The 121,896-nt window shown below is 43.3% G+C and overlaps 3 protein-coding genes across 3 annotated transcripts; 2 read left to right on the top strand and 1 right to left on the bottom strand.

Annotated features, from left to right (window-relative positions):
- The first annotated feature begins 1,075 nt into the window (after positions 1–1,075).
- SGPP2 (sphingosine-1-phosphate phosphatase 2) lies at positions 1,076–37,088 on the top strand. Its single transcript, XM_069864816.1, has 5 exons — positions 1,076–1,306; positions 16,569–16,727; positions 25,672–25,851; positions 29,201–29,290; positions 35,730–37,088. The coding sequence occupies exons 1-5, from the start codon at positions 1,106–1,108 to the stop codon at positions 36,273–36,275; spliced, it is 1,176 nt and encodes a 391-aa protein (XP_069720917.1). The 5' UTR covers positions 1,076–1,105; the 3' UTR covers positions 36,276–37,088.
- A 6,361-nt stretch (positions 37,089–43,449) lies between these two features.
- Positions 43,450–84,639, bottom strand: FARSB (phenylalanyl-tRNA synthetase subunit beta). Its single transcript, XM_069864576.1, has 17 exons — positions 84,556–84,639; positions 83,099–83,154; positions 81,468–81,622; positions 80,522–80,594; positions 79,924–80,039; positions 79,331–79,481; positions 78,048–78,156; positions 74,996–75,066; positions 73,622–73,683; positions 73,484–73,535; positions 71,984–72,045; positions 71,341–71,548; positions 70,835–70,915; positions 67,807–67,899; positions 65,826–65,943; positions 59,139–59,291; positions 43,450–44,129 (listed from the first exon to the last, which is right to left on the bottom strand). The coding sequence occupies exons 1-17, from the start codon at positions 84,611–84,613 to the stop codon at positions 43,978–43,980; spliced, it is 1,770 nt and encodes a 589-aa protein (XP_069720677.1). The 5' UTR covers positions 84,614–84,639; the 3' UTR covers positions 43,450–43,977.
- A 2,418-nt stretch (positions 84,640–87,057) lies between these two features.
- On the top strand, positions 87,058–110,227 carry MOGAT1 (monoacylglycerol O-acyltransferase 1). Its single transcript, XM_069864471.1, has 6 exons — positions 87,058–87,213; positions 97,095–97,273; positions 97,702–97,903; positions 100,384–100,558; positions 104,102–104,301; positions 107,201–110,227. The coding sequence occupies exons 1-6, from the start codon at positions 87,120–87,122 to the stop codon at positions 107,353–107,355; spliced, it is 1,005 nt and encodes a 334-aa protein (XP_069720572.1). The 5' UTR covers positions 87,058–87,119; the 3' UTR covers positions 107,356–110,227.
- Positions 110,228–121,896: the final 11,669 nt, after the last annotated feature.

The raw sequence follows: 121,896 nt of genomic DNA, 5'->3' as shown, positions 1-121,896 counted from the left end.
AGTGAAACACACGAATTACCAAGAAAATGGTGAAGAAGATGAAAGTGAGATTTGGGCTCTAAGTATATTGTGAAAATTACTGAGGATGATTTAAACATGTGCAGAAGAAAACTAATTGAAAACAAAATACAATTGAAAATTAAATACAACATGCCGTGATACTCGTGACTTGTTGGGACTTCTTTCCTCACTGCATGGCCAAAGGGATCCTGCATCTAGCCGTAAGCGTCTTCAGATGGTGAAGAAGAGGGATTCTGCAGCAAAACTGTGAGCTGAGTTCCACACCCCTGGCACAGTCCACACCCCAGGGGCTCTGTGGGGGTTTATAGCTCTACCTTGTAAAATCTTCATCACCCCTCCAGGTATTAAAGACATTAGTCCTCTTCCACCAGTACCAGAGACATCTCCTACCGCCTCTGTGCCTGCTCTGCACCGGTCTGTCCATGTTCGTGCCACCTCAGCGGGGTTTTTTTTGTGTGGAAAATTGTTATTCTGATAGTCGTGTGTACGATTGGTCATCGAAACAGAGAGCGGCTCGGTTGGAGGGGACGCACGGCCCGGCCGGCAGGGGGCGCTCCCGGGAGATCACCGCACCTGTTCGGGGCGGGGAGGGGGCAGGTACACATGTGCGGAGTGGGGAGGGGGAAAGTACACCTGTGCAGGGAGGGTACAGGCACACCTGTGCGGCATAGGGAGGGTGCAGGTACACGTGTGCGGGATGGGGAGGAGGCAGGTACACCTGTGCGGATGGGGAAGGTGCAGGCACACCTGTGCGGGGCGGGGAGGGGGCAGGTACACCTGTGCGGGGCGGGGCAATGCGGGACTAGGGAGCGGTCTCCCGCTCCCTAGTCCCGCATTGAGGTTGTGTGTGTGTGTGTGTTTCGTGCGGGTCGGCCCTGTGCAGGAAGGTGAAATGCGGGGCAGCACAACGGGCTCATCTGTGCTGGGCAATGCGGGACAGGGGGCCAGGTTCACCTGTGCGGGGCGGAGCAGCGCGGGACCGGGGGGCGGGCGCACCTGTCGGGGCGGTGCCGGGCGCACCTGTCGGGGCCGGCGGGGCGCTGCGCGGGGCAGGGCAGCCGGGAGCGCGGAGGCAGCCGGCAGCATGGCCCGCCTGCTGCGCACCCTGCGCAGCTCGCAGCCCGTGGCGCGCTTCCAGCGCTGCTGCGGGCTCTTCCCTGCCGGCGAGGAGGGCGGCGGCGGAGACCCCGCCGAGGAGGGCAGGGACCGCGGCGCCTGCAACGGCGCGGGGGCGCAGCGTCGCCCGGGAGCGCCCGCCCACGGCGGGGAGCGCAGCGCAGCGCAGGTGAGAGCGGCCGTGACTCAGCGCAGCAACCGCATCCCGGGCGGGGAGAGGGATGGAGGGGCTCCCGCGTCCCGGGAGGGAGGAGGGATGGAGGGGAGCCCGCACACCAGGCAGGATGAGGAATGGAGGGGAGCCCGCATCGCGGGAGGGAGGAGGGATGGGGAGGGGAGCCCGCATCGCGGGAGGGAGGAGGGATGGGGAGGGGAGCCCGCATCGCGGGAGGGAGGAGGGATGGGGAGGGGAGCCCGCATCGCGGGAGGGAGGAGGGATGGGGAGGGGAGCCCGCATCGCGGGAGGGAGGAGGGATGGAGGGGCTCCCGCATCCCGGGCGGGGAGAGAGATGGAGGGTCTCCCATACTCTGGGCAGGAGGAGGGATGGAGAGCAGTCAGCATCCGGGGTGGGAGAAGGGATGGATGGCAGCCTGCATCCCGGACAGGGTAGCAGGAAAGAGGGACGCAGGAGCACCCACATCCCGGGGGTTGAGAGCGGGATGACGGATGGAGGGGTTGGGCCGCAGCCCAGGATCATCTCTGCCCTGCCAGGGAGGCGTTCTGGGGCTCCCTGCTCTCCCGCATCGCTGCTGCCCCGCAAGGAGAGAGTGGGTGCAAGTGGGGGTTTGCCTGCAGCCGTGCCCGCAGGAGCTCTGCGCCAGCGCTGCTCCCCCAGGATGCACCTTTTCGCCTGGGCAGTGGCTGGGAGCACCATCCCGTTTGCCGTGGGTATCTCTCCAGCCGAGGGTGCAGTCGTTCTTGAGCTTCGCTCACCTCCTGCTTCTCGCTGCTCTCATGTGGGACGAGCCTGGGGGCTCTCCCGGTGGCTGCTCCACTGCCATCACCTGGGCTGGCACTGCTGTTTCCTGGGGTCCGATGGAGATGGGCTGTGCTCCCTGCAATTCCCTCTGGCCAAGCAGATTAGCATTTTATAGCAGAGTGTGTAATTCAGATGTGAATCCAAAGGGAACGGGGAAGGGCATGGTGCAACAGATGTATGCAGGTTGGGTGACCTGCTTTTTCTCTTGCTGTAATGACTTGAATTCATTAGCAGATCCCTTCGTGGTGCCTTCTGGAAAGGAGGTGTGATAATGGTCTTCCAAATTGTGCCTGCAGTATAAACATGGGCTAGCTGTGAATACCACTCCTTCCCTCTCATACTCTTTTATCCTTCCCTGGCCTACATTCAGTACTTGGATTTCCGCTTCAAGCATCTAAAATTCTTCCTCAGCTGATGCTTGACTGTTTCTCATTTAGAAGATAAGGAAAACTGGGGTTGTCTTTCAGTCTGTTCACTTCCGAACGGATGACAGTACATTATTTTAAGAAAATTAAGCAGATAATTCACAAAAATATTTATTTTCACTGCTTGCTTTTGAAGAGTGTAACGTAACAATGTTGATGTTAAAATCCCTTCCAAGTTAATGCTCCATGCACAGAGCTGTTCACTTCCCCTGGAGCAATTATTTTGGGTTGCACAAAATAAGACATGACTATACCTAGATGAAAGGTGAGAACATCCCAGGTAAAACTCCATGAGACCTGGAGATAAATGTAGAAGGGTTTTGTTTCTACGCAATTAGCATACTCACCTCTGAAACATGTGACAGTTGGGTTCAAACTGCACCCATGGACTGCAGCCAATGGGATGAGGTTCAACAAGGCCAAGTACCGGGTCCTGCACTTGGCCTAAAACATCCCCACACAATGCTCCAGGCTCAGGTAAGAGTGGTTGGAAAGCTACCTGGCAGAGAAGGATGTGGGGGTGTTGGTCAACAGCAGCTGAATATGAGCCAGTGGAGGCTCAGGTGGCTAAGAAGGCCAACAGCATCCTGGCTCATACCAGAAATGGTGTGGCCAGCAGGAGTAGCAAAGGGATTGTCCCCCTGTACTCAGTGCTGGTGAGGCCACACCTTGAATCCTGTGTTCAGTTTTGGGCTCCTCACTACAAGAAGGACGTTGAGGCACTGGAGCGTGTCCAGAGAAGGACAATCAAGCTGGTGAAGGGGCTGGAGAACAAGTTTTATGAGAGGTGGCTGAGGGAACTGGGGTTGTTCAGCCTAGAGAAAAGGAAAGTGAGGGGAGACCTTATCACTGCCTACAAGGTTTGAAAGGAGTTTGTAGCAAGGTGGGTGCTGGTCTCTTCTCCCGAGTAACAACAGGTGGGATGAGAGGAAATGGCCTCAAGTTGCACCAGGGGAGGTTCAGATTAGATATCAGGAAATTGTTTTTTACTGAAATAGTGGTGAAACATTGGAAGAGGCTTCCCAGGGCAGTGATGAAGTTGCCATCCCTGGAGGTATTTAAAAGACAGGTAGATGAGGTGCTCAATGATGTCATTTAGTAGTGGACTGGTATGGTTGGACTTGACCTCAAAGGCCTTTTCCAACCAAATGATTCTATGATTCTGTGAAACTCAAAGAAAATGCAGATGAGAGTAATGACTTGAACGATGTTTAATGAAGTGCCAGAATTGTAAACAGAGACTCTCTCTCCACATGAACATCCATTTATACCAAGAGGGTATTCTACAACTTTCTGGTAGGTGCAGGAACTGAATTTGGATCTTCCTTAGGCTGAAACTCACTGTGTTGTTGCTAAATGAATTAAGAGTGCCCTGATGTATCTGTAAAGAAGTGGATTTAGGAGCTTAGTGCATTTAGGAGTCCAATACACGCAGCAAAATCCTTGGCCATAGACTCTCTGTGGACAGTGGTATTTTCTTGCTCTTAGCTGCAAGTGTTCGCAGAAAGGTGCTTAAGCGCTGCCTCTGCATCTCACTTCTGGTGACCTTGGATGGCTCTGTAATCAACTTGAGCATCCCTTCCACATTCTCTGGAGGTGTTTAAAAGACAGGTGGATGAGGTGCTCAGGGACATGGTTTAGTGATTGATGGAAATGATTGGACTCGATGATCCAGTGGGTCCTTTCCAACCTAGTGATTCTATGATTCCTGAAGCTTAGGATTTTCAGAGTCTGCGTTATTGGGACAGGATGTTTCTATGAGGTAGTAACTTTCATGTTACTTTGTCTTTACTGCGAAAATACAGAAGTCTCAAAGGTTTTCAGGTTCTTTGAGGTGAGTTCTTGGACAATCAGTATCTTACACCTGTGAAAACAGAGTATGTAATTGCATGCTTGGGTGAAGAAGGTTTGAACAGTCAGACAGATGCTAGGGCTGCACCTGCTCCATTTCCCCCAGACATTCCTCCTTTCTTCTATGCTGTTTCTCAGGCCCTTGCATCTGGCATGGGCCAGATAGTGTGCTGGGGTGACTCAGCTGGAGCGATTCGGGGAAAAGGGAGCTGAGAGCGAGCAGCTGGTGGTGGTTTGGGAGGGGATGGACACACCTGGTGGAGATGGATGCCCTGCTGCACAGAGAGAGGAGTGATCCCTCAGGAGGGTAAGGAGACAGGACAGGTCTTCATCTTGGAGAAGGAGGTATTTAATCACCTGCAAGCGTTTACTGCCAGCAGTGCTGCTCTTGGTTGATTGCTGTCCTCTTTAATGTACAACTTGGAGGTTTTGTGTGGTTTTTCTTTTTTTTTTTTAAACAAAAACTTGGTGATGCCTCATTACAATGGTCGGCACCACAATGAGTGGCTGGATTTCCGCATATTTGTAATTCAGGCCTGCCTGCCTCACAGGAGCTGCTCTGAGGTGATGGGACAAGGAGTGAAATACTTACATGTGACAGTGAGGGCAGCATGGGTTTCTGGAAGATTGAATCAGTTGTGTAGCTGGTGTTCTTTATGTTCCCTTGGTTACCAGATCAGTTAGAAACACTTTTTAATACCTCAGATGGAAACTCGGGTATCTGAGGGGGATACAGAATGGTGTTTGTCCAATACGCCAGCTGGATTCATGCCCTGGCTTGGATTTGACATTGACCCCAGGGGCTTTTAGAAAGGGAGCTGTCGGGTTTTATTACTATGGAAAGACCAGATAGTATCTTCTTGTAATTATCCTATCTCTGGCTAATACTTCTTTGTTTTCTGTACTCCTTTCTAATATTAGTTTGTTTCACAAGGAGTCTATTCTGAAATTGCTTGGAAGATATTTTTTCTTGATTCTCTGTATGAAGTCCTCAGGTTGCACATGTAAAAAAATGACTTATTTTCTGAGGACTTGTCCAATGTTTAGTGAGTGGCTAAACAAAGGTTATGCATATGTAAAAATTAGGGCTCTGTTTATCTGTAACCTCCTGAAGGATTTACGCTCCTGAAACTTATAGCCTGAATTAAAAGGAACGAAGTGGAAAAAAAAAAAAAAAAGTCTCTTACTCAAGGTTCTCTATAGAGACTTTTTTTTTCTCTTCTCTTCCTTTTCCTGGATGCTTTACCATCTCTTAAGATTTATCTTCTTGACTTTGAAAGATTACAGTTTGTATTTACTCTGTAGTTATAGCTTAACTGTCAGAACTGCTCGGAACTGGTGCAATGTTTACAAGCCATCTGATCACGTTTAGTGATTGTACAGTTCTTGCTCGTGCCTTAAGTGAGGAGGCTGATGACCAGGATAACAGCAAGGTGATGGGAACAAAAAGGGAAATGGTAGGTAAAAACTGCACATCCATCTCTGATATGTTGCAATCCCCCAAAAAGTAGTTAATTACGGGCCAGGTGTAGATGACAGCACTGCTTTTACTGTGATGGGATGTCTGGTAATTTCAAGTGGACTTGCTCTAGAGCTTGAGTCAAGATTTCTCCTCTGCGGTGCTCCCTTGCAAAAGATTTTTGCATCAGCCTCAGAGTCTTGCTTTTCCTATTTATATCATATTACTGGCTTACTCGGTTTCACAATTTCCCTTTCTACACAGCAGTAAATTGAGAGTAGATGAGGTAGGCTCAGCAGGTGAGACAAACCCTTGTGAGAAAAGCCCACAAGCACCATTAGAAAAGCTGGCAGCAAGTCCAGTGCCTCACTTTGTCCTCCTAGAGAATATAGCTGAACTTTTGGAGGTTCTTTCGTTTGGAGCTGCAGCTGGAGAAACATGAGATCCAGTTTCTTATTTCAATGGGCTGAGCATGAGGCTCACGTTCCTCAGTGTCACTCCTGCTGCTCTGGTACTTTGTGTTCAGCTCTCCCCTACCCAGTGTGGTGGCCGAGGGAGCTTGCTTCTCCTGCAAGTGTCCACCTTTTGTATTAAGTTTCTCATGGAAAGCAGCGCATAAAGAACTTATTAGTCAGTATGAATTAGATGGTTTCATTCATGGTTTTGGCCAGCCCCATGAGTGATGGTCCTTTGGAAGATGTCAGTACAGTTGCATCCAAGATTCAGTAGCATGTGATGACCTGTGTAGACCTGTTAGAGCTGGGTTTGCTGCTCCTCAGCAAGAATCTCCCCTCTAGAGATCAGGCAGCAAACAAAGCTAGACACATGCTATTTGTTACCAGTGTTTAGTCATCTTCTAGATCTTGCTGTAGAACCACCTGATACTAATAAAGGTTTGTGTTTGTGAAACGTGTCCTGTTCGGCTGTGTAGTGCCTGCTGCTGAGTTGCTGCTGATGGGGTGGATGGGGGTGAGGGGGGGGACGTTCAAGGGGCTGTGCTAGGAGCCTAACTTGTTGTGCCAAGGATTAAATGCTTTGTGACTCAGCGCTTCCCGGCTCTCAGCCTGAGTCATCTTTTTGGAGGCCACTAGACCTTGTAATGATAAGCTGTTGAGATCTGAGAATTAATTCTAGCACTTGGAGGTGAGCCACTTACTGCTTTATAATTCTGATGAATGTCTTAGGCCATTAGTTCAGATATCAACCAGAAGAATAAAAGCTCATCTGCAGTTGTTTTTCTCCTTTGGGTTCTCTGGAGAAGAGGGGTAGGTTTGATGGGCAAAGAGCCAGAGAAAATCTCTTCTCCCTGGAAGATTCCTTTGGATAGCCAGTTCTTTTACTTGACCTCATTTATACATTCTCCATAGAGTATTTTTGGGTCACCTGGGCAATGGAAGGTGACTATTTACTGCCATGGGAAGTAAATCAGAGATCGGGAATGCACAGGTAGTGTTGTCTAAATCATGAAATTTCTATTTAAAATGGCTATTCAAGATCCTACTCCTCAGGGCTTCATATCAACTAAGTGCAGTTAGTGCCTGTCACTTATTTTTCAAGGTAAACTGCTGTTAATCTAGATTTAGAGATACACAAATGCTTTAATATAGGGTCACGCTGCCAATTTATTACTATTTTTTATTACTATATTTGAGAATATTTATTACCAGATGTATAAAAAAAACCTCATAACAACTTAATTCTTCCTTTTGAAGACAACTGGCTCTTTCAAGCTACTGCTAATAGAGTTCTCTTAGCCTGCCGGCTCTGGTATGCATTAAACTGTGTGGTCATTCTGTAACAGCAGACCAGGTCATTGTTATACCCTTGGCAGCTAGCTTGACTTAATTATAACTGCTTACTTATGTTAGCTTATTTAATTAGGTGTATTGCCTTCGGTGTTCTATATTGATATTTCTGTGGGCAAAGGGAGAACATTGAGATACTGTATTTTCCAGGAGAAGTGTGTCAGACACCTCAGCCACGCAATAAAGACCAAATGTTTGCATGGAAAGGGGCTCAGAGGCATTAGCAGCAAGGAGCCTGTTCCCAGACAAAGATAAGGCCCCTGGACCAGAATGTATGCCACCAAGAAGAGGACAGAAAGCAAGAGACTGTAAGAGGAGTCTAGGGAGGAAAAAGGAGTACACACAGCAGGGGGGCTGTGATGCCAGTGTCACCCCTGCCTGTTAGGTGCCAAGGTGAAGAGTGAATTGGCTTAAACTGAACCCTTCAGCCCTGCAGGCACCTGCCGAATTGTGCCAGTGGCACTGTGCTGAGCAGTGCTGGTGTGTGGAGGCTGCTGGGGTGCCAAGGGGTCTCCAGCCACAGTCACTCGTTCAGTGGCTTAAGAGATCCAGGCTGTCTACTTGAAGTGTGCTTGTTGGCAGCATTTGGTCAGCCTGTTGGCCTCCTTGCGGGTTTCCCCATCGGAAACAGAGCTGACATCGGCATGACCTCCACTAATTGCAACTAATAATGAGGCAGCAAGTGAACTGAGAACACCTTATCTACAACTCTTGTCCCCAGGGACTGGCTGCTGAGGTGTCCTCCAGCATACCTCTCTACAGTCGCAGCTGCAACTTGAACACCGTGTCCCTTCCTGTTTACAGCAGTCCCTGCCTTCGAGGGGCACATCTCCCTGGGACTGCTATATTTGCACTGAGCGTTAACCTGCAGCCTTATTCAACACTACCTTAGAAAATTTTTCTTTGACTTGAACCATGGACCTATCTCTAGTGAGACCCCACGTGGAGTCCTGCATCTGTTTCTGGAATCCCCAGCAAAAGAAGGATATGGAACTGTTGGAATGAGTCTAGAGAAGGGCTAGAAAGATGATCAGAGGGCTGCAGCACCTCTTCTGTGAGGACAGTCTAAGACAGCTGGAGTTGTTTGGCTTAGACAAGAGAATGCTCCGGGAAGGTCTTATAATGGCCTTCTGGTACTGAAAGGGGCTCCATGAAAGCCAGAGAGGGACTTTTTACAAGGGCATGGAGCGATAAGATGAGGGGGTGTGGCTTTAACTTGGAAAGGGGAAGATTTAGATTAGACATTAGGAAGGAATTCTTCACGATGAGGGTGGCGAGGCACTGGCACATGTTGCTCAAGGAAGTTGTGGCTGCCCCATCCCTGGAGGTGTTCAAGGCCAGGTTGGATGGGCCTTGGGCAGCCTGGTCAGGTGGGAGGTGTTCCTGCCCATGGCAGGGGTGTTGGAACTGGATGGGCTTTAAGGTCCCTTCCAACCCAAACCGCTCTACGATTCCATTCTATGATTCTGTCTGCTGGGGAGACATTTCTCCCTGTCCTGGTGCCTGATTATAACAGATTAGAGAATAATAATTTTTTGAAAACGTATGATATTACTCTGCCCGTTTATCTTTCAGAAGCCTTGCTGTGCCCTTCAAAATTGACCTCTACCGTGGAACCAATCATTGCGCAAAAACAAGCTGCCTGGATTTGTGATGCTGCTGGGTAGAAACAGGTGACAAACTATGGTGTCAAATTTCCAGGCTATAATTATATTTCTAAAACCAAGTCTTAAGATGAGAAGAAGATTTTTGCTCTGGAAAGAAATTTAACAGTGAATTTCTGGTTCTCCATGGTCATTTGGCCATTCCCAAATGCTTTTGTTGGGTTCAAATAGGCTTCTGTTGAGGACCTCCCATCAGCTGGGACCTCCTCAGACATGGTATGCTGGGGGGAAAAGTGAGTTGAGTGGCTTCCCACTCCTGCTTCAGACCTCTGGAGAGCAGCATGGGTATCTAGCAGCCATGCAGGTTCTGCTAACGCTCTGACTTGTGTTTTGGCAGGAGGTCAAAAATAGGTGGTGGTGCTTGCAGGGAGCTGGCATGTGGACAAGGTGGCTGTCTAACGCTGTGCAATTTGAAAACTGTTGTGTGACACATCCTTCCTCTATCCAAAACCACTTTTAGTAACACTCAGCCTTTAGAGATATGAAATACAGCTGAGTTTCGGAGGAATTTGTTTGATGTCCATTTTGAAGTCCCCAGTTCTTCCGAACTGTCTGTAATTTACATTCTCTGGTTCTTAACTCACATACACACCCCACCCCCCATCCACAGACATTGCAGCTACCTAATCCTTAAAATGCTTTCAGGTGTCGGCTCTGTGGTGCACCTCACAAAATTACAATCTAATTATCTCAAATTAAAATGCAATTAAACAAACCTGTTCTTCCACACTGTAAAATGGGGAGGATGGAAGCCTTTTACTTCTGCCTTTCCCTCTCTTGCCCCTCTCTTGCCCTGTTGTTTCTTTATTGCACAAAGTAGCCAGTTCTTCAGGAACACAAGAGGGTGCTGAAGCACATGGGAAGCTCACCCAACTTTTTGGTCAGGGGCACCTGAAACAGCCGCGTCCAACTTGCCCAACCGCTGGCTCACAAAGCAGGGCTGAGAGGCTGAGGGATGTGAGTCATAGTAATCAAGAAGTAGAAGCTTCTGCTGGTGTTATTAGTCTTTCTTGGCAGGAAACTAGGGTTGATGCTCATCAGTGATTAAAAACAAAAACGTAAGAACTGGATGTCTGAGGACTTACTCAGGCCACTGGAATGGCCATGAGAGGGACAACTTTCCATAACGAGCACAGAAGGAAATAAAGACAAAGGCATTATCTTCTGTGTTGGGATTGTGTGTATAGGTCAGAAGACTGTGGTGGAAAGTAGACCTATTTGGATTTCTCTGATTGATACTGGAAGAAAAGGGCTGAAACATCATTCTGACACCATGAAACTACTATGCGGAGAAGATCAGGTCATCTTGCCATTTTATTGCTAACTAGCACAAGCTCCGAAGCATATGAGCTGGTTGGAATCACAGATGTTAATCCTCCAGACACCTGCTAAGAAAGGGAATATATGAAGTTGAATGGTCTGAGAATGTGAGTGCCACAAAGAACACCTCTTGATGCAAAGTGATGAGTATAAAGGCTCTTCAGAATAGGTTTTATAGCCGTGTGGAAGTAACTAGCTAAAAGTGTAGGTGTGAGAGCCACATTGCCTGTGAGTTGAATTTAGGAGAAGCTGCAGGTAGGTTGGAGGATGAGAACAGAAATCAAATAGTCTTGTCAAGTTGAAGGTATGGTTGAAAATTTACTTCTGTTCAATAGGTGCAGATACCTATTGAACAAACAAGTGTAATAAATACTTAATTGCAGAACAGAAAATGATAAGCTTGATACTGCTTTCATGGAGGAAATGTGATAAGAAGAGATGACAGGCCGAGCATGATTCAATGGTGGTTTGCTGTTTGAGAACAGCCTGCAAAATGAACGAAACTGAGCAGGACTATTGCTTCAGCATTACTGCATTGTGCCTGGTCTTTGGGGCACTGTAAATCAAGACAGGCATGTTAAGTGCTGTGTCTGGAAAATGCTAAATACCTTCTGTAGGAAATACCAGGTGATTAAGCAGTAGAAGAGAGGACTGTTATGTTCTTTTTGAATGCACGTAATAAGCTGCTTCTGCGTCAGTCTTCAGAGGAAGGAAACAATTTGTTCCTTGTCTGCAGTAGATAAAAAAATAGTCATAGGTTTAAATATCAGTGAGAAAGTTTTGGGCTAGGTGGCAGGGATAGGCAAAGAGCTTGGAGATCACTTGGAGCAAGCAGTGGAGCCTCCACCTTCAGCATCAGTAAGGACAAGTTAGATGAATGTCTCTCAGACTGATGGGAGTGTAAAACCATCCGTGGACAAGCTGGACTAGGCTTCAGTTAGGTTGTCTTTCTGGAAACCCTCAACTGTCCTTCCAGCTGACTGCAGGCAGAGTCCTTCACAAGCAATCTCAGCCTCATTACTAGCTATTCCCCTGGGTCTCTGAAAGAGTTTGGTTTTTTTTTTTTCTTTTTAATTAGAAAGGCTTTCTTTCAGGAGGAAGCCATAATCAATTTTTTCCTTCATTGATTCCTCCTATTAATTGCCTAAACAAGTGGTCTGTAAACTCTAGTCATATTTTATTCCACTTTATATTTAAATGACTTGGAAGATTGTGTTACATCTACCTGTATTCTTTCAACAGAAACAGGGTGGGCTAATGATGTGACTTCAAGAACAGTATGCAGAAATATAACCTGCAATTCAGTTTACCTCCTAAGTGCTGCTCAGGGAAGGGAAAATAATCTGAAAATTAAAAAAAAAGAAATATTCAGGGGTAAATGGAGATGTCTTAGCTGTGTCCTGGGACTGTCCTAGCTGTGGCGTGTTGGGTGTTGATCATGTACGTGTGTGTATCTGTCTCAGCTGACCACCCTTTGCAGCGTGAAGGGGAAATTTTGGGTGAAGACGTGCCTATATAAAATGTGACAAATGGTGAGAAAAATCACTTAGGTGAACACCTGCTGCAGTACCTTGCTGAGAGCTTTACATAATGGCCTTTTATTGTGCTTTAAATGAACTAAGAAACTACCAAATTGCTACCGGAAGTCTGCCTGACTTTTGGATTCAGGGAATCGTGTGTGTCAGAAAAGACGTTAAAGATCATTCAGTCCCACCTCCCGCTGTGGGCAGGGATGCCTTCCACTGGATCAGGTTATGCTTCACACAGTTCTGCCCCATGGGACTGAATTGTCCAGTTCACGTCGTCTCTGTGTACACCAGCACCTAGATCAGAATTTTGGCTTTGTTTTTCTTGTGCTTGTTCTTTGGTAGCTCCTCTAAATTTTGTCTCTTTTTTTTTTTCAGCATTAAAGGTCTAAAAGTGAGAAGTATTGGAATGCATTAACTAGGGGCTTTGGGAAGAAAATTCCTGATGTTCATCAAAGACTGTTGGAAGGGAAGCAAGGGACTTCAAGAACTTTAATTAAACATGCATGTCTTCTGAAAAATCCAAAGAAATTGATAGCTGAGGAAAAGTAGGTTGGTTAATGGTGTCTTTAGGTCAGACTCTAAGCCTTAGAAGTCTCATGCTACAAAGCTTGTCTCTAGAGGCAGGACAAGGAAAGTTGATGCCTATTTAGCTCTCTGCAAGAGATAAATCCTACAAGAATAGGAAGAAGTATCTTCTTTATGCAGTTTATTTTTTTTTTACCTTGGTGGGTTACACCTCTGCCTAAAGATACATTTCAAATCCATTACATTAGTGGCTCAGATCTCTTCCTTTACTTCAACTGCAAAGGCTAAATATTTTCCGTGTATGCACTTTCTAAAGTGCTGGATTCCTGCTGTGCTGTGTCACTGCATGTCAGTGTCTCCCAAGAGTCACCATGGTGGTGGTTTCATCTGCTCTGCTGACCTAGTCATTACTGCTCCGCAGGGGAGCTTTGTGGATGCTCCCATGCTCTGAGGGAGGCTGTGGGTGCTCTAGCAGCACAGAGGCTGTGCTTGGACCTCCAAGCACACATGGAGCAGCACCTGATGTGGGTGACCCACCCATGTCTGGTGTGCAGAGAGTGTGAAATTAGGAATACCTACAATAGCCATTTTCTGTGCCAATACTTCAGGTGAGTGGTCAATTTATGGAAACTCATACATTCCTGTGAGTCTCTTGCAATTTGTTCAGCTAAGTTTTTTCAACATAGGTATTTTATAGTTGATGAGAATGGTCCTCTGTGTGAAATCACCTCTACTCTGTGTCTGCAAGCGTCATGGTTTATCACATCCTGCTTCTGAAACGTTCTTAAAATTCTGACTTTCTCTACAGCCTTAATTACTGCCCATTAAATCCTCTCTGATGCAAACCCAACAGTAATGGGGTGGATGGAGGACCTGACTCACTGAAAGGTTGTGGAAGGCATCAGGTCACTTCAGTACATTAAATATAAACAAGTCTAAAGACTGGAGTTCCTTAAAATTAGAGAGGGAATATACTTCTGAGAGTTTTAGAAGGTCCTACACATTAATGCAAATAATTGTAATGGCTTTATGCAGTGGAGTTACAATGAGAATAAAAAGGGAAGGCACTTCACAAAGTACAGTCTCCTATTTCTGCAGAAACAGTGGATATAAGTAGTAAATGTGAGCTAACTGCTAGGCTCCAGCATGAGCATTGCTGGGCTACAAAGGTGTACGGGGTGGGATTTCTGTACTTACAGTGCTTTAGGACCACAATGAGTGAAAACATTGCTTTGTTTTTTTTCTGCTACCCTACCCTAGCTAAAACCAAGAGGAGTGATTCCATGGTACCTTACACACTTAGCAGGTGGCTGTTACCACTGTGTGTCACAGATGGGATTGGTTTGTCCCCTGTCTCACATGCCGGGCTGCCATAACTGCTGATGGGTGTTTAAAAAAAAAAAAAAAGTGTTAAATAATCAACCGAACAAAATACCCCAAACCATTGGGAAGTGACTTCTGACAGAAAACCAAAGATTTTAAAAATCCTATCAAAGGATTTGGCCCTGCTTCCACCTCGAAATATTCTTTTAACTCTGGATTTCTTTTAGAACCTGATTTTTTCTTTCCCCCACAAAACAGATTACTGGAATTAGAGAGTTTTATCCCATGAGGTTCTGAGTATAATAGTTACCTTGGGGCTATGGCTGACCATTTTTGATGTAAAACACACAAGCAGATAATTCCTAATGCATTGGAGATTGATGCTTAATTGAGAAATTAGTGCTGCCAGAAGAGTGCTTTCTTTGGGGCCATGTAAGTGTGACCAAATACTGTTTGGGGATCTCATACAGAAGCATCAGAGTTTCTAATTGCACTAGGGGTGTTTTGTAAGTGGTGTATGAGACTCAAGACACTCATCCTGATTGCTCTGTCATTTGGCCAGCCATAGCACACTGCAAAATTATCTTAGAGGGATGCCAGTAATTGCTCTGTGACCTCTATTACAAATACATGGGGGGCACTCCTGTGACCCCAGTGCTTTAAGTGTGTTGACTCATCTTTTTCGCTTATTGATGAAAAAACAAATTTAGTTGTTTTTTTCTCTGTGATAGGTGAATGGATGTAAATTCTTCCCACCTGGCTTTTGTTTCCTTCATGCAGTTTGCCTCATCTTCATTTTGAAAGCAGATTGAGAGGCTAGAACTTCTTAATGGCTTTTACAATGAGTTGCAGTTGTGTGTCTAGACTCCTTAGATGATTCTTACGTTTTCTTACTCGCACGGGGGATGAGAATTTCTTTCTGGTATATTAGTTACATAGAGTTTTAGGAGCTTCTGTCAAAGTAATTTACCTCCATGATCCCTTCTCAGCTCTCATCTTTAAGAAAATCTTTCATCTCATAGAATCATTGAGACTGGAAAAGACCTCTAAAATCATCCAGTCCAACCATCAACAGAATACCAACGTATCTACTAAATCATGTCTTGAAGTGCTGCATCTATGCACTTTTTGAATAGTCCCAGGGAAGAAAACTCCACCACTTCCCTGGGCAGCCTCTTCCAATGCTACACCACTCTTTCAGTAACTAAGTTTTTCCTTATCTCCAATCTAACTGCTGCAACTTGAGGCCTTTTCCTCTCATCCTATCACTTCTTACTTGGGTGGAGAGACCAGCACCTGCCCGGCAGCAACCTCCTTTTAGGCAGTTGTAGAGAGTGATCAGATTCCCCCTCACCTTCTTCTCCAGGCTAAACAATCCCACTTCTCTCAGCCATTCCTTGTAAGACTGGTTCACCAGCTATGTTGCCCTCCTCTGGACCTCCTTTATTTGATTTTATTTTTTCTCTTTTGGGAGATGCAGAGAAGCAGGATTGGCTCTCTTGTACCTGCCCCCAAACCATAAATCCTCTTCATGTGTTTCTCCTTTTGTCTGAAGTGTACAGGTATTTATCTGCTGTGCGATTCACATGCTACTAACAAGCTGGGAGGCTTCTTAGTGGTGTGCTCATCCCAAATGTCAGCAACAGTGAACCTTGCCACAAGGGACTGAAGTGATGGCCTTCATCATATACACTGATGTGTGGTTTCCCAGCTCAGAAAGAGGGAGAAAATGCATGTGCTAGGTGGGCTACATCTAATGAAATCATCTAGCTGACAAATCCAGAGAAAAGTACAATTTTTAGCTTAATAAAATTAATAAAGTCCTAAACAGTGTCACCTGCTACTGTTAGCAATGTGTCTGCTGATAATGTTTAAACAGGCAACCTGGTTGTTGTTACTTAACGATATTGGAGCAAAACTTTGGTGGTGACAGGGGCAGTTCCTCTCTCTGCCCACTTATTGTCCCCTGGATCTGCTCACGTGGCTGTGAGAGCCAAGATGACTCATGCGTAAGGGCAGTAGCTCACAGGGTGATCTGATGAGCATCCTGCCATCCAGGAGCATGAGGCTGGAAGAGCCCAGGGAAGGGCAGGGGCTATCAGGGTAAACTTTGCCTGCTATGATAAGGCAAGTTTTAAATGAAATGATTTGGTAATTGCAGTTCATTATTTTCATCTCAAAATATATATCCAGTGAAAGTGATGGTGGCTTTCTTTATCCACAGATGTAGAAGCTTCAAAATTAATGCATCGGTACCCTTTATGAAATATACTTGATTTCCGAGGAGGAGTAACAGATCTGATCTCTTGAAAATCTTTGTCACTGTGACTGCTACCCTTAATTCAGTTGAAGAGTTTTCTGATCTGTGGGAAGTGTGGCTGAGCTATCACTTTAATCTTCATTTTAGTATAAAAATTAAACTTCATTTCTTGATACTTGTTCCAATAAATTATTTGGTTTAAGGGCTGGGAACCAGAACAGTTGAAATATCATTAATATTTTAAATAATTTACTAATTCATACAACTTTCTAAAATCTTCTGATTTCCAGGGCTGCACACAGAAGTACATTGTGAAGAATTACTTCTACTACTACTTGTTCAAGTTTTCAGCTGCTTTGGGTGAAGAGGTTTTTTATATCACTTTCCTTCCATTTACGTACTGGAACATAGATCACTCTGTGTCTAGGAGGATGGTAATTGTTTGGTCGGTAAGTGTTTCTGCTACTTATTTAAACGTGTAATTGTTAATTCTGTAACTGTAGCAAGTGAATATTTAAGTAGACTAACTCTTCAAACAGACAATATCTGTTCTAATAAACAAAGCCAACATTATTTATGTGTGTAACACTGGAAGCACAAGCATTGCAAAGCTGAAAAAGTAGGTGAGAGGCGTTAGCTGACGTAGGATGTTTATCTCTGTTACATCTTGGACTGACTTATTTTTTCAGCCCAATGACTGATTGAGCTGCTTTTGGTAGGGTTTGCACAGAGCGGCTGGGAAAACACTTCCTTCCCGATGTGTCATGTTATTTTAAGAATTATTTTTCATCACTTTAGGAAATCTCTCTCTTAACCCCAATTTCTTCCACATAATCTCCTCATATACTTCTGGCTTGATTGAAACTAATATAAGTATAATAGGAAGGGGATGCGCAGGCTGCAGAGGAATAAACAGGACGTTTCTGCAATTATTTGAGGGGGGAAAATATCAGATTCTCTGTTGAAGGCTAGGGCTTAAAAGCATTGATTTTTGTTACAACAAGAACGTTCTCAAATTAACAGGCTTCAGCATTGCTTCAGCCTTCATTCCACTCTGTATTTCCATTCTGGCACTGAATACCGGTAGATTACCAGGCACTTTAATCTGGGAATGGTTGCTGTTTTGTCACTGCCATTGTTTATCTTGGTATTGATCAGATCTTTGCTGCCCAAATAAGATCATTTTAGAACAAAGAAAGGAGTCAGGAAGCATCTCTGGCAGACCCATGACCACAGAGGTTTAGCTGTCAATCTACATTGATTTAAGAAATTGAAGCCCAGGAAAAACTTGGGTGTCATATCCAACTTCCTTTCTTTACAGTGAAGCTTCTTGCCCTAGTCAATTCTTGTTAATAATATTTTGTCTTCTGCCCAAACAATATAATGAGAAATAATAAAATTAATTTGAATTGTGTCATAAGCTTCAAATACACCCAGTCTTGGACAGGAGGCATCACTTGTTCTGTGCCAGTAACCCTAGTCAATACATTTTACAAGAACATGAAAAGTAACTTGGAGATGAAATTCAGAAGTAGGTGGACACTGTATAATTAGAGTTGGGTTTTGGCCAGGAGTACACCTACTGCTTCTGGAAACATGCCACAGAAGATGATAATCAATAGTCACTGCCTTCTGGGCTTGCATGTTGCTCAAAAAATGACTTTTAGAGATCCTCATTTGCCTTTCTGCAGACTTGCCTTGCCTTTACCTTGCAAGGAGTCTATCTGGGTATTGGTCGGATTTAGACTGGTTTAATTAGAACATTCAAGCATGTGATATCATGGATTATTGATATTATTCTTCCAGTAACTGAGGAGCTGCATTTTATATGGAAAAGGGGAAAAGGAGAAGCTGTTTTAAATATAGACTTGTGACAATCTGTAGTTTTAAAAACATTTATTATATGTAATTGTGCAATGGCTAAAAGTGTCTTTGCAGGCTGTGGGTTAATATTATGGCAAGCTCAACTGAATGGCTTATTTCCTGGCAAGCAGGCTGTGAGAAGGAATCGGCTTTGATGGTGCCTAAGTGTGTTGGCCTGTCTTGGATACCTTGGTCATGTATGCAACAGCAGAATTAGCTTAGCTGCATGGGAAATGCCACGGTGTCCACTGTGACAAAGCTGTGCTTTTAACTTACTCTTTCTGCATGGCTGATAACGTGGGGCTGAAAACAGGCGTGTTAGGTAAAAGCAAAAATCCAAGTAGCCCAAGAGGATCTGACAACGGCTGCTACTAGAAGGCTGGGAAGAGCACGAAGGGTCAAGTGCAGCATGCAGGCACAGTCTGCAGAAGGTTCTTACCCAGCTGGGGAAAGGAATTTGGTATAAAAGGGGGAGCTCTAAAGAGAAGGTAACAGTAGTCCCCTTTTAACACTGCTTGGGATGAGGAGAGATTGCTAGTGAAGCTTTTCAGCAGGGAGAGAGGCGATGGGCCCACAGTGAACTGTTCATGAGCCTGATGCAAAAGCACATGGGTAGGTTGAGAACATGCTCTGATAAAACACAGTCAGCAAGGATGGTGGTCACGCAGGGGGTTAGACCAGCCTGTGGGTGTGGCGGGCTTAACCCTGGCTGGTGGAGAAACAGAAGTAGTACTGAGTTTTACTTTGTTTTGTGCTAGTGGGGACTTAGACCTGTGGGTTTCTGCTGCAGGTTGGAAATGACAAAGTTGGGGTCCCAGGATGAATCAGAGCAGTTTCTTCCCTTAAAAATTAAAGCAGTATTGGTGCTGTTTACAGGACATTCCTGCCATCTTATCTGGAATAATTTATGCACAGCCAGTCACCCACATTTAAATTAAATAATTGGAACTGGAGTGGAGCCAGGGATGATGAAGGAACAGGCTATTTTCTGAGCAGAGACTGAAAGCTTAGGTAAGTTCCTTACACAATGAAGTTGGAGAGAGGATGGGGCTGGATGTAAACACCTGGAGAAGGTAGGAGCTGCTTCAAATAAAAGTACAGTCACGAGAAGAAACGTGTATAAGACAGTCATAAATAAGATAACTTGAAGCAAAGGTTGTGAAATATCTCTAGAAGGGTGAAGGGCAGTAAGTAAAACTATGAACCATGAAATGAGTTTATTTCGGCAGCAGCAGAGGGATTGACTTGATGCCCTGGGAATTGTTCTCCAGTCATCGGTCCCCAAAATGGGTCGCTTATGCTTTTACATTTAGCTGGATAGCTCTGGGAAACACTGGCTGGGGCCACAACCAGGTGCTTTGGAAGGTTAAAGCAACACAACTTGCTTGCATGATGCCCTCCCCCTGAGAATTCACAGTGTATATGTAGGCTTTACCTTTCCTTTTACAGATAGATGAGAGAAACAACTACTGGAAACCTCTGAGCAATACATTGGGTCAATGCTGAAGGTGCCCTGGTGTCTTCGCTTCCTTTCTCCAGCTCTTTGACACAAACACTCCTGAATCTGTGCAGATGAGGCTTTGATCCTGTGATTCTTGCTACTTCCAGCAGGAACTGCAGAGATGAAAAATAACTTCACACGAACAAGCTCCCAAATGTATTTTAAATTTACTGCATGAGTCTGCTTGAGAAATGAAAGTTCTATTTGTTTTTTTAACCTCTACACCCCTTCAGGGCTGTAAGCTTTATTTTGTTGTGGAATTTAAGGCAGAGGCCTGGAAAAAAACCACAGTCACAGTTTGTGCTTGCTATTCGGCACGCTTGGAAATTTTTTTTCTGGTTATTTTTTTCAGGGTGCATGGATGTATAATGTACCCACACCTCTTTTGAGCCTATAAAATTTTATTTGTACAATATAAATAAGATCTGTCTAATGTGGACTTTGTCAGGGCAGGTGTCGGTGTGCAGGCGTGATAAGCTGCTGACTCAGGTGAAGGTGGTGTCTCCAAGGAAAGGCAGAGGCTGGGTGACTGTGCTGGATGCAGGCATCTTCAGGTTTGAGAAGATCCTGGGCCTGAATTCATGGCAATTTAGTTCCCCATTTTGCTTTTCAGAGGAAGGCTTTTCAAAAGGCTGTTGCAATTTGCATACTAGGGAATGGTGAGCTCTGAAGTCTGTCAGGGTAGCCAAGACTTTAGTAACCAGCAGAAATTTACCTGCAAGCACGATGTCATGGACCTTACAGTGTGGAGACAGAATCCCTGGAAGCTAATTTGGAAACGCATGTTGCAGCAAACTCTGGGTTTAGTGATTCTTGTGTGTGTGTGTGTTTATTTTTTAGCTTTAGCAATGTTTACCCAAACCATTTTGGTGCTTTTGCAAAATTTCACCAAAAACAGCTCGAAAAAGCTGATTAACACAGTCACTGGAAAGTCAACTCTTTAAAGCCTGATCTATTACTCTGCATAAACCACATGAGACTGTATTCAGGCAAGTATGTAGCTACAAAACAACAGAATGCAAAAATAAATAGTCCATAAAAGAAAATGCTGTATGCAAGAGGATAGTATGTTGATTGAGAAGTACTTTTGCACATGCTGGTATTGTACTCTGACCTTGTAAAAAATAGTGTTAATTAGGCTTTCGTAACTGAGAACAGCTGGGAACAATTTAAGATGAAATGTCAGTATGGAATTTTTTTTTATTTCATTTAAGCAAGGTGTAGCAGTTCCAGAGATTTAGGTGTTAAATGATGAAGCAAATCAATATGACAATAGTTTTTGCTGTTACCAGAGGGCCCAAATTTCTCTTACTTAGACCCATCACAAGATGGTGAAGACTTGTTTTAAAAACAGAGTGAATCATGGAATGGATTTATAGAATCATTGAGGTTAGAAAAGTCTTCTAAGATCAAGTCCAACCATCAGACCAACACCCATGTCTACTAAGCCATGTCCCCACATGCTTTTTGAACACTACCAGGGATGGCGACTCCATCACTGCCCTGGACAGCCTGTTGTCCTAGGACAGCCTGCATGTCCTAGGAAATTGGTTGGTTATACTTCCGGAGGCAATAGGCTCTCTTGATCATCTTGTTCTGGTTTTGTTTCTCTGAATCTGACCTGAGAGAGCCAACATTATCCTAAATATATTTTTAAGAATCTGTCTGTACTATCTCTTCCCTTCTCCTTTCCCTTGCTGCCTCTTGCCATGAAACACGCTGCACTGCCACTGGCTGCTGAGCTGGTGCTGCTTGTGGTGGGCTGGAAAATTGCCTCGTGAGTGTGCTGCTTGCACCCTGCTGGGCACAGCTCAAACTTTTGAGCATCCCATCAACTCAATGCAACCTTGAGCCCAACCAAATCCTTGGCAAACATTGTGTAGTTCCTGCACCTCTAGCACAAGATTGATGTGTTTTTTGTAAAGAGTAGATCCTTAAGCTGTCCTAGCCAGCTGCCCTCTCCTGTAAGGTGTGTGTGCCTCAAAAAAGTGCCCAGCGGTTGTGATTGGCATCTCTGTGTGCAGGAAGCAGCTGGCTGACTCGGGAGGCAATAGGGAGCAGGATGTGATCAGAGGGTGGTTTTGGGCTTCCCAGGCTGGGGGTGCTTGGGGCTCCTCTGCTCTGCAGGGCTTCCTCCACCTTGGCTGCTGCTGGGGTGAAAAGCCAACAGTGCTGCTCAGTGACTTTCATGTTGTATTTTTTTCTTTTTCCTGAAGCTAGACCTTAGTTCTTGGCATTGACCTGGGAGCAGGAGGAGTATCTCCATGAGATCATGCTCTTCCTTGCCCCACCCCTCTTCCACTGTGAACCAAGTGATGCTCCAGGGGCACAGCTGCAGCTCTTCTCTGTTGCAGTGTTTATCTATTCACTTAAGCCTTAGTCGGGGAGATGCTGAGAACAGCAGCTGTGCAGACTGGAGTCTTGGTTTAATTTCTGTATGGTGAATCAAAGTCACGCCTACCTTGACAACCAGGAATATAGTCTTTGCTTCTGCTTGACTAAGCTCCTGCAAGTGCCAGTTTATTAATAGTGCATCCTGGGTTTTTTTTCCCCCTTTTCCCAGTATTCTCAGTGTGCTTTGTCACTTCTATCAACACACAGTGGTTATGACAAAACCATCATTTTCAAATTGTAAATTTCCTTTCTAGGAAGAGGACAAATGCTATCACAGGCTAAGGTTTCTGGAGCCAGGCTATAGAATTTCTATTTTGGAGCCAAAACAGCAGATTCAAAGTCAGTCTGCCACACCGTGAGTCTCAGGAAAGAAGTCACCAATGCTATTTGACCCTATGTCTTCTCTAGAATTTCATCTTGTCCTTTTAGTCGATCAATAGCACAGATAGGAAAGCTACAAAACCAGCAGTTGGAAACAAATATGCTCTGATTTGCCTTTGTTAGCTGAAATATTACAGAGTACAAAAAGAATTGATCCTCCTGCCCTCCCCATGCCTATTGGATGATCAGGTGTGCCTGTGCCCATGTGGAGGCTGTGGCAGAGGATGGTGGATGTGCCACACACAGCATGGTGCAGCGCTGGGCAGGTTCCAAAAACCTGCCACATTCAGGGTCTGGGCAGCTGTCATGGAAACATTCCAAAGGGGAAATGGTGCCTTGAGCTACCCATCCCATGTTTGCATACAGAGCTGGCTCAGCTGTGCTCATCGTTGTGTCTTCATCCCTGTTTGTACTATGGTGGTAAATCTATGTGCAGATCTCTTGCTTCCTGCAACAGCCGTGCTGCCCACAGCAGCTGCAAGAGCAGTGAGGAGGAACCATTGAAAATGCTGGGCGGCACCTGCAGGTGAGCAAAATGGCTTCTTTGATTACTGAAGCCCTACCAGAGTTAGGAGAATGTCAAGGAATCAGGTCACTTGATGGGACTTGGATGCCCACAGGGAGAGAAGCCACCCCATACCCTGGAAAGAACTCCTGCATTGGCATCTGGAACTCTGTGGATGCCAGTGCCTTGAGTTTGCTTCGTCATTGTTCACTAAAACAAGATCTGTTAAACTGCAAAAATCACAGAATCACAGAATGGCTTGGGTTGTAAGGGGACCTTACACCCTATCTAGTTCCAACCCCCTGCCATGGGACAGCCCCCACTGGATCAGGTTGCTCCAAGTCCCATCCAACCTGGCTTTGAACACCTCCAGGGAAGGGGCAACCACAGCTTCTCTTGGCAACCTCTGCCAGTGCCTTACAACCCTCATGGAACTAAATTTCTTCCTAATATCTCATCTAAATCTCCCTTCTTTCAGCTTGTCCTATTCCTGCACTCCCTGATAAAGAGCCCCATGCTAGAGAGGGTGTAGGGAGACAGGTGAACCAGAGCAACACCTTTGCTTGGGTGGCTTTTAGCAATAATGCACTTGTAGTCTTTCATCCTCTCAGGGATGCCTGCCAGTGGGGGATGTTTTACCACACCCACAACAGCTGCTTCTGTCAAATAATCCAAGGCGTTGTGTGTAAAACCACATGCGCAGCACCCAGATAAGCTGAAGGCAAAGGTTGGTGCTTCAGAGGGCAGTGATTAATCTGAATGTATTTTGGACGCCTCTTCATGCTTTATGCAGGTTGTGTCTCCTCTCACTACTGCATGTGTCTCTACAACACGTGTTTGTAAAAAATAGAAGGGTCAGACTTTAATCTGGAATGCCAGGAAGGAGGGCGCTGTGAGGATGCCTGGTATTTTTGCTTACCTGTACCACCTCCAGCATTCAGCCTGTTTTTCAGCATCAGAGCATAGCCCTCTTTTCAAGGATGACTCATTTCCCTTTCTGTAATACTCTTATGTACAAGTGCTAATAATAATCCCACAAGTGGAAGTCGTTATTATAGAGGCCTGCTGATAAACCGGCACCTCCTACATGGCCTCTCAGATGGTATCATGCATGGTAGCCTCAATGATTTATGTTCTGTTTGAGAGAGTAATTTTGCTTTCAATCCTGGAATTTAATAAACTTCCAGAGCTGTGCCTGCATCCATTTGGATGTCTTTGTTTACTGTGAACGGTCCAGGAAGGGTGTTTGCTGGATGCCTGATGCCCCATATATTGTGCGTGCCATGGGTGGTGCTGATAACAAGGCGGTGATGTCATTCATAGGGTAAGGGATAAAGGATGCAAAGACACCAGCAGCCACTTTTACAGGCTTTGGTGCTGCCTGTAAGCCTAGCACTCCTCGCACCACGTGCTTTGCTGTAGAGAGGGGGATGAAGAAACATGATGGTTTGGCTTTTTCCTGGTCCTGATTTGTGAAACCAGAAGTCTTTAATCTTTTATTGTGAAACAATAATTTAAATGGCTGTTGGGTGTGGCAATGTGGCTAGTGACAACTGTGGCAGCAGATGATTGTGTTGCTGTTCTTTCATATGGCTAATGTCAGCATGGGAAGGATATTATTTTAAATCTGGTCCTTCACTAGGAAGTGTGAGAAGCAGAGAAGCCACCTGCCTCGCGCAGAGACTGAGCTTTCATGGCAGACATAAGTTACCCTGATTTTTGTATTTAAAAAAAGAGTTGCTTTGTTTTGTAGAGCTTGCTTTGCCTGTGTCTGGCTGCACTATCCAAAGGAAGGATAGGGGCAGTAGGAGGCAAATACATCCCCCAGAGACATCCTGGGTGACTTCTGTTCACATCCACTTCACTGCAGATACTGATAACACACTGCCTTTGGGAAGGGTGTGCTAAGGAGGAGAGAATGTCACCATGTAGGGTGCTCTGGGGGCTGCTGGATGGGCTGCACCCCTCAGGGACACTGGCCAGCTTTGCTTCTTGCCTTTGCATTCCCATTGCTACTGCTTGCTGTGCTCTGAGAACGCAACATTTTCCTTAAAATCACTGCATTACAGTGCTCAGTAGCTAATTAATGCAGACCTCTGGTGTCATAAGCAGAACACACAGTTTTTTGCTGTTGGGGAGTTGGGCAGGAGAACTGGTACTTTATGCTGCTCGTCCAGTTTTCTCTCTGCTGCCTTACCGAGGATGCCAAGGTTATTATTTAACAGCTACACTTGAGGGTGCATCCCAGCAGGGTTCCTGCAGCACCTTATGCTGTGGGTGGAGACGGAGGTGCTGGGAGTGGGAGAACTGGTGCTGCCCCTGGAGAGCTGCTGCATGGAACAGCGTGGGATGCAGCTGAACAAGGTGGTGAGATGCAGGTGGTGGCAGATAAAAAGTCTCTTATGTTGGTTTGCTTTGCAGGAGAGGGGTTTTAAGGGATAGGGAGGAAACTTAAACTTCTGTAGATTTTTGTGGGAGCTAGCTGTCCATCTTACACCATCCTGTATTGCTGCACCTCATCATTGAAACCTGTTGGTCCCACTTCTGATCAGGTTACAGCATGGTTCAGTAAAACCACAGCTTCCTTTGTGACTGGAATAATGGAAAATCCTTTAATAATTCAGAGGATATATCTTGCGCCTCAGGGTGGTGGGTTTTGCAGGAAAAACTGCAGAAATAGAGGTGGTTCTTTGGAGGGTCAAGTGGGGATTCCCTGTACTGACAGCCATGTGGCCTTTCCTGTCCCCAGATAGTGATGTACATAGGCCAGGTCTCCAAGGACATCCTGAAGTGGCCACGGCCCCTCTCGCCACCTGTCGTCAAGCTGGAAATGAGGACAGATGCAGAATACGGGATGCCTTCCACCCATGCCATGGCAGCCACTTCCATCTCCTTCTCCTTTTTCATTGCAACCCTGAACCAGTACAAGGTAGGAGGTACAAAAATATCAATAATAATAATAATAAAAAGCATAAGGGCTGGAGCACATCCCATACAAGGGCAGGCTGAGAGATTTAGGGCTGTCCAGTTTGGAGAAGACAAGGTTTCAGGGAGAATTTAGAGCAGTACTGAATGGGGCTACATGAAAGCTGGACAGGGGCTTTTCATCAGGGATTGCAGGGATAGCATGAGGGGGAATGGTTTTAAGGTGAAAGAAGGGAGATTTAGACTAGATATTAAGAAGAAATATTTTCCTGTGAGGCTGGTGAGGCACTGGCACAGGTTGCCCAGGGAAGTCATGGCTGCCCCATCCCTGGAGGTGTTCAAGGCCAGGTTGAATGAGGCTTTGGGTAGCCTTGGGAGGTTTCCGTGCCCACTGCAGGGAGTTGGAACTGGATGGGCTTTAAGGTTCCTTCCAACCCAAACCATTCTCTGATGCTGTGTCTGCTTCCAGCAAGCTACGGAAAGCTTGCGATTCCAAAGATGTTGCCACTTCCAGAGAAGCTCTGCACTTATTTTCAGACATGTATTTTCCCCAGTTGTTACCTATGGCTAGCGGGTAAGAGACACAAGAAGAAATTTAGCAGCAATCTCCTTTCTTTAGTACAAACCCTGCTCAGAGCCATGGGTGGGCTCTGCTGCTGTGCCATCGTGTGGCATTCACTGTGTTTTTCCATGTGGGGTGACAATGAAGGGAGCCATGATGCTGCTGCAGAAGATGCCTGGCATCAGTGCTTTGTGGTCACTCTGTGCCCATCAAGCCACTGCTGCACATCAGGAAATGCTGGATTCCATGGAGACCAGTGGAGCTCCGTGTTGCTCTGTTTTTGTGTGATTCAGGCAAAGCCTTCCCTGGCTCTAACCTGTGCTCAACTAATAACACACAACCTGATTTCAGAGCCTATTTGTCAGAGCAGTAACACCGCACTGGAGATGTAGGCTGCTTGGGGAGATCTCATAATTATTTTCCTCAGAACTTCAGCCTTTTATCTTTCAAAAATGTTTATTTCCCAGAAACTCATTTCTCCATAATGATTATTTTCATTTCATTTTATGAGTCCAAATGTGTTTCCTGTACTCTAGCAATAATAACTTCCTAGCTGTGTTGTACTGAATTGTGTTTCTCAGCCTTCTAAAGAGTATCTCAAAGATGAACCCCTGTAACCGAGGGGGCTTGCAGTGAAGCCAAGGGGTCTTGTTGTTGCCTTGTCCTCCCCACAAAAGCACCTGTGTGTAGAGACAAAAGGCAGCCACCTGCTTGATGAATGGTGCCATGTCCTGGGGCTGTAACTCATAGAAATGGAGATCTCTGAATTACACTGAGATCTCCACATTAATTTAACTCCCAGCCTTGAAGCCGTGGGTTTTGCTCCTGCCCATGGCAGGGATGAGTGAGGAGGTCAGCGGTGCCAAAGCTGTGCTTCCAGCCTCTGGGTCTGTGGTAGTTCTATTGTACCTGGATGGAGGAACTTGGCAGTGTGATGGGGATCATAGAATGGTTTGAGTTAGAAGAACCTTAAAGGTCATCTAGTTCCAAACCGCCTGCCATGGGCAAGGGCACTTTCCACTGGATCACGTTGTTCAAAGCCTCATCCTACCTGGTCTTGAACACCTCCAGGGATGGGACATCGATGACTTCTGTGGGCAACCTGTTTGAGCCATTGAATGGGATATTTGTTAACCCTGGAAGGTCAGATCCATTGCCTGTGTCGGATCCTCCAAGAAGACTTGGTCAGCAGCACTTTCTTCTCCTCCTTGATCAATACCAGTGAGACATGCAGCTCTTCTTCGGCTGTCTCATACTTCTTGGAAACTGCTGTGAGACAATACAGGTGCTGTAAAATAATTAAATGATTTAATTGTCTCTATTAAGAAGGAAAAATCTACCAGTACGCTATGCTGCTATCTCCCAAAGCTGCCCCAGTCACCAATTACCGACCTGGACTAGATTCCAGGCTACCTGCTGAGTGGGGAATAAAGTGGGCATAAATCCTCCAAAGGCTTAGAGAAGTGAGGAAAAATTAGCATTTTATGAACTAGGAGTGACATCTGCAGTTGGGTCTGAGCTCTCTATTTTGAGGGCTGCTGTATGCTGGGGAAAAGAGTCAGAAGCGAGTTGTTATGCCTAAAACTTCCAAAGAAGAATTTTTGTGCTGACCTCTGGCCACCCTGGTAAGTCATCAGCCTCTTGGCAGTAGATGGAGAATTCATCGGGTGAACTAACTTCATTTAGTTATATTTTGGACTGGTTTATTTTTTTTTCAGAAGTATGCCCTTTATGGACTGAAAGGAGCCCATCAGCTCACTCAGTTTCAGGATTGGAATGAGTGGATTAAGGGCTAATATATGAAGCTTAATCTTTACCAAATGTGGCAGTTATTTTTTTTTCCTTTTTAGATGTTGATTTATTTCAACACTTCTTTCCATGTTTGTAGGCAACTCAGAGAGGGAATTAAGAAAAACAAGCTTCATAAGAAGACGATTAAATGTTGCAGGGAAGAGCATTTCTGACTGGTCTAATAGCTGGACTGCGGTTTCACCCCAGAGATTGATTTATTTATTGTGCTTCTGGGCAGGCTCTGTGGCTGTCACTTTCCCCTGGGGTGATCTGAAGCTGCACCACTTGTACAATGTGTTGTGCCTTTTTTCCATAAGGTTTTTAGCACTATCATGGATTTTTCAGGTGGATATTGTGGGGACAAAGCTCTGCAAAAGTTTTCCTGGCTTCCCCACACTAAGACTAGACCTTTCATAGAATCATTAAAGTTGGAAAAGACCTCTAAGATCATCCAGTTGAACCGTCAGCCCAACCCCACTGTGCCTAGTAAACCATGCCCTGAAGCACCACATCTGCACACTTTCTGACCACCTCCAGGGATAGTGACTCCACCACATGCCTGGGTGGTCTCTTGTAATGCTTCACCGCTCTTTCAATAAAGAAATTTTTCCTAATATCCACTCTAAACCTCCCCTGGAGCCACTTGAGGCCATTTCCTCTCCTCCTATCGCTTGTTACTTGGGACAAGAGACCAGCACCCACCTCACTACAACCTTCTTTCAGGGAGTTGTAGGGAGTGATGAAGTCTCAGCCTCCTCTTTGCAGAAGTGGGCACCACAGATAGAGAACAGACCTTCCAGCAAGATTGCAAGTTGACCAGTCTGAGGTGTTGTCTCGGATCACATTAATCTCTTCGGGAAATTAGAGCTCAGGAGCCATTTCCCAACACAAATCCTCATGTCAGTCTGGCTGCTTGGATGTTTTATTGCAGATACATACCAATGTTGAAGTGGATAACGGTGTCATGTGTGTACTTTTCTTTTTTTTTCCCTTTTCACAGTATCCATTTGAACTCGGCCTGATAGCAGCATTTGTGTTTTCGGCACTGGTGTGTCTCAGCAGGCTCTACACGGGGATGCACACAGTCCTGGTAAGGATGCTTTGTGCTGGTTATGCCTCCAGCTCCGCTTACCTACAGTGATTCCCAACTCAGACTGTTCAAGTGATGTACATTCTGCCTTGGCCGTGCCACTGCAGGAGCATAGGAGTTGCACCACTGAATTTCAGTCTGCGTGAGGAAACCCTTAGGCTATAGCTATTTGAATCTGCAGGGAATTATTTATACCATAAGGGAGCTATGGTGCGCGTGGGTTGAGGAGCTGGGTGAGGTCGGTGTGGCAGCTGAATTGTAGTTCTCTGTTTTGAAATTTTAATTGCTGAGAATGCACTTGGGCAACTGATGCTGCTCCTTGGCTAAGCCTTTTGTGCAATAGTATCATTGCTGTCTGCAAGGAGTACCCAGGGCTGGTTTAGCCTGGGAGTGTCAGGGAGGGAATAGCAGGTTGGTGAGTCACGTCTACAGCCAGGGGAGAGCGCAGGGGCGGTAAAATGTGACCAGCAATCTGCCCTTGGGGTCACTCAGAGACAGCATCTCTTGGTACCACACAGGGATATGGCACTTAAAAAACATCCTGGCAAGCACCTGGTTTTCAGCTGGTAGGAAATTCATTCTCAGAGGATTTAGATGCACAAATACTTCATCTGAAAATAATCAGAAAATATCTGTGGCTTTATAGGACAGGCTTGCTGGGCACGGTTGTTTAGAGATGCCAACCCTGCTTTAAGAACAAATTTCAGTGTGACTTTGCTTAGGCTGGTTCCTTCCTGATGAGGGGAAATGTTATTGATCTGTTATAGAAAGCAGTCAGAGGGGTAGTCCAGCTGCCTAACTATGGATAAAAACTCACTTTCCCTGCAGGTATTTGTTACGCATTGTTTGTTGGTTGCATATGCATAAGTAACGGCAGTTTTTTTCCTAAGTATTATGTTTGGTGTAATAAGGAGGCTTAATAGATGTAGGAAAGGGAGCCCTTATTAGATTAAGGCTATCTAAAAAATACAGGTTCATGTTCCCTTCTAGGCCTAATGGATTGAAACAATATCTTAAATGGAAGCTAGAGACACCTTTTCTTGGCTAGTGACCTTCAATCAATCAGTAAAAATTCTTTGCATACTTTCCCTGTTGGTCCATCGTAATGAAAGACTCCTAAATTTAGATGGATTTTAGGGTAAAGAAGAAAAAGCCCTTTGTGCCTTTGACATGATTAAAAAAGGGCTTTAAAATAAAAAAATAGCTCCTTAGTTGAATTGTGAGCAATACTGCCTTTCAGAAAGCCAAATGTACTTTGTCAGGGTATTCGTCTGATGTGTGCTCTGGTGGGGACGGAGCTGGGGAAATGTCTGTTGATCACAGCTGCTCAAATCCAACCCTGCTCTGTGCTGTGCTGTCTAACCCACCTGCAATGACAGGTTCTTTCAGGGAAGAAGGGTTGTTCAGAACCATTTGCCACTCTTTGAGAGATGGCTCCAGCCTGAGTTGCCCAAGATGCTGTGGGACCAAGACACACCAGTGTCTTAGCGAAGCCACCAGCCAAACTAGCCTCTCTCTAGCAGATTTTTACAGAAGTATTGATAGAAAATGTATACTGATGGAATATAATTATGTGTTAAGAAATTGTAATATTTTAGTAAAACAAATGAATATGTAAAATATCCCCACTGAATTAGTGTAACTGCGAATTTTTCCCATTTGGTAAAACAGAAAAGGAGTAGCAAGGTGGTTGCATCATGCTTTGCTGCAGCCATAGCTGAAGCTCCAGTACAGGGGCTTGTCTTCTGAAGCCTCAGCTCTACAAATCAGTCAGTATTTCAGCATTGCCGGTGTTGCTTTTGGATCAGGAGCGGCCTTGAAAAGCAGAGACGTGTCAGATGTTACCAATAAAGACCTTCTGGAGAGGAGTAAACCAGTACGAAAGCTATCTGTATAGTTATATTAGATCTTAGGAAGAAACGTGTTTCTGTGAGGGTGGGGAGGTGCTGGCACAGGTTGACCAGGGAAGCTGTGGCTGCCCAGTCCCTGGAGGTGTTCAAGGCCAGGTTAGATGGGGCTTGGAGCAACCTGATTCAGCGGGAGATGTCTCTGCCCGTGGCAGGGGGTGGAACTGAATGGACTTTGTGGTCCCTTCCAACCCAAACCATTCTATGATTCTGTAAACAAAGTAAATTTATTTATTTTCCCTGATATATGCTGATTCAGTGTTGTATTTATTGCTGATTGCAGCACCTTTGGGACAGGGCATGCTGTAGACCCCACTGTGCTCCTTTGCTGTGCTGTATCTCAGTTTTTATAACACCACCATTAGTCCTGAAATTATCTTACGTATTTTAAAGCTGACAACCAACCAATGCACAGGCATCACTTTACACACCGTGGCAGTACAGTCCTCACTGGAAGAAACAGTGTAACCTGTAGAGGAAATCAAATAAGTGGTTTCTGTTTAGGAGAGCAGGTAGAGCTTCATGCTGTAAATAAAAGCGTGAAGGGAATTCAGGCAGTAAGTGACTGTATAAAAGACACAATAGGAAAAGTTTTATTTTCACTTTGATTGGCAGTGTTTGTTTGAATGCCACTGTGTTCAGGGTGTTGATTTGTTATTCTGGGGGCATTCTGTGAGTGTTTGTGTCTCATGATGTGACTTCAATAGGAGGAGCATAGAAGGGTCCTGCTGTCAGAAAGCTTTTGCAATCCTAAAGCAAATCATGCTCTCAGACCTTATAAAAAAAAAACCCAACCCATCCCAGTGTGAGAACGGCAGCAGTGGTGCCAGTGTCCCAGTATCCACAGGCCACACCACTGACATGCTCCCCTGGTGATGGGCAGAAAGCGTTTTAAAGAATCTCAGTCCTACCTCACAAGCAACTGAATGTTTAGCCCAGTTGTTTTTCTTTATGTACCTGTAGCACAAGGAAACAACTTCAGTGACTTGGTGCTGGAAACCCAGTACTGGCCTACTCTTTAGGTAGGAAAGCAAAATGACAACTTTCTAGTTAAGGTCGATAGGAGTGAGGTGTCCCTTGTGTGGAACCCGGGCAGATGCTTGGCGCTGCGCGGGCAGCAGGCAAATGCTGAGTGGCCGTGGGGCTGAGCTATGTGACAGCAGAGAGCTTTTTGGGAAGGATGAAGCCTGTGGAGGACTTGTTAGTGCTGAGGGAGCTGGAGTATCCCAGCAGGGAAATGGAAGGCTTTAAGTTTTGCTGGTAGTGCTGTACCTTAAGCAAAATTTGTGTTTACCCTCATTTAAAAGTTCCTTTCTAACTGCGGGTTTGGTGGGAACCTAATCTGTTTACACAGGCGGCTGGCAAGAATGTGCTTCCTGGGAGTGCTAACAGGAGCTCCACCACCAGGAAAGGCTAAGGTCCCTCTCCTGGGTGCACAGCAGGGAGAGTCCAGAGAAGCAGTTTTTCTCACAGAAATCAGAGCCTTTTCCTTAATTTAACAGATGAGAGGGGAAAAACAATAATCCTGCAATGCTAAATGTCTTTGTAAAGTGTTGGTCTTGAACTTACCTTCTCTGGGCATTCATAAAATCAAATGTCTCCCTGTGAGTACCAGAATTAAAGAGACTACTGATGATTCGAGGGCTGGAGCACCTTCTGCATGAGGACAGGCTGAGAATGTTGGGGTTGTTTAGCCTGGAGAACAGGAGGCTCGGGAGAGACCTTACCGCAACCTTCCAGTACTGAAAGGGGCTACAGGAAAGCTGGCAAGGGGCTCTTTATCTGGGATTACAGGGACAGGATGAGGGGGGTGGTTTTAAGCTGAAAGAGGGGAGATTTTTATGAGCTATTGGGAATAAATACTTTCCTGTAAGGGCAGTGAGGCACTGACACAGTTTGCCCTGAGAAGTCATCGATGTCCCTTCCCTGGAGGTGTTCAAGGCCAGGTTGGTTGCGGTTTTGAGCAGCCTGATGCAGGGGGAGGTTTCCCTGCCCATGATGGGGGGATTGGATGTAGATGACCTTTAAGGTCCCTTCAACCCAGACCATTCCATGACTCTATGATTCCATGAAATGTATATTTACTTATGAATTGTACACATTTACTACTGTACTGTAATGTACATTATAAAACATACCCAAATATAAATTAAAAAGGGATAGGGATTAAATAAGTGCTATTTAAAAAAAAAATTGTTTTGCTTGTTACTGGTGCAAAAAGTATTTTCTTCCCATAGCCTGATGGGCTGTCTTGCACACCCCCTATGGAGAACACCAATATAAGTCAGGAGCAGAGCTTGTTATCAGAGTCCTGCTTGAAAACTACACAAGACCTGTTACTGTACTGGGGCTGAAGCGGAGTTTAATAAAAATCATACAATCATAGAAGTTGGAAAAGACCTCTAAGGTCATCCAGTCCAACCCTCAGCCCAACAACACTGTGCCTGCTAATCCTTGTCCCGAAGTGCCATGTCTACATGTTTTTTGAACACCTTCAGGGATGGAGAATCTACCACTCCCCTGGCAGCCTCTTCCAATGCTTCACCACTCTCAGGAAAGACTTTTTTCCTAATATCCAGTCTAAACCTTCCTTGGCACAACTTGAGGCCATTTCCTCTTGTTCTATTGCTTGTTACCTGGCAGAAGAGACCAACACCTGCCTCACTACAACCTCCTTTCAGGGAGTTGTAGAGAGCAATGATGTCTTCCTTCAGCCTCTTCTTCTTCAGACAGAACTACCCCAGTTCCCTCAGCTGTTCCTCACAAGATTTGTTCTCCAGCCCCTTCAACAGCTTCGTTGCTCTCCCCTGGACACGCTCCAGCCCCTCAATGTTGCTCTTGTAGTGAATGACCCAAAACTGAACCCAGGATTAAAGATTAGGCCTCATCTCAAACCAGAAAACTTTAACGAGGTCTGTAAACAGAGGCTGCCCATGCCCTGGCTGGGAACTGCTGGGTGAAACGGAGCAAAGCCTTTGTTAGGGAAATGTTAATGTTTGGTTAAATACCTTTAATGGTAATAGAAAAGCACATGGAAAGCTTTTGAGTTTCACTCATTAATCACATGTGAAGGGGATATTGAGATGTCAGGATGTCTTCTAATATGAGGTGGACAAATAGTGGAGTGGGAAATGGAGGTACACAGTGCTGCTGGGATTCTGAGCAACCCCTTTGCTCTGTTGTTTTAATACAGTTACTCAGTGCTGGGCCAAAACATACCTTTCTGTGTAAAGTTATCATCAAAAAATTGGTGTAATAAGATGGATTATTGTGAAATTTTGACACTTAACGGTATTTTATGTATTAGACATCTGTGAACAACTTTGTGTATTTCCATGGCTATCCTCATGTCACAGATGAGGGAATAAATCTAAGCGGAAATTTGTATTAGGAATATACAAAATGGTTCTGGGAGTTGCTTAAAACCAAGTGTGCTGTGAATCCAGTGCCTGGAAGTTGTAAACAGCTGAAGTTCAGCCATAGTGGAGTAATTTACCAGGAAGTCATTAAATATTTCTGTTGTGACAGAGTCCCCTTGTTCCTGCCTAACTGTAAGTGAAATTCTCATAAATAATTCATATTAGACTATGACCAAGCATGGTAGTGGTGAACTGTCATAACTCAGTGAAAAAGATACAATCTTGAGAAGAGGACATGAATGTCAGAGATTAACTTTAGCTTTTGCAGTGGGTTTCTTGAGCAATGTTGTGACAGCAGCACCGGGATCATTGTTATATTGCTTTTTATCTGTCTACTCTCATACAGACAGCTTTTGTTAGAGGTTACTTTGTCTGCTTTCCCAGTCTTGCGGTTGACAACAATCAAGTTATTTGCCTCTGTTAATAAATTAGGTTTTAACTATGCGCTTGCCTCGGGTGCTTTACTGCAAGCCGGATTTCAGCAGCTTGGGCAACAAGTTTCTTCTTGCTATTTTCCTGCCTGGCGGTGCCTACCTTTCACTGTGGTTGGCAGAAACCATGGCACATGTACCACATTCCACAGCTCTGCAGTTTTCTCCCCCAGAGCCTGTGTTCCTGGGCTGGGTGATTAGCTCTGACAAAAGAAAAGCATCTTCCCATTTACTCAAATCAAGTAAGCACTAATCCTACTGATATGATGAAATTCCTTGGATGATTATGGGAGGAGAAGGCTGTGTATGAAGGCAGCTTACTGTGGCATCATCCCTGAGAAGAGTTGTGTGCGTGCCTAGTCCATTGTGGTCGTGGCTAGAGAGCACCCTTAAAATATCAAAGCAGGTGAGGGGAAGAATCTCACTTGTTCAGTAGGAAAATACAGACTGATAGAATATTCACATGGACAAGGCTAAGGCTGGGTTTGCGGGTTGTCACGTTTCATTTAGCACAGGCTTTGGACTGTCACCTCTTGTGGGTGGTGCCATCACACTGTTGATTCAGGGCATTCCTCTGCTGCTGCATATCCAGAAATGCAGATACCGGTCTTTCATCATCACCCAAGGACACCTGTTTCACCTTCCAGGTCTCACAGAGCTTTTAAATGTGGTCTCTTTGCAGGACGTGATTGGTGGAGCGCTAATTTCAGCTGTGCTGCTTGTGCTCTTGTATCCTGCGTGGGACGTGATAGATCACTTGCTGTTAACTAGTCCCTTCTGTCCCCTGCTTTCCATAGTTGTGCCTCTTGTCTTATGTTACAACTACCCCAAACTAGATAATTATAGCCCAACCAGGGGAGACACCACGACTATCTTAGGAGCAGGAGCTGGAGCAACTGTGGGATTTTGGTTAAACAACCAGCTTGCTGCACCAGCCTACACCAGCGAAAACTTCCAGTTTGGATTTCACCTGATTACCTCTAAAATAGCAGTGATTATGCTAGCCAGGTTCTTCATAGGAATTGTTGTTATTCTACTGACACGCCAGCTCATGAAAAGCATGGCCCTTGGCATGCTGGGTTACCGGTACAAGTTTCCCATGGGTGACCTGGAAGCCCAGAGACGACTGGAAGTTGAAGTGCCATGTAAATTTATAACGTATTCCTCAGTTGGCTTCAGTGCTACCGTGATTGTGCCGCTGCTGCACAAGCTGTTAGGATTGATGTGAGCGCAGCACCTTCCTTACAAAGTAATGTGACACACCACCATTTCAGAGATGCAATGAGGCAATCAAGGCTTGACCAAAAAGTGTTTTGTGCCTTTCTGCACTTGCCTAAAATACCCAATTTGGAAGACTCATGAGAATTGCTGTACACAAATAACTTTGGATTAGAAATCTTTGAACTCTCTGTGTCCCATAATTAGGGACCCGTGGCCCAGATGACTAAAGTTGACAAGCTCAGAGTACAAAGCTAAAATCTCTGCTGGAGTGGCAGCAGCGGCTGGTTTGCTGTAGGATCAGGAGTGCCAGGAAGCACGGCTGCACCTCGGGACGCTGGCCCTGTGGCTCTCTGGGCTCCAAAACAGCCTGCCAGGCAGTGAGTTTGCTCCTGCTGAAGCAAGAGAGCAAACCAAGGAGGGGCTCATGTTTGGGGCACAGGGGAGGCAGAGCAAGCACCTGGTGGGGCTGGGGAAGAGGCAACCAGCCACGATCAAAGTGCTGTCCCCGGGGCATACAGGGCTCGCTCTGTGCCTGGCTATCCCCTGTGGACTTGGAGCAAAGGAAGAGTGGCTGAAGATGGGAAGGTGATGTAGAGGTGGAGGCTCTTCAACTCTTGGCACCTTCCCACTGCCAGGCTTTGGGAGGAGCATCCTGCTGGCCGAGACTGCAGCATCAGCAGAGATCAGAGACATCCACGCTTGGATACATCTGAGCACCTCCCTAAAGAAATTTGCTGATTATTGTACTTGTCGCTTGTCATAGTCTCTCTTGACAGCACTGCCAGACCTGGCTGGTTCTGCGGGTGTGGTTTTACCCACTGCAATCCCTCAAAAAAAAAACAAACAGAAAAATACCCAAACCAAAAAAAAAACCCAACCAAACAGAAAAGTAAAAGAGAAGAAAGGAAAGCCCAACAAAAAATATTTTAAGTGATTTGTAACAAGTTTATCTTGGATATTAATAAGAAAACCTCCAGTAAAAGATCCTTTGCCTATACATAAGCAAGCAGAATTGTTACTACAATGTTGAGATTTGTGTTCCAATTGTTGAACACCAATTTATCTTCCCTGCCTAGGGGACAGGACAAAGTCCTTCCTATTGTGTAGGGGTGACAAGCAGTGTCCTTAAACTGCATTGTGGAAGGGGCTGAGTGGTGACTCCATTGACTACAACATGTGGCGATGATATGATGCCATCATTTTCTAGTGCTGCACCACAGTATGGCTGGTCTTCAATGCATCTTGCAATACCATGTGTACAGTCATAGAATAACTAGAGGACTATTCATAGAAGGGTGATCGCTATAACTCAGGCTGCTTATTGTAAAAAAAAGTTATATATTTGTGTGTTGGACCAATGAGCTGTTGAGCAGGACAGCGGTGAATGAGGTCCACTTGGCTGGAAAAACATTGCAACCACAGAGCCTCAAGTGTGGCCCCTGTGCCTTTCCTGCAGAATGTACATACAAACCAGCTTTTTAACTGCGTGCACTTGTCTTCCTGGCTGCAACACAAATTAACCTGAGGAATGCAGTGGAGATGCCTTGCCACCAGTTTACTGCTTGATTAAATATAAGTGAGCTCCAAAAACATAGCCGGAGTTTTGGTTGAAGAGCGGGAGGAGTGCATGTGGAAGAGCCATGGGGGTTAAGAGCCATGGGGGTTTAGAACCAAGTCACCGGTCTCCAGAAGAAATGAAAGCAGAAATTGTCATGTGGGTTAACTCTTTTAAATCAGGCTGCATGGACCCATCTCTCTTTACATGTGCACACAAGCAGCTTTACCAAATCTGTCAGCAGGACATGCCCTTTGGTAAAACCAGGACTCATCAAACGCAAGGGGTCCATCCTCAGCCTCTCTTGCTCCCACACACCACGGCAGCACTGTCATCAGGCCTTAAAACACCTTATTTTAAGGGTGCTTTGTGATGTACAACTGCCTGACAGAGCTGCAACCCCATGGAGGTGCAACATCACAGTGGAAGGGACCAGAGCTGCAAAAATCCCAAACTTGACAGCAAGCTGAGTTTAACCCACGAGGTGAAATCATTTGGTCCCAAGAAATGCATGGTTTGACAGTGACATTCATGCAGTTTTATGTGTAGAATTTCTGTTCTGAATCACAGCTATTTCATGCTATGAAAATTTTATAAATTATATATAAACGCTTGAATTTATAAAGTACATGCACAAGTATTTTTATCTTTTATAGCGTTCACCTGCATGCAATACATGCGAACTGTACTTGGTTCCAATTTTAAAATATACATATTTTGCAAAATTTGGTGTTTCTGTGTTCTTTTTGCATCCATTATTGCTACTTGCCAGTGACTGATGTAAGGGGAGTTGCAGTTTACAAAGCTTTCCAAATGCAACCACCCACCTCTCTTCCTGAGCTGGTCCCTCCTCTTCTGCCCAGTCAAGCTGTGAGGCTTTGGCTTCTTCAGGCTCAGCAGCAGCAGCCTGCTTCTTATAAAACCTAAAAAGAAAATCAATCCACTCACAACTGTTTGTTACCTCCTTTGCTAATGGAAATGTGCTAGTTGTCAGTGATGGAGGATACCTGGGCACCTGGAATCTCCTTCTCCTGCAAGATCTACTTCTAATAGACTAAACAGTTAATTGGAAGCCAAATCCAATTTTAAATTAATATATGCAATTATAGTACAACAGTCCATGAATTGCAGAATTTTTCATGTTCATTGAGGAGACTAACAAGTTTTTGTTGTCAAAGATGTATATCTGAAGCTGTGTAGGGCTATGTCCTCCCCTCAGCACCATGTCCTGCCTGGAAGTGGCGTGCCTGTGGACCCCCAATTGTTCACAGCTGATTGGGGTGAGACGCGATTGCTGCAGCACCTCTGGGCTGCTGGGAGCAGGCGAGGCTTTCAGCTGGGCTCTGTCAAGAGGTTGTGCTCATGGGGCACTCAGGGGACCATGGCAGTTTCTACGGAGACAGGGTTGAAGAGGCAAGTCTTCTGGCAGGGCAAGATGTGCCATATGTCCTATATGTCACTAACCTGACTTATCAGTTCCTTGCTGCAGTCCAGCGTGTATCTTTCCTTCTTCGGGTATGCTCCCCACCTTCATGCCTGAAGTTCAGGTGCCTCTGCATCTCTATGGCAGAAAATGAGGTTTTGCAGCTGGTTTGCTGGTAGTGTTCTGTACTCAGAAACACAAAGGCATCATCTGAATCCTCTTGAGTAGATGTGCTTGGGTTTTAGAGTAAAACACTGCTCTTAATGTAAATGGGGTAGGAGAGATCTTCCAGATACAGAGCATCAGCATGGGATCCTGGGCTGTTGCCTTCTCTTCAGTGACGTCCTTACATCCTGGTCCAGCCCTGCCACTCTGCGTCCCATAGCCTTCTTCAGCTGGAGGGTGTCACCAAGACAAATCTTCTAAATTTCCTCCATTATCCTATCAAGAGGGATGTAGCAGACATCTCACTCTTAGCTTAGTCCTCTCTGTTCTGCATTGAAGCTGTCTCCTGATGACATGCTGGCTCTGCAAACCACTTTCTGGGCTCGTAGTGCTGGCACAGGCTTCCTCCTGCCACGGGGCATCTCTGTGTGTTGGTTCCCCCAGCACAGAACCAGGTACTCCAGCAGCAGCCAAATGTAACTGCACGCCTTGGCAGGGATTAAATACCAAACCAGCCTGGTTTGTCACGACCCCAGTCTCCCAATCCATCCAAATTGCTTCATAAAACTGTGAGTGAGCTGGCACCTTGCTTTTCTGGATGTAGGTGGTTTTTTTTTAGGGGACAGAAGAAAAGAATATGGTCTTAGTTTAAGTTTAAGCTCTTCTAATGCCTATTGCAAGTGTAAGTTAGGAACTGTGGGTTCTTCTCTGAAGAAGGTGGAAGTGTGGCTCAGCAGCAAGAGGGATCGCATGCTTCCTAAAACATGTGTAAAGCCAGGTTGGATGGGGACTTTGGGCAGCCTGATCCAGCAGGAGGTGTCCCTGCTCATGGCAGGGGGGATTGGAACTGGATGGGCTTTAAGATCCCTTTCAACTGTAACCATTCTATGATCCTTGTTTGCTGCTACCCAGCTCCTGCTCCCATCGGAGTGCGTTGCTTCCCTTGCTGCCTGTGTTCAGCCACCTTCCCTGCTCTGCCAACAGCAGCAGCCTGTCTGGCATCCCTGCTGCCACCCCGCTCGCCTTCCCCTGCGCTGGGCTCGGTGTCAAGGGCGCTGGGCGGTCAGAGGTGTCGCGTGTGCTTTTGCTCAGCCTATTCCATATGCACCTGCCAACTGGAGAATTATTTAAATTGCAAGCAAGCATGCTGCCAGCCCAGAGATGGAAACAGTCCCAAGTGTTACCTTTACATAAATACTCTCACCCAACAGACCCGGCAGCACAGAGCCCTGTGGCTGGGAGCAGGAGCCAGGCTGTCCCGGCAGTTCTGTTGCTTGGAATAGCACCTTTGCAGGATCAGAGCACAACAAGGGAAAACCCTGAAGTCAGTATTTGTGTCCAGCTGCAATGAACACAGCGGTCACCCAGACAGCACATTAAAACCTGTGATGCCACCAGTTCTCCTGCCTTTTGTGCTTGTGTTCCAATCCTGAGCGATGGCTCAGTACCTGCAGACAGCAGGAGCAAGCCACAAGGAATTCATAATTGGAGGCCATTAGCAAAAAATCCAACTTCTAAGTGGTCCTTAAAGAACTACTCAAAGTTCAAAAGATGTTAAAAAAAAATCATTCAAAAGTCACCACCATCAGCAGATGTTTCCTTTCCAAAGACACCAAAGGCTAAAAGCAGAAGTTTCATGCTCCCCATAGCTCTCCAGCACGAAGCTGTGTGTTGGATCCTTGATTCCTCAATACAGCTATGAGCAAGCTGTAAATATCAGATAATTTGTCTGGGGCTACAAAAGACACCTTGCGATAAATATGCTAGACTTGTATGGTGTCTCTCTCGTCAGGACACAGAGCTAATCCTGAGCGCAGCACTCCAGCGGATTTCAGAGCTGCAGCAGCCTCTGCCAGGTTGCTGGCACTGCCTCTGGCTGTGAGAGGGTCAGTGGTCCTGCAGAGTCTTTGTAGTCTTTCTCTCGAGTCTCTTAGAATTGTAGAATGTTTTTTGTTGGAAAGGACCTTTAAGATCATCCAGTTCCTGCCACTAGACCAGGCTGCTCAAGGTTCCATCCAACCTGCCCTTGAACACCTCAAAGGAGAGGGCATCCACAGCTTCCCTGGGCAACCTGTGCTGGTGCCTCACCACCCTTACAGGAAAACATTTCTTCCTAATACTTAATCTAAATCTTTCCCCTTCTAATTTAAAGCCATTCCCTCTTGTCCTGTGATTGTATGGCCTTGTAAAAAGTCCCTTCCCAGCTTTCCTGTAGCCTCCTTCAGGCACAGGAAGCTGCTCTAAGGTCTCCTTGGAGCCTTCTCTTCTCCAAGCTGAACAATCCCAACACTCTTAGCCTGTCCTCACAGCAGAGATGCTCCAGCCCTTGGATCACCTTTGTGGCCTCCTCTGAACCTGTTCCAACAGTTCCATCTCCTTATGGTGGGGTCTGAGGAGAGTGGAGTAGAGGGGCAGAATCCCCTCCCTTGCCCTGCTGACTGTGCTTCTCTTAATACAGCCCAGGATACGGTTGGCTTTCAGGGCTGTGAGTGCACGCTGCCAGCTCGTTTCTTTTAGCAAGCAATGCTACTTTCCTGGGACAGAGCTGCTTGTGGAGCACTTAGCGACCAACGCATGGGCAAGTAGTATGAAAAAAGGACAAGTGATTCCTGAAAGCCTCACAACACACACCACTGCAGCGCAAGCCCCTCGTCCCTGCCTAAGGTAGTCTTCACACTCAAAGGACAATAAATTCACAGGAGAATTGGGACACCCAAAGAGTCAGAAAGTCTTGCGTAGACAAATATATTTAGGGCACGCAAATGCGCCTGTACTCTGCTGAAATGCAAATCTGCCTCATTGTCGCCCTAATCCCCGTGCCTGACACACTAATAAACAGGAGGGGTTAATACTTACCATCTGCGCTACAGATTGCTTCCCACACTGCGAGCTTGCTTGGTTACAGTGGTGTAAGCATCATGGAGAGAGATATCCTGCAAATGACAAGCTGGCTAATCCCTCAGGAGGCTTTAAAATGTGAGTTGCGATTTTCTCACTCTCTGTGGGCACTGGAGTCAGTCGTGCCACGTATGGCAATAGCTATATTCTCATTTCACGTCTGTCATGCAGAGGTAATTAAAATCTACACTTCCATCTAAGGGGAACCGTAGTGTTCCCAGATGGGTAACTGTGGTGCATGTTTCATACTGGATTAACACATGCACCAAAAAGCCTTGCCTGTTGCCCTCCCACCTGTTACAGTTACTGACAGGGTTGAAAGCCGTCGTGGGTCCAGCAGTAGGAGTCTGTGCAGACACGCAGCTCGTGAGACTCAGCTTACCTCATCCTTTTCATTGCACATCTCTCTTCTCAATGAGCCGGTCATTGTAATGACCTACTCCAGCATCACCCAGATGTCTACCCTTGCATGGCCTCCTCCTGGGATCAGAGCCAGTCTGGCTCTCACAATGGAAACAAGCCACAAAGTACTTACTGTTAGCCTACCAGTGGTTGTAATACTGCAGAGGACTAGACAGCTTCATTAGCAAGCCAGTAAAGAGCCTGCTCAAGAGCACTGAGCTGGCCACCTACTCAGTGACAAAGGATGTTGTATTGGGGATCACCATGCTGGATGGAGCTTCCATTTCCCAGTTAGCAGCAGCACAATGCACCAGGCTGTAAGGTAACTGTGGTCAGAAAGGCACCTAGACGAAAAGCCTGACCTGTGAGAGGGTCAGGGGCAAGACTGGAAGAAAAATAAGAGCTGTGTGGGCCCTGTTGTGTAGCTGGAGCTCAGAAAGCCACTGGTGGGGCTACGCGAGTGCAAGGACAACACTAACTTCTGCAGACAAATCCACCATGCTCAGCTGGACAAAGGCTTTGATATTTTTCAGCTCCTCATGCAAAAGACCACTGGCATATGCTCTTAAATGCATTTCCCCAATTTGGTTTGGAGCTTCAAAAACCACTTGGCTTACATCAACCATGAAAAAATTTAATTCCACCCCCTCCCCTTTCTGAATTTAGAATGATAAAGCATCAACAGTTATGTCTGGAGTAGGGAAGCAGATATTACACACATCTTGCTTACAAAACAGCTCTGGTTTTCATGAGACAAGTTTATTTTCCTCCTCTCGCCACTGATGAGCACATGACAACCGTACAGAAAAAAAAGCTCAGCTCCTTAGTTCTGCTCACATTCACTCAACATTTGCTCTAATCAATTATCTTATTTCATGCAATAAGGAAAGAATGAGATTCCTGTTATGCAGCCATAATCAGTTACAGTATGAAGCTGTGTCTGTGGAACATTTCTGATTTTGAAAACCATTTACGTGCTCTGCCATTACATTTCTCTTGTAAAACACTGGGCTTTTACCCAACTTGTTTCTTTCCCCACTGCCCTTTAAAAACATTGAGGGCACAGTCTAGTCTGAGATGCCACATTCTTACCCTGCAGAAGTTTAGCCAAATCACACTGTAAAGAACATATTTACCCAGGGAGCCAGGCTGTTTTTCTAGTTTATTGGGATATAAAAGCATAAGCGGATGTCCCCCACAGAGAGACAAGAGCAGAGGGTGCTGCATGTGACACTGGACGGCTGGAGGAGGACAAAAGTCCCGTCTTCACACAAAGGGTTCAATATTGATCTCTAGTGCAGAGCACGGCATGGTGAGCTCAAACTTGGTGATAACATCGGGGTGTAGGACGCCAAGTTTCCCAACAATTTGACCTTTGGCAAAGATCTCAGCACAGCGACCAGGAAAGAAAGCAGAGCCTGTAAAGAAAGTGAGAGAAAAATCAATACTTCTCTGGGCCAGAGGAGTCAATAAGCACTTAACAAGGAGAACAAAGCTCTCAGTATTAAACCCTTCTCTGTGCTGAGATGCTAAGAATGGGCTCTCACTTTCTTGCATTAACAGTTGTCATGATTGATAGGGAACAAGGACACACTTTGAGTTAAAAATAAAACATGAAGCCTAAAGCATGGGCATTTTTCACACTCCAGTTGTTTTGACTCAGTTACTCCTGTAACAGAAATTAGCACAGATAGTCAAGTTGGAGAGATACTGAAATGAAGAACTTGCGCAGGCTTTAGGCTATTTAACACCTGAATGTTTCCTACTTTTCTCTGCTTAAGGAAATAAAGCATCTAAGGGCTAAGTAGGCGTGTCACATTTGATTACATGTCACATAATCAGAAACAACCTACATTCCTCACCTGCAGAAGAGCTTTTAAGCAGTTTCATATACCCTGTAAAACTGTGGAACAAGGAACAACCCAAAGGAAGTTATCTGTGCCTGACAGCTACACCAGCAATGTGTTCAAGCTTGTCTACACCAGCTCTGCTTGCATTCTTTTTGGTCTCTGTCCCGAGGTGAGTGGCGTTTTGACCTGATAACCCTTTAAAAGACAAACCCACACCAAACTAGCAAGTTTCTCTTCCTGAAGCCACCTATTTCATAACAAGTATGTGGAAGCAGGGAACTGTGTGCAGGACCTCCAGCAAGTACTGCTGCAGATGATGCTGTGAACTCAAAGGAGGAACAGGGAGAGGATGAAACAAGGCCACTGAATTCTACACACCCTCCTGTAGAAAGCTGTCTCTGTCATGTTTTTAGTGCTGCCCCTGCAGAGAAGGAAAGGCTCTTTATAGGATTTCCACTCAGAAGTTAAACAAGGACAGCACCAGGGACCAGTTAGCTCCCCTGCTCTTAACCCTTGCTGGGCACCTTTTTCTCAATAAGCTAAAATCCAATGAAGTATCTTCTACAAGGAGAGCTGGTTATTGGGGTATGCAAGAGGATGCACCAGTGAGGATGAGAAACATCCTTGCTTTACTTGCTTCTGAACTGGCATGAAGACAACTGAGGAGCTGCTTGTGCATTGGTGAGGCTGAACTTTGAATACTGTCTTTAGTTTTGAGCCCTTCACTCCTAGAAGGACACTGAGGGGCTGGAGCACATCCAGAGAAGGGCAATGAGGCTGGTGAAGGGTCTGACGCACAAGTCTTACGAGGAGAGGCTGAGGGAGCTGGCATTGTTCAATTTGGAGAAGGCTGAAGTGAGACCTTATTGCTGTCTACAACTGGCTGAAAGGAGATTATGGCGAGGTGGGTGTTGGTCTCTTCTCCCAAGTGACAGGTGATAGGACAAGAGGAAATGGCCTCAAGCTGTGCCAGGGCAGGTTCAGACTGGATATCAGGAAAAATTTCTTCACCGAAAATATTGTCAGGCATGGATGCCCAGGGAGGTGGTTGAGTCCCCATCCCCGGAGGGATTTAAAAGATAGGTACATGAGGCACTCAGGGATCTGGTTTGGTAGTGGACAGGTACAGTTGGACTTCCTGATCTCAAAGGTCTTTTCTAACCAAGCAATTCTATGATTCCAGTCCTGCTTCCTGCCTGCTACCATGTGACACTCAGCCCTTCAACATCCTCTGCATCCTGCAAAAGAACTGCAAGAATTTCCTTACGGCAACCTACCCTCTGGTTGCTCCAAATACTATTTAAGGTTCTGGAATCAGAGATATATTCTCCACTAGCTCCCCAATAGAAATAGTTCATTTAAGAAGTGTCTCCTGCGAGGCTTATAGTCATGACTCACAGCTACAAGAATAAGAACAGCAACTAGGTGTCTTTGCTGTCCAGTGTGCTGCAAGTGCAAAATAACTTAAATGCATACTTCAAGTTTAGCTGCCTTGTGAAATCTGATGGCTGTAGTAAATGAACACAGTAACATTACCTAAAGGCTGTTTTCAAAAATGTTCTGAACCAGTATCTTTCAGATCATCCATTTCCAGGCTTAGCTATGAGCCCAAACCAGCTATTTCCCCTGGCCGTCCCCAAGTGAAATCACCCAGCCCTGGCTGTTAGCCACCCCTGAATCCAGCCACACAGACACTTGCCACTGCCAAGCTGCACTGTGCAAAACAACTGTTAAAATAAAACTTGACGAAGCACATCTAGAAAAGAAACAAATGCGACACATACAAATCACACTGCAGACTGTGGGTGAAAATGTAACCTAAAAATAAAGCATCCTTGTAGTTTGTGGTAAAGGCTTTCCTATTTGTGAATAAAGCTGGTATTGTCCCACAGACATGAGCAGCACAGTCACCTTCTTTTAGAAACTTGACTGTAAGCTTAAACTGGCACAAGAGCAAGAACTAAGCATAAATTAACAATGTTGGCATGGTACCCCACTATAAATTATAGGCAAAAAGGATCTTTGACAGTATGATTAGTTAAAAACCCATGAGCCTGACTTGTCTGTTCTTCTGAGCTGCCTTGTGCCGGACCCTTGGGAACGTCGCTTTATCTTCTTGCACACCTCGTCCCAGTTGATCATGAGATTAGACTGTTTTAAAACCTGTTGTAGGCATCTGGATAGGGTCTAAAATAACAATGCACTGAGTCAATCCACTGCAAAATCAGGTAGTGTTGCTGCTAAGGGGTATACATGGTTTGCTTCATTAGTGCCTCACCCTCCAATAGAATCATAGAATGGTTTGGAGTGGAGGGGACCTTAAAGAACATCTAGTTCCAACCCTGCTGCCACAGGCAGGGCATCTTCCACTGGGTCCCTGCTTTAAGCCCCATCCAACCTGGCCTTCAACACCTCCAGGAAGAGGGAAGCCACGGCTTCTCTGGGCAACCTATGCCAGTGCCTCACCAATTCAATAATAGCAGTCAGCAAGCTAATCTCAAGTGGCAGGTTTCTACTGGAGGCCAGTTCAGGTGCTGAGTGTATGGAAGGCGTGTCTTCAGGAGTGCTGGCTGCTCACCCCTCCTAGCAAGGGGCAGTCCTGGGCAGCCAGGAGTATTAAAGAGCTTATGTACATCGCATATGCCTCAGCTGGACTTCGTAACAGCAAGCCTGCTGGAGTAATTAGTGTTAGCAGCAGCTGCTTTGTTGGAAGAGGAGCACTACAGGGACCAAAGTCAAAGCCGTTCCTTAGCCAAATCTTTATAGCAATTCCCTTGCATTTAATGCATGAAAAAATACAGACCTCTGATAAAGAAATTTTGAAAACTGTAGGCAATTCATAACATTATATTTGAAACTATGAAATGACTTAATGGTTACACCATGAAGTGATGTGTTACTTTAGCTAGAATATGAACACTGATAACACTTACTCCTTCTTACAGTGAGCTTACAGCACAGCTTCATCACGCAAGTCAACTAAATCAGTGAATCACCACTGCCAAAAGGGAGCTGGTGGCCTTCTGCCTGGAGTGGGGAGAAGAGTGGGACAAGCTGCTGATGCAGCTGAAGGCTTAGCATGAAACCATCCACACTGTGTGGCTCAGAATGTACTGCTCCAGGCTTTGTTATGTGTTCAATCACATTTTCCATCTTACATGCAGCTACTGATGCTGGACTGTGATGTTATCTATTTTAATTTGTGCATCCTTGCAGTGAAGAGGTAAATATTTAATTAATACCAAGGGGAAACATTTAACTCTCGAAGTGTAGGAAGCAGGACCTCCAAATCACTTCTCCGTTCCTAGTTAAGCTAACCCTGAAATGCTGGTTCCTTCACAGCACGCTCACCAGTGTGCCCAGTGCTTTGCAGGCATGGCACTTGCGGGATATTGTTCTGTGACTGGAAGAGACAGGACAATAAGCAAATCAAACCCAAAGAACCTGTTAAAAGCTTCAGGGTCCCCATCTCTCCAGCTACTAACTGGCTCTGGCAGCAAATGTGAGCTGAGGAACAAGTTTACAGAAAGTTTATGAACTCTAGTTAATAACAAAACTATTATTATGATTAACTGGCTGCACTACAGAATGCTTCAAAGTACATTCCTGCCTGCCAAAAGGACCTCCAGACTACATCCCACAGATAACGGATCTAAGGTCTTCCTCATCTTGGTGACTCCCTTTGACCACACACACCGAAAGGGAAGGAGGCTGGCTTCTGGGTGGTGTTGGTCCATGTGTCTCTGCCAAGAGCACCAGGGTTTGCAGCAAATGGAAATTTCAGATCAAGAAATTCAGACACTGAAAGGGAAGCACGCAAAGACAAAACTCAGAAGAAACGTGAAAAAACTAAGCAGAAAGGGGGGAAAAGAGAACAAGCATTTTGCTGCCGGGGGAAGTGCTTTGACTCAGGGACCAACCACAACTAGAAAAGGTAGAAAAGGTAGACCTGAGCTGCAGGAACCTCCTTAGGCTGAGATCAAGCCATGGGCTGCAGGAGGACTTGAGCAACCCAGTGCACAGGCCTGCTAAGCAGAGGAATTGTCAAAATAACCAGGAAACAAAGGTAAGGGTTTGTTTTTTTTTTTTTTTCTTCCCGATTCATGTGTTTTGTGTATTTATAAAGTAAACGGCAAGGTTGTAGATTTGTTGCAAAGCTTGTGTTGTAGACTGGACTGGCCTATCAGTCAGCTCTTGAAGGAAATTGTGACATTTCAGAGTGAGGGTCAAGGCCATATGAAAGACACGTGCTTAGGCTACTTGAATGTATGGGGAGTTGGCAAAAAATGCATACATTATTATCTTATTTGAATAATTAACTTCATCAGCAGAAGCCTTGTGCTCTTAAGCTTTAATAAAGTTTTGATGCCAAAAGGAGTCCAAAGGGCACTTTCCCCATCAAAGCTGGCAGCTGCAATCTGCAGCTTTTGAGCAGGTGTTCAGTGTTGACAGCAGAGTTTGTGCTATCTGTGTATGGAATGCTGTCAGGAATGGCATGGTCATGAAGAGCATGGTCTACTGAAGAAAGCTTTCCCAGGCCAGTTGGGTACCAATGCACACCTGGAGGCACCGTTACCAGCAGGGGTGCTGGGAAGGGACTGCGCTTGTTCCTGGTGCACTTATATTGAAAGGCTGTTCTTGTAGGTTTGGTTGGTTGAACCATCAAGCACGTTGAGGGTCAAAATTAGTTTAAAAATTGTAGTTTACTATACTGTCCCTTTTCAGGACAACAGCTTTATCACTCTTGATGTAGTTAATCCTTTCTGCTCTGCACACAAATAGTACTTCATAAACCTCACTTTCAAATCTAGTCAGAGATCGTGTTGCCCTTGCTAATACAGACCACTGCCAGAGGAAGACCTTAGGTCTAGCAATAGAAATTCACTTCTTAATATGTCAACATTGTAACTAGTAGTTAGGAGAATGGGTGGGGTGAAATCCAATATGCCTTCCTAAAGAAGAGATACCAAAGCCAACAATGTCTTGTGCTGACATACTACATGCAAGTGAAAGACAAAAGTGAAAGACAAAAGCCACAAGCCACTTCTTGTGGCTGCAAGTAAGAATTTAATTTCCAGTGTTCAGTGATGTAGAAATAATACCTTTAATTAAAGCTTCTGTAGCATGTCCTCAAAATCTGTAATTGCTTCTCTGTATTCAAGCAACAGGGCCACTTGGATTGCTTTGGGGTAATTCTTTGGCCAATAATCCAATAGAGCATGTAGTCTTTAGCACATTTTCTGGCTAATTGACCCTCAAAGAGCTCGGAGTTCCCGGCACTCTTTGTTGTCAAACACCTTGCACAGTTTCTCTTCTCTCGCTTACTCTCCCTCCTTTTCAAAAAGAAATAGATTAAAGCAGTATTATAGGCCTCGAGTTGCACCAAGCCTTCAAGCTCACTCATTCGTTCCTATAATTTGAAGGAACATTGGAAGCTGAAGCCTAAGGAGGTAATAGAGCAGAGCTCATCTGGCCTCTGAAGTCTTTCATCTTAATTCTCCACCCCCTTGGTCACTGCAGCTGCCCTTTCACTGACTTACTTGGTGAAGTATTTTACCTGTGCTACATTGGATGGTATTCAGTTTTTTGAGGGTGGATGTTGTTTTTGTCTTCAGGATCAGGTTCTTCACATTTTCAGCTAATGTCATCTTTTGGTAGACGGGCTCCAATGCAAACTCACAGGACACTGTCTCATTACTAAGTGTTTTAAAAGGCAACGACCTTTTCTTTCCATGTACACAGTGCAGTCCTGCTTTCGGAAGTAAAGCAACAGCAACCTCAAAATCATATCCTGTCATGATTTACCTTCAGCTAATTTTTACAATCATAGACATCTCAAACCTTGCATGAGTTCTGGAACAATACCGAGAGAACAACTGCTCTTGCCTGTTGTCAGCAGCTCTTCCCCCATATAATCCCATGCCCAGAAAAAACATACTTTAGGATCAGTGGGTATTTATTAACTGCAGTTTCATGGTTAGTAACTCCTGGCTAAAGCCATGCCAGAACAACCTCCACTCCCCAGGTTACACTGAGCTGTAATGACACATCAGGACATTGAAATCAAATTTAAGACAAGTGCTTTAGATCGATTCCCTGCCCCCACCCAAGAAAATAATTAACACTTGAAAAGATGGCAGAAGTATCTGTACGATAGGCAGGAATACGTCCTCTGCTTAAAGGACATCCTTCATTCTGATTTCTTCCTATGTTTTTCCACAAGCCTCCATAGACAGGGCATGGCAGAAGAGGGTAAAGGCATCATCAATTATTTACCTGAACTAGTACACTGGATATCCAAAAATAGAGCTGAATATTAGAGTCCTTGTGCAGACAGTGAGACTAGGGAATATGGAGAAGCATCCACAAATTTGGAGCAGTCAGACAGTGAATCATCTCCTCGTGTTACAACTAAGTCAATGGCTGCATTTTCATTAACTTGCATCTCAGGGAGGGTGCGAGGAAAACTAATTCTTCTATCTCATAAGAACTCCCATATACAACTCTCAGACTGAATATATTCTATTCTATTCTACTCTGTATTTAAGACTCTTTGTGGATCAATCTTGTTGTTTTACAAATACAAACTTACAATACACTGCAAGCAGAAATAACCACAATGCTCTCTGGGTGCAGAGCCAACTGCTGTTCACCCTCTTACAGCGTGTAACAGCGATAAACTGGGGCTGGTGTAGCTAGCAATCTCTTTCCCTTCATTAGCGTTGAGAGCAGGGACTAACACAGACTTTTAGGCTAGATTCGTTTTTCATTCTTGCTGTAGAGCACCTCAGGAGCTTTAACAGAGCATGTCTGATGTTGCCGGGTGTTGTGAAGTGGTTCAAAAATGTAACAGGTTTAGAGCTCCTCTTTATTCACTGTGTTATTCTCAAAATAGAGCAGTGTCAGGCACTTCAGATTATTTGGGTAAAATCACCGTGTTCCTGCCTTTCTTCATGGAAGGTAATATTTGGGTGGACGCTGAGGCTAAGGAAAGCAGGCATTTGGGTCATAGATGAGGGTTACACGATTTCACGTATCCACTGCCAGGTACCAGAGTAGCCACTTAAATAATGCATAGAGTAAAAATTATGTGGAGTAAGAAACCTAGAAAGAAATATATCAAACTAGGTGTATATTTCTAGAAATCAGTGTTTGTGTATAAAGCACAATAAATTTGTATTTGTGTGGCAGCTGTGAGAAACAGCAATTCTACACTGGAGTTCAGCTGCCCTGTAGGGTCACCATTACAGAACTAATCATTGCTTTTAGGCCAGTTTTATCTGATTTATCCAGATTTATCTGAAATGTTATATGTTGTCCAGTCTAAAAGCCACAAGTTGATATCATATCACAGCTGTTTATAAAGCTAGAGAATTCCTGATTCCAAATAAAACTCTATTTTTTTCAAGATGTCTTGCTATTTCACTGGAGTTAGAGAACACAAAGCTTTGAATACGAAAAAACGTAATTCATTTCTGTTTGACAACTGGTTTATCCCTCTAAATACCTAAAGGAATAGTTTAACCTTGAAAACATCGGAATCTGTCAGAAATTAGGAAACAATAAACCATGTTCTTTATGGCAGGGGGTATAAGGCATTCTGTGTCTGCACAGTAAGGCAACAGATTTTAGCTTTTAGGCTCTGCTTTCAAACGAGCATTTAAGAATAACACGAACCAGTACTAAGTCAGTTTGCAACCCTACTTTAGCGTGTCATACTCGGTTTGCATGTTGTTTATTCCGTTCGTGTCCTAGATGAAGCCGTTCTGCCCTCTCAATGACTTGATATTACTTGCTGAGATAAATAACAGCCACTTGACGTGATGCTTTCATTGCTACCATGTTTCATGCCTTTCAGAAAACAACTTGACAAACTAGCATGGAATAATTTGTAATTAAATGATGAATTTCGGGAGTCACTGGACCTATTAATCACTTAGTTTTAGCAACTAAGATTTCTGTTGCAAACCAAAGCCTGTGGCTGAAGTGTGTAGCTGCACTGCTAGGGCAGAAATGCTTGAGTGGGCTGAGTGAGAGCCAGCTCAAGGCCAGAAGTAATACTGGGTCTGGCACAAGTTGCTAAAAGAAGTCATGGAAGCCCCATCCCTGGAGGTGTTCAGGGCCAGGTTGGATGGGGTCTTGAGCAACCTGTTCCACTGGAAGGGGCTCCTGCCCATGGCAGCGGGGTTGGTCCCTTCCAGCCCAAACCATTCCATGATTCTATGAAATTTGGCTCTTCTGCTTCTGGACCCAAGCAAGAAGGGGCTGTGCCCAGCACGAGTGGAGTCCACACTAGCTCAGCATTTCTTTGCTTATCTACTGTTTTCTGATGCAGACACTATAAGCAAAGGCAACATCCATTCCTCCACCACGGGCAAAAGAAATACTCATTTAGGATCGCACATTCACATTGCTCTAAAAGTTTGAGCAAAAAATCTTGCAAATCCATGTTAAAAATTAAATTGCCTGCAAATGTTAGAAAATGTATGCAAGATTAAATCTGAAACACTACCTCCATATCACAGGTCAAAAGCCCAAGCAGATCAGAGAACTGCTTAACTGTGCACTATGCATACATCAAGATAACAATTGCTAGCATCGATATTAATACTGTAGTGGAAATAAAAGCATACAGTGGCTTAGTTGGCCTCTAGCCATAGAAGACTGTGCAAATAGAATGGAAGGATGAAGTTGGCACTTCTCCAGAGAAGCCAGTGCAACCAGACCTGCATTCTGACCCTCACTGCTTAATCACAGAGAAGGAGATGTGCAACTCGCTGCTATTTCTGCTGCTGGCTCAGATGAACAATTTCTTTCCTAGAGAAGGCTTCACAACATTGGAAATCTAGTTTATGATTACGAAATAATTTTATATTTCAAAATGTAAGGAGACAGGAGGAAAAAAAAAGGAAATTGCCTAACTCTGTGTTATATAATGTACATTCTGCCAGACATTTCAACTCTTGATGCAAGCAAGATTTTTATCTGTTAGCTTTGTTATGATGTAGGATTAAAAAAGTGTTGCTTTTGGGAGGAAAAAGGAATTAAACTCCAAAGAGGCCTCCCCAGCAAAGGAACAGCAGAAGAGCAGAGACTTAATGTCAGGGAGAAGAAATGAGCTCAGGAAGAGAAGTGCCAGTGATTTAGATGGGTCTGGGAGCTGACAGAAACTGGTAGGAAATGAAAAATCTGTCAGGAGGAATGCATCTGAAGCAAATTAGGAAAGATCAACTACTGGCAGCAATAAAGACAGCATTATAGTGATTTTTAAGGATATTGGAAACAAATTGTAGGTAGAGTACTTTCATCTACTAACAAGACCGGTTGAACTTTTTATGTGAGACATAAATGCATAAGTATTTAACAAGTATTTCTCTTCATCTGGAGAAAAAGGAATTCTTGAATACAACATGGTGTCTTCCAGCCCACTGAATAAAATGAAGAATGTGTTTAGTTACATCAGCCAAGACTAGGGTGTTTCTGAGATGCTGGGAGTCTTAGGCACCGTAATTACGGTGCAATTCTCAAAGCAGATCTCCTGCTGCTGTTGCTTTACAGTAGCAATACTGGGAAATTGCTGCTACTAGAGAAAAGTTAATGTTGTGCCATTGCTCCAAGGTGGATGATCTAGACTGATCCTGGGTGAGGGAAAAAAAGAAACATTTGAGAATTGCCAAATGTACAATTCTGATGACTCTGCATACAGTCAGCTACTAGCTGACAGGTTTTTATTGTCAAACAAATCCAACTACCTACCAAACGAGTAATTTGAAATGCTATAAATGTAACTACAAGGATGCAATAGCACCTATAAAGTTATATATTTTTGAATGCAAATTAATGCATTAAAAATTGACTGATGTCTTCCAGGATGTCACAAATTATATTTGGAGGCTTCATAGTAAAGTTAACACATTTCCTTTCGCTATCAATGACTAAATGGACAATTATTGACATTCATGAACAATGCAATGGCTGCCAAGACGGGCAACTGTAAGGCCCGGATTGCCATTAAGAGCAATCAAGCTACAATTCCTTAAAACAAAGCAGGTATTAATAATGCCAAGTTCAACATAGGTACCTTCCACCTGTATATACTGTGGTTTCCCAGTTTAAACTGATTCCCAGAGATAGATGCCAGGCTTCAATTCTATACATGGAAATCAGAATTAGTTCCAGACTTCCCTCCTCTTACTGCTGAATCAAGGTTCACAGTCTAAACCTTCTTTTAAAGATGTTTGTTGTTATTATAATTATATATAATTATAATTATTATTATACAGGCAAATATTTATCAATGTTCTTAGCTATGGCAGTAACTATTACACCTGTAATTTCACAGCTAAACCTTACTAAATGAGAAGCTGTTGCTATGATTTGCTGTGGAATTAAAATTTTCTAGACTTTACCACACCTTTCATTTAATTAACTAACGGCAGTAAAAGAAGGGAGTGGGATTTCTCTTTCTTTTTTTTTTTTGACAGACAAGTGTCAGTTACTGAAGGAAGCCAGGATTAGGATGCATTTATAAAGCACATGTGTATGTTGAACACCAATGGGCTGATGTCCCAGCTTTACCAAGCATAAACATTTACTTAAAAATAAAATGAAAACAAGCCCAAGAGTTTGCCGAAATTCATAAAAATCAATAATATACAAAAAAGCAGCTCACGTCCCAAGCTCCCACTGTACAGGGATTGTTTTTACAGGAAGGAATGAGATTTCATCAGATTTGCTGTGGGGCAGACAGTGAAGCACTATCGATTTACCATCAAAGTCTTCTCTGAACCTGTCAAATTGCTTCATTTCATAAAATATGGACATTATTTCCTCTTTTCTTACAGTTTGTACCCAATTACCTCCCATTTGTAAAGCACAGAGACTGTCAAAGTACTGCAAATCTGGGGTTTCCCCCCTTACATAAGGGACAGGCACTCTAAATCTTATAACACGAGCAAGGATAATTACACCTTACCTTTCACACCACTCCTTTGAAGACTGCAATGAGGAATTCACTGTCAGTATTTACCAAGCCCTTGTTTATTCTCTTTAGGCTAAGTAAGACTTTACTATGGACCCAAATCCCCTGACTAACATCACCTCCTGTGATCGTGGTGCTGATGTCTGGATGAAAATCACCATCTCAGATGGACATCCAGAAGCACAAGGTAATCAAAATGTTGCAGAAAGCATACTCATTCTTGCAGAGATTAAAACTGGCGATTAAGAATACCTTCCAACATAATTATCAAAACGCCTCTCATTCTCAATTCAAGGGAAATGGAACAAACAAAAATGTAGTAAAAAATAAATTATTTCATTAAATTACCTGACAGCATATGGCCAAATTTATTGGATCTTTCTACCCATATTTTTATTGTTTAAGAAGTTTGGTTCTTGTTTATCTCCTTATCATACACATCTCTACTGATTTTCAAATTTTATTAATGGTATGGAACTGGCTAAAATTTCAAGAGCTTTATGCCAAAATTTGTATTATGCAGCACATACAAATTTGAGGGTTAATATAAAAACTGTACTCTTTTCAATCTATGTTTGATAAGGGATGCCCCAGCTACTAAACATGCAAAGGAAAAACAAAAATGCTTTCCTAGACCAGTAATTGTAGCATTCACTATGGCATCAAAAAGTCCATTCTATGCATTTTAAAACAATGGGTAGCATTTCTGGGTTCTGTCTTTCAAATTTTAATTTTGTATATTTAGTGGAAATAAGGAAAAAAAATGGTTCCATCAATATCTTTAAGGAGCTGAAAAGCATTTAGTGACAAATGTGTGCTGAAATCCTTCAATCAGCCACTCAAACCCCTCTCTTCCTTAAGGCTGCTCTAAACAGCTCTTCTTCATTTACTACCTAGCTCGGATTACAACAAAGCATAGTGCAAAGGCCAGGGGAACATCAGAATTTCACCCATATTTTCTAGCATCTGTACTTTTTTCACAGGTGTTGCTATAAAGGCAAAAAGGCTCTGACCTTAAGGTCAAACCACAGGGCACTTAGGTGTTGGTAGAACAGAAGGCACTTAAATAACCATGATTTGCACATATGGACCAAACAGAACTGGAGTACAGGCATTTCATTTTCCAAAGTGAATTTGGAAGAGAGGCAAATGTGCCCAATGCATCTTTATCCAATCTCTCTTGCACAACTAAAACAACATTTCCCTCCCGTATTGTTTCCAATAATCACTAGATCTATTTTAATGAGTTGTACAACCAATGAAAACAACTGGACTAAATCCCCACCTTTACATTGTGTGGCTTACTAGTCTCATGTTTTGTTTAAGATCACGTATAGGAAAAGTATCTCTAGGATCTTTCCAAATAGGAGTCCTAGGAGAAACACATTTCTCACTGTACAAATTTTAATTTGGCACAGGCAATAAAAAATGGTGCTCCATAAAGAGAGATCTAAAAATTCATGCCATGTTTAATGTCCTGATTTAAAACCTCTGAAGTAACTTGCATATTTTTCTGAATTATTTCAGTATCCTGCAGTCTCTTCAGACGTTACAGGAGATCTCTTTTTCCACTCAGCAACTGATTTTACTCCATCAGTTGACATTTTCTCTCTCGCACAGCTTAACTGACAGATTGTGAAGCAGGTTAAAAAATACCCAAAACAATAAAAAAAACCCACCCCAAACAGAAACGCAAAACTACTTTGACTTCCATCCACCTCTGGAGTGAAGGTTTTTCAAGTAAGTTGGTACAGTGACACTACATTCACTATGGCACTGGAGTATCAGCCATCTGCATTGTTACCAAGGTCCAGTTCCAGTGTCAGAACTGCAAGGAATCTACATGCCAGCCCAGGAGTTTCTGAATCACTGGTGAAACAGAAGTAGTAGGCACTTTTTGTCTACAGCCAAAAGGCACAAACTGCTTGTAATATATTGCATATGACAAGGCATAACCCAGTCTTTACACTAAATGCATTGAGGAGTGATGTCATGGGAATGCAGAGATCCTGAATGGCCATTCGGAATCTTAAAGCACAGGGAATAGTGAATAGCACTAGTAACTAGAAATAACTTCTTCACTGTTAGAATTATTTTTTGAGTTCCTTTCTTCCAGCTTCTGCGCCATCATTGAAATCCTACAGTACAGAATATAAGTCACTTGCAAATATTTCCAGTACTAAAGCAAACTGTTTGTCTATTAAAAAAAAAGAGCTACAGAAGACTTTTGAAAAGGAGTCCAACAGTTCAGTTTGACTGAACTGGGTACCCAAGTACCCAGCTCCCAGAAGCTCACCCACCCCTTCTCTCCCCCTCCTTCCAAATATTACTTATTGCTTACATTGTTGCTATTACTTTTTCTCTGCTTGGTAGAATTTGAACAAGTACATTTGTTTAAGCGTTCTTCTGGGTAACCTGGGAATCCTATTAACAATATTCTAATAAAACTTTGAAAGTCTGCCTAAATAATACTGAGCAAAAGAGTATTTTGTCCAAAAGCAGGAGGACAAAAATAAAAGGTCAATATATATGACACAAACATGCATCAAAATGCTAGACCACTTAGCATAAGTGTTACGTTTGGCATCTTGGCAGTGCGCTGCAGAACAGGAAGGCATCTAACAGTTTTTCATTAAAATTCTATGAACAGATGAGCTTGGTCAGGCTGTCAGGGACTTTGCCAGGGCCACATGTTCCAGTAAGTGCAGAATGGAAACACATCTTCAAGCTGAGACAATTTGATTCAGTGTCTTATAGCTCTGAACACCAGTGTGTGACGTTTAAGTAGAATCATAGCTGCTATCCTTGCCATCTTGCTTTTCTATACTGTATTTACTACACTGTTGTTTTGGGTGGCAGAATAGAGTGGTTGTTCATGCTTGCTCTCTTGCATCAAACTATGCTCTTGCAATGAAGTAATGGGGTCAGTCTGCTTGCTTTCTTTTACATGCACATACACAGAGATTTTTGCACTTAAGGTTGTTATTTTTAATTCATGTGCAGTTCACTCAGTAAGGAGAAGGAAAGGAGCTGTTACACAAGTACCTGTCTAAGCAGCAGGTTCAGTCTCAAAGACAGCAGGTCTCCGAATAAAGACATAAGGCATCTATCTTCATATGAACATATAAATAAAAGCTACATAAGAACAAAAGCTACAGATACAGCTGTATACTAAAAGATCAGATTTAAGAGGTTGTCTTCCCCAAGCCAAGGAGAATACAGTGGGCATTTGGCATATTAATCTGCTCAGTGAATTCCTACTTACCCTTGTACTGAGCAGAGTAATCTTTACAGTCCACGAAACTCATAGCATACGCTCATTACTATAAGTCTCCCAAAAACCTTGTCAACTCACGATTTATATAAAACTACTCAGAACAGCTTACAGGGAGACGGCAATCCCGTTTTACAACCAGTGAATGCAGTTAACACCTTCTCATTATCGCTTCCTCATACTGCAGTACGATATCACATATAATAACACTAATCCTTAGTGCTTACTGCTCACAGCAACTGAAAATTCACCCTCAGATTGTAGGGGAACATTTGAGCTCCAGAACAACCACTGCTGTATGCTGCAGCTTTGTCGTCCTTACCTTCAGCTGCCTTGATCATGTAGCCATCATCTTCATCTGGTGGTACTTCAAGAAGCTGCATGACCCTGTCCAGCAAACCATGGATAATCTCAAACCCTGGGGTCTTGTTGTAATAAAGTGCACACAAATGCCTGCAGTTTCTTGCACCTACATCTGAAGAAGAAGGAAACAATTACATTATCTGGGAAACTTTGTCATACTTTCAACCTTACCTTTTGCATCAGGTTTCTTCTGCTGTACTGAGGCACTTGTGGCTGAAATGAGAAACGTGTATGTAAAATGGCTTCTCTTACACACCTGCTGTAATATAAACTGAGGGAAGAATGGGATTTCTTTAACCCACGGGATTTTCAGTCAGAAGCGTAAAGAAAGATTTAAAGTACCCTATGCCTTGGGCAGGAAACAGAGCTGTTGCACATGACTATCTTCTACACAGTGACAGGTACCAAGCAGACAGCTCAGTGTTCAAGAAATCTAAAACAGACCAGCAAAAATGGAAATACCCAGTATGCATCAAGAAACTTGTGATGGTGGTGGGAAAGCTAAATATTTATAGAACTCAGCTGCAGAATAACTACCAGCACGTAACAACTAGCCTACAATTTAAAATGAGTAATAATGCTAGTATGGTGATATGTGAAAAGATCTAAATTCACACAGGTCTCCAAATCACAAATGATGATTTTCATGATCATCTCAAAGACCCTTGCAACCAAGTGACTATGAAAAACCTTGCTGCACTGCACAAATTCAAATGTGATACAAGTGTCTCCCACTTTTGGACAGTTCCTCAAGTCAACCACCTGCCTTCTCCTCACTGTAAGTCTTCTTACATTATCAATTTCATCAAAATTCATTAATCTTTTTTAAACTTTCAAAATGAGAATGTAGCAGCCCATTGTTAAAGTTGCACCTTTAGGCCACACCGCTGCAATACCCACTCTCTAGGACGGCTACGACCTACTTCACTCATTGTGGGCTGCAACATTCTGTCTTTTGGACAGGAACAACCTAGGAACAAAGTAACAAGTCTATCCTCACAGCTGCATTTAGTAACAGTGAAATGAAAAACACTGATTAATGTAGTGAACTTGTTATTGGCTTCAGATCTTTACTTTCTCAAGGTTAAAGTCCAAGCATGTGTAAAGCAAGGTTTGGAGTGAACAAGAGCAAAGTCTGCCAAAACCAGGGAAGGACTCTTAATGTGACTGTCATCTTCCAGGCAGACACTTTGAAAGCAACCTACGTATACACATTGCATTTCAGGTTGGATCAGACTTGTACTTCTTGAAGGAAATCTGATCATCTTCACTTACTGTGCTTCTGTTCACATTGTAAAGCAACCTTGTGGCATATAAATCCAGCTCCTTCCAGCTGGAATTGAATCAGGATGGGTGTTCCAGAAGGGCACTTGAGTAGGTTCAGCCACTCAAGGGCACTGATGCACACAATCAGATTAGAGCTAGTCAGAAGGTCAGCTTACATGCACATAGCATGGATCACGAGCCATCAGCTGGTCTCCTGTACTGGACTGCTTCGGAACGCTGGCATACAGGGCAACAAATCACAGCCAGATTTTCATGCGCATATTTCTTTCCTTTCTAGGCAGTCCTCTAGCTTTTGTAGTCTCCTGGTTGCTTATGTCTAGATGGACATTCCACCTTTCTCTTCCACTGCATGGTGGTTAGATACAGAGAATAAATGAGTTTGCTGATGGCAAATGCATTCCTTTTAAAAACACCCCACAAATATCCTTCTGATCTATAAATATTTTTAATGTTTGAGGGGAAAAGGGGAATAAGAACTTCTTGAGTAGTGAAGGAACAGAGAATGAATGAGTAAAAAAACCAAGTCTGTCTGGCCTGCAAGGTAGGGCAGCACCATGTCACCTAGTTACCAGTGTAGGGCTTTCATATTTCTTTTCAGAAGTTACCCAAAAGACAGACACATCAAATCTCGTGTATGCAAGGGTGAATTATGCTCTTTGTGCAGTCAATTTGTGTTCACACTGAGCATGCTGCAACTCTGGTCATGAAACACCTCAGCTGGACTTAAGTGTTCCCAAGAAAAAAGGCACGGCACTGCATTCTGCTCACAAAAGAAGCGTGGTAAAAGATCCCTGTTCTGTTAGTGATTTCATGGGAGTTACAGCTGCAGCTATGAACTGAGCTGTAGTTCCACATAGTGTTGGATGTAAGTATCAGAACTGAGCACCTCAAACCTCAAGAGATGGGTTTTTCTACAGGTATCGATTATTTCTTCTGTATTCAACATAAGAAATGAGGGATATCAAAACCAACAGGAGCAAAGCTCAAAACAATTAAAGGAGTGGGGGTCTCCAGGCAATACAGAATTAAGTAGTGAAACTCCTTACCCACAGGATTTTGTGGATGCTAGAAGTTCATACAGCCCTGAGGAGACAGAGGAAGTTCATAGGAGATAAATCTGTTCCTTCTTACTAAAGACAAAGATCTGTGTTTGAGCTGGGGAATTCCCGGAGCTACCTGTGGCCAGAGAACAGGGGAGTGCTCTGGAAGCACTGGTATTTGTGTGCGCGCTCTTGTGTTTTCCCCTAGTCAACCACTTTTAGCTGGTATTACAGACAGGTTCTTGGGCTAAACAAGAACTCACCACAGCCGATCTTCATGCTTCATGTAGACTGAATTTAAATACAACCAGAAACTTCAGCACTCATTGAGTGTTCCCTGAACCATTAATACCCTCCACATAAGAAAACAGAGACTACTTTTAAATTAAATTTACATCTTGTTTATTTTCTCCAACTACCTATTTAGTAACAAAAACCTAAACAGGAAAACATTTACCAATTGACTGGAAATACATGGATTTAAAAGGGCTGCAAGATACAGGAGCAAGAGCCCAAGCAAAAGAGGAAAGCACAGCCTTTTTTAGCCAAAAGTAATTTAAAACTTCTAGGGCAGCAACTTGGCAATACAGCTCCAAGTTCTCTCATCAGTCTCGAAAGCTGAACTTACTGCAGCAGTATGTCTGCATTTTGTCGCTCAGGATCTTTTTCCTGTCATTATTATAATCTGCAGTGTTAAATAATGCTGTAGAATCCAATCCTGAAGTTAAAATGGCAACAAAGAAAAGTAAAGGCTACAGAGAAAATATCAATAAATGTACTGTCTGATTTCTGGTGTGAGCATGCTGGCTTTTTAGTCTCACCATATGTATCTGTTTCCCAGCTCTACTAAGATATCAATCAGTAAGTCATGAACGGCAGATAATTTATTTTCATATCGTATTGAGCAACAGAGAAAAAAGTTTTTTCTTTCCCCAAGACAGCACGTTGTTTGGGCTAGACATTCAGGAGAATTATTTTCTTTTCTTCTGAGTCATTATGCGAGCAGAATTTGTGACAACTACCGGAATTTTAATTTCATTATTATTCAGACAGCCAATGGTGCCTGATTGCCATTCCTAACTAAAGCATCAGAAAGAAACATACACAACCACTTTTATACCTTCTATTTTCGACTGTAGAAATCCTTGGTAAATAAAAGGATGTGTTTTCAAGAATTCAAGACGGCAGTTATAAAACTCTTTTACAGGTTATGTTACAACACAAGAGGTTTGCACACTACAGGCAGTATGAAGAAAAAAAAGAAAGCATTGGGAACTGTGGGCAAAAGCTGGCGGATGTTAGAAATGCTTCAGTTCTTTATAACTTACTTAAGAGATCTCTTGTGTCATGCCATGAAACATTTCTATTTTTCAAATGAGCCTGCCAAGTATGTCAACCTAAATTATACATATATATATTCCTGAGACTTGAAAGCACTTCCTGGGGATGCTGCTGAAAAACAATCCAAAGGATGGGCAGCTGGTGAGGAATATGTGAACCAAAAGAGCACAGAGGAAGATAAAGCAGTGTTGTACATTGCCCTTTCCAAATTAGAGATCCTTCTGAAAAATGCCTTGGTGATCTGAAAGGGGGCACCTGCTCATTTAAACTCATCTCTTAGCCTCACAAAAATGCCAAACTATTTTCTGTGGGTAACTAACACTTCCAGACAGTTTGGAGAAATGCTTCAAAATGTGGCAGCAGCTGTATTCGCAAATGATGTAAAAGGTGCTAAATGGGCCATAAGGTGTCAGATTCTCCCAGATCCCTGGTCAGAGGCGATTTTCTAATGGATTAACTTCTTTTGCTGTGCTAAGGGAGAACAGAGGTACTCTCTGCTAAGTCTGGTGGTGTAAAGTGATGATCTATATATTTCTGTCCTGCCAGGAGTGACTTTCCAGTGTTACAAGTGACCCACACAAATGCTGTGTAACATTCAAAATCAGCACATTTCCTCCTGCCTTGAGAAGGAATCAGATTTGGTTCCATTTAGTTATATTAAATCTGGCACACATTTTGCTAATTTAGTATGTCAAACCTTTCTGCCAGATATTTCTGAAGAGAAATATGTTCAGTTCACCTTGGGAAGCAAGAGTTCTGTGCAAGAAGGCATTTTATTAAAAAACAGTGTTTAAAAGAGCTAGGTTCATTCACACATGAATGACTACAAGATGCCATTTCAAATACAGTTAATGTCAGTACTCTTTTGACCCATACTTTTTAAATTATTAATTGAACATTCTGCATGCCAACATCATGAAATAATAAAATTAAATTAGCCAGTCTGATGACATAAGCCTTCTGCAGGAAAACTCGTTCCACATTCAAGAGGACAACCCCACATTTTTCAGTGTTTGCAGAGTTGCTGGTTATTTTTTTCTCCCCTTTTAAACTGTTTTTTTAGGCAGGTTTAATTATTTGGGAAAGGCAGTAGTTATTCTAAACATGTAATTAAAAACCAATTCAGCTACTGTTCACAGTTTGCAAGCGCTCAACCCATGAGGAGGCTGCTCAAGAGCACAGGCTATGAAGCTGCTACCTCAGAAGTCCTTAACTTTCATCTGCTGCAACGATTCCCATCAAAATGAAGTACATGACAAAATTTGTCTTGATAGAGAGCTGCAATTAACACACACAGAATGAAAGTAACAATTTAACTTGCAAATGTTACAAAGCCAGAATAATTGCAGTCCTTAGTCCAAACTACATAGCCCCACATTTGGTTCTGAAGAATGCTAATGCTGTTCTGCCATCTGTACCATGTTTTTGTGTACTAGTTAACTGCATGCTCAACAAAGAATGAGCTGAACCACCAAACTGTCTGTATTTAATAACAAAAAGTCTATGTGTTTAGCTAAAACTGATTGTTTTGCTTGGCAAGGCTTTTTTTTTTCCCTAAAAAAAAAAGTAATCTACTAATTAAATTCAACACCAAAGCAATTTACTTGCCATTTTGTTTATGCCTTACATAAGGCTTTGTTTTGCAGATCCCAGATACCTTAAACACCACCACTAAAATCTGAAACCAGATAATGAAATGGCAGAACCATTCCTTCTGCTGAATTTAAAGTAATGTCAGCCTTTTTCATTGAGAGACAAAACTTTTGAGCTGTATTCAGTGTACATGCGCTCCCTCCCTAAAGTTGTAGCTTGTGCCCCCTTTTACTCTAACACATCCTACAGAAAGAATAAATCAGTAAATTTTTGACAAATTTTTAACATTTAAGAACTCTTTCTGCATTTCATTTCACTTTGATAGGTTTTTCCAGCTAAAAAGAGATAATTTGAAATATTGATGCTGTATTGTGAAACTGGTGGAAAGAAGCCCCAAAACCCAGCAAATATTTCACTGAAACTTTTGAAAAGTGAACTGGCTGCTCTGACTGTTTCATGTAAAACAATTAAGGTTACAGAACAACTGAAAGGCAGCCATGCTTAGCACAGCTGGAGTAGAAAGATAAGGAAAATCTTTTTATAGATGAGAGGGCAAATTTTATACTGTTGAACCTTTTTTTTTATGTATATATTTTTATACACAGACTTGCTCCATTCTTTAGCCAGCACGTGTGCTACCAATCTAATTCTTCATATTGGTTGTCACTTTTCCAGAAGATTATTTTGGACAACAAATACAAGCAATCCTGTTTAAAGATAATAGGAGGATGGAAGAGAGACTCCTACTCAGACACAGAGACCCCAAAATCTTCCTCTGAATGACAGCTCTCCAGAATAGAATCTGTCTGCAAATGCAACCTGCTGCTCCCAGGCTCAAGACACGCAGCTTTTCAGCTGGCATAGCACTGCACATCTTTAAGACTACAGCAGTTTAAGCAGGCTCTAGTACTCTAATAGCAACATGCCTTCAATATTTATTTCTTTCCAAGGTCTGTGCCACTTGAAAACATTACCGGCAGGTAGTTTCTCTCATGAGTTACACCCCTGATAAACATACAAAGGAGCCCTACATTAAGAGCAAGTAAAAATCGGGGCATCACTATATGAAATTTAGAGCAGGTTCTTTTTGACACTAAATCATCTTGCATTTATCCTTGCACTATTCTTGACAGATTTTAAGGGATATTTAGATGCCTCAAAATATTCGCGACATATCTACCTGAACTTTTGAGAAAGCATTTAAAAAGGAACCATATCTCTAGCCACTCTAAAATCTAGCCTGTTATGCTAATCTCTTGACTATTGTGCCATACACAGAAATAAAAACTCCAATGTAGTACCTAACAACTGTTATATTTTTTAAAGAAATTTACTTACTATTGCTCTTTTGCCCTTATCGAACATTTTGAGGAACCTTCTCTTACCTGTACTAGGATCTTTTACTACAATGTCAGAAATCTCAAAGAGTTTGAGAGGCAAGGGCATCTTCCGGTTAGCAGCAATAGTTTTCAGTAGCCCAGGAAGGAGAGTTGTACGTGCCACCTGCAGGAGAAACATGGATACTGTAAGTGAAATACCTTGTAAAATGTTAATAGCAAATGCTAGTTTTCTTAATTCTTTAGTTTGCTTGCTTGTAAGACGAGTCTAGAAGTATTTAGGTGCAAATACTGAACTTATCTGTAATGTTTAAGCACCTCTGCTTTAGAATTATTCAAATTGAAAATGTACGTTCTCTGCACGCTATTTATACTGCGTTTTCTGAAAGAGCACGTGTGTGAGCTTAAGAATAGGTACCTTTTCATAGATATTGGAGCTGCAGCACAGAGTAGAAAAAAAATTAATAGAGAAAGAAGTGAAAAAAAAATCCCATAAATTTAATGTCACTTACACAAAAGGTAAATACTAAGTGTTGTTTATGAAATATTAAGTGCTATCTGAAGTATTATCTTGATACCTCCTGGTATCAATGATAATGGCAGAATCCAAGTAACAGAAAAGGGTGTATTCAGATTGTAGTTGTAGGCAACCTGAAATACATAGAAAATCTATGCAAAGAACCAAGCAAGAGGTAATCATGTTACTATTCTTACAGATACATTCACTGATATCTCCTGTGTTTTCCATTCAAATAATTCCTTAGAAGTGGGTATTCTTCCCCCCTCCAAATTCCAGTTTGGTAAATCTAATGGAAAGGGCATGGGAGTGACCACAGGTAAAAAGTTACCATGTGCTGAGCCACAGTTACTTCTTATTACTGGTCATGCAGCACTTCTGTTTGTTTATCCTACTTTTCCTAAACAATGAAGAGTTCAGCTGCACACTTGGGTCGAGGAGGGTTCTGCCCTTGTCCTGCTGGCAGAGGATAGGAAATGAGGGAAAAGCCATCCTGAGAATCGCGTCACAGTTAGCAGCAAAAGCTGAATGTATATAGGGCATAACAACCTCTGCTATGGGGACAGACTCAGAGAGTTGGGATTGTTCAGCCTGGAGAAGAGAAGACTCCAGGGAGACCTTATAGCAGCTTCTAGTACCTGAAGGAGACTACAGGAAAACCGGGGAGAGACTTTTTACAAGGGCATGGCGTGATAGGACAAGCAGGAATGGTCTTAAATTAGAAAGGGGAAGATTTAGATTAAACATTAGGACCACCCATGAGGGTGGTGAGGCACTGGCACAGGTTGCCCAGGGAAGTTGTAGCTGCCCCATCCCTGGAGGTGTTCAAGGCCAGGTTGGATGGGGCTTGAGCAGCCTGGTCTGGTGGGAGGTGTCCCTGACCCATGGCAGCGGGGTTGGAACTGGATGGGCTTTAAGGTCCCTTCCAACTCAAAACATTCTATGATTCTATTAATTCCTCCCAATTTTCAAGGAGACCTGGGGATTTAAAAAAACTGAGGCTATTTTTGCCACAAAGAATACTCAGCCAACAATGTAACTGCTTAGCAGCATTGCTACTGCAAAGGCCAGCAGGCTTTGGAGAACAGGCATCTGAAATCGCAGCTAGTGAGAGGGGCTGTCACTTTCTGGTTTTGTGTTTGCACTCAGTACCATTTGCCTGAGGTACGTTCTACACTGCTAAGCTGCAATCACTATGCCGAACGATGTAAAGGAACAGGTTACAACAGGGTCCTGCATGTCTGTGGTACCAAACAGAACAGATAAAGATGAAGGTAGACAAAAATTCAGTTACTGAATCTCAGAGCAGCAGAGGACTAGTTTTAGTATTAAACATAAGATCTAGAAAGTTATTTTAGACACTCGGAGAAATCAGGCTTATTGAAGAAGCCAGTATACCTTTGCATTTCTCTATAGTTTAGAAATTTGATTTCCTGTTGGTTCCTGTCTTTTGATTTGAAGTGCAGAATCTGTGGCAGCGTTGCTTTCAAAATCTGACCTGAATAAACTCACCTGAAATTCTGCAGTTTTGGGGTTTGCTATGCGCACTGCTTTTGTTGCAGAGATATCCATGCCAAGTTTATCTGCAATGTCTTCTTGAGAACACTGACAGGAAGAGACAAAAAACCACCAAGGTCAAGCAGTTAAAACAGACACTAAACTAGTGATGAAATTCACTATTAACGAACAATACGACTGTAACATTTGCTATAAGGCCCTATAATATATGCTTTCACGTGCAACACCCACTCATAATAAAAATCAAGCCCCAGTCTTAGGACCAAATATGCAAACTGGTTTATCTACAGATGTTAATTGCCATCCAAAAAAACCCTAGATTTAAAAATAAACAAACAGGTAAGTGTTTATTTAGGCTTTTGTCATGGATTGCCATCATCTGTTTTGAAAACAGAGGCTCAGATTATGCTCCCCGACTTGCAGTAGGTAAAGTGTTTTATTCTGAAAACAGCACTTGTAAAGGGCCTGGTACCTGAGTTTGCTCACAAAGAGAACAGTCCCTTGAGGGCTGCTTACAGAAAGTAAAGGGCTGCTATAGGCAGGTCATGGGGCCAAGCCTCCAGTTATCATCGCTGCATAGGATTATTCTAGTTCTTTTTGTTGTTTTCATATGTTTTGAGTTGAGAGCTCTCATTCTCAAGGTTTTTTAAGCTGGTCAGTAAAGCAACAGGCATGTGCTTTATAGAGCTCAGATGATGCCCATGCACGTACAGCAACAGATGCTACTGACAAGATCCACACTGTAGACTTCCATAATTTATAGCTTTACTAGAGAAACCAATAGCAGACCAGGCGTGTAATTGAGGATTTGCTAGTGTGCTGTAGTCTCCCAGAAGCGTTCCCTTTGCACTGACAGCACTCTGAAAAGTGTGTTGATAGACCAAACGTGAGGAAAGTGAGCAGATGATACCATCTGAAAAAGGGGATCATTGAACTTAAAAAAAAAAAATTAAATGAATGTTGACCTTAGGAGGAGAAAATTGTGTTAAAGGGTTTTCAGATGTGTGTCTGAACTACAGTCTGTCACTGTGATTTCACAAAATGCATTTTGGCTAAATTGGAGCTCCTCAGAGACAGCGCTGTTATTGTGTACCAGAATAATTTGAGGCTCAAACCAAGAAGCGGATTGTATGCACAAATACATAAGCAGTGTTTGTCATGTAACACTGGGCTACAGAGTGCTGCAGCATAAATGGTATTTGTCATAGTCAGAGGCCTCACATTGGTGGTGTAATAAAACGGTGACACAGAGTTTATCATGCCACAGCAGAAATATAAACGTGTCATGTGATACCATGATGTACTGCATGATCTCACAAAATGCTGCTGTTGCAGTTCCTAAGTGTCTTCAGTTGCAGGGATGTAACACGTTAAATGTTTTTAAGCATGTTACCTATTCAGTACAAAAAAAAGAATTTATATTTATTAATTAATAAGATAAATCTATAAGAGCTTGACCATGTTATAGGTATTATTTCCCCAACACAGTACTACCACAGACAGTCTCAATACCTTTGACAAATACTATCACTGCAGGGAGTAATACTGGTTATTATCCTGCTTACTTAAATAAGTCAATAACAAAATATTAAAACTGGAATATATTTTTCAGACTTAAGAATTTTGCTGTTGATGCTCCATGAATTCTGAACTTGTTAACATTTTATTCAATCCATTTGGATTACCAGCTTTGGTTGCAATACCTGGACATTTCAATTAAGTGTTAGTGTCTGAGAAGCCTGCATCACTGTGTCTTAAAAACTTTGAGTCAGTTACCAAAAAACAAGCTGTGATCCAATAATTCTCTCTTAAAAGGTTGTGTACTTGCAGGAACATATGCTCCTGGTCATCTACTAAGTTTTAGGTTCAAGAAAAGGTTATGAAAGCCCACAGAGTTTTTAACAGAATATGTGACAGCAGCTCCCCCTACACTGGAATGTCCACAAACTGGACTTTAAGGCAAAGGCTTTGAGCAGATAGAATAATAGAATCACTAGGTTGGAAAGGACCCACTGGATCATCTTGCAATAGAAGAGATTTTCTAAAACATGGAGCGCATTTTCAATAGCTGACTATGACAACCTCTGTGTATGGACAGTTACTGTGTACATTTGGAGGGCATGGGGGCATACTTCACATATATTTAATAGTAGATCAGGTACTCTAATCCAGTTCACAACTCTGGCAAAGTGGTACGAACAACTGGCTGTGACAAAGGTGGTGTTTTCTATTTCAATAAGCTAATCCTGCCGCAGAATTTCAGTATTAAAAATTATGCCAGCTGTTAGTATTAGAGCGGCACATGCTGCTGCAGAATCCTCATTCTTGGTAGAAAACTATTGGTATGGCTGTAACAAATAACATGACTGATACTTGCAACCAGTGGTAACAATTACTGTGTTTTCATTTGTTCATCCACATGAAAAAAACTAAACCCCACCTGTGGCAAAATTGAGGAATTTATCCCTAGCGTGCATTATAACTTTTTTCACAGATATTATTAAATCAAACTCTTTGACTGAATAACTACGTATCAGCTTGGTATCTAATGCAAGGAATCATGGGCAATACTAAAAAGACACGACAATACTAAAAAGAGACAAACAGAAACAGGGTAATCTCTAAACTGTAGTAATATCCACCAGAAAGTACTACTTTTCGGTTTGTTTTCCAGATTATCAAACATCTGATGATCAACACCTCGAGAGACTTGCTGCCTTACAATTTCATCCTAACAAGTTAAACAAAAAGCAGTACTTCAGCACCTATTTTCGCCTCTATACTTAGAACTACACACCACATTTGCAGTAATTCATCCAATTTCTCTGACCTACAAACTCATGGAATATTATACTATAATTACAAAGCACTAAAGCACTAGCAAACAATAGCCTGCCAAAACAGTAACAGATAATACTAGTACATTTATACAACAAAATATCCTCAGACCATCCTCTGCAGTGTAGACTGCATCACTGTTGCAACACACAACTAAGAAAAATATAAAATGAATATAATGTACCAGGGCAAAAGTGAGTGCTTCAGTGAATCCAGCAGCTGCCAATTCATGTCTCAGAAGTTCTGTGAGCTTATTGAGGGGTAGCTACAAGAAAACAAAAAGAAGTTTTCATGTTCCATCTAAAAACATTTTTCTATTCCTTCCTGAGGTCATTCTACCTGTTACGTTACAGGGAATTCACGAGGGAAGTACTATGCTTGTGAGCTTAAAATTTCTGAGAGCGTCAGCCAGCTGCCTTTAGGCTTACCCGAGAAAATGAATCTCCCAATTAGACATTTAATATGTGCTCCCTCCTTAAACCCTGTCTTTTGTCAAGTACCACCAACCACTGGTCTTGGACTTACTCAAATCAGTGGGGCATCTGTTTTGTATCCTATCCATGGTAAATATTTTTCAAGTCAAAGCATGTCAAAATATTTAATTCCTAAGTTCTGTTTTCCCCAAAGCCCTTCTGGCATGCACTAGTCATTTACTGACAACAGAGCACTTATTTGAAGGGGCAATCTTACTTGATTAGCTATGGTATACGTTTTCGGAATAGTCATCTGAATGTTGTTATAACCATAAGCTATTGCTGCATCTTCTACGATATCACATGCATGGATAATGTCCGCTCTGGTAGGAGGGATTTCAACCTCGATGTGGTTTCCATTCCCTATGACGTGTGAGTTCAAACACATCCTAGTCAGCAGCTTTGCAAGGCTTGATGGAGTTTCACTGCAACAAAACAAGAAAGTAGTAACTTATGTATCTTGCAGTAGGTGGACTGGCTTTTTAAAGTAATCAATGTTTCTGCTGCACTGCTTTATATCCTGAAAAAAACCTCCAGGCGCTTTATGGACTGTACACAGACTTAGCATTCCATTAGAACCAACTCAGATCCTGACTTCAGAGATGGTAATTTTTCTCTACTTCATTACAGTTGTGTGAGGCCATAAAGAATCATTCACTTCTCTTGAAAACAGGGGAAGAAGTCTAACAGAGTTGATCTAATTATCCAAGACAACCCCTGGGTTGCTGATAAATTTAAAAGGAAATAAAATCACATAGTGTAAACATTTATAAAACCATGCAATAATCAATATTTTCCAGTACCTTCTACATGATCAATGTTTATGAGTAAAAACTATGTTTTCACTTGCAATAACATACCTGATCCCTATTTTCTTGTTAATAAGTTCAGCTTTCACCTTCTCTTTTCGGTAAGCCAGTTCCTAAAAAGAACGACAAAGCTTTTCAGCATAAACAATGCCTGCCATTTCTACAGAAGAGGATTCAATTTTGGCATCTTTGTTTCTCTAATTATGATAGTAAAATGATATCCACAGAAGACCAAGAGTGGAATACTGGGCTAAACATAACATTCTAAGATAAGAGGATTCATGAAAATACACTACATGCTGCAAAAACTGTTCTTCTTTAAGCCAGAAGGTTGAATGCAGCGTGAAGTCCCTGTTATTAAAATTTCTAATAATTTCTGATACATACAAGTAACACAGCTTCTGAAAAATTCTAGTAACCAGTTCATCCTAAGTTAAAGCCCTCGAGCAGTGAACTGTCATGCATGAGATCTCATGGTCTAGCACAGATCAAATTTCTTCTAGGAGGAAAAGGAAAGAAAATTTCTGTTTCCATATTGGCACAGAAATATCTACTGGTATTTTCCTTACGAAGTTATTTTGTATACATTTACTTATGTGTTTCTAAACTTCTAGATATATAAATCCTTAAAAACCTAAAAAACCTTAAAAACTTGTCAGGATTTTTTGCTCCATTTTATCAAGAGAAGCTACTTTGGTTGAGCTCTCAGTAAAGATAAGTTTCCCTCCCTCTAAACAGTTTGTACTTGCATCTGAATTTATGAACTCAATTGGACCTTTGTTCATCTTCAGTTACTTTAGGAAACAGGAGGAATTGCTTTCTTTATACTTATTAAGAGAACAAAAAGTAAGACTCCATTACTGCAAAGAGGTCTTCCTGGGACTCTGAATGCAGGCAAATCTGCACTTGGAGTCAACATCCTGCCTTATGGACGTTTTTTACGGTCAGAGCCTTTTAAGCGGGAGACTGAAAAATCCAGTGTTACGAGGCTATTTTAACTGAAGGGCATTAAGGCTTCCAGATCTGATAAGTAAGTTATGCTGAGGCAGATCTCAGTTGTCTACTGGCTTAGGCCTGAAGGACCTCTTCCTGCATTCATTTTTCCAGATTTGGAGCACAAAGGTTTTAAAGGTTTTAGACACAGATTTATGACCTGTGATTGCAATCTTTACTTGTTGCTGAAGAAGCTGGCATTGCATGAACTCTAAACCACAATAGTGGTCACCATTTGTAACTTTGAACACTATCCTGCTTTTCAGAGTATAACTCTGTCAGCATGACTGTATTTTCAGCCTTATTGTAAACCTAGCAGAGCTTCAGAATAAGTCTTCTAGATAAGGGGAGGCTGGATCTGGGGGTTAATTTTTTGTGGAGCTAGAGAGGCTCTGATTCACAACCATATAGACAGTGCCAAGCTGAGCTTTTACACTGTACCTCAGAACCTGCACACAATACCTCTGCAGAAAAAGAAGGCACTGCCAGTCTTATCAGACTTTTAATCGATGAAATCCTCTCCCCAAGGACACCGAGATATCATATCACTATGCTTACCGGATAGATGTGGGTCTTCCCATTAGGATAAACTACTTCTACTGCTTCAACACTAGGAAAGACAAAGAAACAGAAGTAAAAATGTTTTTAACTCATGGTCTAAATGTAGTCTCTCTCTGTTTGGAGATTTATACTCACCTGAATGGCTTCTCACAATATTCACTAAACATTGTGACTATAATATCAAGAACAATTTTTGCCTACAAAATAAAAAAAATAATCATATTAAAATCTATCATGTACTTGTGCTGAAGGAGACAAAACTATCTTAACAAAAAATGGGAGAAAATATCTTGTCTTACACTCTCTCCATTATATTCTATTTAATAATTTAGCAACCAAAATCCTAGCAGTCTAAAATAGTAGACTGGATTTTAACAGGTATTTTTGTCCTGCAAATAGATTTATACAAAAAAAATGGAAATCTTTGGTTTTCAAGGTTCTGAAGCATTTGTATATCTTTGCTAAACTCTGTTCTGAAGATACACAGGGTCTTTATTAACAGTTGGAACTCGATCTTCCCAGCCTTTAGTCTACTTAGTCATTTCACTGAAATTCCAAGTGAGAATGTAGGGTGAGAAGGACTACGTGTTGTTTAGAAATATATTAGCAAACAACCTCAGCTGCAGAATATTTTAGTTTACAGTTAATATTTTAAGAGATTTCTATTACAGAACATAATCATGAGGTTTAGATTGACTTCTCAATCTAGAAGGATTTTCTTTTGATGCTTGACAGTATAGTTTCCTTTATGTAAACATAACAGCACCATTTTTATTTTTACTATAAAGGCAAGCAGTAGCAAGCAGCAGTTATGTATTAGTTTGCTTAGAAGCCACTCCTCAACATACAGATGTATTTGTTGTTAACATATGTTTAGTAGGGTAAGTTAAAAATGTTTTGCTCTTAAGTGTCAGACTAGGGAAACTACCAATGAATGCACAACCTATATTCAAGAACATGCAATTACAACTGCTAAGCTTTCATGCTTCAGCTTTGAGTTAGAGAATTTGCACATGGAAAGACTTCAATTTAACAGTTATGTGCAGAGCATCCCTGCTTGAAAGAGATAACAAAGAAGAAAATGTTGTCTTCCTTCCATCAGCCCAAATTTTGAGCAGCAGTCAAAATGATTCTTTACAAAAAGTATTCCAGTAAAACAGGTGATCTTAGCAATTTTACTCTTTTGAAGCCTTTTTGATTTAGAAAAAAGTGTTCAAAACCAACGTCCCCCTAACTATTTTCTTAAATTACTAAGCTGAATATTTAGTGTCAACATAAAGTCACAGTAAAGCCAAAGTCCAATGAAAACACAACACTATCTACAGAGTGAGCCTAAAACCACATTGAAGGAATTCCACATCGTCCCATGAGCTACCCTACCCTTTTGAAATGGGAGGTCTGCTCCATAATGTAAATGCCTAGCTTTTGTAGGTCTTTGTATTAAAGCCTTATCACCCAAGGGAAAACAATGATGTTATAGCATATCAAAAGTAGAAGAGATTAATTTACCTTTGTAATATCTGTGCCAGTGCATTCAATAAACACATTTCTGGTGTTTACAGTTATTTTTGTATGATCCCCTAAAACATGTAAAGACAAAAAAATGTTAAGAAATGTTATTGCTTTTCTGGTGATGACACTGATCTGGACTTCTTTTGTGATTCACAAAGATCACTATTAAAAAGCCACTATGTCTACTGCACCAATATTCCCAATCCTTACCAAAAAAAGCAACTCTTTTCTTAAATTTATAAACAAAAAAAAGAGGAAAAAGACAGACCAGATTTACTGCCCAGGTTATGCTTTCAATTGAAAGACTTACAGGTATTTCAGTATCCACTGAAGACACAAACTAATAAAACAGCAGCCATCTGCTGGTTGCCAAATGTTTCTGCACCTCCAGAGCACCTCCTCCTTCCGGGCTTTAATATCATACCTGCATTTGATGTGACACGTGTATCAAAGCAGCCTTGGACATGAAGGTATGAAATAGCTTTTAATAAGTGAATTAGATGGATGAATACCCATAGCTCCTTCTGTGAATAACCTAGATCTCCTGAAACTTCCTGCTTATACACTACAGGTTTGTCTACATTACTGATTCAAGTTCTCGTACATGTTCCTTTTAGGCAGGAATTTGCATTGCCTCTGTACTTGAAGTCATAAGGTATGCACTGAGGCACTCAAAACTGTTTCTTGTGTGGAAGAAGCAAGGTAGGAAGCACACTTGGGGACATCATCTGAAGCGTGTCTCTTGCAAATTGGCTGCGAAGTCCCCCAGTAGTTGATTCTCTAAAAAGTGGGGTTCTGTTAGTAAGCCACAGCAATTTAGAGCAGCTATAATCTGCCTTGTGTTACCTGTTAGGAATAGATTGCAGTGTGTACCTTCAATGAATTTCTTTGCTGGTAACCATGCAGGATGGACTTACACAGTCTTAAAATTGTATGGAATCATGCCGAATACAACCTCTGTCCTTCTTGCCTTTCCTTGAACCATTCACTAATAGAGATGTACCCCACAGGTGGCAAAGGGAAGCAAAGACTTGTATACACATAGGCATTCTTATTTCCTGTGTTTCACCCTGAGAAAGTCATTCACCTTCCGTGGTTTAGTTTCCCACCTGAGAAAGTAGGTCACAGCTAGACTGGAAAGGCAGGTGCACCAAAGACCTTAAGACTACGAGATCTTACGTTCCCTTCCCTAGTGTGTTGTGCTGTACCTCTTAGCAGATGGAAAGTATTCAGCTTTTCTGTACTCACTTCAAAGCAAATATAACCTTTAATTTCAGTGCTTGTACATACTCAAAAAAAAACCAATACAGAATTTTACATTTCATTATCCGTTTTCTATGTACTTTTAACGTGGAAGCTTCTCTTAACACAGAGATGTGTTAAATTTAGCTCAACCTTATTTACATTTTATCTATTAAAAATACACAATGTTTACAGGTGGAATACTCCAAAGTTGGAATAAGCCTTACAAAGAAAGATCAGTGGTTGACAGCACGTTCAATTCAGAACAGTTGTTCCTGTCAAGCCCTGTCACAGGTTTTGAGCTGCCTTTTAAGAAGATTTGGATAGCTGTTAAGGATAAGGTTAATTAGGAAAAATTCATCCAAAGAGATTATCACTGCAGGTTTTATTGGTCACTGTAGGGAAACAATTACAGATTCTTGACCTAAATATATAGGCACACTGAAATATCTTTGTTAAAATAGTAGTTCTTGCCATGTCATTAATTGGCTTTAGTAAATGTAGTTCTAAAAAATCACCCACAGTTTCTTTTGTATTCAGAGGAAGGTCATGTTTAGAAACAGTGCAAAAAAGTCTAGACCTGTTCTTTTAACCCATGAAAATCTTCTGGAATCACTTGTATGACAGGAAAAGGATTCACAAGAACAAGTTCATACTGCTCGTAAACACACTGGGCTTAAGACCTAGGTAAAAAAGATCCCTGCTGTGACCAGTTAAATGAAGAACAAAGATTTGAACAGAAAGCTGTAAATGCAAAAAACCCAACCCAAAATAAAAACAAAATGACCAACCAACCAGATAAAACATGACTGAGTTTATGTATTAAGTACAATGGAAATATCTCATCATCTTATCCGTGGAGAGATACCATCTAATGGTTTAGCTAATGCAGGTATCTCAAAGCTATTTTAAAGATATCTTGAAGACCACTGCTGGCATGCAAGTCTAAAAAAGACGGCCTGCATGTTGTGCGATGCTTGTATTGCCCTTTATATCATAGAATCATAGAATCATAGAATAACCAGGTTGGAAGAGACCCATCGGATCATCGAGTCCAACCATTCCCATCAAACAGTAAACCATGTCCCCCAGCACCTCATCCACCCGCCTCTTTAACCCCACCAGGGAAAGTGACTCAACCGCCTCCCTGGGCAGCCTCTGCCAGTGCCCAATGACCTTTTCTGTGAAAATTTTTTTCCTAATGTCCAGCCTGAACCTCCCCTGGCAGAGCTTGAGGCCATTCCCTCTTGTCCTGTCCCCTGTCACCTGGGAGAAGAGCCCAGCACCCTCCTCTCCACAACCTCCTTTCAGGTAGTTGTAGAGAGCAATGAGGTCTCCCCTCAGCCTCCTCTGATTAATCCCTGTTTCCCCTTGCTCTATAATTAAATATTAAATAGTTTAATAGTATTCATTTCACATTATTCATTCAATATTATTATTTTATATTAAATAATTACCTATTTATAAAATAATTCTTTACCCCCTTCTTATTGTTAAGTGACTCATGAACAATGTCCATGAGTGCAAATAAATTGCTTTCCTAACCAAAGGGAACCTTTCTGGATTTTACACCACACAAATCTAGAAGCGTATGAGAAGCTAAACAGAAAAGTTTGCAATGGTACTTCTACATCCTCTTGATGAGAAAAGAGGAACATGAGAAGCTTGGGGGAGCAAAAAATTTGGCTGCATTTACACTGAAAGAAGATGATATGAAATTATAAATTAAGGCATTTTATTACATACCAATGTTTCTGTTAGGCACGCTAACTCACATACAAAACAGCCACAGTGTAAGCAATCTTACCATTGATGATTGGTGGCATGGACAGAACAACGCCATTGCTGTCATAAACAACAGGATAAAGTGGCTTGTTTTCAATCAGATGTAAGTAGTGTCGAAGGTGGCTGTCAGTCTGGAGAAACAGAGCACAACGTCACTGTCCCATTAGCTCACTTGTGAACTTCCACACTGCCACAATCCGTTGCTGAGAGATCAATGGGAATTTTGAATGCTGGAAGGATTGAGCTCAGAGCTAGGTATTTCCCTAAGCAAAAGCTGTTGGCTCTCAGAAAGAAGAAAACTTTGAAATGAGAGAACTGGATTGTTTTCTTCAGAAATGTTAAAAATTATTTCTTTAAGGATTGTCTCGAAGATGCATAGGCTGTGCTGTCTAAATGATGCCATTGTTCATCACAGGAGACCTTTCATTGCCAAACCCAAGGGCACAAATCCTCAGTTTGTATTAACTTTCCTTAGAACTGATAAAAATTAGCACTACATTACTTTAAATTATAAGTTGCTGAGTATTGACACATTAATGCTTAAATTTACATCCATTCCAACAACAGTATACGTTCCAGTAAGTATATGCTGAACTAGAAGATATAACTTACTTTTAGTATCCCTGATACCCCTTGTTTCCTAGCTCTCTTACTCATCTTTACTCAGAGATCTTTGAGAGTATCTATGCTCAAGCAGAGCTGTATATTACAACGATGGTGATAATAGCATCATTTTCAAATGCTGACATTTAATGTGGCCTGCATAAACATCACAAAACTGGACCTGCTAGAATCTCTTCCTAGTAATTCCCTGTTTTCATCAGGATGCTGATCCAAGAGCAGTGCCAGACATGAGCCTTTCCCACAGTTTCACTCGCCTAACATGTAGTTGGGTAAATAATTCAACATCTTCCCCTAGTAAACTGCCAAATTAAAACAACATTTAAAAACATGATATTATTCCCTTCAAGCTTTTCTCAGATTTGTACACGATCTTACCAGTGAGGACAGATAAATATACAACCTTTTACAGTACTACTAGGAGCATCATGAAAAGCAGTCAGAGGGTTAATATCAATCTCATTATTCCAAGCTTAGCCATAAAACATGCAATATATCTTCTATGGACAGTAAAAATAAAGCATTTGTTTCTCATGAATAAGCAAAATGTGGAATGTTCACTAAATGAAGCTACAGAAGATAAATTTTGTAAGAACAACTCTTGACAACAAGTGTATGGGACGTTAAGACTCAGAAGTTTATCTTCCTGCATTTAGCACAAGAAGTCTGAAAAATCTCACTTACCCTATACAGATCCATAATTTGTGAAGCTGTGTACTCCTGGGACTGATTCAAGGGCTTGAATTTAATTTCTGAAGGTGGTTTAGCTGTAAAAGTAAATGGGCCAGAGATGGTGTCCAAGTCATGGGTACCTATGGCTACTAATGCTCTTCTCCTAGAAAAAAGCAGGCAAAATAATGATTTTTACTACTGATGTTTGGAGCTCGTTTGAGATAATCTCATGATGTTCTATATTCCTATGAATTCATAGAATTTGCTGATAAAGTAGAAGGGAAATGTTAAGAAACCTAGAAATAATTTTCACAAATATAATTCTAACAATTGTTGTACAACACATCTAACAGTCAAAGGCAAATCCAAAGGGGCTGTTGCAAAATACTTCTTTTTCAACTGTTGTAGGAGCTGTAACAGCCGTTTGTGCTGAAAAAATACTGAGAGCAGGCAGAAACGGGCAAGGAAATAAGAAGGATCAAGAGAACTGCTACAGATTCTCTTTAACATGAATATAACACCTCTCAGCAATAGGGATACGCAACCTTAACGTGATCGGATCATACATGTGAACACTAAACACTCCTTTAAATTTAAGCACTAACCTGCAAATATTTTGGTGTAGTTTTTCTTGGAGGTCGATGAAACTATCATAACGTTCCTTGGTGAAAGTTATATTGCGAAGGATTGCAGCTACAGCATGAGGACGGACTTGAACAGTCTGCAATTTACAAAAGCATCTCATTATATATTTCAAATACATGGAATATATAAAACTAAAACTGATTAAATGTGGACTTTTCTTCATAAAATCATCTTTTGTAAAGTAGTGACAAATTCATGGAAAGATATCAGAATCCCCAAGGAAAAAAAAAGCCCTAAACAAACCCACTCCAGGTCTGGTAGAGACAAAGACGTTTCTGATACACTGTGTGACAGCCCAGAATGTAAATGTGATGTATGCATCTGAAACTTTCATTTGACCTCCTACCAAGTGCACCCAAAATAACTTCTCTATTGTTTCTCCCCTGCCCTAAGAGTAAATCACAATGAGTAAAAATATTTAAATTTCTCTAGCTTTTTTCCACAAATAAGATTTCCAGTCTCGCTGCTCTTATAAAATTGGTATTGATAGTTCATATCCATCTTGTCCGCTCAGAAAAATCTCAACAAATTTGCAAAGGTGCAGTGAACACTTTTTACCTGTTCAGTGATAACCAGCCTCTGACCTGCACCCTCGGCTGAAATTATCTTTTCGTACCTAGGGAGATTTATCCTAGAACAAAACCAGAAATAAGTCTGTAACCAAAAGACAGTAAGTTCTCAAAATGCTGGAAACCTTAGAACAATTATATCTAGAAAAAATGCTTAATACCATATCCTGGCTAACACTTCTCAGTTAGCTAACTGTTCAAAACTTGTTTTCTGTGGGACAGGAAATGGATCACTGAACTAGAAGGAAGAAGAGAAGGCTCTCAGGATAGCCTTCCAGTACCAGAAGGGGCCTACAAGAAAGTGAGGGAGGGACTTCTTTCAAGGGCATGGAGTGATAGGAAGCTGGGGAATGGCTTTAAGTTAGAAGGGGGAAGACTGAGATTAGACATTAGGAAAAAATTCTTCACGATGAGGGTGGTGAGTCAGTGGCACAGGTTGCCCAGGGAAGTCGTGGCTGCCCCATCCCTGGAGGTGTTCAGGGTCAGGCTGGATGGGGCTTTGAGTGGCCTGGTCCAGTGGGTGTCCTGGTGTCCCTGCCCATGGCAACGGGGGTGGAACTGTATGGGTTCTAAGATCCCTTCCAACCAAACCCATTCTATGACTTGAGAAGATAAAGTCACAGTGGAAGCATGATATAATCATTTTATATCGGTATTTATTTCAAAGGAGCACAAGGATTTCTTCACAGAGGATGCATCTAAAATGGAACAGTAGACGAGGCATTTTTAGAACAGATTCAAATCCCGGTAACATTCTAGCCTAGGCTCTTAAAAATAAATAACAGATCTTCTCCAGAGGAACATCTGACAAATCTGATCTACACGTGAGATTGTACTCAAAATTGAAGCAGGTGGCAAGTTTGTTCATTGACCAGAAATAGACTCATATTTAAAAAAATAACAAACTACACAGAATTCTCACAACTCTACATTACCTTTCTTTAAAGACCTGCAGTCCTCGGACCAACCCTTCAAGGCAAAGAAGGTCATAACGGTTGGCAGGAACATCAATTTTATAGATAATGATTTCAGATGCACCCTTTGCCTTTTCTTCACCTTTTTCTTTACTTATAATGTCTTTCTCAGATGTCTGAAATCAAGCAAAAATAAGTTTTTAACCTGAAATGTATTAAAACTGACAGAACTATGATAGTGAGATGGTATAATAGGAAAAAAAGTCTTGATTTAAAAAGAGCTTAAAGGTGTAATTTGGATTTATAAAGCAAATGGACACACCAAATACCAGAAATTACATAAAATCTAAATCTTTCTCAGATTCAGGGACTGTAATGCAGTTTACCAAATGAAAAATTTGCTATTAGAATTTGAATTTTTTTTTTAAAACAAGCAGATTATAGAGGCAAGTGTCCAGGCTAGCAGATCCCAGTGTAGAACTGGGACCTTATTTTTGACTACAGATCGGCAAGTGGCTTGTCATATCAAGCCTAAGTTGAGGAGGGGATTTTTACATGGGCATGTAGTGATGAGGGGGAACAGCTTTAACTTGGAAGGAGGAAGATTTAGATTAGATGTTAGGAAGAAATGTTTTCCTGTGAGGGTGGGGTAGCACTGGCACAGGTTGCCCAGGGAAGCTATGGATGCTCCCTCCCTGGAGGTGTTCAAGTCCAGGTTGGATGGGGCATTGAGCAGCCTGATCTGGTGGAAGTTGTTCCTGCCCATAGCAGGGAGATTGGAACCGCATATTTGTTCATGTCCTTTCCAACCAAACCATTCTATAATTCTATTCTGAAATAAAGCATATGACATTCAGCTATCTTTTGAAAAACATCATTAAAATATCGGTTCAAATTAAAAAGAAAAATCTAAACAGGTCTATATCAACAAGATTTACATGGATACAGTTAACAGAGATAGCAAATTTTCACAAGTACGGAATCTAAATCAAATTTTAAATATACATTAGTTGCAACTAAGTTAACAACGTCCAGGACAAATACATTTTTATGGTTACTGCACAGAAGAATGCATACAAAAAAAAAGCCAAATGTATCCTGTAAAATACATTCAATACATGGTCTATGACCACACTTATGCTGCTAAATAAAACACGGGCGGAGACTGAAGACCAAGCAGCACAGACTGCCAACCTCCATGGAGCTCAGCAATATGCCATCCCAGGGACTCTTACTTCCAGGACGGTCACTTCTTGTAAGTCTATTTTTCTTTTCAGATTCAAAACATCTGTGTTAATACAGTCTATTACAACAGCATTTTACAACAAGAACCCAGAGGCGTGTGTCAGATATTCTGCCCAGTGGCATAGAGACATATGAGGATATTTCAGGAAGAAAAGCGTGCTGCTGCAGTACTGCTGAAAACCCATATACGTTGAAGAGGACCTTTGCATCTTGTCTCTGCTGTTTTCTGCAATTCTCTGAGCATGGTACCCTCCAGACCTTGCCTAGACATGTTCTTGTACATGCTAGAGAGCATTGACCAACACTGTGACAGGCAATGTGCTGGAAATAATACAGTATGAACTCTTACTGAATATAAATGCTGTCAGTACATTAATGAAAAACTAACAAATAAAAATGTTACTTACAACTTCATCAAGCTCCAAACCAAACTCAAAACAAAGGTCATTAAATTCTTCATCAGCTGTGAAGGAAGAAGGTGGCTTTTGGTTAATAAAGACTTTTAAAATAACTTCTTTTGTGTTTCATTTGAGTGTTTTCAAACAAGACAACAAATGTATTAATAATCTGAACAGTAGCTTCTTTGGTTCATGTTGAATTTAGTATATTTTGATTTTATCGGTGCATCATTCCTACAGTTGCAGCAAGCACTTCTGAGCCCACTTTCACTACCAACCAGCTCCTCAACCCCACTTGTCAGAGTAATGCTGGACTGAACAAATCATGGAAACAGGTGGGAACAATGGAACAGCTTCTGCCAACATTTTCCATCAGTCAGCTTGTCATCCAGAGGCTGCATCAGCTCTGTACCAACACGCAAGCAACACAGCCCTGATGTGAAATGGAGCTCTGCAACCACGTGTATGGGGCGGACACGCTGCTGCCTGTCCCAGAATACTCCCAGCCCTGCCAACAGCTCTGCCCTCCCATTCCCAAAGTGCATGGGAAGAAGGGCTGAATGAAAAGACAGGATGTCAGAGACTTCATTATTGCCTTTCAATGAGGCTTACAAGAGAGTCATATATAGACTTATTAGCAAGGCCTGAAGCAATAGGTCAAGTTTCAGTTTTAAACTGAAAGAGGAGAGGTTTAGACCAGATATTGGAAATATCTTGTTGTGCTGAGGGTGGTGAAACACAGGCAGAAGGTTGCCCAGAAGAGAGGCAGTAGGTGCCCCAGCCCTGGAAACATTCAAGATCAGGTTGGAGGGAGCTTTGAGCAACCTGATACAGTTGAAGGTATCCCCGCTCCTGTAGGGGGGTTGCACTGGATGACCTTCATGGTCCCTTCCAACCCAAACCACTCCGTGTTTCACCGTTGGCTTTGCCTGCTCTCGTGTCTTCCCTCTCCTTTTTGATTGAGACAGTTCCTCTATCAGCCAGTGGAACTGCAACACACGGCTCCCAACTGGCCGTGCCTGGGCGGGAGCTGCAGGCGTGGAGCACGCACACGGTCTGCCCGGAGCCCGGGGAGCCAGCTCGGCTCTGTCACCGGGCCGGGCACTGCCGAACCACAGGATGTCCTCAGCTGGAAGGCACCCAACAAGGATCATCGAGTCCAGCTCCTGTCCTTGCACAGGACACCCCAGCACCAACACCGTGTGTCTGGAGGCGTTGTCCAAACGCTTCTGGGATGTTGTCAGGCTCGCCGCCGTGACTGCTTCCCCGGGGAGCTGCTCCGGTGCTCCACAACCCCCTGGGGGAAGGACCTTTCCCCACATCCAACCTAACCCTCCCCTGAGACATCTTCCTGCCGTTCCCTTGGGTCCAGAAAGAAGAGCCCCGCGCATGCTTCTCCTCCTCCCCAGGTGAGAGTCGCCAGGGGGTGTCCCCAGGCTGAGCAGACCCTGATCCCCCGCACTCACTGTAGGTCGCGCCCAGCGCCCCGAGGAGCAGGTCCCGTCTCACGCTGACAGTCGGCATGGCTGCCCCGGCCCGCCCCGCGCCTGCGCGGCCGCCAGGACCCCGCCAGGACCCCGTCAGCCCCCGTCAGGCCCCCGCCAGGACTCCACCAGCCGCCACCAGGACTCATCCCGGTTCCCCCCGGGCCCCGGGGAGCGTGTCCCCCGGGCTCTGGGCAGCGTGTCCCCCGGGCCCCGCGCGGCGGGCACCGCCCCGCCCCGGCAGCGCCGCGGCCAACCGCGGCCGTGACATCAGCGCCGGGTGGGACCGCCCCCTGCCGTTCCCACTGAGACCGGGAGGGCGGTGGTGAGGCCGTCCCGTCCCGTCCTGTTTGCGGATGACACTAAGCTGGGTGGAAGCGAGGATCTGCTGGAGGGTAGGGAGGCTCTGCAAAGGGATCTGAACAGGCTGGACCACTAGACTGAGTCCAATGTCAGGAGGTTAACAAGGCCAAGTCCCGGGTCCTGCACTTGGGGCACAACAACCCTTTGCAGTGCTACAGACTAGGAGAAGTCTGTCTAGAAAGCTGCCTGGAGGAGAGGGACCTGGGGGTGTTGGTTGACAGCCGACTGAACATGAGCCAGCAGTGTGCCCAGGTGGCCAAGAAAGCTAATGGCATCTTGGCTTGTATCAGAAACGGCGTGACCAGCAGGTCCAGAGAGGTTATTCTCCCTCTGTACTCGGCACTGGTGAGACCGCTCCTCGAATACTGTGTTCATTTCTGGGCCCCTCACCACAAGAAGGATGTTGAGGCTCTGGAGTGAGTCCAGAGAAGAGCAACAAAGCTGGTGAGGGGCTAGACAACAAGTCTTACGAGGAGCAGCTGAGAGAGCTGGGGTTGTTTAGCCTTGAGAAGAGGAGGCTGAGGGGAGACCTCATTGCTCTCTACAACTACCTGAAAGGAGGTTGTAGAGAGGAGGGTGCTGGCCTCTTCTCCCAAGTGATGGGGGACAGGACAAGAGGGAATGACCTCAAGCTCCGCCAGGGGAGATTTAGGCTGGACATTAGGAAAAAATGTTTCACAGAAAGGGTCATTGGGCACTAGAACAAGCTTCCCAGGGAGGTGGTTGAGTCCCCTTCCCTGGAGGTGTTTAAGGGATGAGTGGATGAGGTGCTGAGGGGCATGGTTTAGTGATTGATAGGGATGGTTGTACTCGATGATCCAGTGGGTCTTTTCCAACCTGGTGATTCTATGATTCTATGATCTCATCCCGAGAGAGGCACTGGCAGTCTCGCCCTGTCCTGTCCCCTTCTTCCCCGGCCTGTTGTCTTCCTCCCCGGCCTATCCCATCCCATCCCATCCTGTCCTATCTCATCCCAAGGCAGGGACCTGCAGAGGGACCTGGCCAGGCTGGATCCATGGGCTGTGACTAACAGGATGGGGTTCAAAAAGGCTGAGTGTTGGGTCTTGCACTTCGGTCACAACAATGCCATGCAGGGGAGTTGTGGCTGGAAAGCTGCCTGACAGAGAAGGACCTCGGTGTGCTGGTTGGCAGTGGCTGAACATGAGCCAGCAGTGGCCAAGAAGGATGACAGAATCCTGGCTTGGATCAGAAATAGCGTGGCCAGCAAAAGTAGGGAACAGACCATCCCTCTGTATTCTGGTGACACCCCACCTTGAATCCTGGGTTCAGTCTTGGGCCCCTCACTACAAGGACATTGAGGGGCTGGAGGGTATCTGGAGAAAGGGAACAGCTGGGGAAGGGGCTGGAGAACAACCCTTATGAAAGGCATCTGAGGGACCTGGGACTGTTCAGCCTGGAGAAAGGGGGGCTGAGAGGAGACCTTATCACTTTCTGCAGCTCCCTGGAAGGACAATGTGGTGAGGTGGGTGTTGGTCTCTTCTCCCAAGTGTCAGGTAATGAGAGGAAAAGGCCTCGAGTTGTGCCAGGGGAGGTTTAGACTGGATATCAGGAAAGAAATCACCAAAAGGGTTCTCAGGCACTGGGAGGTGGTGGAGCCCCTGTCTCTGGAGGCGTTTAAGAGATAGCTAGACGAGGTGCTTAGAGATGTGATTTAGTAGTGGACAGGTATGGTTGAACTGGGTGATCTTGAAGGTATCTTCCAACCTAGCGATTCTGTGATTCTCTGCTACCTGCGGGGTGTTTTGTTTTCACACTGGATTGGGTTTTGATGCCCCAGGCTGAGCACCAGGAGGGAAGATGCGGGTTTAATGAGGAGCGGAGGTGTTAAACCCCAGTCCTCTGGGAATGCCAAGTTCTTGGTCGCCTTCCATAAGCTCTATAAGAGCCTCAGCGCCTGGGATAACGGGAAGAGCCGGAGCTGCCGGGTCTGGCTGGGCGCCCCCTGCACCTCCCGCCCCCTCGGGACGCGGTTTCCCCATTCCCGGTGCCTCCGTCCCGGTGCCTTCGTCCCGGTGCCCGTGTCCCGGCGGGTCCGCGGTTTCCCCGCCCCCGGTGGCCGTGGCCGGGGCGGGCACAGCGGGGCGGCCGCCTCCCCATCGCCGCCCGCGGGGCCGGGCAGGTGCGGAGCGCCGGCAGCCCGGTCCGAGCCCCCCGCCGCCAGCATGAAGGTCGAGTTTGCCCCCCTCAACGTCCCCCTAAAGAGGAGGATCCAGACAGTGGCCGTGCTGCAGTGGATCTTCTCCTTCCTGCTGCTGGGTAACAGCCTCCCTGCCCTTGTCCCGCAGAGAAAAGAGAAAGAATCTTTTTTTTCCCCCTTAACCTGCAAGCCTTCGGCTCCGGGCTGTGGTTCAGGCGCGCCGGAGCATCGCGCTGCGGGCTCCTTTTTACCTAAAAGCTTTGGGTTGCTTTTCGGGGGTGGGGGTGTGGGGGTGGTGTGGTGTCTATTTCTTTCCATGGGTTCTTTTTCCAATATGAACTTAAAAAGCTAGTGATTCCGGCTGAGGTGCCCCCCAGATTTCTGACGACTAACAACTTCTTATCGAACATGAGCATAAAGGCTGGTATGTGACAAATGCTGTTCTCATTACTAATTCTGTAAAATAACTTTATGTGCTGTACTGCAATAAAATTCTCATTTAACTAAGTGACAAAAGTTGGTAAGGATTTGTGGTGAACTGGCTTAAATGCAGCCACTTCTCTAAATTTATAAAAAATGTCCTCACTTGCTTTAAGAAAGTCTTCCTAACTGTTCTATTCAGTAAACTTTTTCCACCGATTATTCCTTTACAGTGGATTTTCCTAATACCTTAATAGATTCCTATCACTAAACACCTATTCACAGCAGCAGATCTTCTCACAGGTGGTTGTCTTCAGCTTGATAAAATGAGGCACTTGATAAGGTAAGCTAAGCCTCAGGTCTCTGGGATCAGGTCCACAGATTGTGTAAATTGTCAAGCGGTTGTGGCATAGTCTGTGTGGAACAAAACTGTTCAGAGGGACAGAGCAGCTGACCTGTGTGTATTGGAAGCGTTTGAACACTTTGTGATCGTCTGTGCTTTAGTACTTACAAAGAGAAAAGGAATGAGCGTATCTTCCTTGTATATCTTGCAAGTATCAGTCAGGTGGTGATTAGATGTCTTTCAGGTGTTTTATTTTGGGTTGTTAGACCACACATAAAAGATTGGAGTAGGTGGGGAAGCATGTAGTCTGAAGCACCTTCACAGATTTGTCTTTAGCGCTTGGCTGTTTTGTTACCTCTAAATTATATGTGGTTGGACTAGGGGCAGTTCATGTTTGTGGCTACGTTGTAAATAGCCTGTGCTTTTAATTTTCTGTTATTGAATTACATCTTGGCATATGCCATTATTCCAGGCTAATGAAATGCAGTGGAAGTTCAGTGGCAGCAGAAGGAAACACTTTTTTATCCTAGGCTGGTTGGTAACAATGCTGCTGCAGAAAATCACGTCCTTCTGTACTAACTGGAAGTGATCGGGCTGCAGAAAATCTACTCTCGCCACAGTTCAGGGGGAGAAATAGACAGCTGTCTTCTGCAGCTGGTGCCGCCTGGGGATAAATGTTGAGGAAAAGCCACAAGGAAGTGGTTTTATGGCTGGTCATGTTGAGTGCATGTGATCATGAAAAAATTGTTTGCAAGAATGTTTGAATTTTGGTGGACAAATTGATTCTAATAATAATCACCTGCTTGTGCTTTCCTGGAGGTGTTTATGTTTAGAGTTATCCAAGGTGACCTTCTAATTTTGTAGGTGTACCCTTTCAGTCATAGGACAGTCGGAGTGATCTGGCCAGAGTTTTGTTTAGCTCTAGGAAAGTTCTGGTGGCTGAATCCTAAATTACTTAAAGAAGTTAAAAGTAGGTTGGTTTCTGATGTTCTGCATTGCCATAGTGCAGGGATTTTTCAGCCTTTTTTTTTTTGTCAGCTGAGCTGACAAAATATGGAAACATTGACTGTAAGCTCTTGAATTCAGAAGTGACACTTTAAAACCATGCAGTGGGTGCCCCAGTAGGAGTGAAATATTGAGTGAGTTCGTCACAGGATAGGTTGGAGGGGTAGGTGGTGGTTAGGTGTTGGTGCGTATCTGGAACTACTTTATACCAAGCAGGATCACCTGTAGTTTCAGTCTTTCTTATGTTAAAATATCTGCATGTGATAACCTGAACAAATAACACCAGGTAATAACTAAAGATCCAGGTTATAGATACAGGAATTCTGTTCAGAGCAGTGAATAAATAGGGTACTGGCTTAGTTCCTAAAGTTGTGCATCTAGGTATGTGTTGAGGTGCTATAGCTTAGTAAAATGGACTGATAGGACTAACAGATAAGAGTAAGGCAACTGTAAAAATTAGTGCCCTGGCAGACAAAAGCTGAACTGAGTAATTATGTCCTTTACATCTGGGAAGAGGTATGTGGAAAACATGATTTGGTACACAGAGTGAGCCGTAAGGGGAACAGGAGCCCATTACAACTTGGAATCCATAACGTGACTTGAATAGAAGACTGAAAATTGAGCATTGGCTTTATCTTCCTGTCCAAGACCCTCACAACTAGCTGAATTTAATGTAAAAAGCCTCTTGCTCTCGGAGCTTGCTTTGTTGTAATGCTGCGTGGTTTTCTAAGACTTGATGATGGAAAATGCCCTCTTGCATGTGTGACTGAAGGCTGCTCACTAGCTGGCCAGATGTACATAGATGCAATATTTTGATGACCATTAATCTTATCACCACTTGTAGAAAGAGCAAATCAGTCAATAAATACTAAACAAATTATTGTAATAGCATGATACAAACAAGAAAGTTCTGCTTCTTTGCGTGACATGCAGGCTTTGGTTGGGTCTGTATTACGGACAGATTGCTCTGCTGTAGAGCATAAGCAGAATAAACATGCCTTTGTCTCAAAGAAGCTGTACAGATGTGCGCAGAATTTCATTATGCACAATAGGCACCTCTTTAAAATTCTGAGTGTAAGTTCCTGTGCTTCCCTGCTCAGCACTGTGGGCTGCCGAAGTTCAACCCTCAAGCAGAAAAGACAAGTTTTCATTGTAGCGGTGGTTCCTCTGTACTGAAATACTGTGTCTGTATCTAAGAGCTTCTGGATTAGTTGAGGGAAATGCCCATCTAACGATTTCCCACCGTGTGCCAGCTGAGACTGCTGTATGGTTTCCTTTCTCATATGCTCCAAGTGCAGCAGCCTGAAATAGTTTAGGTTAAGTTCCATGAAAAATAAGTGTTCTAAACTGTCTTCCTTCTTTTAAAAGAGCAGTATCAGCCTGAAGTCTAAAAAACTCAAGCTGTGAAAAGTGAAACCCAGGAAATGCTAAAATGATGCTGTTTCTTGCTGTATTAAGTGGAATTCCAAAACAGTGTCAGGCTGAAGCATGATTTCAAGTCGCTAGTGTTTCACTGCTGAAACAGCAAAAAAAGTTTTGCAATTTTGGAATACGTACTTTGGAGAAGGAAAAGAAAAAAAAAAAAAACCGAAACACAATTTTGATGGAGTTTTGTGCTAGTAATTACTGTTATTAGAGGTTCATCAGCACAGCCAGGGGCTGACAGTCTTCGGGCAGGTCTGACCCAGTTTCAAGCTTGTGGAGCACCCACAACATGTCCACATCTGAAGCTGTGTACTGATATCTGCTTGTGATCTCTCTGCGCCATTGTCCAGCCCAACCTCAGGCAGAAAGTCACCTGGAGAAATGAAATCTCCAAGCTTGTAAATGCTGCTGGACCAACTGGAGGTGAGAGCAAAGAGGTTATTCTCTCACTCCCATTTCTGTACTGTAGGTTTCGTGGTACATAAACACAAAAGAAATTGCTGCTATGGATGAATGCAGTGGATGTCCCAGGTTTTTAGCATGAGATAGAATCGTAGAATGGTTTGGGTTGGAAGGGACCTTAAAGTCCAACCCCCCTGCCATGGACCAGTCCAACCTCCCACTGGACCAGGCTGCTCAAAGTCCCATCCAACCTAGCCTTGAACACCTCCAGGGGTGGGGCAGCCATGACTTCCTTGGGCAACATGTGCCGGTGCCTCACCACCCTCATCATGGAGAATTTCTTCCTAATGTCTAATCTAAATCTTCCCCCTTCCAATTTAAAGCCATTCCTGCTTGTCCTGTCATTCCATGCCCTTGTAAAAGTCCCTCCACAGCTTTCTTGTAGGCTTCCTTCAGGTACTGGAATACTGGATGTCTTTTCTTTAAGCTTGGAAATATTTTTCTTAAGAACATTGAATTAATTTTGCTGCAGTTAAATAGCATGTCTGATATTGTCCTGCTAGGAACCAGTGTAGGTTTTCTGTTTCTTGCTAATTAAGTGCTGCAGGGGTGAGCTGTGTTCCTCAGTACTGCCCATCTGTGAGCTCAGGTTGTATCAGGAGTTGATCAGTACCTAGGCAGTGGGTGGATCAAAGGGTTCATTTAAAGGCAAAACGATTCCAACAAAGAAAAATCAATGAGATTTGGGTTGAGTGCTGCTTTGCAGGTGCTTCAGCCATTTGCTTTTCTTCCTTTCTAATGTACAAGAATCAAATAAAGGCACTTTGGGGAAAATAAAGCAAGATGGCTCTGTTGGTGATCGTCTCCTCTACCATCTTCTGTGTGTTTGATTTGAAAAGGGACAGTGGAATTTAAGCATGTACAAAACCAAACGCCGAACTAGGTAGCTCAGGTGGAGTGGTGGTTTCTTGGTCCAGACAATGAGGGATGGAAATGAGAGAGAGTTTAATCCTGCAACAAGGACAACAGGATTTTGGTTTGGGATGGGTTGGTGGTAGGGGAGAGTGGTTCAACTTCTGTGTTTCCCTTTCTAGGGCCAACAGCGGTGCGCAGGTCTCCTTGCTGCTGGGGCCCAAGGATGTGACTGTTGGGCGTTCACCCATGTGTTTATTTGCAAAATACTTAATAATACAAAATCAGTACATGATACAAGGTATACTTTAAGATGTGTAAAGCCACAAAATAATATGCTGAAGACATTGATGTGTCTTAAAGCACATCCTGTTCTCTAGTGATAAACAACTGCATGTGTAGGATGGAGTGCTCTGTTAATTGGAGTGCCTTGTTAATTGGAGTTGGCTGGAGATGGTTTTGAGTTGTGGATCTGGCTTCCTCAAAAGAATCGAAATGATGAAATGTTTGCCACAGACTAAGAGATTGCTGCTGGAATCATATGTGACTTAAGTGTTGAGAAAGCAGCTGTCTGTGCTAAGGAAAAAAGTAACCTTTTCCCCAAACAAATCATGATGGTTTGTTACCTGGTGCTGTTTTAATTAATCAGCTGTAACTAGCTAACTAAACTGGTCTCATTCTTTCTCAAAGCTTTTTTATAAACCTCTTTTTTGATACCTAAGAAAACTCATTTAGGCTTTGTGAGCCTTTCTTGGCGAGCTGGCTGGTGTTGCTAATTGGTGTGGTCAGTCTGTATTTATTTCTCTCTGAAGCTCATTGCTGGCCAGTGAGCAGGGACTGATGACAGAGAATAACAGGGTACTCACTGATGCTTGTCTGACTAGTATTTCTAGGAATGCTCCTTCTGTTACCTACATCTTAGGGAGGGAATTTAACTGTGTTGCCACGCATATTTGTTTGTATGTCCTGAGATTGAGAAGAGAAAAACGGCTGTGCCACATCAGGCCAGGGGTGCTCTGGCTTGGCAACCTGCATGTGAACAAAATTGATAGTAGATGCCTAAGGAGAAATAATTGAAACAGTGAGTCTATAGACTAAATTTGGCATGCTGCCAAATTTGGTAATTAGTTACTCTGGGATTTACTGTATTCAGACCACTCTGGCAGTAATGCCTGATGCTCTGGATCTCTAGTTTATCAGTATTTGCCAGTGGAAGGTCTGCTTACTTGGGAGCCAGAACCAAATTCCAGAGTAAACAAGCCTTTAAACCAGCCTTGGCATCTGAGCGTTTGTTATCATAGTAGTGTTGAAACACAGCTCCCTTGGTAGGAATACTCAAATATTCTTGTGACTGGAGCTCCCAGCTGTGACCTATAAACTGACAAAGGACCTCTGCTACAGGAGAGTGATACGTATTCAACAAATGTTGACCTTGCTGCTTCAGTCCTGGAGATGGCTACCAGATTCCTGTGGACTTCAATAGTTTCCCAGTGCATTTAGTTTAAATAAACTCCCAGACTGCTCTTTGCTGTGGAGTCCATATCGGCCATTGGTAAAAAGTGGCAGCAAGTTCCTGTCCTTTTGGTGGAGACGTGTCTATTGACAGAATCACACAGACTAGTAAGCTCTAAAGGGAAGAGTACTAAAATGATCACTCTGTTTTTTTTTAAAACAATACTTTCTTTGTAAAAGCAGTACTCTGTAGAGGCTTGAACTTTCTTAGTGTTGCCTTGACAGGCTGACTCTTCTCAGGTGTTTCCTGTTGTCTCTGGCCTTCCTTTGATTGGACTGTTGGAGTCCAGTTGCTGTTTGTGTTGTTTCATATAAATTCCTATCTCTTTCTTTATGATTTGGGAAAGTATTTCCAGAAGTTGAGGCTGATTTTAATTTTTTTTTTAATTTTCCCTAATGAAAGAATCAACTAAGCGTGGGAAAAAAAATAATGCCCGAATCAACTTATCAGTGGTACCTTGAGGGATAATAGAGAGGAGCAAATATTCATTAGGGTTGCAAACATCAGTGTGTGCGGTTGTCCTTGTGTGTTCCTTCCAGTGTGCTCTTCCTCAGGTATGCAGTTCAGACACATTGCTACTCTGAAGGCTAAAGGTGAGGAAAGGACTTTTCTGTTGCAGGTACATTAACATGGTTGCTGAAGAATGCCTTCTTTCATTCCTCACCGTCCCGTCCCCCCGCTCCCGCCCTCCAACCCACCATGGCTGTAGATGTAAGAAATGAGCTTTTCACCTTGCTTTGCGTGTGGATATGCACACGTGCTCATTAAAACCCACAGAAGTACAGTAGTAAAAAAGTCACATCTCTACCTGTGTATTCATGAGAATGCCAGTGGGATAAAGACGTCCTGGTTATCGTGTCCTTTGTGGGATAAGGGTTAAATCGCTGATTTCTGAATATCTCCAGATGGTTGAAGACATGGCAGTGGGTTCAGGGAAGGCTTTGCTAAGGGCATATGGGAAACAGCAGAAACTGGCTGTAGTTCTGAATTGTCGAGCAGTCTGGAGGTCTTGGTGCGAGCTGCTTTACGTGGCTTCATGAGGTACTACAGAGAGCCTGTAGTCCTGGTTGGATTGAGATGAGTGCCCTGGAGACCTTGGATGCATCTGCACTGGCTTCACATGGTCTATGACTGCTCTGAGAGTAATGGGAGGCTTTTCTGCTAGAGGACAGTCTTAGATTTCATGGCCCTCACAGTAGATATTGCTCAAACATTTTTTTACTCTATAGTAACTGCAAATGCATTCAGAGCTTCTGATTGCTGGGATCACCTGTTACTTCCCCACCCATCTATTTCCTGCAGCCGATGAGTATGCATGTGTTGTAAGTAGGGAAATGGAGGAAAAGGGATGTAAAGTCTTGCCGATGTTGGCTGGCAAGCCAGATGATCCAAGTCTCATGGCAGTGATTTGCCTTTTAACCCATATCGTTCCCCCTCCCCATTCCAATGCACAACAGGGACATTTTCAAAGCTTTACTTCAAGTTTAAACAAAAAATTATGCTTACGTTGGAACTACATGCAAGGAGGTAATGATATAGTAAAGGGCTGAATTCTGAATTATTCACCTTTTTCCTGGAATTTGTTTATGAATTTAGGTAAAGTGGTTGCCGGTTATTTTACTCAGTCTTCTCTGAAGGAGAAAATACTGGTTTAGTGTTTATAGGCTCACTGGTTTTGAGTCATCAGTATTTAATTCCTCTTGCAGGCTGTTAATGTATTGAAGTAATAAGGGGGTATAGTAAAAGGAATTTGTTTGGTGTGTCTCATTGAGAATGCAATAATAAATTGGCTTTGTCCTACAAGTTGCTGAGCTCCCTTTAGGAAGTGCTGACAGCATACTTATCTCCCCCTATCTCACATGCACACAGGAATGTGTTCAGCTAAAGCAAAGCAGGGAGCTTGTTGATCTCCTGGAAGTTTGTCTGTATATTGTTAAATAGTGCTGTCTGGCACTTAGTGCTGCTGATTTAACTCACACAGCAAGGATGCTTTGATCCAAAGCAGCTTTCAGCTATTTTACTTCAAAACTGTTAGTAAAAAGCCATGTGATTCTGCACTGAGCCAAAAGCCTGTCTTTTGGAAGGGTGGGAAATAAAAATACTTAACAATTTTTGCGTAACAACCTGAAATTAATTGATATATGGCAATTAAAAGTCTTCTTGTACTTATTCAAACTTAAACCTTGAACCTTGACATTCTGTCCAGGTTAGGATTTCTAAAAATTTCTATAGTTTCTGTAGGCCTCCTTCAAAGATAAGGTAATGACTTTTCCTCAAAATATTTCTGTGCCCTACTTTGAAGTGTTGCTCATGTAGGATTCCCAGTTAGTTCTCCCTCTGAAGCAGTGGAGTGTCACCTTTCACCAGTGTTCCTCCTCCAGCATTAACAATGTCCTATAGAACTCATCGTTTCAGCTTTTGGGAGTCAACTTTGGAGGTCTGTGTGATTCATTCAGCGGTGTTATTTTTCTAAGGTGCTTCTCCGTACAAGACCAGGGTTGCCTATTTAAGCAGGAAGCAATAAGCCTCTGTACTGATGGTACTGAAGAACAGGGTATCCTTCAGTCAATTTGATCCTGCTTCTGGTTTTGTTTATAGTTGTTCCCTTCTCCCTTCCTTGGAGCAAAGTGTAAAGGCTCACCTAGGCATAGTGTATAGGCACAGGAATGAGCCAAGTTAAGCTCTGAATTTCAGCAGCTCGAAACCTGGAGTCTCCTGCGAGTTTTCAATGCTGAAGCAATTTCTCTCTTGAATGAAGCTTAACTAGGATAAGTGTTCTTAACTGTTGGTCCATCTGCTTATTTCAGAGTTTTCAGTTCTGATAGTATTTACATTGTGTTAGCCAAAGTATTGCCTGTGGTACTTGTGTTATTCTTTTACTCCACTCTATTTACTTATGTATTTAGTTCAATATGTTTCACTAGCATAACTCCTCGTAGGACATAACGGGATATCAAGTGGGGTTTGCTTGCTATTGTGTAAATACGAGATGTTAAATCCCTGGCTCACTTGCAAACCTGGAACTACTCTGACCTGTGAGCCTGATGTGTTTCGTTCCCAAGACATCAGAGCGAGTGTGCTGCTGCAGGGTGCTCTCCAGGGCAGAGAGCCACAAGCACTGCTGTGCTGGGCTGCACCTGGTGGCATCCATCGCTGCTCGAGTTGCTTGCTACAAGAGTGCAAAACTCTGCAAGCCTACAAAGGTAATGTTTCCATAGGGAGTTTCCCTGAATTATTGTTTCAACGTTGAGCCCCAAAGTAACAAACTCTGTTTAATCAGACAATTTTTTCTGGGTTTTCGAATTGTGTATAATAAACTTCCAGTATATTGTTACTGTGGTAGGATGTACTTTTTAACCTGGGCCTGAAAGTATCAGGACATAAAACTGCTAGTTTGTTCCCATGGCAGTCCTGAGTTTCTGCTTACAGGGACATGTTTAGAGGCTGAAATGGAATCTCTGAATGTTTTGATCTCATATAGTGCATCTCCTTGGCCAATCACAGAGCACCCTGCACAGGGAGTAGAACTACCATCCCCATTTTACGGGTAGAGAAATGAAGAAAAAGAAAGGGGAAATGATTGCCCGACACTACTCTTATTAGAAAAGAGATCTTGCCATGGCCTTCTTTCTCCTCCTTCTTCCTTCCCCAGGTCTGCTCCCTTCTTGCTCACTGAAGTATCACATCTTTGTTAGCTCTTGCCATCTCCTTTTATTCTGCCTTAAGTAAACCAGCTGCTCTGTACTGGACATTAGTGTTCACCTTCCCCACGGGGAGAAGACAAGTATGTTGGTTCCCTTGCACGTGTTTCATTCACCCTCGGTGTAACAACATCCATTCAGTCTGGAAGAAGCTAGCTTCAATTTGTATACATTTTGAGTAGCATCCATAATAAAAATGTCAGAGTGGGGAATTCAATGTCTTAAAAGAAGACAGGCATGATTAATGCTTGCTACAGTTTCCTTTTTTGTCTCTTGTAGCGGAGTTTTGCTGTGGATTCTTCATGATCCTGATCCTGGGCAAGTTCTGGTTTCTTGCTGTTCTGTACCTGCTGTGGCTCTACTTCGATTGGGAAACGCCATGCATGGGGGGAAGACGGTCCCAGTGGGTCAGAAGCTGGACTGTTTGGAAGTACTTTAGGGAATACTTTCCTATTCACGTGAGTAAAAGGTTTCTCACAGAACTGCAAATATTGGAACAGAGACAGCTTGAGTAGCCATGAGTGTGGACAAATGTCTAAGACTCATCCTTGGTAAAACTCTAATACTTACTTTAGGGCGAACTGAACTTCTTAAAACGTGGGAATCTTGAGATTCTGTGACAGAAAGGGGTAGGGGCTGATTTTCTGCTTGGATTATTGGGTCACAAGATAGTGCTTCAGCACAGTAAATGCTAAACATCACATCTTGAGACACATCTGTTTAACCTTCGTTCAGCTGTAAAACAGGACAGTAGTTTGAAGTGCTCAGAAGGAAATGAATTGTCATTGGTTCTGTGTCCTGTCAATGTGCAATCTCCATACTTGTTGTTTTTGAGAATCCTTCCGAGGTAAGTATTATAAAGTCCTCCACTGTCTCTATTTTTCAGCTTATAAAAACTTCAGATCTGAGTCCAAATCACAACTACTTATTTGGCTTTCACCCTCATGGGGTCCTGGTAGCTGGAGCCTTTGGAAACTTTTGCACCGGTCCAAGTTTCAAAAATTTATTTCCTGGGCTTACTCCCTATCTTCATATCATGCCCATCTGGTTCAGCTGTCCCTTCTTCAGAGAATACGTAATGAGTGCTGGTAGGTAAAAGCAGAATGTCTCAGCTGTTGCTCCACATTATAGCTTCTACTTCATATTTAGTCTATTCCTGTGCCTATGAGTGGTAAGTAATTTCACTTCAGAAGGATCAGCGTTGCTGATAAATTAAACCTCTGTTTTATGATTAACTGTTATTGCAAGATAATTTGAAAGATTTTATTAGTAGTTTTGTTAAATGAGATCACTGAGCTGCTTTTTCTTTCTGAATAGTATTGCTGTTTTTCCCTTGAACTATGAGACAGCAATGCTGAGTACCAGTTATTTACAAGAAGAGAAGGGCATATTAATTTATAACGTTATTTAGTCATTGCACAGACACAAAAGGCTTATGGTCTTAGTTATTACAAATATCTTTCTAGTCAGAAGTTACTACCCTGCTTTTTGCTGAGGTTGCATATTACAAATTTGTGTAATTTTAATGGAGATGTAAACTCTAAAGACAGGAACTTTTTTCGCTATGTTCTGAGCAGCACTTATCGTAAAGGGGTGATATTCATGACTGGTACTGCAGTAATAAAAGATAAAAATAACAAGTAATGAAGACTGAGAAACATAAGAAATCAGTAGTTATGTCCCCCCCAGTGGTTTAATACAGGAATTTTTACTTAAATTCATTAAATAACAGCATTTGAGTAAGTACAGTCTAGTGCACAAGACTAGGTTTTGATGGCAGAGAACTAGCTTGTATTCCTGACTGCAACACAGAATATCAGAATGGAATACCCAAATGTATTTCAGCACACCAGAGAATGCCCAGCCATGCAAATGTTATTTGAGGGGATTTTTTCAGGCTTATAAAGTTACTGGATTGGCCGTGGTGGAAGATAATGATTTTAAAAGTTGATTAGCCAGAAAGTCAGCTCCCCATGTTTTTTGGCATCTTGACCTGTAGGAACAAATATTTACCTGCTAGATGAGAAACAACTTGAGTAAAATGCACGCTACACAATAGTCAGTATGATATCTTATTTTTCACAGGTGATAAACCAGAGAGGACCTTTGGTATCGTACAGGTTATCAGTCAAACCATAAAACAGTTGCAAAATCTTCCATGTACTGAAAGTCATACTCCTAGCACACTGTTTTATCTCCCAGTCTTTTGCTGCTTGTCTCCAAAGCCTGCTATGCTGCAGTTATCATTGGGAAGAGCAGTTGCAGCACTACTGAGCTGCTGTGTCAGCGAGTGGAGGACAGAACCCTGTGTGCAGGCTGACATCTCAGATTCAGTGGGGGGATAAGTCTGTCCTGAGGAAAGACAGTGGCTCTTACTTTCTCTTCTAGAGAAAATTCATGCGGATGGGTGAACAAGCATCACTTGAGTTATTTGTGAGTTACGGGTCAGCTGCATTTTTCAGAGTGACAGTGACTATGGATACTTACATGGCAAGTGGAAATAGCTTTTTATTGAGGTCTGAACCTGCTCCAGTAGCAAACTATTCCTCTTGGTGGCCAACTCTCAAAACTGGATCACAATCATCTTGCCTTTCCTGGCAGATTTTTATAATCCATGTTTTAAGGTCCCTAATGGTGGAAAAAAAAAAGGAAGTGGGTAACAGGAGGTGGAGTATTTGCTTGTCCTGTAAAAACAAACAAACCAGCCAACTTTCCCCAGCCCCTCAGAAAATACCACCACCACTGACTAGACTTGATCTCTAGATTGTAATTTAGACTACATTGATTCAACACAATGCAATTACATGTGGCTTCTGGGTAACTGGTACCACTATGAGCCTTTGCAGTAAAACTTAGGGCACAAAGGAGCTCTGGAGGGGTCAGGTCCATATCTATTAGGGTTTTTCCAAAGTGCCAAGTTCAGGCTAAGGTCTAAATCAATGTTAAAGGCTTGTATGCTAGCATGCCTTTGATGTAGAAGTATTAGGTGTACGAGCAAAGCTTCGTATTTTCTGCTATTTTAGCCTAAATAGATTGATTAGTGCCAGGTCCTGGTTACCAGAGAATGAGCTGATGAAGCCATTTGGGATGGTACAAGTGAGCCTTTTCTGCTTCTGACACTGTCATGCCATTGCCTTAGATGGAACAGCTGCTTTATAGTTTTGAAAAGAATGAAGGGGATCAGCTTGGTGCTGTAGATCAGTGTTTGAGTTCACAAGTCCTCTATTCATTCTCTTACACCTTTTGTGCCTATATTTATATGCACCTGCTATATGGCTTTAGCTGCTGCCTGCCAACAGTAGCTGCTGCCTATCACCTCTTCTGTTCTAGGGCATAGAATCTCGCTGATGGGGGAGTTAACCTGAAGAACTTCCCTGAAGAACTCAAACAGCATTTAGCTTATCAGTTTGAGATTGAAGGATTTACCTAAGACCCAATCTCCTGAAGAGAAAGAGGGTTGCACCCAAATCTTTGAACCATCATTTAGATATTTAGAAATATTTCTTAGATTCCACTGTACTTGTACATGAAGATCTAATGGTCACTCTTAAAATGTTTGCTTCTAAAGGAATGGTTTCTGCATCCAAGGAGAGTGTCTCGTATGTGCTGAATAACGAAGGAGGTGGCCACGCATCTGTCATTGTGATTGGAGGAGCAGAGGAAGCTCTGAATGCACATCCTGGCAGTTTAACTTTGAATATCCTCAAGAGGAAGGGCTTTATTAAAATGGCTTTGAAACATGGGTGAGTTTCCCATCTGGGCTGCTGTAGTAAGCATGCTTTGATTGATTCTTAAGTATAGTTCATATTATAGACATTAAATGTTTAATTAGAATTTAAAAGAGTTACTTGTCTAAGAATGTTCAGGTATCTGGCACAGGAGCCATCCTGTCCACATAGATCCCATCTGGGAGAGCTGAAAACTCCCTTTGACTTTCATAGTCTGTAAGAAGCTGGTGTTATTAGCATATCTCGGTGTGTTGTTTCAGTTGGGTTTTGTACTAGCAAAGAGTAAGAATTATGAAACAATATTAGCAAACCTTGGCTGTTACTGCTGAGTGGAGCAGACATTCTGATTGCTATTCTGTAAATTGCAGTTACATTAAGATAGATTTTCCTTTATCATTTTAAGCAAACAAAAAAAAAAAAAAAAACAAGCTAGGCCCTGTTTTATTAAATCACTGAAAATTGTGGTCTAAGAAGATTTGTTTTCACCTTTATTCTAAAAAATTTCTTTTGAAGATTGTTATTCACAAAAGCAAATTTCTGGGATTTTTTTGTGAAAATCACAAGAAAAACTAGCTTACTTTTTGCTACCAAATACCATCTCTGAGAACAGAGATGGTAGTACTATCTTTTGAGTGATTTATACTTGTATAAGCTATTATGTTTGGGCTGTACTGGTCCCAATCGTCTTGAGTACTAGAAATATTGGAACCAATGACTTGTTCCTGTTAAGCTTTCTGAACAGCTCATAGGGTTATATACTTACATGCAAAGCAGTGAGAAAAATATATTAGTCTTGATGAATCTAGAATAGGTTTTTAAGCTACTGGCTGGAAAAATGTGGTCTCTGCAAAGAGTGGCTCTCTGTTTTCACACAAGGTGCCAAGGTCCGTTTTTTTCTAGAAACTATTCTGTGGTGAAATTCCAAGAAGATTTCTGATACAGATACCTAGGAGTCTTATAAAGGACCTGTTCTCCAATAGAATGTAATATTTTAGTCTAATTTGTACCCAGAAGTAACACTTGTGTATTTAGATTAAGACTTTAGTGCCTAAATGAGTCTTTACTCTTTCTGCTCAACTGCTGATTAATCCAGTAGGATCCTAAACACCGTCAGTAGCCTTTTATTCTTCAGCCATAAATATTTAGGTGCTCTTTTTTTTTTTTTTTTGAGCATATCACTAAATGTCCAATTTGACAGATCACAAAGGATGGTGTTTATCTCTCATCTAAACTGATGGGGATTGAGAAACTAGATACTTCTGTACCTCTCTTGTCCTTGATTTCAACAGCATCCCCAACACGCAACAACAAGATCAGGACACTTACAAAACACAGGAATAGCCACTTCTTTCCTTATCAAGTTCTTTGTTTTGAATTATGATTCTCCTTTTTAAGGAAGAAGCTGCTGTCTAGAGGCCTCAACTAGGGTGATAACGCCTATCTCTGCTGAGTGACTTGAAGCCTTCACCTCACTCATGTTCACCTTAACCACCAGGCTACAAGTCATTCTGGGTCTGAGCACCAGCATGAAAAACTGCTTCTACATGATGTGTAGGAATCCTGACTTAATTTCTGTCCAGTAGGGCTGTGGAACAGTAGGACAGTATGACTCTAGTCATTACAGCTCTTGCAGCGCTGTTGGCAGTCCTGAGTTCTTGTCCAAAGACTCTGCATCCAGTAATTGCTTCTGGTTGTAACATTTTGTTTCTAACAATTAACAAAATGTGGAAGAAGCTGCCAGCTCACTGGCTAATGAAAAGGTGAGGAAGGCTTGCAGGAAGCAGATGAGAAGAACCAACTGCTGCTATCACTGCCTGCATATGTTCCTGTTCTGCAGCATCAAAAACCAAGAGGGAAAGGGGCAGTGCAGAGGCCAGAGACAATGTGGAGACCTGTGCTCTCTGGTCCTGTCTCCTGTACTGCCATCAAAGAGAAGCTGTGGTTCCTCAGCTAGGAACTTGTCAAGTGTGGTCCAAGCATGTCAGGAAAAGTCCTCTGCACTACTGGAAGGGACATTTTGGTCTGAGGTAGTACACGTATCAGATATGAAGTGAAGAAATCCTGAAGACACAAAACAAATGATGAATCAGCTAAGTTAACTTTAGTTGCACAATCATAAGTTACTTATTTCTCTGTCTCGGCCTCCTACAGAGCATCTTGCAAAAGCCTAAAACTAATCCCACAGCCTCCAGCTGCTATTGCACCACGAGAAGTTCCTGTTTGTCTTAGTGTTGTAGTGAAAAGTGGAGTATTTACCCAGCCACAGGATGTACCAGGCTTTCTGATATTTCCTTTAGAGGTGGCTGGGTGATACATGCTCTATCTGAGAAAAAAATTTGAGCAGACACTGGTCAAAATAGTGAGTGGGAATAATAGTCTTTGGGGGTCCTCAGGCTTAAGAAGCAGGTGGTTTTTCCATACAGGTGGGTTTTGAGTGTCCATAGTGCTTTCCAGCCAGCTCTGTCCTCAGTGCATCCTCCTCAGGTGTTCAGAGCTTTGCAGTAATTCATCCCAAGGCTATTATAGCAAGGCTGCAATTTTACAGTAAGTTTTTTCTCAAAGATAGGGTGTGCTGAATGGAGCTAAAATACAGAAGCAAAGACTTAAAAAAAGCAAATGAAACACCTCTGTATCCTTTAGAGACTGCTTAGGATTACCCTGCATTTTCTTTCTTTAAACTGTGTAAAATACTGTTTAATGAAACAAAGCATTAATCAAAAAGTGTACTGCAGTCAGAGTTTTAATATAGTGGTGGCTTTGCCTGTTGGAGACAAGTGCCCTGATTCCATCAGCTTAAGTGGTTTGTCAAGGAGTCGAGTCAGTGCATTTCCTCCCAAGCCAATTCATGAACTGAATGAGAATTCATTAGGCTGTACAGGAGCTAAAGTGAGTTAGTATAATTTCTGTGGGTAAGATCTGACCTCTGGTAATAATAAATTAAGGCTAGTGTTTTTCAAAGAAGTCTGGAGGAAGCAGGATTTCATTGGGAATTGGACAGCAGAGGAATTTGGCATTGCACTTGTATCTGTAAGGGTGTCTGGTTTTTATCATGGATTTTGTGCTGAAATCAAGTGCGTGTATTACTCAAGTCAAAAGGCAGAAGAAAGACAGAATCTGTTTTTGATGCCACCCAGCTGGGAGCATTATAAGGTCAGCAGAGAGGCTTCTTTGCTTGCTGAGTGAGAAAATGCAGTGGAACAAGGGTGGGCTTGGTGAAATAGTGGTGGATAAGATCATAATCATTATTATGATGGATACAATTATTCAATTTTATGATTATGGACAGTCATAAACACTTGTAATGGGAAGCAACCAGCCAAATTCTGCCAAAAAGCTAATTGCTTGTTGTATGCCAGTCACTTTTTTTCTTTTTTTAAACCCCCAAATCACAAAACAGATACTGCATATCAGCAGAGTTGGGTGCCTCTTGATGATGAAGTTTAGAGCTGCCAAACCTTTCTGTGTTGGTTATTATGAAACTATTTCCAGGCTGCTGATGTGAATTGCAGTGCAAGTTCAGGCTCAGGTGGAGTTCTCAGTGTATTCATTGTTTTACAGAGCTCATCTGGTCCCCGTGTTTTCCTTTGGTGAAAATGAACTATTCAAGCAAGTTGCAAACCCCAAAGGTTCGTGGCTCAGAAATGTACAGGAGAAGTTACAAAAGATAATGGGCTTTGCTTTACCGCTATTTCATGCCAGAGGAGTATTTCAATACAGCTTTGGCTTAATACCTTACAGGCAACCTATTCACACGGTTGGTAAGTTCACCATGCCTTTTCTAATGCTTTTGCAACTGTTTAAAAACGCATAAGTGTGTGCCTAATATCTGTCCATACCTGAGGGTTGCCACAGCTCTGCAGCTGTTGATGCAATTATTTTGTGAGATGCCCAGCACCTTCATTTCTTAGCCTTGCAGAGAAGCAGCAGTTGGGTGTTTCAGCTGATGCACGGCTACCGCAGCAGCACTCAGGGACAAGACTACTGGAAGGAGCTTGTGCAGTCTTGACCCAGCGCTCATCAGGATAGGGGTCAGACAGAAGAGGAAAAGGAGAGGGTGCCTTTCAGCAGGCTGCTGCTGAGATGACATTGCAGCTTCCTAAGGTGTTTCCTTCTCTTTTGGGTTTCCTCCCCATGGAAAGATCTGTTCATGTTTAATGGTGAACATGCATGCCATGTTGACAGGCAGTTTGGAAGAGAGTTTTCGTCCCTTGTCTGTTCTCACTGCAGTGTAGGACTGAATGGCTTTTGATTTTTAATGGTTTTAACTAGTGCTGTTGACAACCCATGCCTTTAAAAAAAGCTGTGCTGGACATCAAAGGGAATAGCTGGCTGCCCAAATATATTGGATAAATCATTTTTAGACAAGTTTTAGTGGAGTGAACTAATGCAGCCTGTGTCTGCAGAAAATTTTCTGGTATTCCACAAGGGCAGTTTAAGAAGGCTCTCCCTTTAGTATTTTAGTATGGGTATTTAAGACAAAAAGGTAGCTATTTTTATGTGAAATTTCACACAGCTCCATATCTTATCAGTGCATATAGTTAAATGTTTTAGAAAGATTGAATTTTTAAGGTCCACAGGCAGGCTACAAATGTCACTTATTTTCATAGAATGCTTTGGTTGGAAGGGACCTTTATAGGTCATCCAGTCCAATTTCCCTGCAGAAGCAGGGACACCTTTAACACGACCAGGTTAATCGGAGCCCCATCCAACCTGACTTTTTTTAAAGCCAAAAAGTTTTCAAAACATTGAAATGATAGCAATGTCTTTTCCGTAGATTTTTCCTTGTGCTGATGACATTGAGACTGTTCTGCAGCTTAAAATATCTTTCACTTTAAGGTAAATCTTCATCATTGTAGTGTTTACTGCAAGGACAGAGGTGGTCCGTGGCTAAAGCATAGGAGTGCTTCAAATGAACACGACAAGAGGCTTGCAACAGAATTTGTTCTATGATCTCAAGAAATCCCTTACCTTCAGTGTCTGTGTCTCCTCATGTTTGAAAACTGTCACTGTGTTGATGTGGGGGATGTGGGCCTTGATGTGGCTCAGCCTGGCTTTGAAAGTGTTAGCTCAGCTCTCAAGAGCTGCAGAGTCACATTGAGCTCCACCCAAGCCAGCTGGCCGTGTTGACAACCTGGCCGGGTATCGGTGGGTTTCCTCCTGGTCCAGAAGCCATGATTCCTAAAGCAAAGAGATGCAGTTCAGCAAAACCAAGGTCCATGATGTCTTAGCATTTTGGGCTTGGTAAATGAAGTGCTTTTTGTTTTGTTTTGTTTTTCTTTTTCCCTGAGAATTCTTACTGCTTTTTAGAAATAGAATCAACTCTATAATATCAAATTAAGCAAGTTACTTCAAGCTGCACAGAACATTATAGAGATACATGTAATTTCCAATTCCACAAGAAATCTCTGCTCTTAGAAAAGACAGCTGCAAAAGGGCTTGAGAGTTGTTTGGTGTTCCCAGTCATGCTGCAGGAAATCCTGTGTTGTATGTATATTGATTTCACATCTCCTTAATTATTGCTCAATTCAGGGTTGGGTTCTCACCCCTGGCCACGTAAAGTCTGAATTTCAGTGCTGTGTAAGGTCTGGGAGATGCTGGCAAATGAAGCTCCAGCAGGAAAATGCAGAATCAGCCCCTTTGTGGTTGTGGCTAGACTTCCCTTCCCTTTAGTTAAGACCATCCAGTTTGAAGTGGCAGCATCTGTTGAAAAGGGATTTTCAGGTACCTTTGTAAAAGTTCCGGGGCGTGTTTGTAATGCTTTGCTTTTCTACAGGATGCCTCTGTAGTCTCTGTTGGGTCTGTTAAGCTCTTGGAGCTTCCAGTGAAAATCTGTAGAGACTGAACAACACAAGGAAGACAGAGATCATGGGAAGCTTCTCTTAGCCGTAGCTTTTGGCAGAGGAGGAGGCCGCTCTCTGGACTGCCATGGAATTCTCTCCCATGTTCCCTTTCACTCTGACAGAGCAGGCTTTGCGCACTGCCTTGAGAACATTTTGGTTGGAATGACATTTGTGGGCAATGGATGGTTCAGAGACATCTGACAGGCTTTGTGGGTTTTATGTGTTACCACTCCCTAGGCCGAGGGAGCCAACAACTTGTCTGGCACTGGTGCAGTGATACCTGTTTTGAATAAATCAGAAGATATCTGTATTTCCTTCAGTCCTGTTCCTGGCTGTGTGGTTGAGGCCGCCACTGTCCTCTTAGGCATGTCCTTCACATTGGATACCTTTAGTATTCAGATCAGGTCAGAAGACAGTGAGAAGGTGTGTTTTTTAAATGCTATTTTGAACTCATGGAATACTACCCCAATGGCAAGACAGCTCATAACCCATGCAATTGTATATTGAAGCGTGAACTGCTCCTTCAAGTTAGAGCTTAACCACCTTCCCCTTTGTGCTTTTGCTGCCAAACTGAAATGATGGGGTTTTAAAATCAATTTTATCTGAACTTGAGCAAAAGGAAGTAGAGAACCAGAGCCAGGGCTCAAGTTTGAGCCAGCCAGTATTGGGCTCCAGGGCAAGAGAGTTGTGATGTGATTCTGCCACCTTGCTGGGAGCGGTATTACAGCTGGGAGCTGTGGTATTACAGGAGGGAGGGCAATTCTACTTAGAAACAGATGTCATTGAAGCTAATGCTGCTGTTGTGTTTGATTTACAGTGGGAAGCCCTATCCCTGTAAAACGGAACTTGAATCCCACCACTGAAGAGATTGACCAGCTACATGCATTGTATCTACAGAAACTGAGACAACTATTTGAAGAACACAAAAGAAATTATGGAATCCCTGAGCATAAATCTCTTATCTTTGAGTAGCAAATTACAATTTGTAATTCCAAATCTCACAGAAAAAACTAGTGTATACTGAAAGATGTCTTTCTTGCAATCTGTGTTGTGCAATCTGTAATTATCATTGTGTAAGGAATAATTTGAAGAAGGGATCATTAGATGATTTATTGATTTTTATCTACTGTTGGGGAAAAAAAAAATCCTTAGGGTGTGAGCCTCGAAGCTGGTGCTGTTTGGAGTTGTCCTTTTGGGTTCATCCATACCAGAAATGCTAGTGAGAGACTCCACGCAGATGTTCTAGCCACCATGGTACTTCACCATAAAGCTATGGAATAGCAAAAGGAAAGGAATTGCCCCAGCCATGAGATCGTGAGAAGGAAAAGTATAAACCTGAGAAGACTTTGATTAGAAGCTGAGAGACATACCAGCATGTATCAAAGATAACATCAGGTTGTTCTCTGAATATCAGAAAACCCTGCTGCTGTTCCATGGAAATGAAGGCGTGTGCTTTCAGCATTATAAGCCATTTACTTGTGAATTCAAGAATAAATAAGAGCATTCTGCCCTGGACAAGGATATCAGCAGAAGTGGTTTGGCCAAGTTATGGAGCAGGGCAAACCCTTGGAAGGAAACATCATGTTGAGTTTTCTGTGTGCATGTGTATGCTGGGTCGTGAGAATTACTTAATGATGTGAATTTTTTGGATAAGCTCTGCTTTGGACCATCAGTTTAGAAGATGAAGCAGCTTTGTTTGGTAGTTCCAGAGGAGGTGGCAGGCACAGGACAGGAGAACTGGGCAGAGGAAGCCAGTAGGGGAATCAGGTGAACTTTACGTCTGGTGCAAATTGAAAATGATCATATACCATGCGCGTCCACAGGAGGAAGGGAAGTTGGGACTCTGGGAAAAAGTTAAAATGTTGAAAGAAAGGATCTTAGCAAGGTGAAGGCATTTGAAGAAAAGAGCGGAGATACCGTGACTCCTAAGGAGTGAAGTCCTAATGAACCAAAGCTGAGTAAATATTTGCCAGACAGAGCAAAGGTTATGTTGATCTGATGTGCTCAAAAAAACCCTCCAGCAACAAGTTGGTTTCCTTAGGAAGGCTGTTCATTCTAGTGCCCATCTGCCATCAGATCTGACTGGTACTGAGCCTGTGAATCCTGCTCTCATTTTTCTAGGATGGCAGATGTCTTTTCTGGGAGCCAGGGCTGGAATTTGTGATGTGTGAAGAAGCCACCCCCTCTTCCCTGACAGGGTGCTGCCAATGTGCCCACAATTCACTTCTACTCTACTTGAGCTTTCTCGGTGCCATGTGTGTTTACCCTCCTTTCCCACAATTTTGCTACCTGATGATCTCTGTGGTGCAGACACATTAATTCCTAACTCTCTGTCTATCCTTCCCTGGGTTAAGATCTCAGAAGGAGTGTGTATGCATACAAAATACTGAGCAGGGGCTTCTCATTCAGAAGAAGATTATTTGAGGAGCATGGCTTGAGGAGAGGAGGCACTGTGACTGGATGTGTTTAACACAATGAGGATTGTTTCACCTCTTGGAAGGGTTTGTATCTAGGAAAGTCAAACACAGCAAGTCTGATACCTGGGAAGAGGTCTCCAGGGTCCTGAGGACTGTAGTAAGTGATGAGTCCCAGGCAGTCATTATTGCTTTGCCAGCTGTGTGAAATTCCCTTTGGATTTGTTGTTTTGTTGCCTGCCCTGAGGAGTAGGGCTGATTATTCATGGAAGAAGAATCTGGAATCTGTGTCGGACTATTCTTTCCTCCATCTTCTGCTCTAATGAGATATTTCCTCTTGTTCCATTACCTTAATGATATAGAAGCTCAGGATGTAAATTTAAAAGCATTAGTGTTGGGTTGAGGATGGGCAGTAACAAAAGATTGTTGTTGATCGAAGTGGCCAAAACTTCTTGGGACTACATGGATACCGATTTTGGGGCAATATCTGGTCCAGAGGGTACCCTACAAGCAGGCTGACCTCTGAATTGAATGGGAAAATTATTGGTGGGCTCTGAATACCAATTCAAGTTGGCACTGGGACATTTTCATTGCTTTGTAGCACAGGAAGACGGAGAAAAAAAAAAGAAAAAAAATCTCCAACTTCTTAAATACATGTTGTTGCTCAGTAACTGCAGCAGATTGCTTGTGATGGTCCTTCTAACCTACCTCTTAGTAACAAATTCTCCAGTGCATCCAGGCCTATTTTGAAACAGAACATCAGCCTCTAGACCTGATAGGCATGGTGTCACCTGAAATATTTACTTGTGTTGGTATGTGGATTTGTAACCCAGCCCCACAATGCTGAGATCAAAGGCCAGAGCTCTGGAAGCTGCAGACCTGTTGTGACTGGTGCAAGCCCCAATCTCACCATTGCTGCAGCCACGAGGAGACTTCTCGTGTTCGTTAGAGTGAGTACTAAGGCAGCCTTGAGTTGCAGCTTGTGCTTGGGAAAGCGAGAGCGAGCAGAGAGTGGGAATGGTGACCCCCCGTCTCCCAGCTCTGATCAGAAGAATCTGGTGGTGCTCAGATTCCTGGGATGGCCACCCTTACTGGGGTCTGCTTGGTGGCATGTTTCATTTTGTGCCTATTTGTGGTACGAGTAGTCCTAGGGAGCTCATCCTCTATCAACAAGATAGATGCTCTGCCTCTGTACTGTGCCAGCATTGCCTCTGATGTGCTTCAGGTGACAGTGCCTGCTTGTTCCCTGCAGGTGAACATCACTGCCAAATATTGTTTACAGAAAGTCAATACTCAAGGAATTTTTGCTTTGTGAACTACAAAGCGTGTTTTCCACTCTGTAACTTTTTATGGTACCTCTAAAATATGAATGTCAGTCATGAATGAATGAGAGCTGCAGCAAGGAGGTGGAAAATAATAAAGGTTTGTACCAAAGTGTGTCTGCGTTGACTGGAATTCCAGTGTGCATCACTGCTCTTGGGTGAGGGCTTCATCCCTCGACCTTGGGAGCCTGACTGAGCTCAAGAAGTCCCCTATACCAGCTGCAAGTTGGTGGTCCTAACATGCTGAGGGAGCAGGGGGGCAGAGATGATGGATAGATTGCTCACTGCAGTCAGCTGAGGGATCAGCCAAGTTCCTGCTGTCAAGTCTCAAAGGGTCTGAGGAAGGAGAAGTTCATGGCAGGGGAGGGCTGGGCTGCAATAGCACACAACAGAGCACGGCAGGGAAGCTGGAGCAAAGGAGCGTGGGTGACTCCTCTGAGGGGCTGGTGAAGTAATAGCTTTTGGAATTGAATTCAACCTCAGCTTAAGCGTGCTAGAATTTTAAGCAGCACTCGCGTCAAGGAGTCCGAGTCTTATATGTGTAGCCTAGGTAGAAGGGCAAGCTCAGCAGAGGCTGTGCCTGCCTCTAGGGACTGGGGAACTAAATAGCTGCTTGGAATAAAACAGTGCTGCATTTGTCTTTGGGAAGAGGAAAACCAGCCGCCTTAAAACACTGATGTGTTTTTTTTAATTTTAGGGTTTTTTATAATTACGGCCATGTTTATACTAACAGACACAGTGAGAAGTATGACTTCCCAAGCATGGGAAAGGCTAATGGTCATTTGTTAGTGTTCTAATTCTTTATGGAACAATACCGCCTTGCATCTCACTATACTGCAAAGGCAAAAATGGATAAAAAGTGGCCTTGGAATGCTTTGAAGTAGTGCCCTTACACCTGCACGAGTGTAAATGGGTGATGTGTCATGGCTTATCAATGGATCAACATCACATCCTGTTTTTGCCAAAATGCTAAAAAGAAGCAAGTTTTACCTATAAAGCAAGAAATGGAGAACAGTGTGGGACAGAGAGAAACTGAATCTTTGTGCTTCTCAGAGTGCTGCAGGCACACTAATCCTGATCACGGCGCTCATGGTAGGTAACTGATGTTACTGTTGTGTCCAAATAGCTGACTGTGAAAAGAATTGGGTGGACTGAAGGAGGAGTCGGTTCTTCTGCTGAGGTTGGTATCGAAGTCACATCAGTTGAGCTGCTGGAGCTGCACCTGCATTGCAGACCCCAGCAGTCCCTCACTTTGTCTCAGTTCAACAGACTGAACAGAGCTGCAGAGAAGAGGAGAAAGGAAAAAGGAGGCAGCTTGTTACTTAATGTGGTCACATGCTGGAGAAATATATCTATCTGAAGAAGTAATTGTAAGAGGCTTGTTTAGTCAAGAGAAGAGAAGGCTCCAGGGAGACCTTAGAGCAGCTTCCAGTACTAAAAGGGGCTCTAGGAAAGCTAGGGAGGGGCTCTTGATCAGGGAGTGCAGGGACAGGATGAGGGATAACAGTTTTAAGCAGAAAGAGGGGAGATTCAGTTAAGATCTTAGAAAGAAACGTTCTTCTGCGAGGGCGTTGAGGCACTGGCGCAGGTTACCAGGGAAGCTGTGGCTGCCCTGTCTCTGGAGGTGTTCAAGGCCAGGTTGGATGGGGCTGGGAGCAGTCTGGTCCAGTGGGGGTGTCCCTGCCCGTGCAGGGAGGGTGGAACTGGATGAACTTTAAGTTCCCTTCTGGCCCAGACCATTCCCGTCGTTCTATGCCTGTCCTGTAGAGACAGGAATTAGAGCATTTTCTTGGGGAAACTGTTTAGGGCTAATTCTTGGACACAATAATACAGATATTTATGTGCTTTAAGATGCATTGAAGAGTCCACACTGAAACAGAACCCGGGGGTTTTATTTGTTACTAAAATTTGTGCTGTTTTGTTTGCGTGGGAAACGTAACACGGCTGTGGAAAGCAAGCATTTTTCCTCGAGTTTTCCCAAACCCCTCCCTCCTAGCAGAAGCTCATTTAAAGAAAGACCCTGGTTCAAAGGAGGCAGCCCGGTAAGAAAACACGTTTCGAGAGAGCACGTCGCTCGTCACCCCGGGGAGAAGCCGGGAGGCTGCGGGGGCAGCGCCGCCAGGGGGCGCCGCGGGGATGATGGGGATCATACAATCACCAGGTTGGAAGAGACCCACCGGACCATCGAGTCCAACCATTCCTATCGAGCACTAAACCATGTCCCTCAGCGCCTCGTCCACCCGTGCCTTAAACACCTCCAGGGAGTAACACGAGTGTTGCAGCTCTGGAAGCTATTTGAAATACATCACTGCATCTTGATCTTTGGCAATGAGAGAAAAAGGACCCTGTGAAAAAATATTTGATATTCTCAAATTGGAAACTCTTTATATTACAGCAGGGTATATTTTTCAGTGTGTTCATGCTTTGAAGCCTCTCTCCCAAGCCCCGCTCGGCTCTTCTGTAGTTGCCACGTTGTCTCTGTGGGATACTTCACCTTCCTCATTTGCAACTTTCTGTTCCAGTGCTGTGTGAAGCGTGTGGCTTGGCTAATGATTAGCAGCTATGTTTGCCACCTTTCTCTTGCTGTGAAGTAAGAGATAACGCTCATCTTTCTTTGGATTCACACTGCCCTTGGGGACAGACAGAGAGAAGTAGGGTGCCGGGTACCTGAGCTGCTGCTGGTCTTGCTAAGGTGGCTGAGACATCACCCCTCTGCTGCCTGCCCTGATGAATGTCACCACTTCCTTAGCAGAGCTGGTAGGACAAGCTGCGTGTCCGTGTCTCAGCCTGGCATCTTAACTCAAGCCTTTACTGAAATTCAGGCTGGCATCTGGCAGCATGTGGCAGATCTGCAGGCAGGAACATCTCTGGCTGCTGCCAAGACTGGTGTGCACTCACCTGTGAGCATCCTCTTGAAGAGCATCACTGGGAGGCCACATGTGCTGGGGTCCTGGCTGGCAGATTTTAAAGGAACCAGCTTCAGCTTGAGGTAGATGGCTGCAGGTTTGAGAGAACCTTTTGTCTTTCTTCAGGTATTGGGGCTAACAGCCAAAGTGTGCTGTGCAAGGTTAAACATGTCTAGATGCTCATTCAGCTTTTCATCCTGTGTCTCTTTTGCTTCCAAAATGTTATTTATTAGAATACAAAAGACTTAGATTTATAATGTAAAAAAGGTTATTGATGTGATTTACATTTGTTTATCCTTTTAAAAAAAATAAGGATTCAGTTTTACTGCATCTCTAAGTCATGTGAAATAAGAAAGGTTTTCAAAAATATGGAAGTCCAGTGTCCCATGCCTTGATTCTTGCCAAGGGTGGAGAGGCTGGTCACATACTCTGTCATTATCACCTTCATCAAACAAAGTTTTGTCAGCTGTGAACCACAGAGAGAAAAGTCTGTAATTTGACCATAAAACCTGCTGAGGTAGAAAATACTTGCTTAAATGTCATATAATGTATGGCTGGAGGAAATGGGCATTATTACTATAGCTCAGTTACTAATGGTGTCGTATGAAATGCTGTAGTCCTGGCTACCACTTACAAAGCAAGATGACCAGTATTATTTACCCCTCCAGAACAGGAAAAGCATTGTTGGAAGTCCTGAAATATTACATGCCATTAATTTCTGGAATGAGCCATCTGAACACATTGTATTGGCACTCTTCTGGGGAATAAGCAGTCCCTATGTAAACACTCATTGCTGGCAATGTGCATTGTACCTGAGTAACGATTGTAAATTAATCCAATTTGATCAGACTCCAGTTGTAAGAAGCTGAAGTTCCCAGGAAGAATCATAGAATCGTTAAGGTAGGGAAAAACTCTAAGGTCATTCAGTCCAATCATCAACACAATACCAATGTGCCTGTTAAACTATGTCACAGTGCCACATCTACAGGTTTTTTGAACACCTGCCCAGGGCAGCTGGTTCCAGTGCTTCACCAGTCTTTCGGTAAAGAACTTTTCCTGATATCCAATCTAAACCTCCCCTGGCACAATTTGAGGTCATTTCCTCTCATCCTATCACTTCTTACCTGGGAGAAGAGACCAGCATCTACCTCACTGCAACCTCCTTCCAGGCAGTTGTAGACAGTGATAAGGTCTCCCTTCAGCCTCCTCTTCTCCGGTCTAAACAGCCCCAGGTCCTTCAGCTGCTCCTCAAAAGACTTGTGCTCCAGACACTTCACCAGCCTCATTGCCCTCCTCTGGAGATGATTCCAGCAGCTCAATATCCTCCTTCTACTGAGGGGCCCTTCATATTCCCACCTTCTCCTGCCCATAGGGATGACTTGCTGTTCAGACGGAACGGCTTTCTTTGGCCTATTTGTATTCAGTTTGATAGAAATCTCTATTAGGTTTTTGAGTTTCATATGAAAACAGTGGTTAGTGGCCAGAATAAAGTCATTATTCTGGCTCACGTGTTGACAACCGGATCAGATGTCTTTTGCAGGATTGTTCTCTGCAGTTTTCCATCTGAATATGCAGAAGTGGGATGTGGGGTCAAAGCTGACAGTTTTCTCTTAAAAGGAGGGCTGCGATACTTCCTTTAAACCTGCCTGGTTGTCATACCCAGCTTTTGTGTCTGCCCCCTGACAACAACCAGGGACAGCATGGAGGGTTTCTGTTCTGGGTGCTGGTCAGCATTAACTCGCTTTAAGTGCCTCTTGAAGAGAGTGGTTTCCCTGCTGATGGGCCAGCCTGTTACATCAACTGCTCTCTGAACACTGGCCGACAGCGCTAATCTGAATTACTTGGGATTAAACAGGCACAGTAATTAACTTGCATAAGTGTTTTAGCAACTTCTGGCCTTTGCGTTGCTGCATGCATGTCTGTGTATTGTGGTGTAGAGGCTCTGTAAGATGGGGACAGCAGAGTGGGAAGCTGGGGAGAAGATTATGAAGCTGAAATTTCAATCACGGTGATGGGGAGCGAGAAAATGCACATAGCCAAGGCAAAATAGCCATCATCATTTTTTGAGGAGTCGAGGTATGCTGAATATTGTACAGGTGTGCTGAACAGGCAGTGTGGGCACTGGTATCCACAGCTTTCACTGAATCCAAACAATTAGGGAAGCCATAACTCCATTCCCAGTCCTAGGTTAAGTGTTATTCCCAGGTGAGAAGTGAAGCCGTACCTAGAAACCTATTCCTTCAGCTTTCTAGCATTCATTCATCCCAAATCATACCTTGAAATAATTCTTACTGCTACCGCTTGGAGATTCAGTTCAAATGGGCATCCTTAAACTAAACTAAAATATTGATGTGTCAATAATTTCTGCCAGTTGCTATCCTCAGGTTCTTTGTTCTGCTCAGTGGCCAAGCATCTGTAGCTTTTAAAGCATCCTCCACCCTGAGAAGCACCAAACCCAGAGCAGTGCATCTTCTCAATGGTGTATGGCAACTCTTAAATGTGTCGGATGCAGCTAATTCATAGAATCATAGAATCACAGAATAACCAGGTTGGAAGAGACCCACCGGATCATCGAGTCCAACCATTCCTATCAAGCACTAAACCATGCCCCTTAGCACCTCATCCACCCGTGCCTTAAACACCTCCAGGGAAGGTGAATCAACCACCTCCCTGGGCAGCCTGTTCCAGTGCCCAATGACCCTTTCCATGAAAAATTTTTTCCTAATGTCCAGCCTAAATCTCCCCTGGCGGAGCTTGAGGCCATTCCCTCTTGTCCTGTCCCCTGTCACTTGGGAGAAGAGGCCAGCACCCTCCTCTCTACAACCTTCTTTCAGGTAGTTGTAGAGAGCAATGAGGTCTCCCCTCAGCCTCCTCTTCTCCAGGCTAAACAACCCCAGCTCTCTCAGTTGTCCCTCATAAGGCCTGTTCTCCAGCCCCCTCACCAGCTTTGTTGCTCTTCTCTGGACTCACTCCAGAGCCTCAACATCCTTCTTGTGGTGAGGGGCCCAGAAATGAACACAGTATTCAAGGAGCGGTCTCACCAGTGCCGAGTACAGAGGGAGAATAACCTCCCTGGACCTGCTGGTCACGCCGTTTCTGATACAAGCCAAGATGCCATTAGCCTTCTTGGCCACCTGAGCCACTGCTGGCTCATGTTCAGTTGGCTGTCAACCAACACCCCCAGGTCCCTCTCCTCCAGGCAGCTTTCTAGACAGACTTCTCCTAGTCTATAGCACTGCACAGGGTTGTTGTGCCCCAAGTGTAGGACCTGGCATTTGGCCTTGTTAAACCTCATGCCGTTGGACTCAGTCCAGTGGTCCAGCCTGTTCAGATCCCTTTGCAGAGCCTCCCTGCCCTCCAGCAGATCGACACTTCCACCCAGCTTAGTGTCATCCGCAAACTTGCTAAGGGTGCACTCAATGCCTTCATCCAGGTCATTGATAAAGACATTGAGCAGGGCTGGGCCCAGCACTGAGCCCTGGGGAACCCCACTTGTCACTGGCCTCCAGCTGGATTTCACACCATTTACCACCACTCTCTGGGCTCAGCCATCCAACCAGTTTTCCATCCAGGAGAGTGTGCGCCTGTCCAGGACAGAGGCTGACAGTTTCTCAAGCAGAACGCTGTGAGAAACTGTGTCAAAGGCTTTGCTGAAGTCCAGGAAGACCACATCCACAGCCTTTCCCTCATCCAGCAGCCGAGTCACTTTGTCATAGAAGGCGACCAGGTATGTTTGGCAAGACCTGCCTTTTGTGAACCCATGTTGACTGGGTCTGATCACCCGGTTCTCTTGTATGTGCTTCATGATAGCCCTCAAGATCACCTGCTCCATGACTTTCCCTGGCACTGAGGTCAGACTGACAGGCCTGTAGTTTCCTGGGTCCTCCCTGCGGCCCTTTTTGTAGATGGGCACAACATCAGCCAGCCTCCAGTCCAGTGGGACTTCCCCAGTCTTCCAGGACTGTTGGAAGATGATGGAAAGGGGTTTGGCCAGCACATCTGCCAGCTCCTTCAATACCCTTGGGTGGATCCCATCCGGCCCCACAGACTTGTGGGTGTCTAGTCGGGCTAGCAAGGCTCTGACCACCTCCTCTTGGATCATGGGAGCCTCATTTTGCTCCTTTAGCTCCTGGGTTTGTACACAGAGGGAACAACTTTCCTTACAATTAAAGACTGAGGCAAAGAAGGCATTAAGTACCTCAGCCTTTTCCTCACCCCCTGTCACTATTGTTCCTTCTGCGCCCAATAGGGACTGTGTGGTCTCCCTAGTCCTCCTTTTATTATTTATATATTTATATATTTATATATTTATATATTTATAGAAAGATTTTTTGTTATCTTTCTGATAAGAAAATCTGATTTCTAGTTGAGCCTTAGCCCTTCTGATTTTTTCTCTACACAATCTCACTTCCCTCCTGTAGTCCACCCAAGAGGCCTGTCCCCTCTTCCAGAGCCCATAAATGTTTCTCTTCTTCTTGATATCACTCAAGATCTCTCTGTTCAACCAAGCTGTTTTTTTCCCCTGCCGGCTTTTTTTCTGGAACATGGCGATGGCTTTCTCCTGAGCTGCTAGGATTTCCTTTTTGAAGAGCTCCCAGCCCTCATGGGCTCCCTTGCCCTTAAGTACTGTCTCTGATGAGACTTTGCCAACCAGCCTTCAGATCTGCTTTGAATAGGATGAACAGCAGAGAAGGTTGAAGTGCATTTGCCTGTATCATTTTCTCTTTCTTTGCAAATGTACGGTACCAGGTGAAGGGTCTTGAAGTCAGCAGGAAAACTTGAGATTTCCCTGCACCAGTAGATCTAGGTATTGCATGTGAAGTTTCTTTCAGTTTTACATAAAAAAAAAGGAGGAGGCACCAGCAGATCAGCTGAAATTTGTAGGGCTTGAGGAAAAAGGGCTGATCAAGTCTACCTTGTGAGTTTCTTTGTTTGGCTTTCAGTCCTCTGGCAAGCCTCTCAGAAAATGTGTTCTCAAACCCTTTTTGGCTTTCAGGAAGCATTGTCTTTGGACATTTCAGAGCAAAGCACTTAAAGTTTTCTCATTGTCAGGTAGTCCCACATACCTCCAGATGTTTTAGAAACCGCCAAAGTAAACAGAAACCTTAGGTATGATGGACTTCAGTGCCATGCCACAAACTCTATGGGAATGAGGCACTTCTTAGAGTCCTAATTCAGCCTTAAAAACTTGTGGTAGCCTTGGGAGAAGTTACTCATAGGTAATCAGCTCAGGAGGATTGCATTCACAGGTACTGACAGTGCAACAACTTCCCTCTTGTTTAAAACTAAATTCATCTGGAAAAACCAGTCTTCTGCTGACTTCTCCATTCTTTTGACCAGGTAAGAGTTGATCTAATCAAGTAATCTACATGTGATCTAGAAGTCAGGACAGCAGGTCAGCATACAGGGAACGGATTCACAGAAGGCTGATCATTTTGTAATAAATAAATCAGAGTTCATTAATTGATTGCCTTGGGATTAGGATCAGGCCCTCATCTTCTGTGCCTTGGTTCACCTCTTTGGCCACCGCATCATTACTGTTTCCCAGGCTGCTGCTGCTGCAAACTGCTAAGAGTGTGGCTGGATACCAAAGCCTGCCAGCACTCACTGGCGGGTACAGCTGTGTCACAGGCTGCTTTCCCTCTTCCCCTTGCAGCACCAGTAATAACTAAGCTGTACATAGACTGGTGTAAAAAGTAGAAGAAAATAAGATGCTTTAGTGGCTTAATTCCAGTGAATGCTAAATTTTCTTGTCTCTCACAATCCAGTGCTGCAAACCTGAGTCTCACTGCAAGGTGACTAGCCCTGCCAAGAGCATATTGAGAAGCTCATATCCTTCTCACGAGAACCACTGGTGGGTGTGAAAAGCTCTGATCCTTATCTCGGCGTCGACATGCTGTCAGTGGAGTCAAAACTAGCAAGTGATATTGTCTTGGGTCTTCTTTTTTTTTAATCCAGTCCCTGGATTACTCTGTTAGACAACACTTTTTTGTTTCAAAAGCTGGTATGAACTCCGTAATTCATCTTTTCTGTAAGAGATGGGAAAATGAAAGGGACCCGTAATTTAAAGTGAAACCATTAGTAAAAACCATAGTACGTAAGAAAATGATCCACAGTTGAAAGAACAGACCCAAAAGTATGAATGTAACAATATAAAATTACTTTGAGGTTCAACTAATTCTTTAACCAACTAGAATCATAAACCCCATATCCTGTTTCTACAAGAATCCTTTCACTTGATTTTGTATGACGATAACCTGGCACTCTAAATTTTTGTGGAAAAGGTTATTATTTGGGTATCTGCATAGAAATCCACAGCTTTAAAAATGTTTATTACATTGTTTATCTACAGTCCTTCATGGTGGCAGCTGGATATTAATGCTGACATGCTTAATATTTATATGACATTGCTATCAATTTTGCTAATGTTATATGTGACATATCTTTTACAGTACTGGAAGGATATTCTTCTCTCATCAATTGACTCTATTGCTATGTTTGGTGAGTAGGATTTCACAATGCAAGATGGTAAGAGCTCGAGAAAATAGAGAAGAGCATGGAATTGGCTTTCTCATGTAAAGCTGCTAATCCTGTGACATTGCACTTTTTGCACAATTGCATCAAAAGAAATCTGATTCTGCCTCCAATGAAGTTTTGTGTCACAGGATCCTCGTGACACTTTCTGATATAAATGAAACTTCATTGCTTAAGGCAAAATGTTGTTTGTAAAAGTCCATAACTTTAGCTCTGTGCCAAGATTTCAGATGCTCCTCAAAGGTGAGGCGGTTTGGTACAATGTTCTCAGCTTCAGTCACAATTCCTGTTTAACTTGATGCCACTCCTGCCCCCATCTACGCAACAAGAAGGCTGCTCTGCCCGATAGTGGTTGAGAAGCAGCCAGACACAGCCTCCTCAGCCTGACCCATCTACGAAGGTATCTGGATTGCATTTTCCACTGTGGTGTCCCACTGGAGTCACCTGCTGCTCCCAGTCAATGGGTGGAGTGAGAACGGCACTGATATCAGTGAGCAGTGGTCTCAAATGGTTGTGGAGACTGATTGACTTTGGCTTGATCTGGGAGAAGGCAGAGCCAGCTGCCATCAGGGAATGCAAATGGACAGCTGTATTTTTAATTGCCCTGACTGCAGAGAGGGGGATTTGATTCCTTCTCTGTTTTAAGGAATAGTCTTGATTGAAAGTGATAACTGTGCTCTTGGCCGCAGTCTGGAGTTGTAACCCACTTGCCAGGACTTATTAAAAACCCACCAGCCCACCCACCTTCTGTATCGTTTAATCTGTTTGTGAAAGGAACAGAGATACATTTTTAATACTCCAGGACTGATGTTTGGTGTAACACTGATGCTGCTATGGTTTTTCACTATTAGTTGGGATAAATTTAAATTAAATTTCCAATAGAAAAAGCACTTTCTATTGGGTGTTCATGGGCAATAAATCCTAACTTACAGCTATTGAAATAAGTGGTGGTGTTAATAGGACAGGCTGTGCTTAGGTGTGACATGATTACACTACAGCACAGTTAGCTTGGTCTCCTCTTTTAATCACCTATAAACCTTTTAAATAGAATCAAAGCATAACATCCAGGTCCTGTTAATCTTTGTAAAGGGCTTTGCAGTCATCCTTAGATTTTGGTTAAGGGTTCGCAGCAAAGGATCTATCAAGGCTGGGGGACGTAAACAGTCAATTAATGAGGAGATAAGCGGTTCTACATACATATATGGGTATGTGCATGAATGCAATAAAATGTTGGAAGCTTCTATAGCTCACTTCCACCTCTAATAGCTCTTAGAAATGTTGAATGATGGCTTTTCTTTTCATGAGCTTTCTTAGTTCTCTCATAAAGCACTTAAAAGTCCAACTCACTGGTGTATAAAGCAATCTGAGGGTTGCAATTGCTCTACTATATTCCACATCAAATAAATACTGAAGGGAAGAGTTTTATGTTTTGAATGCACATTAGTTCCATCAGCACTCTTACCATCAGTTCTAGGCTCATTCCACCTTTTTATACGAGGTGCATACCTGGATTCTCAAAAGTACTGTGCCTAGTAGAGCAATATTGAGAAGTGAAACCTTTCAAAATGTATATATGCTCAAAATTCAGCTGGATTTCTGTTCTGGCCAGATTCTTCAAAAGTTTCCTGATTCATCATCAATTTCAAAGATACCTTCATGACTGAACAAATGGGTACAAGGAGCTAGAGAGGAGTCTGGGCTGGAGAGTTTTCCTTTTAAGTTTGAAGAGTGCAAATCTGGAACCTAACTTCACAGCCCATGTCCGTATGTAGTTGTATGCAGTGACCCAATGCTGTGATTTCAGCTGCCTTCAGATCATTCCTCTCCAATAAAAGCAAGTGAATGAGGACTGAACAAATTAATTCAGTGATGCTAAATTGCAGCCTTAATTATAGGCAATGTAAGGTAATGACAGTCCATGACAGCAGGTTCCTGGTATTCCTGCTGCTCATCTGTGGCTCATGCCTATCCCATGGTGGGAAGCTTCATTTGGTTTATTTCCTAAACTGAATCATTTCAGAAATCTGGCTGAGAAGATGGACATAGGCAGAGAGAGCTGGAGGAGCTGAGCTGTTTAACCAGGGCTGAGGGCACTACAGCTGAGAAGGGGGCTCCGGGTGAGCACCCTTGCTGGACGAGATGATCTGTGGAGCTGCAGCCTTTGATGTGGACCAGAAAAGCTGCAAGGAAGCTGAGGAGCAATACCATGGATGTCAATAAGACAGGAGTGTCAGCTCTGGATCTGCACCTGCCTGAACTCCCAAGGTATTTGGATATAGACTGAAGTCCGTCCCTGGTGTCAATAGAAATGCTCTGACTTGTGGGGGAAAGGGGATT

This window comes from Phaenicophaeus curvirostris, chromosome 10 (assembly GCF_032191515.1).
Source record: "Phaenicophaeus curvirostris isolate KB17595 chromosome 10, BPBGC_Pcur_1.0, whole genome shotgun sequence".
Classification (NCBI taxonomy): Eukaryota; Metazoa; Chordata; class Aves; order Cuculiformes; family Cuculidae; genus Phaenicophaeus; species Phaenicophaeus curvirostris.
Note: the sequence above shows the minus strand (reverse complement) of the source record. Positions and strands in the feature narration are given on the sequence as shown.

Coding starts and splice junctions, on each gene's coding strand:
- SGPP2 (XM_069864816.1), top strand. CDS start 1,106: ATGGCCCGCCTGCTGCGCACCCTGCGCAGCTCGCAGCCCGTGGCGCGC. Junction 1,307..16,568: donor GGGAGCGCAGCGCAGCGCAG/GTGAGAGCGGCC, acceptor TCTGATTTCCAG/GGCTGCACACAGAAGTACAT. Junction 29,291..35,729: donor CGGGGATGCACACAGTCCTG/GTAAGGATGCTT, acceptor GTCTCTTTGCAG/GACGTGATTGGTGGAGCGCT.
- MOGAT1 (XM_069864471.1), top strand. CDS start 87,120: ATGAAGGTCGAGTTTGCCCCCCTCAACGTCCCCCTAAAGAGGAGGATC. Junction 87,214..97,094: donor CTTCTCCTTCCTGCTGCTGG/GTAACAGCCTCC, acceptor TGTCTCTTGTAG/CGGAGTTTTGCTGTGGATTC. Junction 100,559..104,101: donor AAAATGGCTTTGAAACATGG/GTGAGTTTCCCA, acceptor ATTGTTTTACAG/AGCTCATCTGGTCCCCGTGT.
- FARSB (XM_069864576.1), bottom strand. CDS start 84,613: ATGCCGACTGTCAGCGTGAGACGGGACCTGCTCCTCGGGGCGCTGGGC. Junction 81,623..83,098: donor GTTTGGAGCTTGATGAAGTT/GTAAGTAACATT, acceptor GCTTGATTTCAG/ACATCTGAGAAAGACATTAT. Junction 80,595..81,467: donor CTGCAGGTCTTTAAAGAAAG/GTAATGTAGAGT, acceptor GTTTTGTTCTAG/GATAAATCTCCCTAGGTACG.